The 144,179-nt window shown below is 43.0% G+C and overlaps 1 protein-coding gene and 1 non-coding gene across 2 annotated transcripts; one reads left to right on the top strand and one right to left on the bottom strand.

Annotated features, from left to right (window-relative positions):
* The first annotated feature begins 23,907 nt into the window (after nt 1–23,907).
* CLIC4 (chloride intracellular channel 4) lies at nt 23,908–125,293 on the top strand. Its single transcript, XM_033227770.1, has 6 exons — nt 23,908–24,265; nt 81,678–81,787; nt 95,300–95,425; nt 110,564–110,670; nt 120,847–121,028; nt 121,709–125,293. Exons 1-6 carry the CDS (start codon nt 24,194–24,196, stop codon nt 121,871–121,873), a joined length of 762 nt encoding a protein of 253 aa, XP_033083661.1. The 5' UTR covers nt 23,908–24,193; the 3' UTR covers nt 121,874–125,293.
* On the bottom strand, nt 60,847–60,949 carry LOC117093999. Its single transcript, XR_004441340.1, has one exon. It is a non-coding gene; the product is annotated as a U6 spliceosomal RNA (small nuclear RNA).
* Nucleotides 125,294–144,179: the final 18,886 nt, after the last annotated feature.

The raw sequence follows: 144,179 nt of genomic DNA, 5'->3' as shown, positions 1-144,179 counted from the left end.
CTGGTGGATCTTGGCTCACTGCAACCTCCACCTTCCGGGTTCAAGCGATTTTCATGTCTCAGTCTCCCAAATAGTTGGGACTACAGACGTGTGCCACCACACCCAGCTAATTTTTGTATTTTTAGTAGAGACGGGGTTTTGCCAGGTTGGCCAGGCTGATCTCCAACTCCTGACCTCAAATGATCCGCCCGCCTCGGTCTCTGAAAATGCTGGGATTACAGGCATGAGCCACTGTGCCCAGCGGAAAGAAATGTATTATTTTACCAACAGAAAGTCCCAGAGGATTCTTGGCCTAGGAACGGATTGATTCGGTGGTTCAGTGATGGCATACGGACCCAGGGACTTTCTGTCTCCACTGCTGCCTCCCTTTAGGTTGGCTTCAGCTCAAGGGTAACTACCCTCTTGGTAACAACGTGGTTGCCAGCAACACCTAACGCACTAGGTGTCCTGGTCTTCGCCAGCAAGTAGAAGGCCGGCTTCGTAAGCCAGACATTTAAGTCCTTCCCTTCAGTCTGATTGGGTGAGCTGGGTCATGTGGTCACCTCTATACCAACCACAGCACCAAGACAATGCAAGGAGCTGATTGGCTTAGATGCCTCTGGATTCACCCCGGAGCTGAGAGCGGGGTGGCCATTGGGGGCTGGGGGGAAAGGCAGAGGAGGGTTCTGTTGGGACGGTGTAGGTGGGGGCTATGGGAGCAACTTTAAAGAACTGGTGACCCCTGTTGGCTGGGGACCCAGAGGGAACCCCTGGGTTACACAAATAATTTCAATACAATGTGGCATCCAATGTCCAGCAGTGCAGGATTCAGAAGAGGAAGTGGTTTATTTGGGCTGAGGGTGGAGGTGTGTTTGTGGGAGATCCCTGGAGCCTTCGCCTCTGAATCCTGAAATATGAGAAGTATTTCTCCAGCCGGAAAAGCCTGAGAAGAGGGTCAGAGGTCCCAGCACAAGCAAAGATCTGTGGGCTTCATGGGGCAGAGTAGCTGGGAGTGGAGGAGTGTGGAGACGGCCCCTTTGGAAGCAGAACTCGCTCTTCCCACCTCCACCTCTGGGCTGACAGCATGATCACAATAGCGAACATTACTGAGTGCACACTTCCCCAGGGTTTAATCCTCAGGACAGATCTATCAACGGAGGCGGGGTATTGCTATTCCCCATTTTACAGTTGGGTAAAGTGAGATATAGAGAGGTTAAATAATTTGCCCACGGTCACACAGCTGAAAGGACAGAGCTGGGCTATGAATCCAGGCAGTCTGACCCCAAAGCCAATGCTTTCAACATGCCTCTACCGCCCTCCCCAAGCCCTATCCCTGCAGGAGGAGGGCAGCCGGGAGGAGAGAGAGAAGTCCTATTAGTCCGATGCCATGAATCACAGCAGCTGGTGGTGGCCTCAGCAGGGGGACCCGCATCCGGCAGACAAAAGCGGGAAGCTGGGTTTTGTCTCCTGCAGGCAGGGCGGGGAGATGGCCATTGTAAAAGCCTGACCCCCTCCTTAGGCCAGAAAGACAGGGAAACTGATACGTAAAAGATCAAGATCCAGATCTTCCTTCACAGGACTTGAATTGAATCTTGAAAAGGTGAGAAAAAGAAAAATAGGCTGGGGCAAGGTGCCTCACACACTTGTAACTCCAGCACTTTGGGAGGCCGAGGTGGATGGATCACTCTAGCTCAGAAGTTCAAGACCAGCCTGGGCAACATGGCGAAACCTTGTCTTTACAAAGAATACAGAAATTAGCCAGGCATGGTGGCACACGCCTGTAGTCCCAGCTACTTGGGAGGCTAAGGCACGAGAATCTCTTGAGCCTGGGAGGCGGAGGTTACAGTGAGCCGAGATGGCGCCATTGCACTCCAGCCTGGGTGACAGAGCGAGACTGTCTCAAACAACGACAACAACAACAGACTCCAGCACTATGGGAGGCTGAGGTGAGTGGATTGCCTGAGGTTAGGAGTTCAAGACTAGCCTGGCCAACATAGTGAAACCTAGTCTCTACTAAAAATACAAAAAATTGGCTGGGTGCAGTCGCTCACGCCTGTAATCCCAGCACTTTGGGAGGCCGAGACTGGCAATCAAGAGATTGAGACCATCCTGGTCAACATGGTGAAACCCCGTCTCTACTAAAAATAACAAAAATTAGCTGGGCGTGGTGGTGCATGCCTGTAGTCCCAGCTACTAGGGAGGCTGAGGCAGGAGAATCACTTGAACCCGGGAGGCGGAGGTTGCAGTGAGCCGAGATCGTGCCATTGCACTCCAGCCTAGGCAACAAGAGTGAAACTCTGTCTCAAAAAAAACAAAAATCAAAAAGGAAAACAGTCTGTCTCCTGAAATCCTGAGTCCCCTCTTGCTATCCTTGGAATCCATCTGTGGCTCCCACCCCTTCCATTCACTGTTCTGGTTCTTTAAGAGATACCCCTTTTGGAGAGACTTTGGCTCCACCTGGAAGGAGCCAAGGCCGACTTGCCCCAGTATGCTGCCAGCCAAGTGGCTGTTTCCACAGAAATGAGCACCTCCAGGCTCAGGGAACAAAACTTCAAAGATGACCCTGCCTGTCCTGATTTGCACTCCCTCCTGCCAAAGTGTCCACATGAATAAGCTCTCCTCTCCCATTCAACTTGCAGGACCCCAGGCCAGGTGGGGCAGGCAGCTGCTCCTCACTAGTTCCTCCCTGCACTTCTGCACCAAGAAGAGAGGCCACACTTTTTTTTTTTTTTTGAAACAGGTGTGTGTGCCACCAAGTCCAAGTAATTAAAAAACTTTCTATTTATTTATTTGAAGAGACAGGGTCTGACCATGTTGCCCAAGCTGGTCTTGAACCCCTTGACTCAAGTAATCCTCCCACTTCAGCCTCCCAAAGTGCTGGAATTATAGGAGTGAGCCAATGCACTCAGTGAGGCCACATTACTTTCTTTTCTTTTCTTCTTTCTTTCTTTCTTTCTTTCTTTTTCTTTCTTTCTTTCTTTCTTTCTCTTTCTTTCTTTCTCCTTCCTTCCTTCCTTCCTTTCTTCCTTTCTTTCTCTCTCTCTCTCTTTCCCTCCCTCCCTCCCTCTCTCTTTCCCTCCCTCCCTCTCTCTCTGTTTCTTTCCCTCCCTCCCTCCCTCCCTCTCTCTCTTTCTCTCTTTCTTTTTTTTTTTTTTTTTTTTGAGACGGAGTCTCGCTCTCGCCTGGGCTGGAGTGCAGTGGCCGGATCTCAGCTCACTGCAAGCTCTGCCTCCCGGGTTTACGCCATTCTCCTGCCTCAGCCTCCGGAGTAGCTGGGACTACAGGCGCCCGCCACCTCGCCCGGCTAGTTTTTGTATTTTTTAGTAGAGACGGGGTTTCACCATGTTAGCCAGGATGGTCTCGATCTCCTGACCTCGTGATCCGCCCGTCTCGGCCTCCCAAAGTGCTGGGATTACAGGCTTTAGCCACCGTGCCCGGCCTCTCTCTTTCTGATATGGAGTTTTGCTCTTGTCGCCCAGGATGGAGTACAGTGGCGCAATCTCAGCCCACTGTAACCTCTGTCACCCCAGATTCAAGTGATTCTCCTGCCTCAGCCTCCCGAGTAGCTGGGATTATAAGGCACGAACCATCATGCCCAGCTAATTTTTATATTTTTAGTAGAGATGGGGGTTTCGCCATGTTGGCCAGGGTGGTCTTGAACTCCTGACCTCAGGTGATCTGCCTGTGTTAGCCCCCGAAAGTGCTGGGAATACAAGTGTGAGCCACCACACTCGGCCTATACACGTAGCTTTTTAGAAAAAGCATTAACAGCACTTTCTCCTCCACTTTCCAACGTGGGCCCCAGCAGCTCAGACTCCCTTGCCAGTTTCACTTTGGAAAGATGCCGTGTGTGAGTAGTGCTGTCTTGTTTCCCAGCTGGCCGGCCCAGGAGGCCCAGCCCCAAGGACCAGACACTGTGGGTTGGCCTCTGGGACAATGATTAAGAGAGCTGGAGTGTCTTCCTGGCTGTTAGCAAAAGAGAAACCAACTAATTCACCACAAAGTCCTTAAAAAGAAAAGTAATAGGATGAGTTCTGCCACCTCATTTAACTCCAACAGAAGTGGGGAAATTCCCCTAAATATCACTTGGGGATCCAGCTTTTCCCTCTCTCTGAACCTCTTTGATGTTTATTTAATTTAATTAATTAATTTATATTTTTGAGACAAGGTCTAACTCCGTTGCCCAGACTGGGATGCAGTGGCACAATCACAGTTCTCTGCAGCCTCAACCTCCTGGACTATAGCAATCCTCCCTCCTCAGCCTCCTGAGTAGCTGACACTACAGGTATGAGCCACCATGCCCAGCTAATTTTTCGTACTTTTAGTAGAGCCAGAGTTTCACCATGTTGCCAGGCTGGTCTCCAACTCATGGGCTCAGGTGATCCTCTTGCCTGGCCTCTGTTTATTTTAATTCGAAGTAATTTCAAACTAACAGGAAACTTGCAAAAATAATGTAAAGAACTCTTAAATATGCTTTACCCAGATTCATCAATTGTTTTGCATTTTGCCACATTTATTCTGTCTTTCTACAGAGTAGATATGAATCCTATCTCCATCTACATAGAGAGAAAATAAATGTGGATACATATCTATATTTATATATGGAGATAAATTATAGATATAGATGTGGATATACACACATGTATAATTTTTTTTTTTTAAGAGACGGAGTCTCGCTGTGTCGCCCAGGCCGGAGTGCGGAGTGTAGTGGCCCGATCTCGGCTCACCGCAACCTCTGCCTCCTAGGTTCAAGCAATTCTCCTGCCTCAGCCTCCCGAGTAGCTGGGAATACAGGTGCGGGCTGCCACTAATGCTAGCCCGGCTAATTTTTTTGTGTTTTAGTAGAGACAGGGTTTCACTGTGTTGCCAAGGCTGGTCTTGAACTCCTGAGCTCAGGTAATCCGCCCGCCTCAGCCTCCTAACGTGCTAGGATTATAGGCACGAGCCACTGCACCCAACCCTTTTTATTTTTATTTATTTATTTTGTTTTTTGAGATGGAGTTTCACTCTTGTTGCCCAGGCTGGAGTGCAATGGCGCGATCTCGGCTTACCGCAATCTCTGCCTCCAGGGTTCAAGCGATTCTCCTGCCTCAGCCTCCCGAGTAGCTGGGAATACAGGTGCGGGCTGCCACTAATGCTAGCCCGGCTAATTTTTTTGTGTTTTAGTAGAGACAGGGTTTCACTGTGTTGCCAAGGCTGGTCTTGAACTCCTGAGCTCAGGTAATCCGCCCGCCTCAGCCTCCTAACATGCTAGGATTATAGGCACGAGCCACTGCACCCAACCCTTTTTATTTTTATTTATTTATTTTGTTTTTTGAGATGGAGTTTCACTCTTGTTGCCCAGGCTGGAGTGCAATGGCGCGATCTCGGCTTACCGCAATCTCTGCCTCCAGGGTTCAAGCGATTCTCCTGCCTCAACCTCCCGAGTAGCTGGGATTGCAGGCATGCGCCACCACGCCTGGCTAATTTTGTATTTTTAGTAGAGGCGGGGTTTCTCCATATTGGTCAGGTTGGTCTCAAACTCCTGATGTCAGGTGATCTGCCTGCCTCAGCCTCCCAAAGTGTTGGGATTACAGGCGTGAGCCACCATGCCTGGCAAGTTATCGTTCTTACAGAATGTTCTTCAACTCAGGTGAATCTGATGTCTCCTCATGAACACATTCAACTAAGCATTCTCAGCTGGAATATTGCAAAAGCGATATAGTGTGCTTCGTAGGGCATGACTTTGTGAAGCACCTGATGTCTGTCTGCCTGGGGAGGGTGATGTTAATTTTGATCACCTGGCTAAGGGGTGGTCTCGTTCTTTCACTGCATACGTTACAATTTTCCTTCATGCAAGCAATGAGCAACCTGTGTGGACACTTTTAGGTCGTGTAAATGTACTGTTCCTGCTGATTCTTGTAGTGCTTATTTCTTATCAACAGGAATTGGTGCTTCGGTCCCCCCCTTACATTCTTCGTCCTTGCCATCCTCATGCTATGGGGACTGGGATGGAGCCTACCTTAGCCTCATCTATCAGCACTGTGCTATGAGAGGCCACTGATGCTAACAAGAGATGGGTTTGTACGGCTTGGACATACTCAGCTCTCTCAGGAGCCTTACTGAGTGAATCCAGGGACACTGGTACCTATACTGTGGGGTGGATCCACCAGTTAAGGCAGGCTCAGGGGAAGAAAAGACTCCTTCCCTTGGCCAGGCGCAATGGCTCATGCCTGTAATCCCAGCACTTTGGGAGGCTGAGGAAGCTGAGGTGGGTGGATTACCTGAAGTCAGGAGTTCAAGACCAGCCTGGCCAACATGGTAAAACCCTGTCTCTACTAAAAAAAAAACACAAAAAAAATTAGCCAGGCGTGGTGGCACATGCCTGTAATCCCAGTTACTCAGGAGGCTGAGGCAGGAGAATCACTTGAACCCAGGAGGCAGAGGTTGCAGCAAGCCAAGATCGCACCACTGTACTCCAGCCTGGCAACAGAACAAGACTCCATATCAAACAAACAAAAGACTCTTTCCTTTGGCCGGGCATGGTGGCTCACACCTGTAATCCCAGCACTTTGGGAGGCCGAAGTGGGCGGATCACCTGAAGTCAGGAGTTTGAGGTCAGCCTAGCCAACATGATGAAACCCTGTCTCTAATAAAAATACAAAAATTAGCCGGGCGTGGTGGTGGGCACCTGTAATCCCAGTTACTTGGGCGGCTAAGGCAGGAGAGTCACTTGAACTCAGGAGGCTGAAGCAGGAGATTTGCTTGAACCCAGGGGACGGAGGTTGCAGTGAGCTGAGATAGCGCCACTGCACTCCAGCCTGTGTGACAAGAGCGAAACTTCATCTCAAAAAAAGAAAAAAGAAAAGAAAAGACTCCTTCTCAAGCCTCACCTAAAAATTAAGAGGTAAATGAGGTGGGAAAAAAATAAGTGTCGAGCTCAACCCTCAGGACCCTGGCCCTGTCTGCAGTCAGCTCAAGCAAGGCTGTTGTCTTCTGTAATGGACTGTCCCTGGTGCGCTCTCAGACGCAGCAGGGCACAGTGAGACAGGACCCAGTGTTCCACACAAGGACCTGCAGTCCTGGTTCAAATCCAGACACTGCCATAGGAAGCATAGCTCTACGCCAGGAGATTAGCGACTGTTCCATGTGGGAAACAAACCAACCAAGCCAAAGCCTGCAAGTCTCTCCCAAGCTGCCAGCAAGTGAGCCAGGTGGACCTCCAGGGTGTAGGATGCAGCTGGGAAAACATCCGACTCGCTGCTTTTCCGGGTCCCTGCGCTTGCTGCGTCTCCTCTGGCTGCAGAGACTCAGCCCGGCTCAGAGCTGGGGAACTCGATTATTCTTTTGAAGCGAGAAGGGTATTTGTCGGTTTTGAAATTAATACATTTGCTGGCTTGAATTTCAAATAGCTTAACGCCCCCTCTGCTACCTAGCTGTGATCTAAAGGACTGACTGTTCAGGCCTCCAAGTACCAAATAAATGAACCATGAGCATCCAGCAATGGAGAAGAAATGTCCTTATTCAAACCAAACTTTGCAAATGGAAAGAACTGTTAAGTTTTGCTCTGTTGTGGCAGGGAAGCAGCTGGGAAGTAGACCACCCCTTGCCTGCTCTGGGGGCCACAGCTGGCTGTACCTGCACCTTTCGGCAATAGGAACTGCGCCGCAGCTCAGTGGTGTGAGCCACTTCTCTGTGATGAAGGTCATCTTCATATTCTGAGGTCAAAGGGCAAATGGCAGAGTGGGCATCAGCAGGGAGACTGCTGGACACAGGGCACTGCCCACAGAGAGGTGATGGGTGATAGGAGGGGGGCAGGCAGCATAACAAGGTGCAGCATCTGGAGTCAGAACAGATGGGTTCAAATTGCAGCTCTGCTGCTTACCTACTAAGCTGTTTGATTTGGGCAAGTGATTTAATCCTGCTAAGCCTCAATTTTCTTCTCTGCAAAATGGGAGTAATACTCAACCCAGGTTATAGGTATTAAGTGAGACTGTATATGAAGTACACTCAGGCGCATATTAAGTGCTCGTTTAGTAATAGTGTAGGTTAGGTCAGGTGCAGTGGTTTAAGCCTGTAATCCCAGCACTTTGGAAGGCTGACGCTGGCAGATCATCTGAGGTCAGGAGTTCAGGGTCAGCCTGGCCAACATGGTGAAACCCAGTCTCTACTAAAAATACGAAAATTAGGCTGGGTGTGGTGGCTCACACCTGTAATCCCAGCATTCTGGGAGGCCGAGGCGAGTGGATCACCTGAGGTCAGGAGTTCAAGACCAGCCTGACCAATATGGTGAAACCCCGTCTCTACTAAAATTACAAAAATTAGCTGGGTGTGGCGGTATGTGCCTGTAGTCCCAGCTACTTGGGAGGCTGAGGAAGGAGAATCACTTGAACCCAGGAAAAGGTGGAGGTTGCAGTGAAGTGAGATTGTGCCACTGCACTCCAACCTGGGTGACAGAGCGAGACTCCGTCTTAAAAAAAACCAAAAAACAAAAAAACAAAAATACAAAAATTATCTGGGCATGCTGGTGGGTGCCTGTATTCCCAGCTACTCTGGAGGCTGAGGCAGGAGAATTACTTGAACCCAGGAGGTGAAGGTTGCAGTGAGCCAAGATCGCGCCACTGCACTCTAGCCTGGGCAACAGAGTGAGACTCTGTCTGAAAATAAATAAATACACAAAATAAATAAATAAATGAATAAATAAGGTAACAGTGTAGGCTATACTGGTAATAATGAGTAATACTCAATAGGCTACACTTAGTGTAGAATAATAATGTAATAATGGTGGTGGTGATAATGATGATGATTTCTGACCCTCTAGGCTGCAGTGAACTGAGGCCACCAGGCACAGAATGTCATCATCCTGGTGGCAAACTCCATCAGTGCTTATTCTGTCAGCAGCTCCATTCCAGCAACCTTCAATGTAATTGTGTGTGTGTGTGTGTGTGTGTGTGTGTGTGTCTTGGTAGGTGCAAACATAATTTCTGATGACTGCGTATCATCCTATTATATAGATGAACTGTGTTTTACCTTTAAGCAAACTGTAATTTTTAACAGCTGCAGAATATTTTAATGACTGGATGGACCTTTTTTTTTTTTGGTGGGGGGGACAGGGTCACTCACTGTGTTGCCCAGTCTGGCATGCAGTGGCATGATCACAGCGCACTGCAGCCTCAACCTCCCATGCTCAAGCGATCCTCCCATCTCAGTTTCCCAAGGAGCTGGGACTACAAGTGCACACCACCACATCTAGCTGATTTTTGTATTTTTCGTAAAGGAAGGGTTTCACCATGTCGCCCAGGCTGGCATATTTTGACAGGAAAGCAAAGTGTTGTATTAGATTTGGAACAGGCTGTGAAGCTAGAGATCTTTAATTATTTAGTCAACATTTTTGACCACCAACTTTAAGCTGGGCTGTATGTTATATGCTGGCCATACAAAGGTGAATATAGAGATGAGTCTGCCCTCACAGAGCTTATGGTCTAGATGGAGGGATAGGTATATAACTAGACCTGAGTTTAACCCACGCTATGTGATCTTAAACAAGTCATTTATCGACCAGGCGTGGTGGCTCACACCTGTAATCCCAGCACTTTGGGAGGCTGGGCAGGCGGATCACTTGAGGTCAGAAGTTCAAGACTAGCCTGGCCAACATAGTGAAACCCTGTCTCTACTAAAAATACAAAAAAAATTATCTGGGCATGGTGGCAGATAATTACAGATTACACCTGTAATCTCAGCTACTCAGGAGGCTGAGGCAGGAGACTCACTTCAACCCAGGAGGCAGAGGTTACAGTGAGCCGAGATGGTGCCACTGCACTCCAGCCTGGGTGACAAGAGCAAGACTCTGTCTCAAAAAAAAGAAAAAAAAAAGTCACTTATCTTCCCCAAGCCATAGTTTCTTCATGTATAGAAGCTCAGCATAGAGTGTTACAAGCACAGTATAATACAAACCCAGCGAACATTATTCTCTTTTTTTTTTTTTCTTGAGATGGAGTTTCACTCTTATTGGCAAGGCTGGAGTGCAATGGTGTGATCTTGGCTCACCGCAAGGTCCGCCTCTCGGGTTCAAGCGATTCTCTTGCCTCAGCCTCCTAAGTAATTGGGATTACAGGTATGTGCCACAACGCCTAGCTAATTTTGTATTTTTAGTAGAGATGGGTTTCACCATGTTGGCCAGGCTGGTCTCAAACACCTGACCTCAGGTGATCTGCTGACCTCGGCCTCCCAAGGTGCTGGGATTACAGGCGTGAGCCACTGTGCCCAGCCTTCTTCTTTTTTAAAAAATTTTTTTGAGACAGAGTCTTGCTATGTTGTCTAGGCTGGTCTTGAACTCCTAGACTCAAGTGATCCTCCCACTTTGGCCTCCTCTGTAGCTGGGACTACAGGTGTGAGCCATCACACCCAGCCTAGTTCTACCTTCTGATGATTGGTAGTTTTAAATATTGCTTTTCTTTCTTTTCTTTTCTTTCTTTTTTTTTTTTTTTGAGACAGAGTCTCACTCTGTCACCTAGGCTGGAGTGCGGTGGCGCGATCTCAGCTCACTGCAACCTCCGCCTCCCGGGTTCAAGCGATTGTCCTGCTTCAGCCTCCCAAGTAGCTGGGACTACAGGTGCGTGCCACCACGCTTGGCTAATTTTTGCATTTTTAATAGAGACGGGGTTTCACCATGTTGGCCAGGCTGGTCTTGAACTCCTGACCTCAGGTGATCCATCCACCTTGGCCTCCCAAAGTACTGGGATTACAGGCATGAGCCACCGTGTCTGGCCTGCTTTTCTTATTCTTTTGCTTTTATAGATAATATAGCCATGGATAGCCTCCTAAATGCCATCTTTTTCTTTGGGGGATTGAGTTATTTATTCATCACGGGGTGATATGTGTTATCCAGTTAAATAAGTTTTTTGTTTGGTTGTTTTATTTTGTTTGTTGGTTTTTTGAGACAGAGTCTCGCTCTGTTGCCCAGGATGGAGCGCAGTGGCGTGATCTCGCCTCACTGCAACCTCCACCTCCCGGGTTCAAGTGATTCTCCTGCCTCAGCCTCCCAAGTTGCTGGGATTATAGGCGCACACCACCACACCTGGCTAATTTTTGTATTTTTAGTAGAGATGGGGTTTCACCATGCTGGCCTGGCTGGTCTTGAAATCCTGGCCTCAAGTGATCCACCTGCCTTGGCCTCCCAAAGTGCTGGGATTCCAGGTATGAGCCACTGCGCCAGCCTGTTTTTTGAGAGAGGGTCTCTGTCACTCAGGCTGGAGTGCAGTGGCACAACCACGGCTCACGGCAGTCTTGGCTTTCTAGGCTCAAGTGATCCTCTCACCACAGCCTCCCAATTATCTGGGACTACAGGTGTGCACCACCACACCCAGCTAATTTTTATTTTATTTTGTTTTTTTTGAGGGAGGGTCTCACTCTGTCACCAGGCTGGAGTGTGGTGGCATGATCACAGCTCACAGCAGCCTCAACCTCCTGAACTCAAGTGATTCTCCTTCCTCAGCCTCCCGAGTAACTAGGACTACAGGCATGCACCACCACACCTAATTGTTGTATATTTTGTAGAGATGGGGTTTCACCATGTTATTCAGGCTGATCTCAAACTCCTGGGCTCAAGTGATCCACCTGCCTTGGCCTCCCAAAGTGTTGGGATTGCAGGCATGAGCCACTACATCCAGCCCTAATATTTTATTATTATTTGTAGAGACGGAGTCTCATTATGTTGCCAGGACTGGTCTTGATGTCCTGGGCTCAAGCAATCCTCCTGCCTCAAACCCCCTAAAGGCTGGGATTACAGACTTGAGCCAACACATCTGGCCTCCAGCTGCATAGGTTTTTTTTTAACCCTCTGCTAGTCTTCAGGGTTCACTAGGCAGAGTGGTGGGCAAAAGCCACTGTATTGGTGGCAGGAGGTCTGAGCAAACAAGTCACCCAAACTCTCTGGACCTTGATCTCTCATCTGCATCTTTACTGTTCCCCTAACATACCAAGGAAATTCCTGCCTCAATGCCTTTGACCTTGTTGTTCCCTTTGCCAGCAAAGGGAACGGTGTGTCCAGATATTATCCTCACGTCCTTCTGGTCTTTACTCAAATGTCATCTTATCAGAGAGACTGTTCCTCCTCCCTGTCCCCGTGTCCTTCCCCAGACCCTCACTCTGCTTTACTCCTCTTTATAGCTCTTAAAATCTCCTGATTAGACATACTTGCCTGGGTATTTGTTTATTTTCTGCCTTCCCAAATAGAATGTAATCTTCACGAGAGCCAAGATGCTGTCTGTCCTGGACCTGGAAGTGTGCCCAGCACACACAGTAGGCTCTCACTGAAAATAGTGCAGCCTGAGTGGACAAAGAGATTAAATGAGACTGCTCACAATACTTAGCATATTTGTTAGTGTCTGCAAACAGCACAAAGCTGTCCTAATGAGAGGGAGAGTAATAGTAATTGGAAACTCTAGACGGTATCTTATGTGGGTGGTAGAGCTCTGGAAGATCTTGGCCAGGGTGGACGTGGGTGGGGGTTGGGGTGGAGGAGGAAGTATTTTCTCTCTGCCAAGCTGCAGCGAGAGGCTAATGGCCTCCACAGGGATCCAATCCAATTAAGGGCCTGGCTTCAAGTCAACTCGGGTTCCCTTCCTGGCTGGAACAGCTTCCAAGTGACAAAACGAAACCTGTAATGTCCCCAGGATGAGACAGTCTCAAGGCGAGCCGGGCAGAAGGGACTGATGGTCGGATTTCTGCTCCCAGGGGAACAGATCTGCATCGAGCCCGAATGGTTTTAATACAGAGAGAGAGAGAGAGAGAAAGTGTGTGTGTGGGTGTGGTGTGTGGGTGTGGGTGTGCGCGTGCACATGTGGTGAGAAAAGCCAGGAACAGCAGCTGGATTCAGTCCCTCGTGGGGAAGCAACGGAAAGGGGTCAAATGCCAAATGAGGAGTCCTGGGTTCTAGTCTTAGTTGTTTCCACCCAACTACGGGACAGGGAAGAAAACCAGGTGGGCCAGGGAACACAAGCCCTGCCTGAGGTTCCAGTTCCCTACAACAGAACTGGAAAGGCAACTATCCATGCATTCAGGCTTAATTGCACTCAGAAGTCTATTTCAACTGTATTTATTTATTATTTATTTATTTGAAGGAGTCAGTCTCACTCACTGCTGGAGTGCAGTAGTGTAATCTTGGCTCACTGCAACCTCTGCCTCCCTGGTTCAAGCGATTCTCCTGCCTCAGCCTCCCGAGTAGCTGGGATTACATGTGCCCACAACCACACCCACCTAATTTTTGTATTTTTAGTAGAGATGGGGTTTCACCATATTGGCCAGGTTGGTCTCAAACCCTTGACCTCAAGTGATCCACCTGCCTCGGCCTCCCAAAGTGCTGGGATTACAGGCGTCAGCCACCACGCCTGGTTTTCCTTTTTCTTTTTTTTTTGGACAGAGTTTTGCTCTTGTTGCCCAGGCCAGAGTACAATGGCGTGATCTCAGCTTACTGCAACCTCTGCCTCCTGGGTTCAAGTGACCTTCCTGCTTCAGCCTCCCTGGTAGCTGGGATTACAGGTGCCCACCACCACACCTAGCTAATTTTTTGTATTTTTAGTAGAGACGGGGTTTCACTGTATTGGTCAGGCTGGTATTGAACTCCTGACCTCAGGGGATCCACCCACCTCAGCCTCCCAAAGTGCTAGAACTTCAGGCATGAGCCACCAGGCCCGGCTCCTGTTTTCCCTTGTTTAAACCAATTTGTTGATAGATAACACATACCCCCCCAGGACAAAAGTTACAAAATGGAAACCAAAACAGTATATAAGTCAGCAGTGGCTCACCTCCTCAGTTCTCCTCCCTAGAAGAAAACACTTAAAAATTTGTTGTGGGCCGGGCGCGGTGGCTCAAGCCTGTAATCCCAGCACTTTGGGAGGCCGAGATGGGCGGATCATGAGGTCAGGAGATCGAGACCATCCTGCCTAATACGGTGAAACCCCGTCTCTACCAAAAAATATAAAAAACTAGCCAGGCGAGGTGGCGGGCGCCTGTAGTCCCAGCTACTCGGGAGGCTGAGGCAGGAGAATGGCGTAAACCCAGGAGGCGGAGCTTGCGGTGAGCTGAGATCTGGCCACTGCACTCCAGCCCGGGCGACAGAGCAAGACTCCGTCTCAAAAAAAAAAAAAAAAAAAAAAAATTTGTTGTGTATTCTTTCAGAGAGAAATGCATATAATAGTAAAATAATAACATTTATTGAACACTTACTCTATGCCAAGCACTGTTATGTGCTTTACATTTATTAACTCATTTACTCTCCATAACAACACCATGAAGTATAATTAGCATCACTTTATATGTGGAAATGAAATGTAAACAGCATAACTTGCTCAAAAATCACACAGATAGGAAGTGAAATATTTTATTCAAGTAAATATGTATATGGCAAGGTTCCTTGCCTCTAAGAATTTCACAGTATACCAAGGAAGAGGACACTGATATGACTCTTAATACAGGTTGAATATCCCTTACACATTTTTTTTTCGGAACGAAGTTTCGCTCTTGTTGCCCAGGCTGAAGTGCAACAGTGCGATCTCGGCTCACTGCAACCTCTGCCTCCCAGGTTCAAGTGATTCTCTTGCCTCAGCCTCCTGAGTAGCTGGGATTACAGGCACCTGCCACCACACCCAGCTAATTTTTTTGTATTTAGTACAGACAGGGTTTCACCATGTTGACCAGGCCAGTCTTGAACTTCTGACCTCAGGTGATCCACCCGCCTTGGTCTCCCAAAGTGCTGGGATTACGGGCATGAGCTACCATGCCTGGCAATTTTCTTTTTTCTTTTCTTTTTTTTTTTTTTTGAGACGGAGTCTGGCTCTGTCTCCCAGGCTGGAGTACAGTGGCCGGATCTCAGCTCACTGCAAGCTCCGCCTCCCGGGTTTACACCATTCTCCTGCCTCAGCCTCCGGAGTAGCTGGGACTACAGGCGTCCGCCACCTCGCCCGGCTAGTTTTTTGTATTTTTAGCAGAGACGGGGTTTCACCGTGTTAACCAGGATGGTCTCGAACTCCTGACCTCGTGATCCGCCCGTCTCGGCCTCCCAAAGTGCTGGGATTACAGGCTTGAGCCACCGCGCCCGGCCTTTCTTTTTCCTTAAAAAATTTTTTTTTTTAATTTAATAGATACTGAGGTCTTGCTGTGTTCCCCAGGCTGGTCTCAAACTCCTGGGCTCGAGCAATCATCCTGCCTTGGCCTCCCAAAGTGCTGGGATTATAAGGGCTAGCCACCCTGCCTGGCCCTATTTTTATTTATTTGTTTGTTTTAAGACAGGATCTCACACAATCACCCAGGCTGGAATGCAGTGGTGTGATCATGGCTCACTGCAGCCTTGACTCAAGTGGGCTCAAGTGATCCTCCTGCCTCAGTCTCCTGAATAGCTGGAACCACAGGTGTGCACCACCATGCCTGGCTAATTTTCAGGTTTTTTTTTTTTTATAGAGATAAGGTCCCACTATGTTGCCCAGGCTGTTCTCAAACTCAAGACCAAGCCTAGGCAAGATAGTGGGACCTCATCTCTACAAACAAAGGTTCAAATGATCCTCCTGCCACAGCCTTCCAAAGTGCTGGGATCATAGGTGTGAGTCACCATAACCAGGCAAGTATCCTTTATTTAAATGCTTGGGACCTCCCTAAATACATATACCCACTGTGTCCCCACAAAAATTAAAAAAATAAATGCTTGGGACCGAAAGTGTTTCAGATTTTGAATTTTGGATTACTTTGTATTTTGGAATATTTGAGTATACATAATGAGATATCTTGGGGATGGAACCCAAGTCTAAAGCTGAAATTTATTAATGTTTCTTTTTTTTTTTTTTGAGACGGAGTCTTGCTCTGTCACCCAGGCTGGAGTGCAGTGGCCAGATCTCAGCTCACTGCAAGCTCCGCCTCCCGGGTTTACGCCATTCTCCTGCCTCAGCCTCCCCAGTAGCTGGGACTACAGGCACCCGCCACCTCACCCGGCTAGTTTTTTTGTATTTTTTTAGTAGAGACGGGGTTTCACCGTGTTAGCCAGGATGGTCTCGATCTCCTGACCTCGTGATCCGCCCGTCTCGGCCTCCCAAAGTGCTGGGATTACAGGCTTGAGCCACCGCGCCCGGCCTTAATGTTTCATATATACCTTATTCACATAGCCTGAATGTAATTTTATATATTTCTTTTTTTTTCTTTTTTCTTTTTCTTTCTTTCTTTTTTTTCCCTTTTGAACGGAGTTTTGCTCGTTTCCCAGGCTGGAGTACAATGGCACGATCTCGGCTCACCGCAACCTCTGCCTCCTGGGTTCAAGCAATTCTCCTGCCTCAGCCTCCCGAGTAGCTGGATTACAGGCATGTGCCACCACGCCTGGCTAATTTTCTATTTTTAGTAGAGACGGGGTTTCTCCATGTTGATCAGGCTGGTCTCAAACTCCTGACCTCAGGTGATCTGCCCACCTCGGCCTCCCAAAGTGCTGGGATTACAGGCTTGAGACACCGCGCCCAGCTAATTTTATATATTTCAAATAATTTCGTACATGAAACAAAGTTTGTATTCAGTACTTTTTTTTTTTTTTTTTGAGATGGAGTCTCGCTCTGTTGCCCAGGCTGGAGTGCAGTGGCGCGATCTTGGCTCACTGAAAGCTCCGCCTCCCACGTTCACATCATTCTCCTACCTCAGCCTCCCGAGTAGCTGGGACTACAGGTCCACGCCACCACGCCCGGCTAATTCTTTGTATTTTTAGTAGAGATGGGGTTTCACTGTGTTAGCTAGGATGGTCTCAATCTCATGACCTCGTGATCCACCCACCTCGGCCTCCCTAAGTGCTTGTATTCAGTACTTTCTTGTGGAATTTTCCACTTGTAGTGTCATGTTGGCACTCAAAAAGTTTCAGATTGTGAAGTATTTTGGATTTGGGGTTTTTGGAGTAGGGATACTCAGCCTGTAATAGCTAACACTTATTAAATGCTGATTATTAAATGTTTTAAATGGATTATCTCATATAATCCTCACAATGAGTTTCTGAATTAGGTTCTGTTATATAGTAGTATCCTTTATATCCACAGTTTCAATTTCTGCAGTTTCAGTTACCTACAATTCAAATATATTAAATGGAAAATTCTAGAAATAAACCATTTATTAGCTGGGTAGCTGGGATTATAGGTGTGCTTCACCACATCTGACTAATTATTGTATTTTTTTTTTTTTTTTTTTTTTTTTTTTTAGTAATGATGGGGTTTCACCCTGTTGGCCAGGCTGGTCTTGAATTCCTGACCTCAAGTAATTCACCCATCTTGGCCTCCCAAAGTTCTGGGATTATAGATGTGAGCCACCGTGCCCAGTCCCATTTATTAGATTTAAGTTGCATGTCAGAGTCTTCATTCTGAAGGCTTCTGTGTATATATATTAAATAAATTTGTATGCCTTTTCTCCTATTAACCAATCTGCCTCCTGTCAGTAATTTTTCAGTGAACTTTTAGGATACCATGAGCCTATGGCCTCCACAGTATGGTGCAGTGATCAGGGTGATCAAAGCTACTGTTCTGTTCTGGAAGCCACAGTGAAGAGAACCCAGGAAACTCACCTGCCTGCAAAGGGGACACAATTGGAAACACTGGTTATTTTATCAAGGTTTTTGACCAGTATGGGATATTTTACAATATGAGCAAACTGCTTTGAGGAATTGAAATAGACTTTATAGAACTGATAAATGCCCCTTAAAAAGACTGGCCTTGTGCCTTGTTTATGCAGTTCCTTTAGAGGGTTCCTGAACTGTTGCCCTGAAAGCTAAACTTATATCTTGTGATATAGAAAAGAAGACTAAGATGTGACCACACTTGAACAGGTCTTTTTATGAGGATAATGACTGTCTCCAAGGATCATTTAAATTCCAAAGAAAACTACTTACAAGTTAATCCCTGTTCCCCCATCAAATCATTCTTTGCCCCTCAACAGAATTCTTCTTCCCCTTCCCATAGCCTGTTTTACCAGGATGCAAGCTCCCATTCTTTCTATGACCTCAAGATGATACATAAGTTTCTATAATTCATGGGGAAGTTGGGTCTTCATTCTGAAGGCTCCTGTGTATGCATGTTAAGTAAATTTGTATGCCTTTTCTCCTATTAAAAAAATAAAAAATAAGTTGCATGCCATTCTGGGGAGCATGATGAAATCTTTTTTTTCTTTTTTTTGAGACAGAGTTTCGCTGTTGTTGCCCAGGCTGGAGTACAATGGCACAATCTCGGCTCACTGCAACTTCTGCCTCCTGGGTTCAAGCGATTCTTCTGTCTTGGCCTCCCGAGTAGCTGGGATTACAGGTGCCTGCCACCACGCCCAGCTACTTTTTGTACTTTTAGTAGAAACGGGGTTTCACCACGTTGGCCAGGCTGGTCTCAAACTCCTGACCTCAAGTGATCCACCTGCCTCGGCCTTCCAGAGTGCTGGGATTACAGGTGTGAGCCACCGTGCCCTGCAGAGCATGATGAAATCTTATGCCATCTTACTCCATCCCACCCTGGACATGGAATCTTCCCTCTTTGTTCAGCATCCCTACACTGTCTACACTTTGGGCTCATTAGTCACTTCGTAGCTCTCTCGGTTATCAGATCAGCTATGGAAGTATCTCAGTGCTTGTGTTTAAGTAATCCTTATTTTACTCAGTTGCTCTATTTTATTAGTAGTATTGTCATTCCTCTCTTGCTGTGCCTAATTTATAAGTTAAACTTTCTCATAGGTATGCACATATAAAAAAACACAGTACCATATATATAGGGTTATTACTATCCATGGTTTCAGGCATCCACTGGGGGGTCTTAAAACATAGTCCCCTGCAGATAAGAGCAGACTACTGCATTTCCTGCGGAAGCAATGAGGAAACCTACTTGGAAGGCAGCTATGCTCACCACCATATCACCAATGCCAGTGCTTCAGAGGAAACTTATTTGGGTTAGGTATCATAACTTGCCCAATCTGGGAGTCTGGCAGTTTGCTAGGGGAAGCCCATATTGAGAACTGCAACACCACCCTTACTTCCCTGATAGGTGATGTAGAATCCAGACCAATGCTGCAGATTGGTGAGAGGAAGGAAGGCTAACTCCCTCTGCATGGTGCAAGGAAGCTTCTTAAGGCAGATGGATATTTGAGTTGAGCCTTGAAGAATGGGTAGGAGCCTACCTTTTCCCATGCTCACTTAGTATACAGTGTAGTGAAGAGGAACATAGGCTCTTGGAGAGCTGTGGTTTGAATCCCAGCTCCACCATCTTCCCAGTTGAATGACTCGTGGTTAGTTGTCCTGTGATCCTCGGTTTCCTGGTGGTTTTCATTGTTGTTGTTGTTGTTGTTGAGACAGTCTTGCTCTGTCACCCAGGCTGGAGTGCAGTGGTGTGATCTCGGCTCATAGCAGCCTCCACCTCCCAGGTTCAAGTGATTCTCGTGTCTCTGCCTCTGGAGTAGCTGGGATTACATGTGTGTGCCACCATGTCCAGCTAAGTTTTGTATTTTTAGTAGAGATGGGGTTTCACCATGTTGGCCAGGTTGGTCTCGAGCTCCTGGCCTCAAGTGATCCACCTGCTTCAGCCTCCCTAAGTGCTGAGATTGCAGGCATGAGCCACCGTGCCTGGCCCTCAGTTTCCTTATTTGTAAAATGAGGACAATGAAAATTATGCCTTGCAATGTTGGGCATAGTGGCTCATGCCTGTAATCCCAGCACTTTTGGAGGCCGAGGTAGGTGGATCACTTAAGGTCAGGAATTTGAGACTACTCTGGCCAACATGGCAAAACCCCATCTCTACTAAAAATACAGAAATTAGCTGGGCATGATGGCATATGCCTGTAATCCCAGCTACTTGGGAGACTGAGACATGAGAATCTCTTGAACCTGGGAGGTGGAGGTTGCAGTGAGACAAGATTGTGCCACTGCACTCCAACCTGGGTGACAGAGTGAGGCTCCGTCTCAAAAAAAAAAAAAAAAATTAAGCCTTGCAAGATCATGATGAATAAATATGATTGGATATGAAAGCGCCCAGCTAGGTGTCTGGCATGCAGTGTGGGAGCTCAGTGACTGGTCAAGAATATGGACAGATGGGAATAATACCAACAGCTAGTGTCTACAGAGCACTTACCATCCAAGCTCTTAACATAGACTAATTTATCAATGATCCTATTAAATATTAATAGGTACTAATTTTAGATCCATGTTTGCAGATGAGAAAATGATACTAATTTAGATCCATTTTTACTGATGACAAAATGAAGCATAGAGAGGTTAAGTAAGTATCCTGAGTTGGTAAATAACAGAGGCAGGATTGGAACCCCAGGCAGTGTGGCCCCAGAGTCCATGTGCCTAGCAGCTCGTTCTCCTGCTGAAATTGCAGAACACTGGGCTGAGACAGTTAGTGAGCAGCACCACAGAGTTAGAAGTGGGAGAAGGAAAGTGTGTCATTGGAGGAGGCTTACTGACCCCCTGTGAAGTGGCAGTCATAAACACAAACCACCTAGCTTCCCAGACTGGAAGAGCATGACAATCCAAATGGTATGTCAGGGGTACATGAAACCATAGGATAAACATCGTGCAGTCACTCACTCCATAAGTTTTTTTTTGTTTTTGTTTTTGAGACAGAGTTTCGCTCTTATTGCCCAGGCTGGAGCGCAATAGCGCGATGTCGGCTTACTGCAACCTCCGCCTCCCAGGTTCAAGAGATTCTCCTGTCTCAGCCTCCCAAGTAGCTAGGATTATAGGCATGCACCACCACGCCTGGCTAATTTTGTATTTTTAGTGGAGATGGGGTTTCTCCATGTTGGTCAGGCTGGTCTCAAACTCCTGACCTCAGGTGATCCACCCACCTTGGCCTCCCAAAGTGCTGGGATTATAGGCGTGAGTCACCACACCCAGCCCACTCCATAAGTTTTTATTGTGTACCATGATCTATCCTCTGAGCCAGGAATATAGCCATAAACAAAACCAAAAATCCCTGCCCTTATGGCATTTATGTTCTAGCGGGGAAAGAGAGACAATAAGCAGATAAATAGGTAGATATATATCAGAGGGTTATAAGTGTTATGAAGAGAGATAAAGTGGAGGGTGGAGTGAAAGATAGCAACTTGCAACGTTGCATAGAATAGTATTTGGGGAGAGCTCTCTGAGACAATGACATAGATGACATTTGAGCAGAGAGCCAAAGGAAGTAAGGGAGTGGAAGTTGTAGAAATTCTGGGCGAAGACTACTCCAGAGAAGGGGAAGAGCAAGTGCAAAGGCCCTGAGGCCACAGTGTGCTTGGCATATTCAAGGACTAGAAAGGAGGCCAGTGCAGCTGGGGTGGAGAGCAAAGGGGAGAATGGTAGGAGATGAGGTCAGAGGGGTGTGTGGGAGGAGACAACATGTCTCCACCCATCTTCAAGATTTCTGTGTGCCATAAAAACAAGCCTGAGTAAAGAATGTAAAACAGGCATGCATTTCAAAATTGGAAGAGGAGACTTGACTGCAATGTGCTTAGGGTGCCTCCCCTGCATAAACATCCTTTTTCCCTTTCACCCACTCCCAGGACTGACTCTGCCCATCCATGGGAGCCACATGAGGGCGGAACTTGGGAAACTGTAGGTGTGACTGTGACTAGGTTTCTAAGCACAGACTCTGGGTCTGAGCCTCTTCCTTGGGGGCTTTCTGTTGGGTAGGAGGAGCCCAGGAGATCATCACCACTTCAGGGCTCTGTGGAGGAGAATGTCACTGGCTTCCTCCCAGCTAAGATCTGTGTTTAGTCAATGAAGCCTAAAGGACCCTGGTCTGCTCCTTCCATACCCTGGTGCTGTGAGGCCATTTGGAGCCTGTGACAGGCAACTCACCACCGGGAATATTTGCTGCCTCAACTCAATTTTTTATTTTATTTTATTTTATTTTTTTGAGATGGATCTCACTCTGTCGCCCAGGCTGGAGTACAGTGGCATGGTCTCAGCTCACAGCAACCTTCGCCTCCCCAGTTCAAGCGATTCTCCTGCCTCAGCCTCCCGAGTAGCTAGGATTACTGGCACGTGCCAGCACATCCGGCTAATTTTTGTATTTTTAGTAAAGATGGGGTTTCGCCATGCTGGCCAGGCTGGTCTCGAACTCCTGACCTCAAGTGATCCACTCGCCTCGGTCTCCCAAAGCATTGGGATTACAGGCATGAGCCACTGTGCCCGGCCTCAATTTGATCAATTCTCAGGCACATTGAGTTTCTGCTGAATTGTTTTTTGGCTTAGATCTGCTTTGAGCTGATTCACCATTTGGTTACTTTTTGGTAGGGCAGAGAGGGTGGATTCTGGATGGAAACTTTGCTTCAGTTCATGATTCTATGAAAAATTAACACTGGGTTCAGTCCAGAGTCCAGTCACTTCAGGATTTTCATGGTTCAAGTCCCCATTTAAGGGGAGCCTCTGGAATTTATTTTTTATGTATTTTCAATGAACTAGCCGGGCATAGAGAGAGTAGAATATGATGCCACATTCTAGCCTGCAGGGGTGGTAGGGACAGAATAAGTCTCAATGCAGGTAACAGCCATACTGACCGAGCAGAGCATACGGTAAGGCAAGAATCAGTAATTAGCCCTGCCCACTTCTAGATAATGAAACTGAGGCTTAGGGTTTTAAGGACATTGCCTTGTCGGATTTGAACTTAAATAGTCAGACTCCAGAGCATATGTTCCTGACCACTGGGATACACTGGTTCTTTCACGGAGCCTCTATGAGAAAATCTGAACAACTTGCTTTGGGGTGGCAGAAGAAGTTGCAAGTTTCACTGTGTTTTCATGCCTACATACAATTTGTTCAAACATTCTGATATGTGCTAGGCACCGAGGATGTGGAAACAAACCTCCCATGTCTGGGCCTCCTGGAACTCACTATTTAGCCCAACCTGGGAAGCTGGGAGGAGTAGCTATGAGTCAAGTATTATGGAAAATCAGAAAAGGGCACAAGTAATTGCTTCCAGAGGAGGTGAAACTTGCCCCAGGCACTCAACCGCAGCAAACCGGGACCAGGTGCCTACAATCTCTAGGTAAGCACAGCTCTTGCCCTCGGGGGCCTAAATCCCAGCGCAGTTTAACTGGTTTGTGGACCACCTACTTCAGAATTGTCCTGGTGCTTGCTAAGATGTGGAGTTCTCTTTTTCCCCAGAGGATCTGGGAAACACATAAAGCGGGGGCTGCGTGTAGCACCCAGGTGATTCTGATGCACACTCAAATTTGCCAGGTGAGCGGGGAGAAGAAATGGGTGTGGGCAGTGGGGAACAAGATGGACAACGACTTGGGAGTCCTTAGTGGCCTGCAGGCACCGAAATTGCAGTTCAAGATCGTGAGCTCTGGGAATTGTTCCTCTCCAAGGGGTAGCTCAGAGCCAGAAACACAGTAAGGTTTCATAAATATTTGCGAATATGCCGGCTGCCAAGATCGAAACGATCAGGAGCGTCAAAGGGAAAAACGAAGTCAGAGGCAGAAGAAAAAGGTGTTCCCCAGGCGATGAAAACTTTCCGGTAAGTTGTCTTGGAAAAGGCAACTCGGCGTAATAGAGGGAGTTGGGGAGGTGGCCGCTGCGGGAAAGGGCGATGAGTCCTGGGGTGCTGCAGCGGGGGAGTGGGTGGGAGGCGCCTCCTCGCTTCCCCAGGCCGGCCGAGGGATGAGGTCACCTGGCACAGCACCAGTAGCAGCTGCGGAGGACGCGCAGGCGCTGCGGCGGGAGGCAGTGTCAGGCTCGGGCCCCTGGGGAATTCCTCCCCGCCGCGCCCCCCCCGCGCCCTCCCGCCCGCCGGCCCCCTCGAGAGGCGTACCCGGGTCCCCCCCGCCCGAGCCTGCGCTTTGTACCGCCCACCAAAGCCCCGCCCTCCGCACAGGCCACGCCTCCTACCAGCTTCGAGGCGTCGCAGTGGTCCTTTCGTGGGCTCCGGAGCTGTCCCACCGCCTTCCCCGTCCGAGGCCACGCCCCCGTGCTCCTGCCGCCTTATTTTCCCCTGAGAGTCCCGAGGCGCCGCGCCTTGGCCCCGCCTACAGCCCGAGGCCCCGCCCCCGGCGCCCCGCCCCGCCGTTTGAAGCAGCTCGGGCTGCGGCTGCCTCAGAGTCGCGCGCGGGGCGTGGGGCGGTGCTGAGGAGCTGAAACTGTGGCCAGCTCGACGCCGGACAGTCCAGCGAGCAGCGCGGCGGGAACCGGCAGCCGGAGCAGTCCCGGAGCAGAAGCAGCAGCAGCAGCCGTCGCTGTTGGCGGAGCGCAGCCGAGCCGGCCATGGCGTTGTCGATGCCGCTGAATGGGCTGAAGGAGGAGGACAAAGAGCCCCTCATCGAGCTCTTCGTCAAGGTGAGCGCTCGCCTCGCTGTCCCGCCCGGCCGAGACCCCGCCGCCCTCCCGGCTGCGGGGAGAGGCGTCCCGAGGCGCCCCCGCTCGGCGCCAGCACCCGTCCCTCTGCAGGCTCCCGCGTCCCCGGCCCATTGTCTGGGGGCCGCCGGCGCCTTCCCGCCTCCGAGGGCCCGTGGAGGGGTCCAGGGTGGGGACCCGGGCAGCGGCCACCGTCTCCAACCGCGCGGGCTCTGGCGGACGCCGGACCAGCGTCCCGCGCCCGGGTGGGTCGGGAAGAGCCCGCAGGCGGGACTTGCCTGCTCCGGGGCCCCAGCGCCGGGCGCGCGCGGGTCCTGTCACCACCCCCGCCCGGGCGCGGGGGCCCGGCCCCACCCGCTCCCCAGCGCTCCGCTCCGCCGCCGCCCGGAGCCCGACCTGCGGTCCGCCGCCCGATGAGCTTTCAGACGAACTTCTTTGAACGCTTTTTTGAAAAAACATTTGCTCCCCACTGATCTGAAACGGAAACTTTAATTTTCGATGCAATCTTAAACAAATTTACTAACGAGCAGGTGCTCTTGGACCTTCGGAAAAGACCGAGATTCCCAACTTGTGGTTTTCTGTCTTGGGCATTTATTGGCTTTCTCGTTTCTCAAGCGCGGAGTGTTCTGTATGATGCAACAATTTTGGCTTCTCCCCCCGGCGTTGCTGCTTCGGGAAGGATTGTGTGTGCCCTTTTGTTTTGAAAGAAATTGAGGGAGAGAATTCTTAACTTGCTTGGGCTTTAAAGGGTTGGTTTTCCCTTCTTGTGTCTTCAGCTTTCATGTCCTGGAACTTATTTGCTTACACATACTATCCCTCTTCCTTTCCTTTTCTCTTTAATACTTTTCATTTTAGCCAAAGAGAGTCGAAGATACAAACATCTGGATCCAGCTCCTTCCTTCAAAACTTAAAAAAACACTTTGAGATTCTTCCAGCGACTTAAAAAGCCAGGCTCATTCAGAGCTAGGCAACATACTGGAAAGTAAATGGTCATCTAGAACTATTGGGTTCTTTTTTCCCCCCGAGTTCGAGTTTTTACTTTAAAGAAAGGACATTTCAGGGTGTGTTTAAGAGATGGAGAAGGGCAGGGCGCGGTGGCTCACGCCTGTAATTGCAGCACTTTCGGAGGCCGAGGTGGGAGGATTACTTGAGTTCAAAAGTTCGAGTCCAGCCTGAACAAGATGGCGAAACCCCGTCTCTACAAAAAAATGCAAAAATTAGCTGGGAGCGATGTTGCTCGCCTGTACTGCTCTGGAGGCTGCGGTGGGAGAATCGCTCGAGCCTGGGAGGTCGAGGCTGCAGTGAGCCCATGTCGCACCACTGCACTCCAGCCTTGGAGACAGAACAAGACCTTGTCTCAAACAAAAGAGATGGAGAGAAGAAATAATCTGCAGTTACTTCTGCAGTCTTCAGTAGTGATTGAAACAATGTTTGCCTCAGGATTTTCTTTCAATTGTCAATTTTCGATTTTTTTTTTGGTCCAGGTAACTGAAACAGCAGACAGGTATAGAACCCCCAAAATATCAAAGAGTTTCAGTTACTTTGAGTGGCAGATACAGTACTTAGGAAGGAACCTGAAATATAAGAAAGGAAGGAGGCCAGGCGCTGTGGTCACGCCTGTAATCCCAGCACTTTGGGAGGCTGAGGCGGGCAGATCACGAGGTCAGGAGATCGAGACCATCCTGGCCAACATGGTGAAACCCCATCTCTACTAAAAATACAGAAATTAGCTGGGCGTGGTGGCGGGCGCCTGTATTCCCAGCTACTCGGGAGGCTGAGGCAGGAGAATTGCTTGAACCCGGGAGGCAGAGGTTGTGGTGAGCCGAGATTGTGCCACTGCACTCCAGCCTGGGCAACAGAGCAATACTCCCTCTCAAAAAAAAAAAAAAAAAAAAAAGAAAGGAAGGGTGGTGGGTGGAAAGCAGCATTGAGAAGGGAAACGAGTGGACCAGAGATGAGTTTAAAAAATTTTACTGAGGAATAAGAAGGAATTTCCATAAACTAAAAAAAAGTGCATCATGAATAATCTGTACAACATGATACTCAATGGTGAAACTTTAGAACAGTGTTAGAATAAGATAAAGCTACTATCGGGCTGGGCGAGGTGGCTCACACCTGTAGCATTTTGGGAGGCTGAGATGGGGAGATCACTTGAGGCCAGGAGTTTGAGACCAGCCTGACCAACAGGGTGAAACCCTATCTCTACTAAAAATGAAAAAATTAGGTGGGCATGGTGGTGGGCCCAGCTACTCGGGAGGCTGAGGCATGAGAATCGCTGGAACCCGGGAGGCGAAGGTTGGAGTGAGCCGAGATCAAGCCACTGCACTCCAGTCTGGGCGACAGAGACTCAGTCTCAAAAAAAAAAAAGATAAAGCTATTATCAGTTACGGCTCTATTTAGCATTCTATTGGAGGAGCTAATCAAAGAAGACAAGAAAAAAGAAGTATCTGAATTAGGAAGATCAGTGCTTAATGCCCTGCTTACTATTAATTTCATCTTTCAGTTAGAATAGAGGGGTGTGGTGCAGTTTTCCAAACTTGAGTCACTTGCATACCCTTTCTGTTTTTCACCACTAGTTGTAAGCCTTTCTCATTGGGCTTGCTGGCAGAGAATCAGGGTTCAAGTCATAGTTCTTTACTCCTTGGTTGGGTTACCCTAGGTAGTTTTCACTCTTTAAGCCTTATTTATCTCATTTGTGAAATGTTTTCTGCTACCCAGTGATTCAACATAGCAAAACTTTGCACTGATATAGATCAGTTTGTTTGTTTTTGAGATGGTGTCTCACTCTGTCTCCCTGGCTGGGTGCAGTGGCGCGATCTCGGCTCACTGCATGCACCCTCTGCCTCTCGGGTCCAAGTGATTCTTCTGCCTTAGCCTCCTGAGGAGCTGGGATTACAGGCATGCACCACCACGCCTGGCTGATTTTTGTATTTTTAGTAGAGACCGGGTTTCACCATGTTGGCCAGGCTGGTCTCAAACTCCTGACCTTCAGTGATATGCCCGCCTTGGCCTCCCAAAGTGCTGGGATTACAGGCTTCAGCCTCTGTGCTTGGCCCCTAGACCAGTTTGTTCGAAAGGGAAAAAAAGGACAGGTAAAATGTGGTAAAGGGCATTCTTGTTCTCTTCTCAAAACCTATGTGTGGGAAATGCAAATGGGGGAAATACCCTCGTAAATATAGTTATTTTGAAAGCAGTGGGCCCGGTGTGGTGGCTCACTCCTGTAATCCCAGCCATTTAGGAGGTGGAGGGGGGTAGATCACTTGAGGTTGAAACCAGCCTGGCCAACATGGCGAAACCCCATTTCTACTAAAAATACAAAAATTAGCCACACACAGTGGCGCATGGCTGTAATCCCAGCTATTTGAGAGACTTGAGGCAGGAGAACTGCTTGAACCCTGGAGGCGGTGCAGTGAGCCGAGATGGTGCCACTGCACTCCAGCCTGGGTGACAGAGTGAGACTCCATCTCAAAAAATAAAAATTAAAAAAAAAGCAAAAGAAGTAGTGAGTGTGCAGAGGCTGTGGTTGTCCAGTGTGGTATGCTGAACAGTGTTAACCTGCCAAAAGGTATCTGAGTTTGTAGAAGAAAACTATTTACAGTTGAAGCACATAGCATGTATAGAAATTAGAAATTTGGTGGTGGTGCTGGGGGAAGGCCAAGGGATGTAATGGGGCTTTGAGCCTACCTGTCTAGCACTGAGCTTTACATTTAAGAGTGCGAGATGAACACCTTCTCAAATAGTGTGACTGAACTCACAGCTACATTTTCTTCCCTGTGAGTAGTTTTTGGAGTTGTCCGCCCATGAGCCCATTAACTGCCATCTATATAACAGCAGGATGGTTTTTTTGTTTTGTTTTTGTTTTGTTTTAATCTCAACATCTAGAGGATAGATAGGATGCCCTCCCAAAAGTAAAAAAGGCACTTGGGCTGTGATGGCTCACTCCTGTAATCCTAGCACTTTAGGAGGCCAAGGAGGATGAATCTCTTGAGTGCAGGAGTTCTAGATCAGCCTGGGCAACATGGTGAAACCCTGTCTCTACAAAAACTATTTAAAAGATCGTCAGGCACAGTGGCTCATGCCTGTAACCCCAGTACTTTGGGAGGCTGAAGCAGGCAGATCTCTTGAGCTCAGGAGTTTGAGACCAGCCTGGGCAACCTGGGCACCCTGTCTCTACAAAAAATACAAAAAATTGGCTGGGTGTGGTGATACATGCCTGTGGTCCTAGCTGAGGTGGGAGGATTCCTTTAGCCTGGGAAGCAGAGGTTGCTGTGAGCCGTGATCATGCCACTGCACTCCAGCTTGGGTGAGACCCTGTCTCTAAACAAATAAGTAAGTAACTAAGCTGGGCCTGGTGGCCCATGCCCATAGCCCTAGCCCTAGAGGCTGAGGGTGGGAGGATTGCTTGAGCCCAGGAATTTGAAGCTGCAGTGAGCTTATGATCATGCGCCTGCACTCCAATCTGGGTGACAGAGCAAGACCCTATCTCAAGGAGAAAAAAAAAAAAAAAAAGGCTTGCAGTGGCAGTCATCCTCAACAGTGGAGTTGCTCTCTGCTCCACCCAGAGGAGCCTGTAGGTGTATATATTTCCAGCTGGGAACCACCAACAGATACGGTATATTTCTTTTTTCTTTTTTTTTGAGACAGAGTCTCGCTCTGTCGCCCAGGCTGGAGTGCAGGGGCGCGATCTCACCTCATTGCAAACTCCGCTCCCTGAGTCCACACCATTCTCCTGCCTCAGCCTCCCGAGTAGCTGGAACTACAGGCGCCTGCCACCACACCTGGCTAATTATTTTGTATTTTTTTAGTAGAGACGGGGTTTCACCATGTTAGCCAGGATGTTCTCGTTCTCCTGAACTCGTGATCCGCCTGCCTCAGCCTCCCAAAGTGCTGGGATTACAGGCGTGAGCCACTGCATCTGGCCCAGATACGGTATATTTCAGACCTTTTAGCAAGGGCATAAGGTCCCTTATAATCTGACTACTGCCTGGGTTTGTTTCTCTCTCTCTCTCTCTCTCTCTCCTCTCTCTCTCTCTCTCTCTCTCCCCCCCCCCCCCCTCTCTCTCCCCTTCTCCCTCTCTCCCTCCCTCCTCTCTCTCCCTCCCTCCCCTCCCTCTCCCTCCCTCTCCCTCCCTCTCCCTCCCTCTCCCTCCCTCTCCCTCCTTCTCTCCCCTACTCTCTCCCCCCTCCCCCTTTCTCTCTCTCTCTCCCTCCCTCCCTCCTCTCTCTCTCTCCCTCCTCTCTCTCTCCCTCCCTCCCTCCTCTCTCTCCCTCCCTTCTCTCTCTCTCTCCTCTCTCTCTCCTTCCTTCCTTCCTTCCTTCCTTCCTTTCTTTCTTGTTTCACTCTTGTTGCCCCTCACCCTCCTGAGTGGGACTACAGGCGTGCGCCACCATGCCTGGCTAATTTTGTATTTTTAGTAGAGACGGGGTTTCTCCATGTTGGTCAGGCTTGTCTCGAACTCCTGACCTCAGGTGATCTGCCTGTCTCGGCCTCCCAAAGTGCTAGGATTGCAGGCATGAGCCACCGCATCTGGCCTACTGCCTGGGTTTCTAATCCAATATGTCCAGTTACTAATTGTGTATCCCAGGATACATTACTTAAACCTCTCTATGCCACATCTGCACAGTTGGGATATTAGTAGAACAGTCCTATGGGATAAATTAATATATGTAGTATGCAACAATCTTAGAACAATGTCTAGTACATAGTAGGCAAATAAATGCTAGTTGTGTTTAATTTTTATATGAATATATATTTATATGCAGATCTCCCCTACTAGATAGACAGTAAATTTCTTTTTTTTTTTTTTTTTTTTTTTTTTTTTTTTTTTTTTGAGACGGAGTCTTGCTCTGCCGCCCAGGCTGGAGTGCAGTGGCCGGCTCTCAGCTCACTGCAAGCTCCGCCTCCCGGTTCACGCCATTCTCCTGTCTCAGCCTCCCGAGTAGCTGGGACTACAGGCGCCCGCCTCGTCGCCCGCTAGTTTTTTGTATTTTTTAGTAGAGACGGGTTTCGCCGTATTAGCCAGGATGGTCTCGATCTCCTGACCTCGTGATCCGCCCGTCTCGGCCTCCCAAAGTGCTGGGATTACAGGCTTGAGCCACCGCGCCCGGCCGACAGTAAATTTCTTGGGGATGGGGTGTGCATATGATTCAGAGTGCCTGCAACTTAAGAGGATGCCAAATGTTTGAAATGAGATTGCTCCCTTCTTTCAGAGAAATCTGTTTTCGAGCATTTTGTTGTCAATGTATGTCTCTACCATGCTTTGGAATTAGAAACCACTTACTGAGATCCCGATGGTTGCAGTGTTAGAACATGGTTCTTCATCCTGTTTTCTCTAGCCTCCAGTCTCCAAACCCAATGTAATTTTATCTACTCACATCTTTTTTTTCCCATTATTTAATACTTCCAGTGTTTTTTTTTTTGAGATGGAGTCTCACACTGTTACCTGGGCTGGAGTGCAGTGGCACAATCTTGGCTCACTGCAACCTCTGCCTCCTGAGTTCAAGCGATTCTCCTGCTGCAGACTCCCGAGTAGCTGGGATTGCAGGCACCTGCCACCATGGCCAGCTAATTTTTTGTATTTTTGGTAGAGATGGGGAGCTAATTTGTACTTCTAGTAGAGGTGGGGTTTCACTGTGTTGGCCAGGCTGGTCTTGAACTCCTGACCTAGTGATCCGCCTGCTTTGGCCTCCCAAAGTGCTGGGATTACAGGCGTGAGCCACCGCACCAGTCTTTTATATATTTACTAGTGTTTCTTGTTGGCTATGTCCAGAATTTGGGGAACCAGGATTTTTGTTTGGGTAAAACTAAATATCAACTTTTGAACCACAAATGAGAGTAGTAGAGACGGGGTTTCTCCATCCAGCCTGGCCAACATGGTGAAACCCCATCTCTACTAAAAATACAAAAATTAGCCAGGCGCGGTGGCGGCTGCCTATAATCCCAGCTACTCGGGAGGCTGAGGCAGGAGAATCGCTTGAACCCGGGAGGCAGAAGTTGCAGTGAGCCGTGATTGTGCCATTGAACTCCAGCCTGAGGGACAAGAGCAAGACTCTGTCTCAAAAACAAGCAAACCAGAAAACAGAAATTAATCCCTTTGCAGAGTTCAGTTTTATGGGCTGAAATTTTATGGGCTGGAATAAACTTGTTGCCATGCCACTGTGAATTGGGACAGCAAGTAGTCACCAAGCTGCTGGGATTGGGGTGGTGGTTGTAAAAAGTTAATCTGGTGCAGGGTGGCATAACACATAAGAGTCTGTTTCTTTTGAGATATTTGGCAGAGGTTCCTAATGTGCATGGACTCTGGAGCCAGACTGCTTGACTTGAATCTGGCTTCTAGTGTGTCAGGCAAGTTTTTAAGCTCTCAGTGCTTCAGTTTCCTAACTTCTAATATCAGGATAATAATAATAATAATAATAATAATAGTTTTATATGGTTACTGAGGGGATTAAAACTGTTAATCTATGCATATTAGTTAGGGTAGTTTAAGTTGCTGTAATAAGTTATCTCCCCACCAACAATGGTTCAAATAAGATGGAAATTTATTTCTTACCCTTCAGTCCAGGAGAATGTCTTCGATGTTAGAGTGGCTTTCCTCCTCACAGTCATTAAGGGACCTGGGCTCTTTCTAGCTTATTTGTCCACTAACGCCCAGAGCATTGTCCTCTTCTGAGGTGTCAAAGTTGGTGGCTGACAAGTACTGTCTGCTGCCAGTGGGGGGTGGAAAATATGGAGGAAGCGCATCTTGAGGGCTGCAGCTCAGAAGTTCTACCTGTTACTTCTGGTCACATTCTACTGGAGAGAACTTAATCACATAGCTTCATCTGTAAGAGAGGCTGGCAAGCGTGGTCTAACCGTATACCATCCTATGTAAAGCTTTAGGAAGAGTGCTTGACACCGAGTAAGCACCTTTTGTCATCGATAATAGTATATTATTTTTAAATGTAGGCTCTGTTAGTAGGATCAGGGGGTTCTGTAAATCCTTGAAATTACAGTAAAAATTATAATGTGAGGCTTTTTTTTCTGGAAATTCCTAAACCAAGGCTAAGAATCACTGTTTTAAAAGAAGTAAATAGTGGAATCCTTAGTGTCAAGAATACTTTGTATAAGCAAGGTATGAAAGAAGGGCTTGGGCTAGATCACTAAGGTCTCTTCTAGTTATTATTAGCTATGACTTAAAGAATGTACCGGCATGAACTAAGTGCTAATACTGAGTTAAGTACTATGGAAGATGTAAGAAATTATTAAACAGTGAATTTCTTACTGTTTACAAATTTTATTGGAAAGAAAACACAAGATGGTCCATGCTTAAAGAGTCAAGTGTGGCTCACATTAAGTTGGGCTAGGAGATATGGGGAAAGATGGAAGGAGGCTTAAACTTGACCTTGAAAAAAGGAGGTGAATAGGTGGATTTGGAATAGCCAAGAATGGGAATGTGAGTTTTGACATCATTTGGAAACTATGCAGGAAACAATTGGTAGATTGATACCTAAGAAGGAACCAGGAGTGATTCAGATCTGTAGTGCCAGGGAGACAGGTTATTTAAAAGTTGAAGAGGCCAGGCGCGGTGGCTCAAGCCTGTAATCCCAGCACTTTGGGAGGCTGAGACGGGCGGATCACGAGGTCAGGAGATCGAGACCATCCTGGCTAACACGGTGAAACTCCGTCTCTACTAAAAATACAAAAACTAGCCGGGTGAGGTGGCGGGCGCCTGTAGTCCCAGCTACTCGGGAGGCTGAGGCAGGAGAATGGCGTAAACCCGGGAGGCGGAGCTTGCAGTGAGCTGAGATCCGGCCACTGCACTCCAGTCCGGGCGACAGAGCGAGACTCCGCCTCAAAAAAAAAAAAAAAAAAAAAGTTGAAGAAGAGACTTTTAAAACCTAACGGGTTTTTGTTAATGTATACATTTTCCTAGCCTTTTTCATTCTCCCCATACTTTCCTATTTTTTTGGATTGCTCTCTATTCAATAACTTTTCAGTGGCACTTGGAAAGGTGCAAATGGATTGTACAGACGGACTGTTTGACAGTTTAAAGTGGGAATTCTTTATATTTTTCAAGGGTAGGCTTCAAACCTCCCCCCATCTTTGTTTTTTCAAACAGAAAAAATGAAGTAAATTTTCTATAGGAAACGATGCTGAAAACTTTGTTCTAGTAATTAACAAAAACTAACTCAATATTCAGACAATATTACCTTGAATCTAAATTTGCCATTCATTTGAGGTTTCTGGGGGCGGGGGGTGAATTCAGGAGACAGAAATGAATGTAAAGTATGAAGTTAATGAAAACCTATTATTGTAACTTTTTTTCCTGAGCTGTTCCTGAAGACCTAACAATGCTGCTTTTGGCAAAGGCCAAAGTTGATGATTTTGGTTTAATGTAAAAACCTGTGAGAAAGGAGCCTAGAATGGGGAAGATGCAGGAGGCTTTGAGCCTAGGAGACTGAGCACATGAAAAGCTTAACACAGTATGAATAATGATAGGAAAGAGGCAATTGGGAGAAGAACCTGGCTGTCACGAAAAGTCACAGTTGGTTGGGAAGATGCCTGCAGAGGTGCCTAGAAGCCAGTAAGTAAGGATGGTGAGCCATCCTTTCCTGCTTCCTGTTTCATTAGAGCTGTGGAGCCTCAGTGTTCTGATGTCTCCTGAATAGGGAATTGTGAGTCCATAAAAGGAAAATGTGTTAGGCAGGATGGGAAGTGTGATTAAGGCATGAGTTAAGATTTTGGTCAAGTAGAGGAGTAAGCTAGGATGGGTTTGCCCATTTTAGATGCTTGTTTAGAGAATGGAAAGGGACTTTCTGAAGGAAAGTAACATTAGGTCATGGTTACCTATTGTCCAAGGATGATTTAAGACATGTAAATGTAATTTAGGGCATCGGCTGGTGAATTTTCTTGTGGCTTTTAATTATATTGTTTATTTCAAGACTTGCCTCTTATCTCTCAGTGGTCAGTTCCAGATATTGGTATAAGATATAAGAAATAACAATCATAGGCCTGCTGCAGTGACTCACACCTGTAATCCCAGCACTTTGGGAGACCGAGGTGGGCGGATCACCCGAGGTTAGGAGTTTGAGGCCAGCCTGGCCAACATGGTGAATCCCTGTCTCTACTAAAAATACAAAAATTAGCTGGGTGTGGTTGTGGGAACCCGTAATCCCAGCTACTCGGGAGGCTGAGGCAGGAGAATTGCTTGAATCCAGGAGGCGAAGGTTGCAGTGAGTTGAGATTGTGCCACTGCACTCCAGCCTGGGCAACGGAGAAATATTCCGTCTCAAAAAATAAAATAAAATTATAGCCTGGGCAAAATGGTGAGACCTCATCTCTATAAAAACTAAATTTTTGTATTTTTAGTAGAGATAGGGTTTCACCATGTTGGTCAGGCTTGTCTTGAACTCCTGACCTCATGATCTGCCCGCCTCGGCCTCCCAAAGTGCTGGGATTACAGGTGTGAGTCACCACTCCCGGCCCCGTGTCTACTAAAAACACAAAAATTAGCTGGGCATGGTGGTACACGCCTGTAATCCTACCTACTCAGGAGGCTGAGGCAGGAGAATCTCTTGAACCTGGGAGACGGAGGTTGCAGTGAGCCGAGATCACACCACGGCACTCCAGCCTGGGCGACAGAGTGTCTCAAAAAAAAAAAAAAATTAAAAATTAAAAAAAAAAAAATTAGTCTGGTGTGGTGGTGGTTGTGAGTACCTCTAGACCTAGCTTTGGCAGGCTGAGGCCGGAGGATCACTTGAGTCTAGAAGTTCGAGGCTACAGTGACCTATGATTGTGCCACTGCACTCTGACCTGGGTGACAGATGGAGATCCTGTCTCTTTAAAAAAAAAAAAAAAAGAACTATCCGTATAATTAGCCATATATGGTTTCTTTTATTTCCTTTATTTAAAATAAAACCACAAAAACAAAATTAAAGAAAAAAAGCCAGGATAATGTATGAGTCTAATTTATGAAAGTGACAACTTAATGCAGATAAATAATACTGTATTTGGAAATTGTATCAAATGTAGACTAAGAGTATCTTAAATTTTAACATTATTATTATTATTATTATTTTTGAGACAGAGTTTTGCTCTTGTTGCCTGGACTGGAGTGCAGTGGCGTGATCTTGGCTCACCGCAACCTCTGCCTCCAGGTTTCAAGCGATTCTCCTGCCTCAGTCTCCTGAGTAGATGGGACTATAGGCACGTGCCACCACACCCAGCTAATTTTTCGTATTTTTTAGTAGAGACGGGATTTCACCATGTTGGCCAGGATGGTCTCGATCTCTTGACCTCGGGATCCGCCTGCCTTAGCCTCCTAAAGTGCTGGGATTATAGGTGTGAGCCACCGCACTCAGCTAACATTAATGTTTTGAACAAGTAACTATTAGAACCAGGGCCAGGAATGGACCTGAGTGCAACATGCATATATTTGGTACCTTTAAGCATCCTTTTGTAGGTGTCTTTGCTTTTCTTGAAGTTGAAATACAAGCTGTTTCTTGGAGCTGAAATAAGCTAGGAATATGACAGGTTTTCTTTTTCTTTTTTTGTAACAAAATTATTACTTCCAACTTACATGTGAATAACTCATTCTTATGAAAAGATTTCATTCTTATTATAATAGAGTTGTAAAAATGTCAGTCACATGTAATAACTTAAGTATTGAATTTTACCACTGTGCAGCATAGCTATTTATTTGTGTATGTGGGAGAAGAAAATAGAGAATCTGAAGAAATTTGGCGAATACAAAACCAAATAATCAGATGAAAGCTGAGGTAATTAAGAACTTTTTTTTTTTTTGAAATGGACTCTGTCACCCAGACTGGAGTGCAGTGGCGTGATCTTGGCTCACTGCAACCTCTGCCTCCAGGGTTCAAGTGATTCTCCTGCCTCAGCCTCCTGGGTAGCTGGGATTATAGACACCCACCACCATGTCTGGCTGGTTTTTTTTTTTTTTTTTTTGAGATGGAGTTTCACTCTGGTTTCCCAGGCTGGAGTGCAATGGCATGATCTCTGCTCACCGCAACCTCCGCCTCCCAGGTTTAAGCGATTCTCGTGCCTCAGCCTCCCAAGTAGCTGAGATGACAGACATGCACCACCACACCTGGCTAATTTTGTATTTTTAGTAGAGACGGGGGTTTTTCCGTTTTGGTCAGGCAGGTCTTGAACTCCCGACCTCAGGTGATCTGCCCACTTCAGTCTCCCAAAGTGCTGGGATTACAGGCGTGAGCCACCGTGCCTGGCCTAGTTTTTGTATTTTTAGTAGAGATGGGGTTTCACCATGTTGGGCAGGCTGGTCTTGAACTCTTGACCTCAGGTGATCTGCCTGCCTTGGTCTCCCAAAGTGCTGGGATTACAGGCATGAGCCACTGCACTTGGCCTTAAGAACTTTTAAGGATTTGTAAATTCTCTGCATGTTTTCTTCTGCTAACAACCAGTTACTTTATTTTGGAAGTGGAGAACAGGTGGTGGATTACAAGACTGAATATTCATTAAAAACTAAAGGTGGGCCGGGTGTGGTGGCACACGCCTGTAACCCCAGCTCTTTGAGAGCCTGGGGCAGGACGATCATTTGAGCCCAGTAGTTCGAGACCAGCCTGAGCAACACAGTGAGACCCTGTCTCTATAAAAAAACTAAAGGTGAACCAAACTAGATTATTGTGCTACCTAGGAAAATGGAAAAAGTGGTAGCTGTGAAAACAGACTAATCAGGAAAAAAAGAAGGTGATTAGACTTAAGAAATTAAATTTAAGCCTTGACCTTATATAACAGCACCCAAGACTGAAATGAAATTTTTTCTTTTTCTTTCCTTCTTTTATCTTTTCTCTTTCTTTCTTTCTTTCTTTTTTTTTTTTTTGAGGCACAGTCTTGCTCTAGGGGCCCAGGCTGGTACAGTCACAGCTCACTGCAACCCCAATCTCCTGGGCTCAAGTGATCCTCTTGCCTCAGCCTTCCAAGTAGCTGGGACCACAGGCACGCGCCACTATGCCTGGCTGCTTTTTGTAGAAATGGGGTTTCTCAGTGTTGCCCAGGCGGGTCTCAAACTCCAGGACTCAAGCAATTCTCCCGCCTCAGCCTCTCAAAGTGCTGGGATTATAGGCATGAGCCACTGTGCCCAGCCCTATTTAGCCTTTCTCTGTTTTAGTTTAAATATTGGTCCTAAGTTTGAAAAGGTAATGTCATTTCCTTTCTGCTTTCTAGTATATTCATTGTGTAAATTATGCTCTTTTTAAAAAAGCGTCTTTTTTCCAGTTATAAAAGCTATATGTATTTACTCTAGACAACTTAGAAAACAGTAGAAAAGCATAAATAAAGTAAAAATTACTTATAACCCCTTGACTAGAAATAGTTGCTATTGTATCTCCTAGTCTTTTTTCTCCTCCTCCTCCTCCTCCTCCTCCTCCTCCTTCTTCTTCCTCTTCCTCTTCTTCCTCTTCCTCTTCCTCTTCCTCTTCCTCTCCAGCTGGAGTGCAGTGGTGCAATCTCAGCTCACTGCAACCTCTGCCTCACGGGTTCGAGCGATTCTCCTGCCTCAGCCTCCCAAGTAGCTGGAATTACAGGCGCCTGCCACCACACCCGGATAATTTTTTTTTTTGAGGCAGAGTCTCACTCTGTCGCCCAGGCTGGAGTGCAGTGGTGCAATCTTGGCTCACTGCAACCTCCACCTCCTGCTTCAAGCGATTCTCTTGCCTCAGCCTCCCGAGTAGCTGGGATTAGAGACATGCACCACCATACCTGGCTTATTTTTGTATTTTTAGTAGAGACAGGGTTTTGCCATTGTTCGCCAGGCTGATCTCGAACTCCTGACCTCTGATGATCTGCCCACCTTGGTCTCCCAAAGTGCTGGGATTACAGACGTGAGCCACTGTGCCCGGCCCTTAGTCTTTTTTTATAATCTTGTATGAATTATTTATTTATTTTTATTTTTGCTTGCATGAATTATTAATGAGAATTTATATATAATATTTTAATGCTGTTCATGACAGAATACTTGAATGAGTGAAGAATGAGGGCTGATCTGATATGTAATGTGTGTTGAATTAAGTAAGTTGGTTTAAAGAAAATTTATTTAGGTTTTACAAAAGAAACTCAGATTTTGCCTATATCTTCCTTAGAACATTTGATCTTTGGTGGAAGAAAGCATGTCATGAAAGTATGACATGAAATGTGCCATCACCTAGAATGGATGTTGATTAAATGGTTTGAAGGTAGATCCTCCTCTTGTGCTCTTTAGGAGAAATCTATTCTAAAAATGAAAGTTATTTTTCAGTATTAATTTCTTCCTTCAATATCTATGTAATAGGTAAGATATGTCCATTTTATAGTTGAAGTATAATAAGAAACCAGTCTTTGCCTAGGAACAGTTGAGCACAGTATAGGGAATCATAATAGAAGCAAACATCAATTGAACACTTTCCTTGCAGTAAGTGCTGGAGAGGTAAAGGAGTAAGAATTGAGCCCCTTGTCTGGCCGGGCGCGGTGGCTCAAGCCTGTAATCCCAGCACTTTGGGAGGCCGAGATGGGCGGATCATGAGGTCAGGAGATCGAGACCATCCTGGCTAACACCGTGAAACCCCGTCTCTACTAAAAAATACAAAAAACTAGCCGGGCGATTTGGCGGGCGCCTGTAGTCCCAGCTACTCGGGAGGCTGAGGCAGGAGAATGGCGTGAACCCAAGAGGCAGAGCTTGCAGTGAGCTGAGATCCGGCCACTGCACTCCAGCCTGGGCACGAGACTCCGTCTCAAAAAAAAAAAAAAAAAGAATGAGCCCCTTGTCTTCAAGGAGCTCTCAATATAACCAAGTAGACAGTCAGATGGTGAGTAAATGAGCCATGGCCGATGGTGGAAGGTTCTTTGCACCTTTTTTTTCCTATACAATACAGTGACTTTTTTTTTTATCTCGTGTACTTTTTTATTCTAGCTGAATTAAAAGCTTAAGAAATGATTTAAGTGGGAAATTAAATGAGATAATTGATTTAGAGATGAGTTAAATGTTTGTGTTGTATTCTAACAGTTTAAGGGCTGTTAGTATTACTGAATCTATTACACTGCTTATTATCAGTTGTTTAAAGAAACTTTTGATCAGGCATGGTGACGCAAAAACACAAAAATTAGCCGGGTGTGATGGCGCGTGCTTGTATTCCCAGCTGCTTGGGGGCTGAGGCAGGAGGATCACCTGAACCTTGGGAGGTCGAGGCCACAGTGAGTAGTAATCCATAATCATGTCATTGCACTCCAACCTGGGCCACAGAGTGAGACGGTGTCTCAAAAAAAAACCAAATCAAAACAGACTTTTACCTTTTCCCTCAATAAGTAGTTGCATGTTTTATCTGCTAATTTTGATCTATCTAAAATAAAACTGGATACTTCTTGCCTCAAATTTTAAGTAGGGGCCAGGTGCGGTGGCTCATGCCTGTAATCCCAGCACTTTGGAAGGCTGAGACTGGTGGATCACCTGAGGTCAGGAGTTTGAGACCAGCCTGGCCAACATGGGAAAACCCTGTCTCTACTAAGACTACAAAAAATAAGCTGGGTGTGGTGGCGGGTGCCTGTAATCTTAGCTACTTAGGAGGCTGAGGCAGGAGAATCGCTTGAACCTGGGAGGCGGAGGTTGCAGTGAGTCGAGATTGCACCACTGCACTTCAGTGACAGAGCCAGACTCCATCTAAAAAAAAGAAAATCTTAGATTCTACTTTTCCTAGTTGTTTATTGAATTAGATACAAATTCTTTGATCTGGCATTGATCCAACTTGTATTGCCACTCTTAACCCCCACCGCAGCTGCAGATATGCCTCATATTCTATCTCGATTGGTCTTGAACATGCCCTGCACTTCTCTGCTTTCATGGAAGACTTTTGCTGATATTTCCTTCACTTGATACACTTTTGGCTTCTCTACCCTCTCCCTGACCCCAATTTCTGCTTGCCAGAATAATATCTGTTCTTCTTTCATTCATTTATTTAACAACTATTGTGACACTGTTCTAGGTGCTTGGATACATCTAGTGAACAAAGTCCCCATCATTATGGCAGTCATATTCAGTTGAGGGAGGTAAACAATAAATGCTGGCGATTAAATGCTGTAAAGAAAATGAAGTGGGTTAAGGAAATTTTTTGAAGTAGGTTAAGGAGTATTGACAATGATGGGGGTGCTATTTTCAGTTTTACGGAGCATTCTGTTATCCCTGTGGAGAATGACAATTAGGAAGGCAAGGTCAGAAGCAGGGAGACTAATTAGAGGTGACTTTTCGTAATCCAGGCACGAGATGATGGTGGCTTGGAATAAGGTGGGAAGTTACTGGATTCTGGATATATTTCTAAGATGGAGATACAGAATTTCCTGATGGACTGGATGTGGCATGTGAGAGAAAGAAGAGTTAAATATGATTCTGAGATTTTTGTTCTGAACAACCAGAATGATGGAGTTATCATTAACTGAGGTGGAAAAGGCCGTGGGAAGGGCTAGTTCTAATGGGGAGGAGATCAGGAGTTTAGTTTTTTGACATGTTAAATTCAAATTTGTTAATATCTCATAGGATCTATTGTGTACTTGGAGCGGCATATGTTAAAGAAACACACAGGCCGGGTGCGGTGGCCCACGCCTGTAATCCCATCACTTTGGGAGGCTGAGGCGGGCGATCACGAGGTCAGGAGATCGAGACCATCCTGGCTAACACGGTGAAACCCTGTCTCTACTAAAAAAAAATACAAAAAAATTAGCCAGGCGTGGTGGCGGGCACCTGTAGTCCTAGCTACTCGGGAGGCTGAGGCAGGAGAATGGCGTGAACCTGGGAGGCGGAGCTTGCAGTGAGCCGAGATTGTGCCACTGCACTCCAGTCAGGGCGACAGAGCAAGACTCTGTCTCAAAAAAAAAAAAAAAAAAGAAAAAGAAAAAGAAACACATAAATAAGGACAGTAGGTAATTACATCAAAGAAAAGAACAGGGCGACTTGAGAAACAATGACAGAAAACCCAGTTCAGCTGGAGGCTCAGTGAGAGCCTTTCTGAGAAAATGACATGTAGGATGAGTAGTAATTAGAATGAGGGGAAAAGCATTCTGAGTTGAAGGAATCAGCATGTATAAAGGCAGGAAATAATCAGTTAAGGGTGTGACTGGAAAATAAAGAACAAAAGTGAGGAGTAGAGTGAGGAATTGACAGGGGCCACATCATGGAGGGCCTTGTATGTAATGTGAGTTTTGTCCTTAGTGGAAATGGCAGTTCTCAGGTGGGTTTTAAGTGAGGGAGCTTTGGGATTAGAGTTGCATCTTAAGATGAGTAGCCTGACTCTGTGGCAAATGAATTGAAGGGAGGCAAGAGTGGCAATAAAGACAACTATTTGGAGGCCGTTGCAATCAAGAAAGGTGATGGTGGCTTGGATTAGGGAGGTGATGGAGAGAAGAGAATGGATTTGAGGTAGATTTTGGAAGTGGTGTCAATAAGAAGATGTTTAAGAAGGAGATATGTGAGAGAGAAAAGTGTGAGAAATGACTTGGGTTTCTAATTAGAGTCATTGGTCAAGAGTTGCCATTCATGGAGAGGGAGGAGGAGCAGACAGAGTTCAAGTTTTGACTTGTTGAGTATAAGATGGCTGAGATGTCAAGTGGAGATGTTGGTAGAAAGTTGGATATACAGATCTATTCAGAAAGAAGCTAGGCAGGATGGAGACATATGGGACTTTATGACATATATATATGCCATAGTTGATGACATACATATATGTATATATGACATATACACACACATATAATATTTGGTATTTAAAGTGTATGAGGCTGGATGTGGTAGCTCACACCTATAATCCCAGCACCATGGAAGGCTGAGGTGGAAGAATTGCTTGAGGCCAGGAGTTTTTGACCAGTCTGGGCAACATAGCAAGACCCCATCCCTGCAAAAATAAGAATAAAATATTAGTTGGGCATGATGTCACATGCCTATAGTCCTAGTTACTTCAGGAGGCTGAGGCAGGAAGGATCACTTGAACCCAGGAGTTAGAGGCTACAGTGAGATATGATCGTGCCACTGCACTGCCGGATGACGGAGTGAGACTCTGTCTCTAAAGAAAAAAACAAGTGTATGAGATCATTCTGTGGATGAGTAAAGAGTAAGGAAAATGCCTAGAAGCAAGTTCTGAGGAACTCTCAACACTTAGGGGTTGGGTAATGGAGGAGAAGCTAGACAAGGAGAACAAAGAGGAACTGTGGGAGAACAGTAGTGAGTGGTGAGAGGAAAACTACTCGAGTGAGGTAGGAGGAAGCTAGGAGAGGTTTGTAAGGAGGGAGTGACCAGTTGTGTCAAGCTGAGTGTTTGTTGGATTTAACACCCTGGAAGTTACCGGCATCCTTAGTAGTAACAGCTTTGGTGGAGTAGTGGTGGTGGGGAAGTCAAAATACAGTGGGTAGAAGAATGAAATAGGAAGCAAGAAACTGGAGTCCGTATGTAAAGTCAACTCTAACAAGAAACTTGGCTATGTAGAAGAGAGGCTGATAGCTGTAAAGGGGGATATATATGAAGGGAAAGCTTTAAAAAGTGTAATCTGTAAGAGCTGGGTTGAATGCTGATCTATTAGAGGAAGAGGTGGAAAATTAAACAGAGACATGGTTTAATGGATGTCCTTCAAGGAATCTCCCAAATGGCCACCTATTCCACTAGGTCCCCCTCAGCGGTATGTATTGCTTCTTTGTATGAATTTTCATACAACCTTCCCCCCTACTTCTTTACTTGAGGCCAAGTAAACTCTGTGAGGAAGAGATTTTGTTCTTCATCTTTGTATAGGCCAGACTGTCCAACAGTATGTTTTTTGAAGAACCAGCTAAGACGGTTCCTCCATTTCCTTACTGCCACACTCTGCAAGTGCAAAAACCATTTTGTTGCTCTCTACTAAAGAAAGAATTGGCCGGGCATGCTGGCTCACTCCTGTAATCCCAGCACTTTGGGGGAGGCTGTGGCGGGCAGATCACCTGAAGTCGGGAGTTCGAGACCAGCCTGACTAATATGGAGAAACCCCGTCTCTACTAAAAATACAAAAATTAGCCGGGCGTTGTGGCGCATGCTTGTAGTCCCAGCTATTTGGGAGGCTGAGGCAGGAGAATTGCCTGAACCTGGGAGTTGGAGGTTGTAGTGAATTGAAATCGTGCCGCTGCACTCCAACCTGGGCAACAGAGCAAAACTCCGTCTCAAAAAAAAAAAGAATTAAGTTCAAATCTATAGTCTGGCATTCAAGTCTATGGCTTTCATAGTCTAGCTCCAACTAAATTGAACAAATTTATCTCCTACTTCTTCCGGGTCTTACAGTCCAGCTAAATTGAACTCTTCTTTGTTTCCGTGTGAGCTATCTTGTTTCCCTGAAGCAACCTTTCCCATCTCTTCCATTCCCCATTGTTTAAACTCTCCATAATCCTGTAAATCTCCATTTAAATGTGTCTCCCTTTGTTAATCCTTCAAGATTCATATTTCATGCCTCTTATGTGACTCTTCTGTTACCTCTTTTGTTGATAGTTTTGCATGTATCTCATCTTTGCTATAATAAACTAAGCTCCAGGAGGGTAGATTCCTTGTCTTATTCATCTTTGCATCCACCACAATATTTAGTAGATTGTCTGCCTCATAATAGGCATTCAGTAAATCTTATTGAATGAGTAAATACCTTAAGTATAGTTGATAGACCTTAACCTACTGCTAGTAAATTATAGTTGGCTAAAAATATTATTTATAAGTGCTGTGCTTTGGAAAAAGATCATCTGCTTAGCAGCACTATTTGGTGGGTAGTTGGTGGAAAGCAAAGCATGGACTGGTTGAAATTGCTGGCTATAGCATTCCACCAAATTTGGTTATGTCACTAAACACGGATGATTTGGTGTAGATTTGGAGGGGAAAGCGTTACCTTATTAGTTGTTAAGTCAGTATTTGTCAGAAGCCTTCCACTCACTTTTTCTGGTGTGACGGTACTTCGTTTGAAAAGATTCCAGTTCATAGTGGTAGAACCTTTTACTCTAGACTTTTAAGTATGGGGCAGTATGCCTTACAATTATGTAAGCTTTTTAGTTACAATGGCTTTTTTTTTTTTTCTTTTCTCCCCCTGGAGACGGAGTCTTGCTTTGTTGCCCAGGCTGGAGTGCAGTGGCACCTTCTTGGCTCACTGCATCTCCTCCTCCCAGGTTCAAGCAGTTCTCCTGTCTCAGCCTCCCAAGTAGGTGGAATTGTAATTCCAGCATGTGACATGACTCCTGCCTAGTTTTTGTCTTTTTCTTTTTTCTTTTTTTAACTAGAAATGGGGTTTCACCATGTTGGCCAGGCTGGTCCTGAACTCCTGACCTCAGGTGATCCGCCCACCTCAGTCTCCCAAAGTGCTGGGATTGCAGGTGTGAGCCATAGCGCCCAGCTGTTAGAATATCTTCTAAGTCAAAAGCTGTGTATTAAGAATTTACTCCTGAAGCATGTGCACAGTTAGGCTTTGCAAGAGAAACTCTCCACAAGATAAACATATTGTGTATTTTTTCTCTAAAGCTGGAACTAAGAGCGATCTTCCTCATAAATAAAATGAAGTTCAAGCCTCAATAACATCTGCCCTTAAACGTTTAATTTGATGTATTAAAAATTTTTTCAGCCAGGTGTAGTGGCTAACACTTGTAATCCTAGTACTTTGGGAGGTGAGGCAGGTGGATTGCTTGAGCCCAGGAGTTCGAGACCAGCCTGGACAACATGGCGAAACCCTGTCTCCATAAAAAATGCAAAAATTAGCTGTGTATTGAGGCACACACCTATGGTCCCAACTACTTGGGAGGCTGAGGTGGGAGGATTGCTTGAGCCTGGGAGGCGAAGGTTGCAGTGAGCCAAGATGGCGCTACTGTTCTCCACCCTGGGCAACAGAGCAAGACCCTATCTCAAGGAAAAAAAAAAAAATTCATACTCTGGTATCTTCTGGCATTTCACAGATTTTGTATTGTTGCTTTCTTCCTTTATTACTGGCAGATATCCCTTTAAATGTGGTGGTAAGAAGGCTCTCATTCTAGGACATCTGGATTTCTGCCAAAATTGATTTTTTAATCTTTTATTAAAAATAATCCCAGCACTTTGGGAGGCCGAGACGGGCGGATCACAAGGTCAGGAGATCGAGACCATCCTGGCTAACATGGTGAAACCCCGTCTCTGCTTAAAAAAAAAAAAAAAAAAAAAAAAAAAAAAAAAAACTAGCCAGGCGAGGTGGCGGGCGCCTGTAGTCCGGCTACTCGGGAGGCTGAGGCAGGAGAATGGTGGGAATCCGGGAGGCGGAGCTTGCAGTGAGCTGAGATCCGGCCACTGCACTCCAGCCCGGCGACAGAGCGAGACTCCGTCTCAAAAAAAAAAAAAAAAAAAAAAAAAAAAATCTCTCAAGCAAATTTGAGACTCACCACCAAAACCTTAAATTCCTTTTTATTTACTTTGTGTTTTAACTGTCTCTCACTACTGCAGGTTTTTGTTGTTGTTGTTTGTTTTTTGGTAAATAGAGAGACTACAAATTTAAAAAATCTTTCATTAAACATGTCTTTACTAAGTGCCTATTAGGAACTGCTCTAAGCTCTGAGCAGGAAAACGTACCCTCAGGTGCCAGTAATGAATGAGCTATAAGGAAGGCGCACTATACACCATTATCTTAGATGGGATAATATTTTCTGCTGGAGTTATTGTAACTCACTGGGAGGCCTTTTCACTTCTAGGAAGACCTGGTTTTCCTATATTTAGAATAGATACTGTTCCCATTGACTTTGTTTTCTGTTGGATTTCTTAAATGCGTGGAAAAGTATTTCATATTTAATTGAACTAATATATACACTTATGGAGTGCTTTCTATGTGCCAGGCACTATGTTAACTACATTACATCTATTAAATATTAACTCATTTGATTGTTACTCAATAAAATGTTTGCTGAAGGAATATATAGAAGCTTTTATTTTTTCCATGCACAGGCTTGATTTCAGAGGAGTTTGGGAGGAAAAGAAGAAATAAAAGATCACATAATTGGGAAAAAGCAAATGCCTAACAAGAAGCCAGAGAAATAGGCCGAGAGGGTGATGCAAATGACTGGGCTCAGTTCATATTTTAGATTGAAATAAACAGATTTACTTGTTTTTCCTTGCAAAATAAAAAAGATTTAAGGGAGAGTCTGCAACTCTGTTTTGACCCTGAGAATGTGGCTTGATAGCCGTTATGATTAAGAGTGTTGGGAGCAGCTGTTGTCCTGATGACTCAGCAGGAACCCCTGTGTTAGATTATACGGTTGCCTCAGTATTGCATGTAACAAGTTCTTAATATATTTTGAAATATTTGAGATCATAGATCCCAAAATCAGAGCCAGGGATGGTTGTTGACTTGAAGTGTCATTTGTATTTTTCTTTCCTTCTTTTTCTTTTTTCTTTCTTTTTTTTTTTGAGATGGAATCTCGCTCTGTCACCTAGACTGGAGTGCAGTGACGCCCTCTCGGCTCACTGCAGCCTCCACCTTCTGGGTTCAAGCAGTTCTCCTGCCTCAGCCTCCCAAGTAGCTGGGATTACCGGCGCCCACCATCACGCCCAGCTAATTTATATATATATATATATATATATATATATATTTTTTTTTTTTTAACTGAGTTAACCATGTAATGTCAACAAACTCCAGACCCTGTAGCAGCTTAGAGTAGCTTGTCAGTCCCAGCCCCATCCCTGTGTTCCTCACCTGCCCTTTCGCCCTGGCATGGGCACAGGTTTTCCTGCAGTTCTCATCAGGAGGGGAGGGCAGGGGAGCAGGTGGGCAGGGTCAAGAGAAGCAACCCAAGGTGGATGAGAATTTGCTTCACTGCCAGAAGTTTGCAGTCATTTCTGTTTTGCTGCATTTTGTTAGCACTGTTCTTACTTCCTTTACTAACATACTCTTTTTCAAACCTTCCATTTCAGTTTTCCCTCCTTCTTGCTCTCAGTAGTACGAGACAGTGGGCAGAAGTGACCTTATCAGTCTGTGTCCTTTGGGTGTAGTCTTTCATCCACAAAAAAGATTTAGGGACTCCAAGGACAGAGATCCCAAGTCGCAGGAGGGGGGTAAAAAAGAGGTGGAGAGGAAGGAAGGAGAGGAGGCAAAAAAGTACCAGAGTCAGGAAGGATGTTTTAAGCTAGTATTGGGTAAAATGAAAGGCAAGGAGTCAGACACAGACACCATGGCCTGGAAAAGCTGTCATTCTCTAATGAAAAAGCTGTATCAAAACCGTTTTCATGTGTAAAGGCAGGGAAAATCTGAAGATATATTCCAAGTCAGCTCATAAAATGACACAATAGAAGTAAACTGTGTAGTAGGCCATGGACAGGATGCTAAAAAGACTTCACAGATGTTTCAGGTGTTGATCTTCTATCAAAGGGTCAGTAAATATTCCAATGCAAGCTGGAATCTGGACTATATGGTATCTAAGCAAGCAGTTGCCTCTGTCACATCAGGATTCACAATGAAATTAGGCAGAGTCAAAGGAAACAGGCCACGACCTCCCCGCCAGGGAGATCTGCAGCTCCACTCTCCCCGCCTGCCCACTTCTCTGTCCCCATTTCCTCTGACAGTAGCTCGCCGAAAGCGTTCCCAGGCTGGTGGTTTCTTCCTTCCAGCACGACGCGGGCTTTTGACTCAATTCAGCCCTCCGGCCAGAGGCAGGTGGCCACAAGCCTGGGGCCCCCGGCCGGCAACCGAATTTTTGGGCGCAGCATTGGCCCCGGCCGGTCCCGCCACTGAGGAGCCGGAGCTCCTCAGGGAGGGGGACCCCGCCGGCCCCGGGAAGCCGCCCCAAACGGAGCTGCCTGGCCACCGAGCCTACCTGCCATACCTGGGCAGCGGCCGGGCCTGGGTCCCAGCCGCTGGCCACCCGCCCGGGCAGGCCGGAAGGAACAAAGGCGCTCCTAATATTTGTTTTTAATTTAAAACAATTTTTTTTTCTTTTGAGATGGAGTCTTGCTGTGTTGCCAGGATGGAGTGCAGGGGTGCGATCTTGGCTCGCTGAAGCCTCCACCTCCCGGGTTCAAGCTGTTCTCCTGCCTCAGCTTCCCGAGTAGTTGGGACTATAGACGCGCCACCATGCCCAGCTAATTTTTGTATATTTAGTGGACACAGGGTTACACCATGTTGGCCAGGATGGTCTTAATCTCTTGACCTTCTGTTCCACCCGCGTTGGCCTCCCAAAGTGCTGGGATTACAGGTGTGACCCACCACGCCCAGCCTATATTTTTAATAGAGACAGGGTTTCACCATGTTGGCCAGGCTGGTTTTGAAATCCTGACTTCAAATGATCTGCCTGTCTCGGCCTCCCAGAGTGCCAGGATTATAGGCATGAGCCATTGCGCCATTTTTTCTTTTTTTTAGAGATCAGGTCTTGCTATGTTGCGCAGACTGGTTTTTTTCTTTTTCTTTCTTTATTTTTTGAGACGGAGTCTCACTCTGTCACCCAGGCTGGAGTGCAGTGGCACAATCTCAGCTCACGGCAACCTCTGTCTCTGGGTTCAAGTGATTCTTGTGCCTCAGCTTCCCTAGTAGCTGGGACTACAGACATGGGTCACTGCAATTGGCTAATGTTTTTGTATTTTCAGTAGAGACAGTTTCGCTGTGTTGGCCAGGCTGGTCCAGAACTCCTGGTGTCAAGTGATCCGCCCACCTTGCCCTCCCCAAGTGCTCGATTATAGGTGTGAGCCACCACGCCCAGCCAGTATTTCTATCTAGGTGCTGAAGTAGTTTCTTTTGGAGTTGAAGATCATTAGAATTAATACTTCAAGTAGGCAATTGAGTCATCATAATGGAAGACTGGATCTTTAGTGTTATGCTGTTATAGTATGCAATGTCCAATCTTTTGGCTTCCCTGGGCCACATTGGAAGAAGAATTGTCTTGGGCCACACAAAAAAATACACTAACAATAGCTGATGAGCCAAAAAAAAAAAAAAAAAAAAAAAAGCAAAAAGACCTTATAATGTTTTAAGAAAGTTTATGAATTTGTGTTGGGCTTCATTCAAAGTGGTCCTGGGCCACATGTGGCCCACGGACCTCAGGTTGGACAAGCTTGATGTAGTGGCTAAGAGTGTGGACTCCCAAGCCATGTGGCCTGTGTTTGAATCCTAGTTCTGCCCTTTGCTAGTTGCTAGGTGTCCCCACTGGGATAATCTTCTTGGGCTTTGTAAAGATTATAAGAGTTAATATAAGAAAAGCCCTTAGAGTCTGACTCATAGTAAGCCTTGTTTGCTTACTATTTTGCCTTTAGGAATGCAGAATTAAGACCATGTTGGCTTGGCCTATGGTTAGTTTATATATTCCAATATACCATATGTGGTTTCAACCTCCAGGATTAGAAGCATCTGCCAGACTGCCACTACAACCAGGTGGGAACTTTTCATTCTTTATCAAAAGAGCAGGGTTAGTACAAAAAAAGTTCAAGGTTAAGCTTGAATTGGCTCCTGAATTAACTTTAGTGAACCCTGATCCTGTTGACACTTACTAGGTAACTAAAGGACAGTCAGATTGGACTCTGCCATCTTAGTCCATTGGCCTCAGCAGTTCTTTCTGGACTTGTAGCTAAAGCTGAGAGTCTATTGCTGGTGAGAATGTTTCTCTTTTCTCTCTCTCTCTTTTTTTTAATGTGAAAGCATAAAAGAAGAGGAATAATTTATGACGTAGGATCTTATTGGTTCTGTAGAAGTACTCTTAATTAAAATGTTTTAATTAAAATAATATGTATAATTTAAATAAAATAATATATTATTTTAATTTAAAAAACTTTATATATAGTTTTTTTGTGGCATGGAGTTGCACTCTGTCGTCCCGGCTGGAGTACAGTGGCATGATCTTGGCTAACTGCAACCTCTGCCTCCTGGGTTCAAGCAATTCTCCTGCCTCAGCCTCCCGAGTAGCTGGGATTACAGGCATGCGCCACCATGCTCGGCTAATTTTTGTATTTTTAGTAGAGATGGGGTTTCTCCATGTTGGTCAGCCTGGTCTCGAACTCCCGACATGAGGTGATCCGCCCTCCTTGGCCTCCCAAAGTGTTGGGATTACAGGCATGAGCCACTGCGCCCAGCCAAAATTTTTATTTTTTTAAGATATGGGGATCTTGCCATGTTGCCCAGGCTGGTCCCAAAGTCCTGAGCTCAAGTAGTCCCCTTGTGGTGGCCTCCCAAAGTAAAAGTATTTTTCAATTATGGATTTTGGCTTCCTGTTCTACCACATTTCACTATTTCTTGATTGTTGTGGTATTTATCTTTACAATTGAACAGATCATATATTAACTAGCCTTTAATGCTTTCTTTAAAGGAAATGTAGATGTGCTTATATTTTTAACACATCTAGAGAGGAAGAGATTAAGCTCTTTTTATTTAATTTGGAAGAAGTTGAGATAGTGTAGATCTACAGGTTTTATATTTAGTAATTTTTAAGGAGTAAAAATGAAGTCTTCTAATTTTTCTAGACTCTAAGATTGTTGTTGTTTTTAGAATTTTTCACCTTATACCACAATGGGATAATAAAGCTTAAAACATTAGCATGTCAGCTGGGCGCGGTGGCTCACGCCTGTAATCCCAGCACTTTGGGAGACTGAGGCAGGTGGTCAGGAGTTTGAGACCAGCCTGGCTAAGATGGTGAAACCCCGTCTCTACTGATAATACAAAAATTAGCAGGCATGGTGGCATGTGCCTGTAGTCCCAGCTACTCGGGAGGCTAAGGCAGAAGAATCACTTGAACCAGTGAGGCAGAGGTTTCAGTGAGCCGAGATCGTGCCACTGCACTCCAGCTTGGGCGACAGAGTGAGACTCCATCTCAAAAAAAAAAAAAAAACCAAAAAAAACTTTAGCATGTCTGTAATTTGTAGATATAATCTCTATAAATGATAAAGCAAAAATAGCTGGGCATGGTGGCACATGCCTGTGGTCTCAGCTACTGGGAGGCTGAAGCAGGAGGATTGCCTGAGCCTGGGAGATTGAGGCTGTAGTGGGCCACTGTGATTGCACCACTCCACTCCAGCCTGGGTGGCAGAGTGAGACCCTGTGTCAAAACAAAAGAAAACAAACAAAAAAATATAATGTAAGAATCATGAAGTGACTTTAAAATCTTCATTTTATAATAATGTTATAACTTTTCTGAAGCTACTTAATTTATCACTATACAGAATAAACAGATACATAATAAATGATCAGTAAGTTTTTATTTCCTTATTAAAGCCAGAATAATGGTCATGAGATAATAGATAGCATTGGGTGCTTACTATGGGGCCAGGCGCAGTGTGCCAGCCTTTTATGTGTGTTAGCTAATTTAATCCTCATATAAACTTTGAAATAGGTGCTATCAGTACTGTTTAACACATGAGAATTAGAGAGATCATTGTTTGGGTATGGTTGCAGGGCCAGTAAGTGGCAGTACTGGGATTTGTACTAATGTCTTTGGGATTTCAGAACTTGAATCAAGAACTTTATGTTCTTTTTCTCTATTTATTTGAAACTTGAATGTTTTCCTAACAGAGTTTCTTATGTTCTGTTTTCAGTCACCCTGAAAAAAAATTCAGAGTGTATTTTAGGATATTTCTAAAACATACTAACAACTAGTGAGCCTAGATGGTTCATTAGATGAGTTTGGTTGCTTTCAGTTCTCTTGGTAAAATTTGAAAGGAAACTAAAATTTCCATTACCTCACCTCTTTGCATTTTGGGGGCCTGGTTAATTAGTATTTTATAAAGTACTTTAGAGGGTTTATTTATAAACTCATTAAGGAACCTGACTTGAATGTCATTTAAAAAAATTTTTTATTATTATTATTTTTTTGAGACAGGGTTTCACCGTTGCCCAGGATGGAGTACAGTGGTGCCATCACAGGTCACTGCCACCTTGACCTCCTGGACTCAAGTGATCCTCCTCCTTTAGGCCCCTGAGTAGTAGCAAGGACTTTCAGTGCCACCATGCCCAGCTAATTTTTTTAAAATTAATTTTTTGTGGAGATGAGGTCTCACTGTGTCACCTAAGATGGTCTTGAACTCCTGGGCTCAAGTTATCCTCCCACTTTGGCCTCCCATTACAGGCATGAGCCACTGTGCTTGGCCTCACATATTTTGATTTTAGGATTGTTTTCCAATTGAGAAATGTCTAAATGATTCAAGTTTAATAAAAATCATATACTAATTTGTTGATTATTTTTCTGAGTTCTTTTCTTTCTGCCCCCTCCCTTTCTCCCTTCCTCCCTCTTCAGAGGAGTCTATACTTTGCATTGTTGATAGAAAAAAAAAAAAAAAGGCAAGGAAGTTTCTTTTTGTGGAGAGAGGAAATGGCTGTTGGTTCAAGACTTTATCCATATTAGGTATAAACTAAATATAGACATGTAATCCAGGAGTGAAGTCACATCTATAAAGTTTCTTAAGCAAAGCTAATGAGATCAGCCAGTGCTTTCGGATCTGTTTTTTCCCTCCTTACTTTTGGCTCACTTACCAAACTGATTCGTCCTATAGTCTGCCTGCCTTTGCCTCTTTAAAAAAAGAATAAAAAAATTATAAGGAATCTTTCTGTAAAACAAGCACACAAATTTTTAAAAAGTGGCTTTGTATGTGAAGCATAGCTACTTATGCCTCCCTTTGAGAGGAGGTTATAAATAAATTAGCTTCTTTAATTTCTTGACCTTGTCATTTTCCTCACACCAATTCTTCTTTTTTTGTTTTTTGAGTTGGTTTTATCCTTGAGACTTTGTCACATATTTTTACTGTGAGGCTGGACTCATCTTTGTAAATTGTAAGAAACATCTGTTTTACTTAGTATTTTCTTGCTTTATTCCATTTTTAACCATTAAAGCAGATCTCAATGTGGCTAAATGGTAATAGGATTTCTTCTGATTGGCTGGTTAGAGAGATTGTAGTAGAACGGAATGATGGAGTAAATTTGTTTCTGGTCACAGCACATGTCCTTCTCAAATAAGGACTTTGAAAAGTCCCTTAAAGCATTCTTACAATAATTGTTTCCAACTCCTGTGCTCCTTCTTAGAGCCCTTTGCAAGCATGCCTAAACACTCAAGCCCTTACGAACTGCTATGCTTCTGAAGAGAAGAACTGTATACACACATCTATGGCGTATCTTACTATAAATACTTTGGAATACAACTAATTCTGTAAAAAGTTTAGCTTAACATATTTCGGGGTTTTAGGGGTCAGTTCATAAAACTAAATGTTCTCCAAGCCTAAGTTGAAATCTGTTCTGAATCCTTCTCTGACCTTGTCGTTCCGTTAGCAGAGCTACTCTTGCCTACTGTTTGGGGTAGTTAGTGCGTTTTCATATTCTGCCACTCATCTGAATCACCTTTGATTACATTTTTGTTCCAGGTTAGAATGTAAATTCCCAGAGATCAAAGATAAGAGGTTATTTTCTTTTTTCTTCTTTTTATATTTTAAATTAAAAAATTATGTTCTTCCAAAGACAAAGGGACTTTTTTCTTCGTCTTTTGTATCTACCCCCTACCACAAACCATTATATATAGGAGATAATTCATTAATTCAGTAAGCATTTATTAGTGTTTTTGGGCAGATTGGTATGCATAGTATGGGAATATAAGCATGTAAGAGAGAATATATTAAGTATTTTCTGTTATTGTGTTCTGTATTACCTCATAGTAAAATACCAGAGATAAAAATAGTATTCAGTTATTGAACTTGAGACATGTAATTTGGGTTTTGTAACTAGCTTCACTATATAGCTATTGGTCTAAACTTAACAGATTGGTTTAGAGAACTAGAATATTAAAATTATGTAACTGGAAGGCCAGGATCAAGTCCTATGTGTATCCTAATTGATCTGCTATCTCATCTGTAAAGTGGGTGTGTTTCTTGGAGGTGACGTTCAGTCTAGTTTGTATTATTTTATATGCCAAGGTAGCCTTAGGCTTGGCTTAAGCTTAGGCCTACGCAGAAAGTTGAGACCTGAGATTCCAACATCAGATCCAGAGAATTAAATTCTCATAATTAGAAAAAATATATTAGATAACAAATAAAAATAGAGCCAATACAAATTCTTCATGATAATGGAGGCAGTTTGCCAAATAAAGAAAACATATTTCAGGAGTGAATTCTTTGACCAGAAAGAATATGTGTTATTTCCCAAATTAACTCCTGAAAGAAAGTTTAAGGAAAGATTTTGTTTGTTTTGTCTAAAATAAAGCAGACACAGAACCTTTCTTCTTCTTGTTTTTTTTTTTAAAGCCAAATTTATAGAATTTTCCTTCTTCATATTTGAGGAACCTGTGCATTGAAATCGGAAGTAAAATATTTGAGTAAGAAACATCCTGCTCTGTTATACTGTTCAGATACTTGAAGTTTTAGGCCAGCCAAGAAGATAGACAAGAATTCTGAATGTTAACTTTCACAGCTGAAATACAGTGTTGAATATATAATTTTTACAGAAACTGATTTTGTAATACATATATATAGAGAGACGGAGTCTTGCTCTTTCGCCCAGGCTAGAGTGCAGTGGCACAGTCTCGGTTCACTGTAGCCTCTGCCTGCTGGATTCAAGCGATTCTCCTGCTTCAGCCTCCCGAGTAGCTGGGATTACAGGCCCACGCCACCGCATCTGGCTAATTTTTGTATTATTAGTAGAGACAGGATTTCACCATTTTAGCCAGGCTGGTTGCGAACCCCTGACCTCGTGATCCACCTGACCTTGGCCTCCCAAAGTGCTGGGATTACAGGTGTGAGCCACGGTGTCTGGCCGATTTTGTAATATATTTTAATGAACATTTAAAAATACGTAATCCAAAATTAAAACATCTGAGGAAGATTCATTAATTTACTCATGTTTATTGAGAGCTAATTTATAGTGTTAATGAAATATTCTATAGCATTTTCATGATTGCAGTTTTTCATTGTTTATTGTCATCTTCATCAATCCATTGTTCTTAGTCATTTAGAGGTCTGAAATTTGGCTATTAAGCAATATTGTGATATATATCCTTACAGTCGATTTTCTGTGCATGTCAAGTAATTCTGTTTTAAAAGTCCCCCACATATCTCATTTACTCTCTGAATTCTTTCTTTCTTTTCCTTTTGTTTACTTAATCTGTCTTTTTTTTTTTTTTCACACTTCACCTGGAATGTAATCTCTTAAAAAAGAAAAACTTTCTGCAGAACTTAGGTTTTTTACAAAGGGAAAAATTGGGTTTTTGACTCTACTACTGAACTCTTGGTGGAATGTGTAGTTAAAATTGGTCTGAGAACTTGATGAACAGAAATAGCTCTCACCCACTAAATTTAGGTAGCTGCCTTAAGCACAGATGGGGAAGCAGAGTATTAATTTCTTGAACATTTCATTGTTTTCTTGTACTGTTGGGATTCTTTCTGAATCTAGTCTATACTACAGTATAATGTGTATTTTAAAACTGCCCTTAAGGAAAGTGGGTTGCTGCATTTTGACTTGCAGAAGAATTTCACCCATTCCCCAACACACTTGTCTTTAGTTGATAAACAAAGGAAGACCCTGGCAGTTAGTGAATTTATCTTCAGTTAGCAGATATTTTTTTAAAATGAGGGCTAGACAACGAAAAAGTTTGAGATGCATTTTTTTTTTTTTTTTTTTTTGACCGGGCCTCACTTTGTCATCCAGGCTAGAGTGCAGTGGTGAGATCATAGCTTACTACATCCTTGACCTCCTGGGTTCAAGGGATCCTCCAGCCTAAGCCTTCTGAGTAGCTAGGACTGAAGGTGTATATTACCACATCTGGCTAATTTTTTTGTTTTTTCGTAGAGATGGGGTCTCACTATGTTGTCTAGGCTGGTCTCAAAACCCCCAGCTTCAAGTGATCCTCCCACCTTGGCTTCCCAAAGTGTTGGGATTACAGGTGTGAGCCATTGCACCCAGCCAGAGATGGACTTTTTTTGATGTAACCAAAGTGAGAATAACTAATTATAAAGGAGCATGTTTCTTTTTTATTTTTATTTTTTAATTTTAATTTTAATTTTTTTTGTGGAAATGGAGTCTCGCTCTGTGGCCCAGGCTGGAGTGCAGTGGTGTGATCTCGGCTTACTGCAACCTCTGCCTCTCGGGTTCAAGCAATTCTCCTGCCTCAGCCTCCCAAGTAGCTGGCTCTACAGGTGCACACTGCCATGCCTGGCTAATTTCTTTTGTATTTTTAGTAGAGATGGGATTTCACTGTGTTGCCTAGGCTGGTCTCAAACTCCTGAGCTCAGGCAGTCCACCTGCCTCGGCCTCCCAAAGTGCTGGGATTACAGGCGTGAGCCACTGCACCTAGCTAAGTAACTCCTTTTTTAAATAAAGTAATCATGGCTTAATATAATAAACACAAATTAGTGTTCCGTGTTTCTGAAATTAAGTCATTTAATGCCAAACTTTCACATTCTAAATAGTTTTATCTGAAAATGCCTTTACTTCTCTTCCATTCTTTAAAGATAGTTTTGCTGGAAATAGAATTTTGAGTTGATTTTTATTGTTGTTATTCTTTCAGCAATTTTTTTTTTTTTTTTTGAGACAGAGTCTTGCTCTGTTGCCCAGTCTGGAGTGCAATGGCGTGATCTTGGCTCACTGCAACCTCCGCCTCCTGGGTTCAAGCGATTCTCCTGCCTCAGCCTCCTGAGTAGCTGGGACTACAGGTGCACACCACTACGCCCGGCTAATTTTTTGTATTTTAGTAGAGACGGTTTCACCGTTGTTGCCCAGGCTAGTCTTGAACTCCTGAGCTCAGGCAGTCCGCCCGCCTTGGCCTCCCAAAGTGCTAGGATTACTGGCATGAGCTACCTTGCCTGGCCATTCTTTCAGCGTTTAAAAAAATGTTACTGACTGGGCATGGTGGTTTATGCCTGTAATTTCAGCACTTTGGGAGCCTGAAGTGGGAGATCACTTGAGCCCAGGAGTTGGAGACCCTCTTGGGCAACCTAGTGAGACCTGTCTCTACAAAAAATAGAAAAAATAGCTGGACATAGTGGCAAGTGCCTGTCGTCCCAACTACGTGGGAGGCTGAGGTGGGAGGATGGATTGATCCTGGAGATCGAGGCTGCAGTGAGAGCTGCGCTCCAGCTTGGGCGACAGGAGACCCTGTCAAAAAAAAAAAAAAAAGGCCCGAGGGCGGTAGCTGATGCCTATAATCACAGCACTTTGAGAGGCCAGGGTGAGTGGATCACCTGAGGTCAGGAAATGAAGACCAGCCTGGCCAACATAGTGAAACCCTGACTCTATTCAAAATAGAAAAATTAGCTGGGCATGGTGGCGCATGCCTGTAACCCCAGCTACTGGGGCGGCTGAGGCGGAAGAATCTCTTGAACCCAGGAGGCAGAGGTTGCAGTGAGCCGAGGTCATGCCACTGTACTCTAGCCTGGGTGGAGCAGGACTCCATCTCAAAAAAAAAAAAAAAAAGCGTTCCATGTTTTCTGGCCTCCATTACTCCAAATGAGGATTCAACAGTCATTCAAATTATTATTCCTTTGTATGCCGTGTGTTGGTTTTTTTCTAGCTAGTGTGAAGATTTTCTTTCTTTTTTTTTTTGCTTTTCGTTATTTCAGTTATGATATACTTAGTTGTGGCGTTGTTTATATTGAATCTCCTTGATGTTCGTGAAACTTGAATCTGTAAATTCGTCTTTATTTGGGAAAATTTTGGCCATTATTTCTTGAAATATTTGTTTTCTTCATTATCTCCTTCTGGAACTCTAAAATATGAACGTTTTAATATTTTCCCGTAGGTCTTTGAGGCTTTTTTTTCTGTTGTTCAAATTGAACAATTTCTTGGTTCTGTCTTCATGTTCACAGACCCTTTTCTTTCCCCTCCCTCCGAGCTGCCTGCATCCCTCCCTCCCTCTCTCTTTCTTTGTTTCTTTCTTTTCTTTACTGTTAAGCCAATCTAGTAATTTGAAAAAATAATTCAGATATTGTAGTTTTTAGTTCTAGAATTTACGTTTTTGTGTGTGATTTCTTTCCCTACTGAGATTTCCTATCGTCCTTTATTATGAGCATATTTTTCTTTTGGTATTTGAACATAGTTACCATAACTGCTTTAAAATCCTTGACTGCAAACTGTAGAATCTGGGTCATCTTAGGGTAGTCTTCTTGATTACCTTTTTTTTTTTCCTTGAGAATGGGTCAGGCCTTTCCGTTTCTTCTTATGGGGAATAATTTTGGATTGTATTTTGAATATTACAAATGATAAATGATAATTTATATATATAAATTTTGTTATGCCACTCTTTTTTTTTTTTTTTTTGAGACGGAGTCTCGCTCTGTCGCCCAGGCTGGATGGAGTGCAGTGGCCGGATCTCAGCTCACTGCAAGCTCCGCCTCCCGGGTTCCCGCCATTCTCCTGCCTCAGCCTCCCGAGTAGCTGGGACTACAGGCGCCCGCCACCTCGCCCGGCTAGCTTTTTGTATTTTTTAGTAGAGATGGGGTTTCACCGTGTTAGCCAGGATGGTCTCGATCTCCTGACCTCGTGATCCACCCGTCTCGGCCTCCCAAAGTGCTGGGATTACAGGCTTGAGCCACCGCGCCCGGCCTATGCCACTCTTAAGAGCATTGATTTTCTTTTCTAAAGCAAGCGATTGATTAACTTAGCTGAATTCAAGCTGCACAACTGTCCCCCCGTAGTAGGTAGCAGTTTATATTTCAGTTCAGTTCTCTTAGCTGGCCTACGTGGACCCTGCTCTGTGCATGTGTGTTTCATGGATCAGCTAGAGATTTAGACAGATTTATGCAGATTTTAGGGCCCCCCCTTGCTGGTTCTCCATCTCTCTCTCTCTCTTTTTATTTTCTTTCCAATGGTAATGGTTGCTCTAGACTGTTTTTTGGTTTTTAAAGTCAGCAGGAGTGTGAATTTTCCATTGGGGTTTTAGTTGCCCTGCATGGTGCAAGGCTAAAAGATACAAACTGGGGAAACTTGTCCAGTGCAGTCCCCTTCCTCCAATTGCCAACTCCCTTCCAATATTTGCCTGCTTCCGTCACTGTCCAGTGCCTTCAGGTGGTTGTTTTTGTCTGGAAGTTATAGCTGCTATGACAGGCAGAGTTGATTCTATAGGACGAACTGCCTGGTCTTACTAGAGGCCTCAAATTAATTTTTTTAAAAACAGAAACCAATAGAATAGTTTTAGATTTATAGAAAAATTGCAAAAATAATACAGAGTTCTGAAATTTATTTTAAATGAAAATATTTCTAAAATATATTAATGCTTCCTTCACTTTTGAAAATGCTGGCTTTGGCCAGACGAGGTGGCTCACGCCTGTAATCCCAGCACTTTGGGAGGCCGAGGCAGGCGGATCACGAGGTCAGGAGATCGAGACCATCCTGACTAACACGGTGAAACCTTGTCCCTACTGAAAATACAAAAAAATTAGCCAGGCGTGGTGGTGGGCACCTGTAGTCCCAGCTCCTCAGGAGGCTGAGGCAGGAGAATCGCTTGAACCCGGGAGGCGGAGGTTGCAGTGAGCCAAGATCACGCCATTGCACTCCAGCCTGACGGACAAGAGCAAAACTCCATATCAAAAAAACCTGAAAATGCTGGGTTTAACTGCCAATTAATGTCAACATTCTGAATATAAATTCAGTAATGCTGCAATGGCCTCGGGAGCCATTGAGGCATGTAAGACTATTTTTGCCTTTCTGCTAAATGGCCTCAGCTATTGTGCTTTTTGAACCTAAATCTCCTTTGTGTATGTGCATGTGTGGATTGGTGCGTACGTGCACGTGTGTGTGTATTTTGTATTTCTTCCTTTGCCAACTTAGCTCTGTTGATACAGCCCATTTCCTTTCATTTTCTTTTTCTTTTCTTTTTTTTTTTGAGACAGAGTCTCGCTGTGTTGCCCAGGCTGGAGTGTGGTGGCGCTATCTCTGCTCACTGCAAGCTCCGTCCCCTGGGTTCATGCCATTCTCCTGCCTCAGCCTCCTGAGTAGCTGAGGCCTGGCCCATTAATTTTTTATTGTAATTTGTTGTGGCTCAGTACACCAGATAAACTGTTAAAATTTGTTTGAAATAAGAATAAATAGTTTCAGGCCAGGCACGGTGGCTCACGCCTGTAATCCTAGCACTTTGGGAGGCCAAGGTGGGCGGATCACGAGGTCAGCAGTTCAAGACCAGCCTGACCAACATGGTGAAACCCCGTTTCTACTAAAAATACAGAAATTAGTCGGGCATGGTGGCATGTGCCTGTAATCCCAGCTATTCAGGAGGCTGAGGCAGGAGAATCACTTGAACCTGGGAGGCAGATGTTGCAGTGAGGTGAGATCACGCCACTGCACTCCAGGCTGGGTGACAGATTGAAAAAAGAAAAAAAAAAATAAATAGTTTCTGAGAGCTTGAATGTTGAGTTAATGAGTCAGGTACATCATCCTTAGTACCTGGTCTTGATGACATTGGTGCCCACAGAGGCCTTTTCTTTAGACGGGTGCTGTCAATACAATAGTCATTACCTATTGAGTGTTTGAAGTATGTCTAGTTTGAGTTGAGATGTACTATAATTATGAAATATACACTAGATTTTAAAGATGTAGTACAAAGAAAATGTAATAACTTTTTATATTGATTATGTGTTGAAATGAATTTAGATATATTGGGTTAAATAAAAATATTTAATCACACTTGTTTCTTTTACTTTAAAAAAAATGTGGAATGCTTCACAAATTTGTGCATCATTCTTGTACAGGGGCCATGCTAATCTATTTTGAATTGACCCAGTTTTAGTATTTATGCTGTCAAAGCAAGTACTCTTTTTACGTCTTTAATATGGCTGCTAGAAAATTTAAAACATTTGTGGCCTACATTCTATGGGTCGTAGCTCAGGTCATTTATCTTACTTGATAGTAATGTCTATGAGTGAGATGGTGGTTGTTCTGTAAGAATCTTGAGATCAAACAGGTGAGATTCTAGCATCTCCTTCTTTGCTTTGGTGCAAGAAACTATCATAGTGGTTGGTAGATAGTATGGACCTTGGAGTTTAAACCTCAGTTTTGACACTCCTCAGTTGTATGACCTATGACAAATTACTAAGCTTCTCTGAACCTCAGTTTCCTCATCTGAAACTCATATGAAACATGAGGAAAACAACCCTTAATTTCATATGGTTATTGTGAAATACGTAAAACTAGTTTTATATAGTGCATGTCAGCTGCAAAATACACTACTCAATAAATAGTAGCTTTTAACTTGTTTCCAGACCGTTTTGGTGACATTTTGATTTATTGTTGTTGATACTTATAGGGAATACAATCAAGGTAGATCCAGACTAGGATAAAAGGACTGTAGCTTTGGTCATTTTTCTTTCTTTCTTTCTTTCATTTGTTGTCATTCAGGTTTTTTCCCCCACTAAAGAATATGTCTTTGATGAAGAATTTGTAAGAAAAAGGATGACCCCTCTGTAAAAAGAAGAGATGTTGCCTCCAGACAGTCAGTATTTTAAATTACATGGTTTATTAGTTATTCTGAAGAGATAATAGACTTTGTTCCTCCTTTTAGGCTTCTGATGAGTGAATGTGAACAAGCAGAACTCGTTTTCATCATGGGTCTGTTGTGCCTAGATGGAAAGTCTGGTCATTGTACATTTGATGGTTTGTTTTAAAAAGTGGTTCTGGCTGAGATATTTCAGATTTGATTTTCCTACAGATTAAAGCCTTTGTTTCCATCTTCAGCATATACTTCAAGCAAGTAACAAAAGTACTCAAAAGGAACTCAAGTGACGTTAATTCCCTTTGTTATTTCATCTAGTAGTTTTTGAATGACTACTTTGCATTTAGCATTTATTCAAAAGAAGTTCTATTACATTTAAGCAGTTTAACATTTTGGCACTGATTAGAGACAGTAATGAGATTATCATGTAAAAACATTAAAAAATAATTTTCTTAAATCTACAAAGAATAGAAAAGAAAAACATGCTTGTTATAAAAAGACAAATAGGACACAAGTATATAAAATTAATACCCCAGGCTGGGCATGGTGGCTCATGCCTGTACTCCCAGCACTTTGGGAGGGCAGAGTGGGCAGATCGCTTGAGCCCAGGGGTTCGAGACCAGCCTGGGCAACAAAATACAAAAATTAGCCAGGCATGGTGGTACGTGCCTGTAGTCCCAGGTACTTGGGAGGCTGAGGTGGGAGAATCACTTGAACCCAGGGAGGTCAAGGCTGCAGTGAGCTGTGATTGCGCCACTGTACTCCAGCCTGGGCGGCTGAGCGAGAGTTTGTCTCAAAAAATAAAAATAATCTTCTGTCCCTGCCTCTCCCCAGATGTGTCCCGAGGTAAACAATGTTAATTTTGGTTTATAGCCCTCCATACCCGAGAATTATTTTCAAGATGTAAATGCCAGGGTTATAGATCTGTGGTATCTCTTAAAGGGATTTATTTCCCTTTCCATCCTCCAGCAAAGTATAGGCCTACCCTTACTCCCATCTTGAGGTTTCCTTGACCCAGTTGCTCAAAGCAGATAGGTAGGAGTTACTTGATTTCTTTCTTTCTCCCGCTTTCCACATCCAAACCATCCACGTGGCTTTAGGATTATGCTATCCCAATTTAATTTAATCCACACTTTTCATGTCCATTGCTTTTACCTAATCCAGAGCACATTTCACCACAACTACCACAAGAGGCCACCCAGCTTCAATTCTTTATCAGTTTGATGCCTCTGACCTGTTTTCCATATGGCAGAGTGTTATTTATTATCTTAAATGGAAATCAGATTTTGCCCTTATATACCCTCACCCATCAAAACCCTTCAGTGGTATCCTGTTACCCTGTTCTGGCATTCCTTAACCCCTTTCCCTCCCACCAGTGGAAGCTCCATGAAGTCAGGAATATGTTCTTTGGCACATACTGTTTTACTGAGCACTTAACTGCATGCTGGGCAATATTTTAAGAGCTTTTCATCTATTAATTCATTTATATTCATGATAACTCTGTGAAGTAGGTGTTCTTCCAACCATTATACGTATAAAGCAACTGAGGCCCAGAGAGGTTTAAGTAACTTACCCAATATCACACTCAAGCAGAAGAATCAATATATCAAACCAGGCACTCTGCCTTCAGTCCTTGCTGTTAAACGTTGTATTAAATGCTTTTTTTCTACATAGTAGGTACTTGGTAAACATTTGTTAAGTTTATGAATAAATTGTTCCCTCTTTGCATAAAATTCAAGCACTTTAATTTGGTTTAGAAAATCTTTCATGATCTGGCCCCTGCCAACACCACTTTCTTGTGTACTCATGGCAGTCTTGTTACACTGGCTCTTTGCATGGCTGTTTCCTTCTCATTCTTTATGTCTAAGAGGTCTTCCATGGTCATCTTATCTAAAGTAGGTGCTTCTTGTCCTCTCTCTGAGTACTTTGTTTCCCGTTAGGCAAATCATGATTAATTGTTAAATACATGGTATAGGCTTGCTATTCCCTGGGAATTTGTAAGAGATGCAGAATCTTGGTTGTCACCCCAGATTTACTGAATCAGAATCTGCATTTTTACAAGATCTCCTAATAAGTTGTGTTGACATCAGAGTTTGAGAAGCTGGGATAGAAATTGAAAGGGCAGCTGGGTGCAGTGGCTCATGGCTATAATCCCAGCGCTTTGGGAGGCAGAGGCGGGTGGATCACCCGAGGTCAAGAGTTTGAGAACAACCTGACCAACATGGAGAAGCCCCGTCTCTACTAAAAATACAAAATTAGCTGGGCATGGTGGTGCATGCCTGTAATCCCAGCTACTCGGGAGGCTAAGGCAGGAGAATCACTTGAACCTGGGAGGTGGAGGTTGTGGTGAGCTGAGATCCCACCATTGCACTCCAGCCTGGGCAACAAGAGTGAAACTCCATCTCAAAAAAAAAAAGAAATTGAAAGGACAAGTAACTGAACTCTTCTTCTTTTTTTTTTTTTTTGAGACAGAGTCTCACTGTGTCACCCAGGCTGGAGTGCAGTGGCACAGTCTCGGCTCACTGCAACTGCTGTCTCCCCGGTTCAAGCGATTATCCTGCCTCAGCCTCCCGAGTAGCTGGGACTACAGGCCCATGCCACCATGCCGGGCAAATTTTTGTATTTTTTTTTTAGTAGAGACTGGGTTTCACCATATTGGCCGGGCTGATTTTGAACTCTTGACCTCGTGATCAGCCTTCCTTGGCCTCCCACAATGCTGGGATTACAGGCGTGAGCCACCGCGCCCAGCAAGGTAACTGAATTCTTGTAGTGAGACTTGAGCTTGACCTGAAGCACGATGTGGCAGTGAACATTTCAGTAGAGGTTAATGTGATTGTAGTCACATATACGGGTCCAGATTTATGTGGCCTTATTGTACAGGACGAACGGGACTGGGGGTGGAGCGGTGCTGTGGGTCCTCAAGGACATCAGTGGGGAAGTCATTCTAGGAAAGGAGGATGGAGAACTTTGTAAGACCTATTTTTTTTTTTTTTTTTTTAAAGACGGAGTCTCATACTGTCGCACAGGCTGAAGTGCAGTGGCGCGATCTCAGCTCCCTGCAACCTCTGCCTCCCCACTTCAAGGGATTCTCCTGCCTCAGCCTCCCAAGTAGCTGGGATTACAGGCATCTGCCACCATGCCCAGCTAATTTTTTGTATTTTTAGTAGAGATGGGGTTTTACTATGTTGACCGGGCTGGTCCCAAACTCCTGATCTCATGTTCCGCCCGCCTCTCCCTCCCAAAGTGCTGGGATTACAGGCATGAGCCACTGTGCCGGGACTTGTAAGACCTAGTTTTTAAAGACTATTGTACACTTTATGGTTTTTATTTTTAATGAAAGTATTATATTAGGTAATTTATCATAATTTGGTCATTTACCAAAAGAAACAGCAACAGATAACCTTTGAAAACTACTGGAAGGTGAAGCATCTCTCCCATTCAACATTTGAATGACTTCAATTCACAGTGACTTAGGCTGAAGCAAGAGAACATCAAATGTACTGTTATAAGCTGAACTACTAACTCAGAGGAGGAGCCACTGGCAAGCCCATAAAACTGAAACTCACAAAACCACAATTTATCGGGAGAAGTTTATGTCACTTTTGAGAAAATGTTAAACTGGTGCTTTTTAAATTGTAGTAAGGTTGTGGGGTATATTTTGAGTTTCATTGTATTCTAAATTGAAATTTTGTACTTTTACGGTATTCCGAAATTCTTAAATGATTCAGATTAGACTTGGAACACTATCGGTAATGCAAAGGCAGAAACCATTTCTTCTCTTATTCATCACCAGATAGATCTCTGGCGTTTAGTGTAGGTCCTCACACGGCTGGTGAATGAATTTTAAAAAAGCTTTTAATTTTAAAAGATTGATATCTATCTGCCCTTGAAGATAATATATAAATGACACACAATAAAATGAGCTATAATATAGTTAGAAACTATTAGGACTGAAGTGGAAACTAGAGTAATAATTTAAAAAACACTTTATTTGGAAATAATTTCATACTTACAAGTTACAAGCATAAGAGGCCGGATACAGTAGCTCTTTAATCTCACCGCTTTCGGAGGCTGAGGCAGGAGGATTGCTTGAGGCTAGGAGTTCAAGACTAACCTGGACAACAGAGCAAAACTCTGTCTCTACAAAAAATTAAAAAATTACCCAGGCATAGTAGTGTTTTTCTGTACTCCTAGCTACTGCGGAGGCTGTGGTGGGAGGATCACTACAGCCTGGAGAGTTCAAGGCTGCAGTGAGCTATGATGGCACCACTACATTCCAGTCTGGGCAGCAGAGCAAGACCCTGTCTCAAAAAAAAACCCAACAAAACAAAAACAAAAACAAAACAGTTGAAAGGATTCTCTTTACCCAGGTTTACCTATTGTTAACATTTTACTCTATTTGCTTTATTATTTGCTCTTTCTCTCATAAGTTGCATACATTGTGGCATTTTATCCCCAAATACTTCAGTGTGGATTCCCTAAGAGTAGGGATGTATCTTGTGTATGTAATGTTGTTACATTACAGTTAAAACTTCAATAAATTAATATCTCTCCCCACCTGCCTTTTCCAGAAAACTAAGAGCCAAAGAGGTTAAGTGACTTGCCCTATGGTTAGATAGGTTCTAAATGGAAAATCCAGCCTACTCTGCTAGTCGAGTATTAGCCCTGGTCCCTAACATCACAACAGAATCTTTTTTTTTTTTTTTTTCCCCTCTGACATGCCAAATTATTTCGTAGTATAATACAGTAATAAAAATTTGTGGCTGGTCACGGTGGCTCACGCCTGTAATCCTACAGGCGGATCGCCTGAGGTCAGGAGTTCGAGACCAGCCTGGGCAACATAGGAAAACCTCGTCTTTACTAAAAATAAAAAAGATTAGCCTGGTGTGGTGGCGCCTGCCTGTAGTCCCAGTTACTCGGGAGGCTGAGGCAGGAGAATCACTTGAACCCAGTGGGCGGAGGTTGCAGTGAGCCGAGATTGCACCACTGCACTCTAACCTGGGTGACAGTGCAAGACTCTGTTTCAAAAAAAAAAAAAAAAAAAAACATTTGTAATTATCTTCTGAGCCATATATAACCATCCAATAGCACTTCATCTATAAAGGACTTTGGATCACCAGAATTGTCCTTGACATTATATTTGGCTTAGTTTGAGTTTGTCAAAGTTTAAGATATGATAGTGTGGAGGAAATAGACTGTTATTTACCAAATTTGACTCTGTCAAACAGTGACCAGTTACTGGCCTACAGAGAGCTGAGTCCAAAAGGCATCATGAGGAATTCAAAGTTTAAGTTTAACCATGGGGCAAACTTCTTCATTCCAGTTTTGATTTTTTTTTTTTTTTTTTTTTTTTTGAGATGGAGTCTTGCTCTGTCGCCCAGGCTGGAATACAGCAGTATGATCTTGGCTCACTGTAGCCTCTTCCTCCCAGGTTAAAGCAGTTATCTTGCCTCAGCCTCCTGAGTAGCTGGGACTACAGGCACCCACCACCACGCCTGGCTAATTTTTGTATTTTTAGTAGAGACAGGGTTTCACCCTATTGGCCAGGCTGGTCTCGAACTCCTGACCTTGTGATCCACTCACCTCGGCCTCCCTAGGTGCTTGGATTACAGGCATGAGCCACTGTGCCCGCCCTTTTTTTTTTTTAAACGTGTTTTTCTTCTGTCAATATGTGAATGTTTATGAAAATATGGTCTATGCACCAAATACATCCAAATTAGAATTACTTGAAGTACTTATTAAAAATTATAGATTCCTGGGCCCCACCACAGACATACAGAATCAGAGTATCTGGAAGTGGGACCTGGTAACCTACATTTTAAACTTTTTCCTCTCTCTCTCTCATGTAGACTGGAGTGCAGTGGCATGAGTGGCTCACTGCAGCCTTGATCTCCTGGGCTCAAGTGATTCTCCTACCTCAGCCTCCCGAGTAGCTGGGATCACGGGCATGTGCCACCATGCTCATCTAACTTTTGTATTTTTTGTAGGGATAGTGTTTCACCATGTTGCCCAGGCTGGTGTTGAACTTCTGGGCTCAAGCGATCTGCCTGCCTCGGTCTCCCTAAGTGCTGGGATGACAGATGTGAGCCACCTTGCCCAGTCTTTAAACCCACTTTGAGAGTTTTTGTGTATCCTACTTTTACATACTTCTGTTACATAGATTTTATCTTTTATTTAATTTTATTTTTTGTTATGATACAGGCAATGAGTAAGATTTTATCTTCAGAGTTTTTCCACATTCATTCTTTAACTTGTGTTTTACTCTATTTTCATGTTTTTGATGGGAGGGTTTTTGTTTGCTTGCTTTTTTAAAATGAAAGATTCATGTCCGTATTACAAATACCAAAAAGTATGAAAAGGTATATAACAAACAACTCTCCCAACCCTGTTCCTTGAGTGTTATGCTAATCTAAGCCCTTTATATGTATGAACTCATTCCGTTCTCCCAACTGTCCAGTGAGGTTATTATTCCCATTTTATAGAGAAGGAAAACAGGCCCAGTTGTTCAGTCACTTAGGTAGGCAGTAGTGGAGTTGTCTGAGAGTCTGGCTCTAAATTAGTGATCTTAGCCACCGTTCTCTGCTGAGCAAGAGGATATCAGGATTAACTAGATTAATACATGCGAAGAGCTTGTTTTGGATGAGCAGAGAGATTTGTCTTCAATAAGGTAAATGTTCCATGTGAATGAACTCTTAATAGTCTGTCCTAGAGTTTCATCTAGCCCTGGTAATTGGGCATCCTGATGTAATTTCAAGCTAATCATTTCCTCTCTAAATTGTACAAGCTTTTATCTGAAGAGCAGATTTCATGAATTGGTGATTCTGAGTAAGGAAATGGTAGAAATGGTAGCAACCAAAGTCTTTGCAGTATCTTCTGCTTAACTGTTTTATTTACATAGAAAGAGCTTGGACACATAGTAATTCTTCCATTACATATCATTTGACTTTATTTATTGAGTTTGTTCTGTGACATGGTTATGGCCAGGAAACAATAATATAATCTTTGCATGGCCAGAGATTTTTGATATGTTAAAGAATATCTTGACCGGGCGCTGTGGCTCACACCTGTAATTCCAGCACTTTGGGAGGCCAAGACGGGCGGATCACGAGGTCAGGAGATCAAGACCATCCTGGCTAACACGGTGAAACCCCATCTCTACTAAAAATACAAAAAATTACCCAGGCATTGGTGGCGGGCGTCTGTAGTCCCAGGTACTCGGGAGGCTGAGGCTGGAGAATGGCATGAACCCGGGAGGTGGGAGCTTGCAGTGAGCCAAGATCGTGCCACTGCACTCCAGCGACAGAGTGAGACTCTGTCTAAAAAAAAAAAAAAAAAGAATATATTTGCTTTTTTCTATTTAGTGAACTGTTTAAACTTTATGTAGACTTATTATTTTTTTTAAAGCATCGGACCATAATCTATGTCAGTTGGAATAATTTAATGTAGAAGATATTTAGATTTTTTCCCCCTTCTCTCCTTGTTTTCTGAAAGAAGAAAGCAATCTAGGGATTCTAACCACTAAGTGCTTGAACTGAAGAATCTGTTGTTAGGCCTTGAGTTCTTTGCATGGAGTATCTTTAGGTCAAGTAACATTTTAAAAACTCTTACCATGTGCCAGGAACTGTGTGTATCCTAACTTACTTGATCCCCACAATAACATGGTATATAGTAAGTCAGGTTTCACAGATGTTAAGTCACTTACTGAAGATTACACAGCTAACGAAGTAGGGAAGTCAGGATTCAAACCTAGGTATGTATGATTCTAAACTGTGGTTTCCCACATGCTCTGCAGCCCCTGTAGAAGAACAGCTTATAAAACCTCTAGACTCCAAACTTGGTTCTAGCATGTGTTTAGCAAAAATTCTGAAGAAATAGACCGGGCGCGGTGGCTCACACCTGTAATCCCAGCACTTTGGGAGGCTGAGGTAGGCGGATCATGAGTTCAGGAGTTTGAGACCAGCCTGGCCAAGATGGTGAAACACCCGTCTCTACTGAAGATACAAAAATTAGCTGGACCTGGTGGCAGGTGCCTATAATCCCAGCTACTCAGGAGGCTGAGGCAGGAGAATTGCTTGAACCCGGAAGTCAGAGGTTGCAGTGAGCTGAGATCGCGCCATTTCACTCCAGCCTGTGTGACAGAGAGAGACTACAACTCAAAAAAAAAAAAAAACGGAAGAAATAGGTAATAGAAGCCAGGTGACTTTGCTCATTTATCACATTGTTTTGTGACTTTTAAGTTAGTCTAAATCAAAGCAACCATTTTGTGTATTCAGACAGCTAATTTAGATAGAATTCATACTAAAGGTAAACGGGGTATTAAAGTTTTAAAGTTCATTCTTTAATAACACATTGCTCTATACACTCCCCAGAAAATATGTTGAGGAAAATAATTTAATAAAAGTTGCTTTCAGGTCCTTACTTCTCTCTCTCTTCCTCCAGTCATCACCACTGCTTACTCTCAGTTCCATAAACAAAAATAAAGAGAAGAATGAAGTTAAAGCTTTTCTTCTTAGGTGTTTAAAAATCTGACTATTCTAAAGACTGATTAAACTGGGTTTTCTAAGTGAGCAGTTCCTTAATGTTGACTTAGTAAAACATTAAAATATTTGGCATCTGCCATTGACCCCTATTCTGCAATATAGGAGTTAATCCAGCAGTTTCTGATTAAATACCAGTATTATGCAATTCAAGAATTACCACAGAGGTGTGAAGGGAAGAGGGTGAGGCTAGTGAGGAATACCCAGACAGCAAGGTAAAGAAAATACTCCTTTTATAAGAATAAAACCCAAATGAATACTAAGACTCTATCTAGAGATTCATGGTTATTTCTGTCAGTGGGATTAAGTTTTCTCTTTAATTATTCGAGTTTAAAAAATTATTTTTATTTTTATTTCTATTTTTATATTTATTTATTTATTTATTTTGAGATGGAGTCTTGCTCTGTCGCCCAGGCTGGAGTGCAGTGGCGCTATCTTGACTCACTGCAAGCTCCGCCTCCCAGGTTCACGCCATTCTCCTGCCTCAGCCTCCTGAGTAGCTGGGACTACAGGCGCCCACCACCAGGCCCAGCTAGTTTTTTGTATTTTTAGTAGAGACAGTGTTTCACCGTGTTAGCTAGGATGGTCTCGATCTCCTGACCTCATGATCCGCCCGCCTCAAGCCTCCCAAAGTGCTGGGATTACAGGCGTGAGCCACGGCGCCCAGCCAATTATTTTTATTTTTATTTTCTGGAGACGGGGGTCTCACTCTGTCACCCAGGCTAGAGTGCAGTGGTGTGATCATGGTTCACTGCAGCCTCGACCTCCCAGGCTCAAGTGATCCTCCTGCCTCAGCATCCTGAGTAGCCTAGGACCACAGGCATGAGCCACCACACCTGGCTAATTTTTAAAAATGTTTTGTGGTGATCAGATCTCACTATGTGTTTCTCAGACTGGTTTTCTAATTTTTAAGAAAACATAATAGACATATATGTTTTTGTAACATGAAATCATAACTTTATGTAATCCAAGCCGGGTGCAGTGGCTCACGCCTGTAATTCCAGCACTTTGGGAGGCTGAGGTGGGCGGATCACAAGGTCAAGAGTTTGAGACCAGCCTGGCCAACATGGTGAAACCCCGTCTCTACTAAGAGACCAAAACAAAACAAACCTGTGTAATCCAAATTAAAATCTTCTTTAGTATGTATATATTTATATTTATGATCTGTATGCATATATTTAAAAAACAACTTATTGGATATAATTCATATACAATATAATTCACCCTTTTAAAATATACAATTCAGTGGTTTTTAGTATATTCACAGAGTTGTGCAACCATTACCAGTGTCTAATTTTTTTTTTTTTTGAGATAGAGTCTCACTTTGTCACCTAGGCTGGAGTGCAGTGGCACAATCTCTGCTCAGTGCAAGCTCCGCCTCCTGTGTTCACACCATTCTCCTGCCTCAGCCTCACGAGTAGCTGGGACTACAGGCACCTGCCACCACGCCGGGCTTATTTTTGTTTTTTGTATATTTAGTAGAGACGGGGTTTCACTGTGCTAGCCAGGATGGTCTCGATCTCCTGACCTCGTGATCCACCTGCTTCGGCCTCCCAAAGTGCTGGGATTATAGGTGTGAGTCGCCGCGCCCAGCCCATTTTTTTTTGGGGGGGGCAGAGACGGAGGCTTGCTCTGTTGCCTGGGCTGGAGTGCAGTGGCATGATCTCGGCTCACTGTAACCTCCGTCTCCTGAGTTCAAGTGATTCTCCTCCCTCAGCTTCCCAAGTAGCTGGGACTACAGGCATGCACCACCACGCTCAGCTAATTTTTGTATTTTTAGTAGAGATGGGATTTCACCATGTTGGTCAGGCTGGTCTCGAACTCCTGACCTCATGATCCACCTGCCTGGGCCTCCCAAAGTACTGGAATTACAGGCATGAGCCACTGTGCCTGGCCAATTTTTGTATTTTTTAGTAGAAATGGGGTTTCACTATATATTGGCCAGGCTGATCTTGAACTCCTGACCTCAAGTGATCCACCTGCCTTGGCCTCCCAAAGTGCTGGGATTACAGATGTTAGCCACCATGCCCGGCCACCAGGGTCCAATTTTAAAACATTTTCATCACCTCAAAAAGAAACCATGTACCCATTAGCAGTCACTCCTCTTCTCCATCCTCAGTTCTCGGCAGCAAATAGTCTACTGTCTGTATGAATTTGCCTATTTGGATATTTCATATAAATGGAATCATATACATTTATTCTATATATAAATCATATACATTCCCCCTGGAATCCACGGGGGATTGGTTCCAGGACTCCTCTGTGGATGCAGAAGTCCGTTATAGTTGTCCCTGTATCTGCAGGTTCTGCATCTATGGATACGATATGTGGTCTTTTGTTCCTTTCACTTAGTTTATTCAAGTTATAGCATGTGTCCACACTTCATTGCTTTTAATTATGAAATAATGTTCCACTGTATGGATATGTCACATGTTATGCATTTTTAATTTTGCTTTTAAATCTAATACTTCTGAGAGACTTCTCAGAAGTACTCTGGGAATATAGAATTTTCTGCTTTTTTGCCTCCTATATTCCTGACTTGGAGCTAAAGAAGCCAGCAACCTGGACTGAGAAAAAAAATTCCAACAAAATCCTGCTGCCTCTTGCCTAAGAACCAGGGAAGGGGCAGCCTAAACAAGACCACAGACTTAGATAATTACTGCTCTACTGTAAACACTGCAGAAAAAGCTGTGGCTCCATCTTCACGCATGCCAGCAAAGGCTGAATGGGTGGCCTAGACTTCCATCCTCTGTTGGTGGTCTATAAATTTAACAAATCTTTTACTGATGGGCTTGGGTGGTCTCTAGTGTTTTGCTATTACAAACAATAAGGCCTCAGTATTCCTCTGTTATATCTTTGGACATCTGTATGACTGTTTCTATAGAATAAATTTCTAGATGTAAAATTATTGGGACAGTAGCATCCAGTGAGGCCTTCAGGAATGGCAGTTAGATGGATGATCTCAAAACGTGGAAATAGGCTGGGCGTGGAGGCTCACGCCTGTAATCTCAGCGCTTTGGGAGACCGAGGTGGGCGGATCACCTGAGGTCAGGAGTTCAAGGCCAGCCTGGCCAACACGGTAAAACCCTGTCTCTACTAAAAATAGATACTAGTGTATCCCTCCACTAGTGAATGGGAGCTGCAACTCCCATTCCCCCACCCCAGCAGTAATAAGGAGCCTCCTCACTGTGGTTGCTGGCTTTTTTGGTTCCAAGGCTGAGATGTATAAGGCAAAAAACTAAGAAGCTCACTACCATCTAAAATTCTGTCTTTCTGGAAGCAGAAGTCTCTCAGAAGTATTAAATTTATTTATTTATTTTTCTTTTCCTTTAAATCACATTCTGAAAGCAAGAAGTATTAAATCTAAAAAATGGGGCTGGGCACGGTGGCTCACACCTGTAATCCCAGCACTTTGGGAGGCCAAGGCAGGCGGATTACCTGAGGTCAGGCATTTGAGACCAGCCTGGCCAACATGGTGAAACCCCGTCTCTACTAAAAATACAAAAATTAGCCAAGTGTGCTGGTGCACGCCTGTAATTGCAGCCACTCAGGAGACTGGGGCAGGAGAATCACTTGAACCTGGGAGGCAGAGGTTGTAGTGAGCCAAGATCGCGCCACTGCACTCCAGCCTGGGTGACAGAGCGAGACTCTGTCTCAAAAGAAATAATAATAAAAAAATAAAAATGAGATAACCCAGTGGAGCACTTGGACTTCTGTCTCCACCTGGTTATAACAAAGCAGTACCATTTCCCTTCTCCTTTTCCCTCCACGGAAATGTCTGGCCAACATGGTGAAATGAGTATATCTCCCTGATACACTAGTGGAGGTGGCCTCATTACCACTGGTTGATGTTCAAAGTCCTGACTCTGTTAGACAACCTCTGATCCCACCCCAGGGGCAGGGGCCTGGCAGGGTTTGAAGGCCCTAGTTTCCTCCCTGGCCATCTCTGACAGTATTCTGGCAGAGACATTACAGCCTCCAGAGGATTGGTTACATTAAGTTGGAATAAAATATATAAACTATAAAAACAAGTTACATATAGTGTGATCACATTTTTCAAGGAATAAAGTAGTATGGGCCGGGCATGGTGGCTCACACCTGTAATCCCAGCACTTTGGGAGGACAAGATGGGAGGATAACTTGAGGCCAGGAGTTTGAGACCAGCCTGGGCAACATAGTTAGACCCTGTCTCTATTAAAAGAAAAATAGTAGTATGTACATAGAAAATAAAAATGTAGAAGAATAAGTAGCAAATTAGTGGTTCAAGGGTAAGAGAACTCTGACTTTCTCTAGTGCTTCAGTTTTTATTTATTTTTAAAACAATGAATATAACTGTTAGAAGCAGTGAAAAGTATTTTTTAAAGGCATACTTTTCTCAGATGCTATCGTTAGATACCTATATGTTAATTTCTATGGTTACTAATAAAAAACTGGGTGTAGAATAAACATATCCTGGCTCCCAGTGTAGGATGCTTTCCATTGTATCACAATGCCCTCAGTCAGCTGTAGCAATGGGCTGTATTCAGTGTAGTTCAAACTAAACAGGGTAATTTTGATTCTATAACTTTGTTGAAATTGAATTTTATATTTAACTTGGATTAAAGGAGAAAGTTTTTGACTTGTAGAATTCTAGAAATTTGAATTTTTCGCCAGGCCCAGTGGCTCACACCTGTAATCCCAGGACTTTGGAAGGCTGAGGTGGGTGGATCACTTAAGGTCAGGAGTTCAAGACCAGCCTGGCAACATGGTGAAACCCCGTCTCTAATAAAAATACAAAAAATTAGGCCAGGCGGCATGGCTCATGCTTGTATTCCTAGCACTTTGGGAGGCCGAGGCGGGCGGATCACCTGAGGTCAGGAGTTTGAGACCAGCCTGGCCGACATGGTGAAACACTGTCTCTAATAAAAATACAAAGATCAGCCAGATGTGGTTGTGGGTGCCTGTAATCCGAGTTACTCAGGAGGTTGAGGCAGGAGAATCACTTCAACCTGGGAGGCAGAGGTTGCAGTGACCGAGATCATACCATTGCACTCCACCCTGGGTGACAAGACTGAAACTCCATCTCAAAAAATGAATAAATAAGCCAGGCATGGTGGTGGCTTATTTATTATTTATTATTACTCCCAGCTGCTCAGGAGGCTGAGGCAGGAGAATCGCCTGGGAGGCGAGGTTGCAGTGAGCTGAGATCACACCACTGTACTCCAGCCTGGGCAACAGAGCGAGACTCCATCTAATTAAAAAAAAAAAATTGAATTTTTCCACAGTTTTACTATATATATATAAATTATACATATATATATATATGGATGTATGTGTGTGTATATGTGTGTGTGTGTGTGTGTGTGTGTGTATATATTTGAATAGTGACAGGGTCTTGCTCTGTTACCCAAGCTAGAATGCAGTGCTATAATCATGGCTCAATGCAGTCTTGAACTCCTGGGCTCCAGTGATCCTCCCACCTCAGCCGTCTGAATAACTGGGACTACAGGAGAGTGCCACCACGGTGGCTAATTTTCTAATTTTTTTGGTGACGATGGGGTTTTGCTTGGTTGCCCAGGCTGATCTCCAACTCCTGGCATCAAGTGATCCTCCTGCTTTGCTTTGGACTTCCAAAGTGTTGGGATTATGGGCGGGAACCATTGTGCGTGGCCTTTTGTATACTTTTAAAAATTTCAAAAATAAAATAAAAATAAATATTTCATCTGACTAGTAGCTCCCAATTTTCTGATGCTATTAAAACTTTGGAAAAAGTTGTTCATAGTCATAATGACGTTTCTTATTTGACTTGTCATTAGTGGTTAGTAAAGAAGGTACTTTGTTTTAAAGAATACACATTTATTTATGTGTGCATGAAGGAAAGTGCTTATTAGGAGTATGAGATGTGTAACAAGCTTCTGATATACCAGAAACAAAAGTAAATTGGGAAAATTTGCTAGAAAATTATAGAGAAAGGAGACAGTCATCTGTGAAAGGAAAGGGGCATTTGTGTCCTGACCAGGTCTTCATGAACTGTTGTGTATTCTGAGATTCTTTTGCCCATGCTCAAGGACTGGCTCTGCAGACCACTGTAGGAGATTATGTATGGTGACTGCTCTGTAGCCAGTCCCCATTCATCTTTAGCCTGCTTTTAGTTTAACATGTTTCTAAGTTCCTACATGTAATATCTTTATTATGTCTCCTTTACCAACTTAATGATTTTAACACTGCTTTGACAGGCAGCTTGGGAAATTTTAGTGAATTTTATAGATTAAGTGGAGGAGGATAAAGACCTTGAGTCAGACTAGTTCTTTGTCTACCAAACTACGGTTTTTTTTTTTTTTTCCCCCAGTAAATCTCAAATTTGGATTATCAAGCTAATTGGAAAGGTAATGTATTAACATTTTCTTGTCTGTAGTAAATTTGCTTCTGTGTTATCAGTTTTCCATGCTATTAATGGTCAGTATCATCAGAAAGGCAACTTCGGACACCACTTTGTTATATAGTACGATGATTTAGTGCTGTAAATTGACTTGGGTTCTGAGAACCAAATATCATCCTAACCTTCCCACACCAGTGTTTCTTAATGTATCCAGCAGGCAGGTGCCTTACTTTGAAATCTCCTTGAGTGCCTATAACAAAATAAGGCTTCCTGGGCCCCAACCCAGGAGTTCTGCTGAATCAGAATCTCTAGATATGAGGCCCTGGGGTCTTCATTTTAAATGTTTTCCTTAGGTTATTTGTAATCACAATAAAATTTAAGAACTAGGCCTTTTTTAGGAAGTACATTTTTGTACAAAGTTTATGTAGTATTAGGAATTAATATGATTCATTCTGCCCTCAAATTCTGTGTATATTTTGTTACTGATAAAGAATAATCGGAATTTTTTTTTTTTTTAACCAAGTTCTGTTGTTAACTGTCCCATGCTATCTGATTAGGTTTCTAGAATCCTCACTATAAGCCCATGTTTTTTTGTTTTTGTTTTTGTTTTTTAAAGTCCCTTTACCTCTCCATTAGTTTAGGAATTAATGACTTTTTACTGATATAGCATTTTACTGAAATGCTTCTGAATTTTTTGAGAGTTACTTTAGGGTAATAAACAGTACTTTCACCAGCATCTTTGAATGACTTATTGGAGAGTTATTTCTGGCACTCTCCATAGACGTCATAGTCAACAGGCTGTGTTGATCTCTAGCAATGTCAGAACGTTCTCTTCCAGCATTCCAGCTCTCTGTCCTTCCCATCTCTCCTTTTCCTTCAGCCCATCTTTCCTTTTTAAACTTGGGGCTGATTCCATGTCTTGCTATCATGAATAGTGCTGCAGTGAACAGACGTATGCATGTGTCTTTATGGTAGAATGATTTATATTCCTCAGGGTATATACCCAGTAATGGGATTGCTGAGTCGAATGATAGTTCTGTTTTTAGCTCTTTGAGGAATTATCACACTGTTTTCCACAATAGTTTAACTAATTTACACTCCCACCAGCAGTGTATAGTGTTCCCTTTTCTCTACAACCTTGCCAGCATCTGTTATTTTTTGACTTTTTAAAAATAGCCATTCTGGTGTGAGATGGGACCTCATTGTGGTTTTGATTTGTTTTTCTCTAATGATCAATGGTATTGAGCTTTTTTTCATATGCTTGTTGGCTGCATGTATGTCTTCTTTTGAAAAGTGTCTGTTCATGTCCATTGCCCACTTTTTAATAGGGTTGTTTGTTTTTTACTTGTAATTTTGCTTAAGTTCCTTATGGATGCTGGATATTAGACCTTTGTCAGATGCATATTTTGCAAATATTTTCTTCCATTCTGTAGGCTGTCTGTTTACTCCGTTGATAGTTTCTTCTGCTATGCGGAAACTCTTTATTAGATCCTGTTTGTCAACTTTCATTGCAATTGTTTTTGGCATCTTCGTCATGAAATCTTTGCCAGTTCCTATGTCCAGAATGGCACTGACTAGGTTGTCTTCCAGGGTTTTTATAGTTTTGGATTTTACATTTAAGTCTTTAATCCATCTTGAGTTGATTTTTGTGTATGGTGTAAGGAAGGGTTCCAGTTTTAATCTTCTGCCTATGGTTAGCCAGTTATCCCAGCACTATTTATTGAATATGGAGTCTTTGACGTCACTTGTTTTTGTCAGCTTTGTCAAAGATCAGATGGTTGTAGGTGTGTGGCCTTATTTCTGGGCTCTACTTGAGGGTGGAGGATGAGAGGAGGGAGAGGATCGGAAAAAATAACTATTTGGCGCTAGGCTTTATACCTGGGTGATGAAATAATCCGTACAACAAACCCCGTGACATGAGTTCACCTATGTAACAAACCTGCACATAACATCCCTGAACCTAAAATAAAAGTTTAAAAAAAAAAAAAAAAAAAAAACACCTTGGGGCACACATGATGGGACTAAAAAAGATTTGTACCATTCTGATTTTTAGGAAAATCTACCTCGTCATTGCCATTCATTAAGTAGGATTAGAAATAGATTATTATAAATATATCTTTTGTTATTTTCTTGCTCCCTGTAGGAATGTGTGCAACAGGATATGGGCCGGGTGTGGTGGTGCATGCCTGTAGCCTCAGCTACTGGGGAGGCTGAGGCAGGAGGATTTCTTAAGTCCACTAATTTGAAACTGCAGTTTGCTGTGATTGTGCCTGTGAGTAACCACTGCACACCAGCCTGGGCAACATAGTAAGATCCTATCTCTAATTGAAAAACAAAACAGGCCGGGTGCGGTGGCTCAAGCCTGTAATCCCAGCACTTTGGGAGGCCGAGACGGGCGGATCACGAGGTCAGGAGATCGAGACTATCCTGGCTAACATGGTGAAACCCCGTCTCTACTAAAAAATACAAAAAACTAGCCGGGCGAGGTGGCAGGCGCCTGTAGTCCCAGCTTACTCGGGAGGCTGAGGCAGGAGAATGGCGTAAACCCGGGAGGCAGAGCTTGCAGTGAGCTGAGATCCGGCCACTACACTCCAGCCTGGGCGACAGAGCGAGACTCCGTCTCAAAAAAAAAAAAAAAAAAAAAAAAAAAAAGAAAAGAAAAACAAAACAAGGTATAGGATATTTATTTTTATCTTTGAAATGGAGTCTCACTTTGTCACCCAGGCTGGAGTGCAGTGGCACGATCTCGGCTCACCGAAACCTCCACCTCCCAGGTTTAGGCGATTCTCCTATCTCAGCCCCCTGGAGTAGCTGGGATTATAGGCGTGTGCCACCACGCCCGGCTAATTTTTGTCCTTTTTGTAGAGATGGAGTTTCACCATGTTGGTCAGGCTGGTCTCAAACTCCTGACCTTGTGATCTGCCCACCTCAGCCTCCCAAAGTGCTGGGATTGCAGGAGTGAGCCACTGCGCTCAGCCAGGATATGGGATATTTATAATGAATTTTTTTGGAGGCAGGCACACCTACAAGTTTCCCTTTTTACTTTGCCTTATTAAGAATACTGTCTGATATAATGAAAAATGATTTTTACATTTCATAAAACCCATAACAGACTTTGCCTTTGCCCGGAGGCAAGGATTTATGTACCCACTAGGAATTACTGTTCTGTCCAACATAGTTGCCATTAGTCATTCGTGGCTATTTGAATTATGAAAACGTATTATGTTTGGCTGGGCACGGTGGCTCACACCTATAATCCCAACACTTTGGGAGGCCAAGGTAGGCGGATCACGAGGTCAGGAGTTTGAGACCAGCCTGACCAACATGGTGAAACCCTGTCTCTACTAAAAATACAAAAATTAGTTGGACGTGGTGGCGCACTCCTGTAATCCCAGCTATTCAGGAGGCTGAGGTAGAAGAATCACTTGAGCCTGGGAGGCAGAGGCTGCAGTGAGCCGAGATCGTGCCACTGCACTCCAGCCTGGGTACAGAGCGAGATTCCGTCTCAAAAAAAAAAAAAGTTTATGTTTTAAATTATAAATTATAGTCAGGTGCTGCATATGCCAGTGTCTCAAAAGATTGTAATTTGCTTTTATTTTTTATTTTTGAGACGGGGTCTTGCTCTTTTGCCAGGCTGGAGTGCCGTGGCATGATGTCGGCTCACTATAACTTCTACCTCCCAGGTTCAAGCGATTCTCCTACCTCAGCCTCCCAAGTAGCTGGGACTACAGGCGCACACCACCACATCTGGCTAATTTTTTGTATTTTGGTAGAGATGGGGTTTCACTATGTTAGCCAGGCTGGTCTTGAACTCCTGACCTCAGGCGATCTGCCCGCCTTGGCCTCCAAAAGTGCTGGGATTACAAGCATGAGCCACTGTGCCCAGCTTATAATTCATATTTTTATTATACCTTTTCTATGTTTAGATGTGTCTAGATGTACAGATACTTACCATTATATTCCATTTGCCTACAGTATTCAGTACAGTAACGTCCTGTACACGTTTGTAGCCTAGGAGCACTAGGCTATACCATGTAGACAAGATGTGTAGTAGGCTATATCATCTAGGTTTGTGTAAGCATACCTTGTGATGCTTGTAAAATGCCAAAATCGCCTAACAGCACATTTCTCAGAATGTGTCCCTATCAGTAAGTGATGCATGACTATAATTTAAAATAAATGAAACAAAAAAATTCAGTTCACTTGAACTAGCCCCATTTTAAGTACTCCCTAGCCACATGTTGCTAATGGCTACCATATTGGACATTGGCAATATGGATCATCTCCATCATGCATTAAGTTCTCTTGGGCAGTAGTATACTAGACTGGTCATTTTTATTATTTATTTATTTGTTTATTTATTTTTGAGACAGAGTATCTCTCTGTCACCCAGGCTGGAGTACAGTGGTGTGATCTCAGTTCACTGCAACCTCCGTGTCCCGGGTTCAAGTGATTCTCCTGCCTCAGCCTCCCAAGTAGCTGGGACTACAGGCACCCGCTACCACACCCAGCTAATTTTTGTATTTTTAGTAGAGACGGGTTTCACCATACTGGCCAGGCTGGACTCAAACTCCTGACCTTGTGATCCTCCTGCCTTGGCCTCCCAAAGTGCTGGAATTACAGGCCTGTGCCACCACGCCTGGCCCTAGACTGATCATTTTTAAGAAAAGAAAGAGGCTAGTGCTAGCTGGGTGCAGTGGCTTATGCCTGTAATCCCAGCACTTTGGGAGGCTGAGGCAGGTAGTTCACTTGAGTCCAGGCGTTCAAGACCAACCTGGATAACGTGGTGAAACCCTATCTCTACTAAAAATATTAAAAATTAGCCAGGATGGTGGTACGTGCCTGTAGCCCCCAGCTACTTGAGAGGCTAAGATGGGAGGATTGCTTGAGCCTGGGAGGTTAAGGTTGCAGTGAGCTGAGATCGCACCACTGCACTCCAGCCTGGGTGACAGAAGGAGACCCTGTCTCAAAAAAAGAAAAAAAAATGGCTAATGAAAAGACAAAATAATAAAGACCCAAATTTCTACTCTTCCTTCCACAATGTAACTTTTCCTGGCTTCTTGTACTCTTGATTAAAATTCAGAAAAAGTCATGTCATGTTGAGTATCATCACTTTGACCTTGTTTTTTAATGTTTAATTCTGTTTTCCAGGCTGGCAGTGATGGTGAAAGCATAGGGAACTGCCCCTTTTCCCAGAGGCTCTTCATGATTCTTTGGCTCAAAGGAGTTGTATTTAGTGTGACGACTGTTGACCTGAAAAGGTAAGACATGGTCGCAGTTTGCAGTCAACTTAAGCTGAACTTTCTTTTCGGTTTGATCCTATTTTCACCTTGATGGCATGTATTCTCTAAAGGAAATATATTGTATTAAAGTTCTGCTGGTTTTGGGACAAACTTAACTTGTATATAACTATTTTGGACAAGTCACTCTGTCAGTATACTGCATGTGGTACTCAATCTTTTTTAGGAACTTTTGTATGTTTACCTTAAATTTCATGAGCAGCACCAGGAGCCAAGTGTTAGTGTGGATCCAGTGAAATCCTTGACTTCTTTTTTCCAGTGTAAACATGGAGTCATGAAGAACTTTCTAAGCAGACATCATCTTGGCCCCAAATGTGTTAAACATGTGACCTATATAATCTGGATCTTTAAAGACAAGGATTTTTAGGAGGTTGAATACCATTGTTGTCAATTTCATTTAATTTACTTTTCAGGGAATAGCAATAATTTTCTATAGCATGATTTTAATCATATTTGTTTAAATGTATTGTAAAATAAGAGCAATTATCTGTGGCCCCATGTCTGTTCTTGCTAAGTGAAGAGTTGTTTGCAGCTTTCTCTCCTGGATGACTTTATGGCTTATTTTCCATAGTGGAGAGGGCTGAGAAGAGCCATGATGAATAGAAAGCTCTGTTTTATTCAGGAATGTGTATTCTAACCTTTAGCAAACAGGTCTGAGGTGAAGAACATTGATACATCCCCTTCCCCAAAAGATTTAAATCAAGAGTTAAGAATAGTTATATTAATGGAAAAATCTAGGATTTGGCAGTGGATTCCTCTAGATGCAAGTGTCACAACATGATTTGCTATTATACTTGTTTTTAAAACTATTAGTCTGTTCTCACATTGCTATAAAGAACTACCCGAGACTGGGTAAATCATAAAGAAAAGAGGTTTAATTGACTTACAGTTCTGCAGGTTGTACAGGAAACATGACTGGGGAGGCCTCAGGAGACTTACAATTATGACAGAAGGCAAAGGGGAAGCAGACACGTCTTTCATGGCCAGAGAAGGAAGAAGAGAGAAGGGGGAGGAGTTACACATTTTTAAACAAACAGATCTTATGAGAACTCACTCACTGTCACAGGAACAGCAAGGGAAGTCTGCCCTTGTGATCCAGTCACCTCCCAGAAGGCCCCTCTTCCAACATTGAAGATTACAATTTGATACGAGATTTGGGCAAGGACACAAATTTAAACTGTATTATATATCAAGTCATGAACAGTGTCCAGAAAAAAATATTGACAGCTTATCACTTGATAAAGTGGAAGAATTCATGTATGTCACCCTTCTGAGCGTCATATGGTGATAGTTACCCGATAGCTATAATTCCATTCCCAGTTCTAGGTTAGTGTACTCAGATTCCTATCATTCCCTTAAAATATATTTTTACTTACTGCTGGTGCATATATTTGAAATTTTACAGACTTTAAAATTTATTGAAAATAAACCATACGGCCGGGCGCGGTGGCTCAAGCCTGTAATCCCAGCACTTTGGGAGGCCGAGACGGGCGGATCACGAGGTCAGGAGTTCGAGACCATCCTGGCTAACACGGTGAAACCCCGTCTCTACTAAAAAATACAAAAAGCTAGCCGGGCGAGGTGGCTGGCGCCTGTAGTCCCAGCTACTCGGGAGGCTGAGGCAGGAGAATGGCGTGAACCCAGGAGGCGGAGCTTGCAGTGAGCTGAGATCCGGCCACTGCACTCCAGTCCCGGTGACAGAGCGAGACTCCGTCTCAAAAAAAAAAAAAAAAAAAAAAAAGAAAATAAACCATAAAGTCATCTAGGAACCCCTTTAGTTATGTATATAAATGTAGAAATAAGACTTTGGGAATAGTGAGTTAAAACTACAAGCTCTTGGGAAGACATTACCTTATTCATGTTGGACAGAGATGTTGTAAGAATGAAATAAATCATGTAGTTACCCTTCTATTACTGTTTTTTTATACATGTATACACAAAGGAAGTTTCCCAATATAACTCCTAAAAACAGACTGGGCCACGAGGCACACACCCTTACTGTGTCCTAAAATACATGAATTTCGCCTATTCCATTTTTGGCTTGGAGCCAGTGAGTTGACTGCCATGCTTTGAAAAAGCCCTCATTGAATAGTTTAATACAGTGCTTTAATTGTGATACATATCAGTAATAGCGCCATAAATGATGGGAATCTGGGTCAGAAAAGGAAGTAAACCCATTATAGCTATTTCAGAGTTGTCTGTTACTTTTCATTTGCAGACTTTTTAAAGGCATTATTCCTATAGGTTGATTGATATTTGCAGATTTGTATATATATGTTTATGTGTATATGTGGAAATATGTGTAAGTGTATATGTTTAAGTGTATATGTTAAGTGTTTATATATAAAAAGTGGTGCATGGGAGGTAGGCATTCAGGGCCTTATAATTAGAAAATATCAAAGAAGATATATGTTTATTACCTAGAACTTTATGTAAAATCAACAGTAGAGAGCACTTGAAATTGAAGCATATATTTTTTGGTCTTCTTTAGCAATCATAGGTCTCCAGTAAATCTAAAAAATGCCTCTTAGGGCAACTAAAACTATACAAGTAGTACATGATAATGAGTCTTTACCATCCCTACCCCCTAGTCATCAACTTCCCCTTCAGAGAGATAATTTATTTTAGGTTTAGTCTTTATTCTCTCAAATCTTTTCCTTTTTTCTTTTTCTTTCTTTCTTTTTTTTTTTTGAGACAGAGTCTGCCTCTGTCACCGAGGCTGGAGTGCAATGGCATGATCACGGCTTACTTTGTAGCCTTGAGCTCCTGGGCTCGAGTAATCCTCCAGCCTCAGCCTCCCAAGTAGCTAGGACTACAGGCATTTACTACCACAGCTGGCTAATTTTTTATTCTTAAGAGACAGAGTCGGCCTGGCGTGGTGGCTCAAGCCTGTAATCCCAGCACTTTGGGAGGCCGAGATGGGCGGATCACGAGGTCAGGAGATCGAGACCATCCTGGCTAACACGGTGAAACCCCATCTCTACTAAAAAAAAAAAACTAGCCGGGCGAGGTGGCGGGCGCCTGTAGTCCCAGCTACTTGGGAGGCTGAGACAGGAGAATGGCGTAAACCCGGGAGGCGGAGCTTGCAGTGAGCTGAGATCTGGCCACTGCACTCCAGCCTGGGCGACAGAGCGAGACTCCGTCTCAACAACAACAACAACAAAAAAAAAAAAAAAAAAAAAAAAAGAGAGTCACCCTGTGTTACCCAGGCTGGTCTTGAACTCCTGGGCTCAAGCAGTTCTCTGACCTTGGCCTCCCAAAGTGCTGGGATTACAGATTTTAGCCATTGTGCCTGGCCTCGTCCAGATCTTTTCTATGGGTTTACACACTTATAGTCGTAAACAAAAGTTTAAAGAGAAGGTACCTCAAGAAAGTGAACATTGGTTCAAAAAAAAAAAAAAACCCACCAGTATATATGAAAGCTATCATAGAGGAATAAAACATCCCTGTAGTACTTTTCATAATATATTCTTTATCTTAAAACATTAAATGTGACTCTTTTTAGAAATTTGTGGGGGAGAAAGTGCCTATAGTGCTTATTTTCCTGCTTTTCCTGGTAATTGCCTAATATCTTGGTGAGAAGTACTGACTCCAGAATAAACCAGTGGAGAACAATAGAACTCCTCTGAGAGTTACTAAGCAGCTTACTCTATGATTTGAAAAAAATGATTGTTACGTGACATTTCATCCATAAGAACAAGCCCGTTTCTAGTTCTGGCACTGTATGACATGTTCTCTTTGAATCTCAGTTGGCATTAATGGCTATGCTGGTAGTATTCATGTGTCCCTTGTGAGGCTTTGAACAATCTCCCATTACTTGCCTGTCAGAGCAGCCTTAGTGCTTTGGTGGGAGTCATTTCCAAACCTAATTTTCTGTTCATATTGCAATTTAAAGAACGTTTAGATAAGAAAAGTGCCCAGGCTTCACAAAGAATTTCGATTTACATAAACGATTTGAACAAAAGCTTCAGATAATATAAGTGAAAATATTAAAATTGAGGGTAGAGTTAAGGATGTTCTGGCATGTCATCAGTTGGGAAACAACCATGGCATAGTATAGAAAATTTCAGGAGTGAGACCTGGCTGCGTATGAGAGAGCTTTATCACTGATTTCACTGGGACCTTGGGCAAGCTGCCTCGTCTTCTTTGGAGTCGGTCACCTTATGTTTAAATTCAGGAAAAAAGAAGGGAAAAAAACTTCACTTTTGTAATAGTTTAAAATGTTACAATGGAATTATTAAACTGATAGTTCTGCATATCTTAAAAGGCAGTTAAAAACTCAGAAGAAAATCTGATTCCCAAATAGACTCTTCAGGTAGTTTTATTTTCATGATCATGTCTCTGTGGTTCCACCTTTCTGAAAACAGTCTTCAGTAACTTGAGAAATCAGTTCAGTTTCCATGATCTTCAGTAGCAGCAGCATGAATGACACATGCCAAGAGACTAAATGGAATGAAACAGGCCTGTCTTTCAGAGAGATCATCTATTTCCTGCTGCTGGCCAGACAGGAAAGTCAGACTCCATTTTTCCCCTTTGTAAAGTTGACTTGAGCTGTGTGAAGCACTTGTTAGAACAGTCCAATTCAAGATAATTGTGCTTTATGACTACATTCACAATCACATGTGTACCCAGTGTGTGTGTGTGTGTGAATGTGTGTGGGTTGAGGGGGTGTGTGTGGGTGGGTGGGTGGGGATATGTGTGTGTGTGTGATTGAGAGACGAGGGAGACATAGACACACAGAGAGGGAGTACTTTGTTGCTATGTCTTTATGTTCTTTTTCAAGACGATTTCAAAGAAGATACATCCTGTTGAGGCTGCTAAGAGCTGAATTAATAGAGTTATTAGTGAATTTTTTTTAAACCTGTTATCAGTATACACTTTACTTCTAAACTGTTATTAAGATGTTAAAAATTATAGAATCTATATTTGGGCTGGGCAAAGTGGCTCCCTCTTGTAATCCCAGCACTTTGAGAGGCCAGGGCAGGCGATCACTTGAGGTCAGGAGTTCAAAACCAGCATGGCCAATGTGGTGAAATCTTGTCTCTACTAAAAATACGAAAATCAGCTGGGCATGGTGGTGAGTGCCTGTAGTCCCAGCTACTCGGGAGGCTGACGCAGGAGAATCGCTTGAATCCGGAAGGCAGAGGCTGCAGTGAACTGAAAACACGTCACTGCACTCTAGCCTGGGCAACAGAGTGAGACTCCATCTCAAAAACAAAAACAAAGGAATTATGGAATCTATATTTGAAATCTTTTCATGGGTGCTATTTTTTTTTGAAGTATTCCTCCACATATTGACATTAAAAGTAGACAAATTAACAATAATCCAAATCAGTAAAATTCTTTAACTGGTTGAACTGGGACAAAGACAAATTCTTAGTGACAAAGAGTCTTGGTGTGTTTGTTTTGTTGAGTCCATGATTAATTCATTCAATTAGTGACTTGACTCTCAGTCAAACCAGAATATAGCAAATGTAGTATAAAGAATAATTAATAGTAGTAAAGCGTTCTGAAACAAATAATTCTGATTCGATGGTGTTAACTTTTGTGAGGTTTTTTGTTGTTGTTGTATGTTTATATAGTGTCCAGTAGTCTCTTTGGTATGTGTGAATTAATTTTATGCCTTGAAAATCTGCACCTTCAAAGGAACTCAATTTTTTTTTATTATTCTCTTTCTGGAGAAAAAAGGAGCTCAATTTAAAAGATAAGGCCTACATACCTAGTACTTTTTTCTTCATTGGGCAAGTCGACTTGTTACAGATAGGTCATCTTCAAGAGCCAGCTCTAGTGTCCTATAGCTATGCTGCACTCGTTTCATACCGAGCAGCTGGAACTAAGTCACCAGCCCAGCTTCCTCCAGCTGTTGCAAGTGTACTGAATTATATTTTAATAGAAATTAAGCCACTCAAGTCTCTGAAAACATTAGCTCCTATAGGATTCCTCCTTTTCATTCCTTTCTTTTCCTTTCGGTTTTGTTTTTATTTCCTTTTCTTCATCTAGAAAGAAAATGGGAAACAACAGAATAATTTATTTCATCTGAAAGACTACCATGACAAGTGCGGGTAAAAATAATAAACCCCAAAACACGAGAATATTTGCACCCTGTTGCAAGGCATGAGTTCTGTGCACTTTGCTCTTGATGTCACGAAAGGGAAATATTTGAATGAGTTTTAATCAAGTGTTGAAGATTTACTGAAGGCCTTTTTGGAAGTAAATCAAAGATGTCTTGAAATTTTTAGCCATTACCTATCGGCTCAGTTTCATTTATCTCAAACTGCAATTCTTACAGTGTTACGTTTCTGTGAAACATCTGTAAAATGAGCCTTTGTGGGTCAAACAGAACACCCGAGGCCTGAGAGTGCCAGGTGAGAACTGCAGGTTGAAGAATTTTAGATTCTGTTTGGTTGATATATAGCTTGTGAGTGAATCAGATTACTATTTAGAACTTGTCCATTTATTTGAAGTCTACTAACACGTTTGGAGGCACTAAAGTTTCTTCTCAAATTCTTCCCTTGCAATCAAGACCTGCCATGGTTGTCTGCCACCTCAACAGTGAATCCTAGAAAATAGTTTTATCGCTTTATTTATTTAAAAAAAAAAATACACGTGTATATATATGTATATATAGCCTTTCAACTGAAACAAGATAGACTATTCACTAATCACAAATATGAATGGAAAATTGGTAATCATATGCCCTTTTAAACTTTCCTTGGTTGCATATACAACTCTAAATTAATCAGACTTTGTTTATTACCAATCAATAATGCTAGGTAACCATTTATGAACCATCAGCTCTATTAAAATGAAAACTGCCAATCTTATTTCCTGCATAATGCTTTGTTAATGTGATACTAAAAGTGGTAATGACTTTCATTTGCATACTTTTAGTTCACTTTCACGGGCCTTATTTGATTTAATCTTTATAGACAAAGCAGATCTTATAAAAGAGGAAATCTACACCCAAAGAGGTTGTAATTTACTTAGTCATGAAGCTGGTAAGTGGCAGAGCTTTTCTATTTGGGACTTCAAGCCAGTCCTTTTTATTCAGCCTTGGTTCTTCTTTCTCTGATATGCTAACCTTCTCCCTCTCCCAATAAATATTTTTATTTGGGAGCTGGGTACAGTGGCACGCTCCTTAGTCCCAGCTACTCGCAGCTGAGGATCACTTGAGCCCAGGAGTTTGAGGACAGCCTGGGCAACATAGCAAGAGAGGGAGACCCCTATCTCTGAAAAAAGTTGAATAAAAATTTTAAAAAATTAAGAATCTTTTTGTTTAGAGAGCTTAAAAACTTTCATAATTAATTATAGAAGTAATAGGTGTTATTTATTTTATCCCACATACCCTACCCGACCTCTACCCTCTTTGGGTTTTTGTTTTTTTTTTTAAAGCATTGAGTCAGTGCTGCAAAAGAAATAGCACTCGAATATAAAATTTTCTTTTTAATTCTTAGCAAGGCAGGTTACTTATATGGAAGGGTGCACTCTTACAGATGGAGCAATGGTGAGCGCACACTTGGACGAGGGAGGGGAAGGGGTTCTTATCCCTGATGCACGTGGCCCCTGCTGCTGTGTCCTTCCCCTACTGGCTAGGGTTAGACCGCACAGGCTAAACTAATTCTGATTGGCTAATTTAAAGAGAGTGACCGGGTGAGTGGTTTGGCCGGAAACGTGGTTGTGACGGAGCAGGTAATCGGAATGAGTCAGGGTGGAGCAGGTAATCGAAAATGGTTGCTTTACTAGGAAGTTAAGTTTGAAAGTAGAAGGGGAAGCATTGAACATACTGACATATTGATTCTTTGAAAAGAAATTTAGAACTCATATCTAACAAGACCTTTTCCCCCTTTATCTAATCTACCCTGTTCTTAAAAAAACTACTTGTGAAAAACAGACTTATATTATTAACTTACACTTAGGCATTGAATTGACTGTTCATTGGATATGTTTTATGACTTTGGAGTGAGAAAATCGTTTTCCAGGTAATCACAATTTATATACGACCAGATTAAAAAACAAGTCTTTTTTTTTTTTTTTTTTGAGACGGAGTTTCGCTCTTTTTTATTGCCCAGGCTGGAATGCAATGGCGGGATCTCAGCTCACTGCAACCTCTGCTTCTCGGGTTTAAGCGATTCTCCTGCCTCAGCCTCCCAAGTAGCTGGGATTACAGGCATGCGCCACCATGCCCGGCTAATTTTGTATTTTTAGTAGAGATGGGGTTTCACCATGTTGGTGAGGCTGGTCTTGAACTCCTGACCTCGGATGATCTGCCCACTTTGGCCTCCCAAAATGTTGAGATTACAGGCATGAGCCACTGTGCCTGGTCTACAGTCATCTCTTGGTATCCATGGGGGATTGGTTCAAGGACCCCTGGTGGATACTGAAATCCATAGATGCTCAAGTTTCTTATATAAAATGGAATAGTATTTGCATATTAACCTACAAAATAGCCTCCCATATACTTTAAATCATCTCTAGGTTATAATACCTAATACAGGGTAAATGCTATGTAAGTTGTCATTACACTGTGTTTAGGGAATAATGACAAGAAAAAGTCTGTACATGTTCAGTACAACTGCAACCACCGGCCTCCCCCTGCCCCTGCCCCGCCGCCCTTTTTTTTGAGACAGAGTCTCATTCTGTCACCCAGGCTGGAGTACAGTGTGTGATGATGGCTCATCTCAACCTCGATCTCCTGGGCTCAAGCGATCCTCTCACTTCAGCCTCCCAAGTAGCATGTGCCATCACGCCTGGCTAATTTTTGTATTTTTTGTAGAGACAGGAGATCTAGCTATCGATCTGTCTGCCTGCCTACCTCTCTATAAAATATTCTTTTTTTTTTTTTTTGAGATGGAGTCTCACTCTGTCACCCCAGACTGGAGTGCAGTGGCGCGATCTTGGTTCACTGCAACCTCTGCCTCCCGGGTTCAAGCGATTCTCCTGCCTTAGCCTCCCAAGTAGCTGGGACTACAGGCATGCCCCACTATGTCCAGCTAATTTTTATATTTTTAGTAGAGACGGGGTTTCATGTTGCCCAGCTTGGTCTTGAACTCTGATCTCAGGTGATCCGCCCGCCTCGACCTTGCAAAGTGCTGGGATTACAGGATGAGCCACCATGTCCAGCCAATATTCTTTATTTTATTCAGATTCTGTGCATTTATGGTCAGGAAGGAAGGAAGAAGGAAGGCAGGCAGGCTAACTTAATAACCAGATAAACAACTCTGGGCTATAATAGGAGGGAGAAACATTCTTTAAAACAATGTGCTGTTGTATTACTTTTCTTGAAGTACACATTTTTATAAGTTTGCTTTTTTAATTATGAAAGTTTTCAGACATGCATAAGAATAGAACAGACTTCTCCGTAAACCCAATTCAGTTATCAAGATCTTGCCACATTTGCTTTGTCCCTATTTTCTTATTTTCTTTGCTGAAATGTTTTAAAGTAAGTGCTAGACATCATGTCATTTCACCCCTACTTACTTCAGTGTATGTCTTCAAACAATGTGGACATTTTCTTCCCTAACCACAATGCTTTTATCTCCTGAAGTTCCTAGTATACAATTTGGGATTTCCCTGGTTATCTCTAAAACATCTTTTTATTTTTGGTTGGTTTGTTCAAGTCAATATCCAAGCAATTTCTGCTTTTTATGTTTGATTGTGATGTCTCTTAAGTTTTTCTTAATCTGTAACAGTCCCCACCTGTGTCTGGTAAAAATGCCATTCAGCTGAAAGGTAGATTGTCCCAAATCCAGAATTTAGCAATTGCTTCCTTGTGGTATCATTTAACTTTGTCCTCTCTTTCTCCCCCTCCCTGCATTTCCTGTAAATAATCTCAAGACCCCTTTGTACTCTTAAATTATTGAAGGCCTCAAACGGCTTTCAGTTATGTGGGTTATATATACTGATTTTACTATATTAGAAATTAAAGCCGAGAAATTAGCCTGGGCAATATGGTGAGATCCTTATCACTACAAAAAATTTTAAAAAATTAGCTGGGCTTGGTGGCGTGTGCCTCTGGTCCCAGCTACTTGGGAGGCTGAGGTAAGAGAATCGCTTGAGCCCAGGAAGTCAAGGCTGCAGTGAGCCATGATTGTGCCACTGCACTCCTGCTTTGGTGACTGGTCTCAAAAAAAAAAACCCTGAGAAATTTTAAAAATATTTATTTACTAATTCATTTAAATATACAACAATAATGAACCTAGTACTTATTACATTTTTAATGTAAAACAACTGTATTTCCCAAAACAAAAAATAGTGAGAAGAGTGGCATTCTTTTACATTTTTGCACATCTCGGAAGAGATTTCTTGTGTCTGCTTCTGCATTCATTACCTTGTGATATCTTATACCAAGTAGCCAAGTAAATTTGGAAAACTTTACCTATATGTGCATGAGAGGAGAATGAGAGTGAAGAAGACAAATGATGCCTTAGTGTTATAAGAAGAGTTCTGACATCATGGATCACCTGATGAAAGGATCTCCTGGCTTACAATTTCAGAAACAGCTGCCCCAGAGGCTGCTTTCTTTCGTTTGTTGTTGTTATTATTGTTATTATTGTTGTTGTTTTGAGACAGGGTCTCATTCTGTTGCCCAGACTGAAATGCAGTGATGTGATCACCATTCACTGCAGCCTCGACTGCCTGGGCTCAGCCTCAGCTACAGGCACATGCCACCACACACAGCTAATTTAAAAAAATTTTTCATAGAGATAGGGTCTCACTATGTTGTCCAGGCTGGTCTCGCTCGAACTCCTGGACTCAAGCAATCCTCCTGTCTTTGCCTCTCAAAGTGCTAAGGTTACAGGTATGAGCCACTGCTCCCAGCCTGCCCCAGAGGCTTGATTAGATTGAGTCAACTTTTTTGGTAAGAATACTTCATGATGCTATATTATATACTTCATATTTTGTCATTAGGAAACACACCATATCTGGTCATCTCATTTTTTGATCCTAAGATTCATTGGTGGGTTTGGGTGAGCCATTTTGCTTTTTTAATAAGATAGTACAAACATTTCTTGCTGTTAGTAGTTGTCAGCATAACAGTTTCACCATCTTTATCAGTGTGTTGTGGTATTTTCAATTTTTCCTAATAAACAGGAAGATATCTTATTGTTTACTTTTAAATTCCCTTTATAGTTGTGCTATTTTACATTTTTCTATGTGTTCACTTGTTTTATCTGTCTTTTATCAATTTCTTTTGACCCATACCTATTTGATGTTTTTGATGACCTTTGAAATGAATTTGGACAAAATCCTTAGGTAATGTAGATTTTAAGCTTTTCTCACTCACTATAATACTTTGTCCATTCTTTGTTGCTTTTTACCTTTCATTATGCCATCTTTTATATATTGAAGTAATTTTGATATTAGATAGTCTAATCTGGTGATCCTTTTCCTTGTTAAGCCTGGACTTCAATGAATAATGGGAAAGAAATAGCACCAGAATTTGGAATCTTATAAAGGTGAACATGACTGCAGGAATCAGCTGCTTTTCTCCTTTATTTTGCCAAAAAGAAAAAGAAAAAAGGGCTCAAGGAAGTCATGAGTTACCCATCTTTACACAGTTAGTTGGGGCCAGAGTTGAAACCAGAGACTCACTCTCCAAAATCTTTTTTTCCTCCTCATTCTTTCCCTGTCTCTAATGAGTGCCTTAGTTAATTTGGAATGAGAATGATGGATTTTGTATTTTGGTTAAAAAAATCAAAGAATTTGACATAAATTATATATTTTGTGGAGCTTTGCTTCTTATTAGAATACTATTACAGCTATTATACCTAGTGGAAAAGTACTTTCCCTTCCCCTTTCCTTTTCTTTCTTTCGAGACAGAGTCTTGCTCTGTCACCAGGCTGGAGTGCAGTGGCGCGATCTTGGCTCATTGCAATCTCCGCCTCCCAGGTTCAAGTGATTCTCCTGCCTCAGCCTCCCAAGTAGCTGGAACTACAGGCACACGGCACCGTACCCAGCTAATTTTTATATTTTTAGCAGAGACGGAGTTTCACCTTGTTGGCCATGATAGTCTCGATTTCTTGACCTCGTGATATGCCTCCCTCGGCCTCCCAAAGTGCTGGGATTACAGGTGTGAGCCACCGCACCCGGTCGAAAAATATCATTTCTTTTTTTTTTTAGATGGAGTCTCGCTCTGTCACCCAGGCTGGAGTGCTGTGGCAAGATTTCTGCTCACTGCAACCTCTGCCTCCGGGGTTCAAGTGATTCTCCTGCCTCAGCCTCCTGAGTAACTGGGATTACAGGTGCATGCCACCACACCCGGTTAATTTTTGTATTTTTAGTAGAGACGGGGTTTCACCATATTGGTCAGACTGGTCTCAAACTTCTGACATCGTGATCCTCCTGCCTTGGCCTCCCAAAGTGCTGGGATTACAGGCATGAGCCACCATGCCTGGGTGAAAAATACCATTTCTTATTCAGTTTTATATACTTTAAAATTTAGAACCACTTTGATCTCTTTTCCTCTCCTCCTCTCCCCTCCTCTTTTCAGACAGGGTTTCGCTTTGTCACCTAGGCTGGAGTGCAGTGGCACATTCTCAGCTCACTGCAATCTCCGCCTCCTGAGTTCAAGTTCTTCTTCTGTCTCAGCCTCCCAAGTAGCTGGGACTACAGGCACACGCCACCATGCCTGGCTAATTTTTTGTATTTGTAGTAGATATGAGGGTTTCACCATGCTGGCCAGGCTGGTCTCAAACTTCGGACCTCAGGTGTTCCACCTGCCTCTACCTCCCAAAGGGCTGGGATTACAGACATGAGCCACCACGCCTGGACAATTCATTTATTTTCTTTTTTCTTTTCTTTTCTTTTTTTTTTTTTGAGACGGAGTCTCGCTCTGTCGCCCAGGCTGGAGTGCAGTGGCCGGATCTCAGCTCACTGCAAGCTCCGCCTCCCAGGTTCCCGCCATTCTCCTGCCTCAGCCTCCCGAGTAGCTGGGACTACAGGCGCCCGCTACCTCGCCCGGCTAGATTTTTGTATTTTTTGGTAGAGATGGGGTTTCACCATGTTAGCCAGGATGGTCTCGATCTCCTGACCTCATGATCCACCCGTCTCGGCCTCCCAAAGTGCTGGGATTACAGGCTTGAGCCACTGCGCCCGGCCAATTTATTTATTTTCTTTTTGAGATAGGGTCTCTCTGTCACCCAGGCTGTAGTGCAGTGGTGCAATCATGGCTCACTCCAGCTTCAACTTCCCAGGCTCAAGTGATCCTCCACCTCAGCCTCCCTGGTAGCTGGGACTGTAGGCATGCACTACCATGCCTGGCTAATTTTTTATATTTTGTAGAGACAGGATCTCACCGTGTTGCCCAGGCTGGGTCTCAAACTCCTGGGCTCAAGCAATCTCACACCTCAGCCTCCCGTAGTGCTATGATTACAGATGCAAGCCACCATGCCTGGCCAACTTTGAGAATTTAAAGTATTATTGGTGTTTTAGAGTAAAAAATGATCTGATTTTGACCAATATTTTGCCCAACAGGAAGCCTGCAGACCTGCAGAACTTGGCTCCCGGGACCCACCCACCATTTATAACTTTCAACAGTGAAGTCAAAACGGATGTAAATAAGATTGAGGAATTTCTTGAAGAAGTCTTATGCCCTCCCAAGTGAGTATCAAAGAAAATATGTATGAAAATATTGTCACTTCTTTGAAGCTTGTGTTATTTGTCTGTAGAGGTCTTTCTCACAGCATTAATTTGGAATGACTAGGACTCTCTTCTATGTTTCTTATAATTAATGTTACACAGATATAAGAATTGGCTTCCAGCTAGGCCAATAAGCCATACTAAGAAAGGTGGTGATTTGTCTAAGCTGTAGAGTACATGGTCAAAACAGATTTGGGATGTGTGTGATAGGTCAGGAAAGACTGGTTATTTTTGGGCAATAGGTCTCAAACTGAGAGAGAAGTTTAAAGAGGAGAAGGAGTGGGGAAAGACACATTTCAACTGAACCTAGTAAGAATCATCTTAGCAGGAGTGTGGCACAGACTGCTATGAGATTTGATTTCAGTTCATTTTAAAATTAACTTTCTAAAGCTATAATCCAAGGAAATTTTCGGCTTTTCAGACCGTGTCCCTAGGATTCAGAGTTTTTATTTACTTATTTTTTTGAGGTGTTCCAGATCTCTAGGTCCCGGATGTACTGTAATGATAGTTACCTAAATTGCAAATACGCAGCTTTGCATCATACTATAATCTTGGCATAGATTCAAAGCATTATTTGTTTCTTTTAGGCGTTTCCAGTTTCATTATCCTGAAAATTGACATGTTTTGTTTCTACTGACCCAAACCTTTCTTACTGGTTAACTTGACTCTTGCCCTCCATGTCCAGATATATTTTCCAGGAATGGGATTATTGAGACAGAGGGTTCTAAAATAATTATAGGCATACCCTGAAGGGTATGGTTCCAGACCATTGCGGGTTAGGTTCCAGACCACTGTGATAAAATGAATATTGAAATAAAATGAGTCACATGAAATTTTTGGTTTCCCAGTGCATGTAAAAGTTATATTTATAGTAGTATACTGTAGTGTTTTAAGTGTGCAATAATAGCATTATGTCTGAAAATATTGCATATACCTTAATTTAAAAATACTTCTTTGCTAGGCTGGGTGCGGTGGCTCATGCGTGTAATCTCAGCACTTTGGGAGGCCGAGGCAGGTGAATCACGTGATGTTGGGGGTTCGAGACCAGCCTGACCAACATGGAGAAACCCCATCTCTACTAAAAATACAAAATTAGCCGGGCATGGTGGCGCATGCCTATAATCCCAGCTACTCGGGAGGCTGAGGCAGGAGAATCGCTTGAACCCACGAGGTGGAGGTTGTAGTGAGCCGAGATTGTGCCACTGCATTCCAGCCTGGGTGACAAAAGCAAAAAAAAAAAAATCATTGTTGACAAATGCTAATGGTTATCTGAGCCTTCAGCAAGTCACTCTTTTTGCCAATGAGGGTCTTGCCTTGATGTTGCTGGCGACTGATCAGAATGGTGGTTGCTGGTTGGGGTGGCTGTGGCAATTTCTTAAAGTAGACAACAATGAATTTTTCCACGTTGATGGACTCTTCCTTTCATGAAAGATTTCTGTATAGTATGCAATACTGTTTGATAGCATTTAAAAATTTTTAAATAAATATTCTTTGCCTGAGGCTAATCTCAAGAGGTCCTGAGAACATGCGCCCCTGTTTGATAGTGTTTTACCCACAGTAGAACCTTTTTCAAAATTAGAATCCATCTTCTGAAACCCTCCTGCTGTTTGAACAACTAAGTTGATGTAATATTCTAAATTCCTTGTTGTCATTTCATCAATGTTCTTAGCATCTTCACTAGGCATAGATTCTATCTCAAGAGACCATTTTCTTTGCTCATTCATAAGAAGCAACTCCTCATCCTTTCAAATTTTATTATGAAGGTAGAACAATTCGATTACATTTTCAGCCTCCACTTCTAATTCTAGTTCTCTTGCTATTTTCAACACATATGTAGTTCCTCCCTCCACTGACATCTTGAACCTGTGAATGTCATCCATGAGGGTTAGAATCCACTTCCTCCAAACTCCTGTTAATGTTGCTATTTTGACCTCCTCCCATGAATCATGACTATTCGTATTTTTTTTTTGGACGGAGTTTTTGTTCTTATCGCCCAGGCTGGAGTGCAGTGGTGCGATCTTGGCTCACCGCACCCTCCGCCTCCCAGGTTCAAGCGATTCTTCTGCCTCAGCCTCCCGAGTAGCTGGGATTACAGGTGCCTGCCGCCACACCCAGCTAATTTCTTTGTAATTTTTAGTAGAGATGGGGTTTTGCCATTTTGGCCAGGCTGGTCTTGAACTCCTGGCCTCAGGTGATCCGCCTATCTTGGCCTCCCAAAGTGCTGGGATTACAGGTGTGAGTCACCAGGCTGGGCCGAATGTTCTTAATTGCATCTAGAATGGTAAATCCTTTCCAGTCAGTTTGCTTTGCTCAGATCCATCAGAGGAATCACTTTCTATGGCCTTTTGAAATGTGTTTATTAAATAATAAGACTTGAAAGTCAAAATTACTCCTTAATTTATGGACTGCAGAATGGATGCTGTGTTAGCAGGCATGAAAACAACTATGATCTCCTTGTATATCACTATCAGAGTTCTGGGGTGACTAGTGCATTGTCAGTGAGTGGTAATATTTAGAAAGGAATCTTTTTTTCCTGGGCAGTGGCTCTCAACAGTGGGCTTAAAATATTTAGTAAACCACACTGTGAACAGAGGGATGCACCATTATCCAGGTTTTTTTTTTTTTTTTTTTTTTTCCATTTATACAGCATGTGCAGAGTAGCTTCAGTATAATTCTTAAGGGTTCTGCAGATTTTGGAATGGAAGATGAGCATGGGTTTCAACCTAATGTCAGCAGCTGCATTAGACTCTAACAGAGTCAGCCTGTCCTTTGAAGATTTGAAACTAGACATTGAGTTTTCCTCTGTAGCTATGAAAATCATAGATGACATCTTCTTTCAATAGAAGGTTTTGTCTGCATTAAAAATCTGTTGGCCGGCGCGGTGGCTCAAGCCTGTAATCCCAGCACTTTGGGAGGCCGAGACGGGCGGATCACGAGGTCAGGAGATCGAGACCATCCTGGCTAATACGGTGAAACCCCATCTCTACTTAAAAATACAAAAAACTAGCCGGGCGAGGAGCGGGCGCCTGTAGTCCCAGCTACTCGGGAGGCTGAGGCAGGAGAATGGCGTAAACCGGGAGGCGGAGCTTGTAGTGAGCTGAGATCCGGCCACTGCACTCCAGCCTGGGTGGCAGAGCAAGACTCTGTCTCAAAAAAAAAAAAAAAAAAATCTGTTTAGTGTAGCCACCTTCATCAATGATCTACCTAGAAGATCAATTCTAGGTAGATCATTGATCATTTATTTCTACTTTCCCAGAAGTCCTAACCTTCCTTTCATCCCTAGCAAGGTATCTCCAGACCAACATTAAGAAAACCATATCTTGATTTTTTCCTCCAGTCCATGCATATAATTAGAATGCCAATAAATCAAAGCTAGGATATTTGTGAATATAAATTGAAGCTTTATATCTCTTAATAGAGTACTATTATGAACATGCATTCAACTTAGTGGAAATAACTTTTTTTTTGAGACAGGGTTTCACTCTTGTTGCTCAGGCTTTAGTGCAATGGTGCAATCTTGGCTCACTGCAACCTCTGTCTCTCAGGTTCAAGAGATTCTCCTGCCTCAGCCTCCTAAGTAGCTGGAATTACAGGCATCCACCACCACGCCCAGCTGAGTTTTTGTAATTTTAGTAAAGACGGGATTTCACCATTTGGCCAGGCTGGTCTTGAACTCCTGACCTCAGGTAATTCACCAGCCTCGGCCTCCCAGAGTGCTGGGATTGCAGGCATGAGCCACCGTGCCTGGCCATACTTTTTTTTTTTTGAGACGGAGTCTCACTCTGTCGCCCAGGCTGGAGTATAGTGGCACAATCTCGGCTCACTGCAACCTCCGCCTCCTGGGTTCAGGCGATTCTCCTGCCTCAGTCTCTCGAGTAGCTGGGATTACAGGCACCTGCCACCACGCCCGGCTAATTTTTTTTTGTAGTTTTAGTAGAGACAGGGTTTCACCATATTGGCCAAGCTGCTTTTAAACTCCTTACCTTGTGACCTGCCCACCTCGGCCTCCCAGAGTGCTGGGATTACAGGCATGAGCCACTGCGCCCAGCCATACTTTTTTTTTTTTTTAAAGGAAAAAAAAGACAATGTGTTGTACTGTCACTCAGGGGCTGGAGTGCAGTAGTGCTGTCTTGGCTCACTGCAGCCTTGAACTCCTAGACTCCTGTGTAGGATGATCCTCCTGCCTCAGCCTTCCAAATAGGTGGAATCACAGGCATGCACCACTATGACCCACTTCTAGATCCCTTTTTGGTCTGTTTTTTTTTTTTTTTTTTTTTTTTTTTTTTTTTTGAGACATGGTCTTGCTCTGTTGCCCAGACTGGAGTGCAGTGGTACGATTATGGCTCACTGCCCCCCGCCTTGACCTCCTAGGCTCGAGCAATTCCCCTGAGGAGCTGGGAGTACAGGTGTGTGCCACCATGCCCAGCTAAGTTTTTAAAAATTTTTGTAGAGATGGGGTCTTGCTGTGTTACCCAGGTTGGTGTCAAACTCATGGGCTCAATCAATCCTCCTGCCTCAGTCTCCCAAATTGCTGGGATTACAGATGTAAGCTGTCATGCCTGGCTCCTTTTTAGTCTTAAAAGTGTCAGCTCTGAGATAAATTCCATATTTGCCAACTTGCTCTCAGACACTAATTGAAAATGATCTTCTATCTAGAAGATCAATTCTAGATAGATCATTGATGAAGGTAGATCTGATTTTCTAGATAGATCATCTGATGAAGGTGATGAAGGAAGATCTAGATAGATCAGCTAGATCTTCTAGATAACTGGCTGCATGCAGCTTCTGCATAAGCATTTGCTGCTTCATGTTTTACTTTTATGTTATGAAGATGGCCTCTTTACTTAAACCTCATGAACCCACCTCTGCTACCTTCAAACTTTGCTTCTGTAGCTTTGTCACCTCTCTCTGCCTTGATAGAACTGAAGCAACTTAGGGCCTTGCTGTGGATTAGGCTTTGGCTCAAGGGAATGCTGTGGCTGGTTTGATTATCTGGACCACTCAAACTTTGTCCCTATATCGTCTCCACTAAATGATGGGGTTCTACCACGTTGGCCAGGCTGGTCTCGAAATCCTGACCTCAAGGTATCCGCCCACCTCAGACTCTCAAAGTGCTGGGATTACAGGTGTGAGCCACTGCGCCTGGCTCAGTTACTCAGTATTGATCCATTCATTTATTTATTGATTTATTCATTCTGCAAAGGGTTAATGGACTACAAAGCACTGTGAATATATTAGTAAATAAAACACAGTTCTTGCCCTCAAGTACAGTCAAATATGGGTGGAGAGGTGGTTATGGTGGTGGGACTGGAAAGTGAATGGAATCAGGAAAGGCTTTAGAGAAGAAACAGCACTTGAACTGTCTTAATTTAAAAAAATAAAAAGATGTTCAGCAGTTGAACAAAGGAGTGACAGGTGTTCCACAGCAGAAGAGTCATTTTAAATACGTAGTATAAACATATATATTATACACATACTACACATAAATAGTATGTAATGTATATTGCAATTAATAATGTTATACGTGTATTTGGGAGAGTGGCTGAACTGTGATGTGCATGGTTGGGATGGTAGGCAGAAAGGCTGATGAACAACAATGCCTCTGTCTATAAGTAGCTTCTCATGGCCGGGCGCGGTGGCTCAAGCCTGTAATCCCAGCACTTTGGGAGGCCGAGATGGGCGGATCACGAGGTCAGGAGATCGAGACCATCCTGGCTAATACGGTGAAACCCCGTCTCTACTAAAAAATACAAAAAAAAAAAACTAGCCAGGCGACGAGGCAGGCGCCTGTAGTCCCAGCTACTCGGGAGGCTGAGACAGGAGAATGGCGTGAACCCGTGAGGCGGAGCTTGCAGTGAGCTGAGAGCCGGCCACTGCACTCCAGCCTGGGTGGCAGAGCAAGACTCTGTCTCAAAAAAAAAAAAAAAAAAAAAAAGTAGCTTCTCATCTGTTGTGAGCAGAATTGCTCTCTGGTTAACAATCTTGTGCTAAGCCTAAGATTTTATTTTCTTAATTCTTTTTTCTACTAAAATTCTAAAAGCCTATCCTCTACTATCCTTCCTGCCCTTCTAAGAGCCTGGAGCTTCTTTTTATCTCTACCTTCCCAGGAGTCCTAACCTTCCTTTCATCCCTAGTAAAGTATCTCCAGACCAACATTAAGAAAACTATATCTAGGCCGGGCACGGTGGCTCAAGCCTGTAATCCCAGCACTTTGGGAGGCCGAGGCGGGCGGATCACGAGGTCAGGAGATCAAGATCATCCTGGCTAACACCGTGAAACCCCGTCTCTTGTTTATTGCGGCACTATTCACAATAGCAAAGACTTGGAATCAACCCAAATGTCCATCTGTGACAGACTGGATTAAGAAAATGTGGCACATATACACCATGGAATACTATGCAGCCATAAAAAAGGATGAGTTTGCGTCCTTTGTAGGGACATGGATGCAGCTGGAAACCATCATTCTTAGCAAACTATCACAAGAAGAGAAAACCAAACACCGCATGTTCTCACTCATAGGTGGGAACTGAACAATGAGATCACTTGGACTCGGGAAGGGGAACATCACACACTGGGGCCTATCATGGGGAGGGGGGAGGAGGGAGGGATTGCATTGGGGAGTTATACATGATATAAACGTCATGCACATGTACCCTAGAACTTAAAGTATAATTAAAAAAAAAAAAAAAAAAAAAAAAGAAACCCCGTCTCTACTAAAAAATACAAAAAATTAGCCGGGTGTGGTGGCGGGCGCCTGTAGTCCCAGCTACTCAGGAGGCTGAGGCAGGAGAATGGCGTGAACCTGGGAGGTGGAGCTTGCAGTGAGCCGAGATCCGGCCACTGCACTCCAGCCTGGGCGACAGAGCGAGACTCCGTCTCAAAAAAAAAAAAAAAAAGACTATATCTTCATTTTTCCTCCAGGCCATGCATATAATTAGAATGCCAATAAATCAAAGCTAGGATATTTGTGAATATAAATGAAAGCTTTATATATCTTAATAGGGTACTATTATGAACATGCATTCAACTTAGTGGAAATAACTTTTTTTTCTTTTTTTTTGAGATGGAGTTTCACTCTTGTTGCCCAGGCTGGAGTGCAATGGCACAATCTTGGCTCACTGCAACCTCTGCCTCTCAGGTTCAAGAGATTCTCCTGCCTCAGCCTCCCAAGTAGCTGGAATTGCAAGTGTCCACCACCACACCTAGCTGAGTTTTTGTAATTTTAGTAAAGATGGGATTTCACCATGTGGCCAGGCTGGTCTCGAACTCCTGACCTCAGGTAGTTCACCAGCCTCGGCCTCCCAGAGTGCTGGAATTGTAGACATGAGCCACCACGCCTGGCCTAACTTTTTTTTTTGAGATGGAGTCTCACTCTGTCGCCCAGGCTGGAGTATAGTGGCACAATCTCGGCTCACTGCAACCTCCGCCTCCTGGGTTCAGGCGATTCTCCTGCTTCAGTCTCTCGAGTAGCTGGGATTACAGGCACCTGCCACCACGCCCGGCTAATTTTTTTTTGTAGTTTTAGCAGAGACAGGGTTTCACCATACCTGTACACACCTGTACTGCCAGCTCCTCAGGGGAATTGCTCGAGCCTAGGAGGTCAAGGCGGGGAGCAGTGAGCCATAATCGTACCACTGCACTCCAGCCTGGGCAACAGAGCAAGACCATGTCTCAAAAAAAAGCAGACCAAAAAGGGATCTAGAAGTGGGTCATAGTGGTGCATGCCTGTGGTCCCACCTATTTGGAAGGCTGAGGCAGGAGGATCAAGAGTTCACTTGAACTCTTGCAGTTCAAGAGTCAAGCTGCTCTTGAACTCCTGACTTTGTGACCTGCCCGCCTCGGCCTCCCAAAGTGCTGGGATTACAGGCATGAGCCACCGCGCCCAACCATACTTTAAAACAAAAACAAAAACAAAAAAACATCAGACAATGTCTTGTGCTGTCGCCCAGGGTGGAGTGCAGTAGTGCTGTCTTGGCTCACTGCAGCCTCAAACTCCTAGGCTCCTGTGTAGGATGATCCTCCTGCCTCAGCCTTCCAAATAAGTGGGACCACAGGCAGGCACCACTATGTCCCACTTCTAGACCCCTTTTTGATCTGTTTTTTTTTTTTTTGACATGGTCTTGCTCTGTTGCCCAGGCTGGAGTGCAGTGGTGTCATTATGGCTCACCGCAGCCTCGACCTCCTAGACTCGAGCAGTTCCCCTGAGGAGCTGGGAGTACAGATGTGTGCCACCATGCCCAGCTAAGTTTTAAAAATTTTTGTAGAGATGGGGTCTTGCTGTGTTACCCAAGTTGGTCTCAAACTCATGGGCTCAATCAGTCCTCCTGCCTCAGTCTCCCAGATTGCTGGGATTACAGATGTAAGCTGTCATGCCTGTCCCCTTTTTAATCTTAAAAGTGTCAGCTCTGAGATAAGTTCCATATTTGCCAACTTGCTCTCAGACACTAATTGAAAATGATCTTCCTCTTGTGTCACTGTAGATCATTGTATCAACATTAAATTATAAATGGAGAAGCAAGCAGTTTGAATTATTATTCATTCTCTATGAAGGGAACTTTTGTTTTAAAGCATTGTCTGAAGTGCTTATTATATGAATTCTTCCAAGTATTTTTAAGTTTTTAAAATTAGTGTGCTGATAACATATGTATGACTTTAGTTAAATGGACATCTCCTCATATTCTCTTATATCCTTCAACAACAACAACAATGAAGACTTTTTGGCTGGGCGTGGTGGCTCATGCCTGTAATCCCAGCACTTTGGGAGACCACAGCGGGTGGATGGCTTGAGCTCAGGAGTTCAAGACCAGCCTGGGCAACATGATGAAACCCAGTCTCTACAAAAAATACAAAAATTAGCTGGGTGTGGTGGCACATACCTGTAGTCCCAGGTACTGGGGAGCCTGAGGTGGGAGGATTGCTTGGGCCTGGGAGGCAGAGGTTGCAGTGAGCTGAGATCATGCCACTGCATTCCAGCCTGTGCGATACAGCAAGACCCTGTCTTAAAAAAAAAAAAAAAAGAATTTTCATTATTCCTTCTCATTTCCCTCTGAGGGAAAGTGACATTAAGAGAAATAGTAGAGTTAATATGGAATATTCTGGATTCTTAGCATTTAATGCCCTGTAAGACATCATAGCTTTAAATTGGACCTTGAAAATAAACATTTTCATGTTGCTTTTTTATATAAAAATTCCAGCCTCATTATATTTGAGCATATTCATAGAAACACTGTAACCAGAGATGGTCTTTTTCATTCAGTTTAAATACATGGGAATCTTTGTGTTATAAATGTTCACAATGTGCCAAATCCCCTGTAGGGGTAAACATTTTTACTACTTCTTTGTTTTTTTTTGTTTTGTTTTGTTTTTGTTTAGAGACAGGGTCTCGCTCCTTGCCCTGTCAACCCAGACTGGAATGCAGTGGTGTAATCTTACCTCACGGTAGCCTCCACCTCCCAGGCTCATAATCTTCCTCCCTCAGCCTCTTGAGTAGCTGGGACTACAGGTGCACATCATCAAGCCCAGCTAATGTTTGTATTTTTTTGTAGAGAGTCAGATCACTTTTAATTGGTGTCTGAGAACAGGGTCTAGCCATGTTACCCAAGCTGTGGCCTTGAACTCCTGGGCTCAAGCCATCTGCCTGCCTCAGCCTCCCAAAGTGCTGGGATTATGGGCGTGAGCCACCGTGCCTGACCAAGGATTGTTTTTGATGCTGCTTATCCCTCTGCTGTTATTAATAACACTCAAGTGCTAATTATGCATCATGCATTGTGCTTTGTGGGTTATTTTGTGGATTATCTCTGTTAATCCTCACAAAGACTTTGTGAAGAACCTGAAGATGTAATCCAAATAATTTGTCCAAGGTTTCACAGTTAATGGTAGCAGAGCAGGGATACTTTTGAAGCCACATCGATATAACTTCAGAAATCTGTGTTTCATCTGTTCTCTGCTTTCTGCTTCTCATTTTATTGGGTTTGGCTTTTGTGAAAGAGGGAAAATGTTAAGTCTTTAATTGGGATTGTGCTTTAATGAGTACAAAATTGAAAGCTAGCTCAAGTTTAGAGGAAAGGTAGGAGAGAAATCAAAGATAGTTTACTTGACTGTGAGCAAGTGGGACCAAAGGTGGTTATTAAACTTAATTCAATGAATTCTTTTTTTGTTGTTGTTTTTTTTGTTTTTTTGGAGACAGAACCTTGCTGTGTTGCCCAGGCTGGAGTGCAGTGGTGCCTTCTTGGCTCACTGCAACCTCTGCCTCCCAGGTTGAAGCGATTCTCATGCCTCATCCTTCCGAGTAGCTGGGATTACAGGTGTGCACCACCATGCCCGGCTAATTTTTGTATTTTTAGTAGAGACGGAGTTTCACAGTGTTGGCCAGGCTGGTTTGAAACTCCTGACTTCAAGTGATCCGACCACCTTGGCCTCCCGAAGTGCTGGGATTACAGGTGAGCCACAGTGCCCACCCTTACTTAATTCAGTAAATTCTTTGAAAAAGGAGGTGAATCTTAATTCTTCTGATGAATTTTTATTTATTTGTATGCATTGAAACAGCATGTTTGAAGTAGGAATGCCTTCTTTTTAGTGGGCTCTATGGACCCAGAATGTGAAATGCTAATTAATTAGCATACTTTTCATCATGCAGAGAGTTGTTTCTAGGGGATGAGTGGGAGGAGGAAGGGTTTCTGGGATCACAAGCTGCATTTATTTTCCTTTCCTCTGTTGTGCTATATTGTTCTAGGGTGCACCCAGGGACCATTCTGTCTCACTGCCTTTTCCTTTCAGAACAAGGAGGTCGCAGGTCTTTATTGCTAGTCTTCTTCAGGCTCTGCTTATAAGACTTTGTTTCTAAATAGGATGAGGAGAAAAGGGAGAAGAATTGTGCAAGCTGGTAGACTGGAATCTAGCATTTCTAATTACATGTTTTTGGCATGTGATGTACTGAGAACTGAGTGGTTTTTTGTGAACACTTCCTGATTTAATCATGACAAATATAAATACAGGCAATTGTCTACTCTAGAGTTGCTTAACATTGAGAGGCTAATGAAAAGCTCAAATTAAGTAACTTTTACTGGTGTATGTAACTATAGGTTTTAAAGTGAACTTTCTCTTCTTGTCCCGGGGAAAGTATTTTTGTGTATATTTTTTAGTTCTTGCTTGAATGAATAAACCACTTTGCTAAAAAACTTTGAAACTTGGATTTTTAACTGAAACAGCCTACTTAGCTAACTTACTGATAAAAGGACAAAATAGGAGGAAGATAGATAAATTTGGAGGGGCATGCTATAAAATGTTATTAAGCCTTTTTAAAAAATGAGACATACAGGCTGGGCACGGTGGATCATGAGGTCAGCAGTTTGAGACCAGCCTGACCAACATGGTGAAACCCTGTCTCTACTAAAAATACAAAAAATATTAGCTGGACGTGGTGGCGGGTACCTGTAATCCCAGCGACTTGGGAAGCTTAGGAGAATCGCTTGAAACTGGAAGGAGGAGGTTGCAGTGAGCTGAGATTGCACCACTGTACTCTAGCCTGGGCAATATGAGCAAAACTCTGTCTCAAAAAAAAAAAAAAAAAAAAAAAGAGAGAGACGTACAAAAAAGGAATTTACAAGGTTAGTCAGCCTTCATTTTTACATTTATACCAGAAAGGAGAAAATGCCTGAGATCTTTCCTAAAAGCATAGAAACATTCTTAGCTAGTCTACCTTTTTTTTCTTTTTTTTTCTGAGACAAAGTCTCACATTGTCACCCGGGCAGGTATGCAATGGGGCAATCTTGGCTCACTGCAGCCTCTACCTCCCGAGTTCAAGCAATTCTTCTGCCTCAGCCTCCCGAGTGACTGACTACAGGTATATGCCACCACGCCCGGCTAATTTTTGTACTTTTAGTAGAGACAGGGTTTCACTCTGTTGGCCAGGCTGGTCTCAAACTCCTGACCTTGTGATCCGCCCACCTCGGCCTCCCAAAGTGGTGGGATTACAGGCGTGAGCCACTGCGCCCAGCCAGCTAGTCTACTATTGAAAGTCTGTGATGTAAGCAGAATTAAGGACTAATCTGAAAGTCTAAATACCCTGGGTGCTCATGTCTATTCTGTCATTGACACTTAGTCTTTTATTACTTGCCTTTTTCCAGATGTTAAAATGAGTTCTCACAATAATGGAAAACCATTGCTTGATCAAGCTATTTGCTAAAGCTAATAATAATGCATAAATTACAATGTAAAGTTTGGGGAAGATGGAAAAAAGTTGATTTTGAACCTACTGGTTTAGAATTTGATTTATCTTTTAGAGAAAATCATATCTGTAATAGAAACAAACAAACAAACAAAAACACTAGACCTGGGGACAGGAGATTTCAGTTTTGGTTTGTCAATACTTTTTTTTTGAGACGGAGTCTCGCTTTGTCGCCCGGGCTGAGTGCAGTGGCGCGATCTCTGCTCACTGCAACCTCTGCTTCCTGGTCTCAGGCAATTCTTCTGCCTCAGACTCCCAAGAAGCTGGGATTACAGGTGCCCGCCACCATGCCTGGCTAATTTTTGTATTTTTAGTAGAGACAGGGTTTCGCCATGTTGGCCAGGCTGGTCTTGAGCTCCTGACTTCAATTGATCCACCCGCCTTGGCCTCCCAAAGTGCTGGGATTACCGGCGTGAGTCACCGTGCCTGGCCTAGTTTGTCAATACTTTTAATTAGCTGAGTGATTTGGGGGCCAAGTGTGTAAACTTTCTGGAACATAATTTCCTTTTAGGTTAAATGAGAGATCTGAGGTGAACATTCTCTTATAGCTATACTATTCTGTGCATTAAATTAATAGTACAGGCTGGGTGCAGTGACTCAGGCCTATAATCCCAGCACTTTGGGGGGCTGAGGCAGGAGGATCACTTGAGCCCAGGAGTTCAACACTAGCCTGGGCAACGTGGTGAAACTGCATCTCTACAAAAAATAAAAAAAGCTAGCCAAGTGTGGTGGCACATGCCTGTAGTCCCAGCTACTCAGGAGGCCAAGGTGGGAGGATTGCTTGAGTCCAGGAGGTTGAGGCTGCTCCTGCCACTGCACTCCACCCTGGGTGACAGAGGGAGACCCTATCTCTCTCTCTCTCTCTCTCTCTCTCACACACACACACACACACACACACACACACACACGTACAAAATTAGTAATTCATCTCAGAGGGACAACAAGGCATGTTGTAAGAATTACACTGTATATATGAATGATGAATATATAAATGACCTGTAATTCAAGCCTGCCTTTTCCTGCAAATTATTTTGAGAACTGTGAGGCTTACTTCATTCGTGCAAATAGGTACAGCTAAATAGTGGTTGGGGAAAAGGAGAATTTGGGCAACTTGGCTACAGGAAGATATAGATGTATTGAAAAGGCACTATGTTCACTGCACTGTTTTTTGTTTGAAATGAGTCAGTGATGGTCCTGTATTACAAGCAGTACAAACATTTAAACTGGAGGCTTGTTTTTATAGTCAGAGGAAATCCAGGGATGGTTGGTCTGTGATTAACTGTTTCTGCTCAGGCAGAAACAAAGAAAATGGAGAGGGTAAAGGGTTCTGTAGTTGGGGATGTGCGGTTAATGTATGTCTAGATAGATATAGATATCTAAATTCAGGTGAAACTCACTGTAATTTTTTATAGAAAAACTTTATGTAAATAATTGTGTTTATAAGATAAATCTTTAAGCTTAAAAAATGAGAGCTATCTAGAGACTAGGTAGACCTATTAAAAAGAAAGATATCTTGAGCATATAGGTGTTCATAGATATTTTACATCTTCCTTGCCAATATAGTACTCTGCCCAATGCTTAGAAGATACATCTCTTCCTGGATCCAAAATAGTAAACGGAAGATACATGAATGTAAGAGCTGAAACACAACTTGCAACTGAACTAAATTTTGAAAACTATATCCCCTTCGTATTTAAAGAAAGCTAGCAAGACAATCTGTCCAAATAAATGAATTGAAATAATTAGTACACGGTAAGGTTTTTTCTAAAGTCTTATTGCTCCCAAGTCCATTTTCTAGTGACGTTTTGCAGGACCTTCAAGCTGATTAATCTTCCCTAATATGGGGCTAAGAATCTGAATTCTTCTAGTCCTGACTCCTGGGGCTGACATGAGTCCTGCTAAGGGGAAGATGAATAATTGAGCTTTTTCATATATTTTCCAGTTTGAAGAAGAAATATACACAGAGTATGTGTGTTTTGAATCTAAACATGTGAAAAATGTATTTGTGTGTGTGTTTTAGAAAGCTGGTGTATTATGTCTGTTCTAAAAGTAGAAAAATGTGACAACACAGTAGAACACTTGTCAGCGTGCTTTCTGACATCTTAGTTTTTTGTTGTTCAGTGCTACCCTCATAAGTATTCTAGGGAATGTGTAATATAAGGGAGGTTTTGGGAAATCCCAGGTGTAGGTTTTAAGCGGTTGAGCCGCCTCCTACTGTTTTTGTGCTTAACCTGCTATGGATGATCATGATGCTTGACCAGCCTAGGTGCTTTTCCTGCCTTTGGGGTTCTCTGGCTGGTTTAGTGCAGGGCATACTAAGGATCTGGTTGGCACTGCTGTTTGAGAAGGCGCATGAGCTGTGCCATCTGGTGACTACTGAGCACTTGAAATGTGACTAGTGCAACTGAGGAAGTGAAGTTTTAATTTTATTTGTGATTAATGAAATTCATATTCAAATAGGTACATGACACTAGTGGCTACTGTATTGGACAATGAAGATAGAGAACATTTCCATCATCACAGAAAGTTCTCTTGGACAGCACTGCTCTAGCAATCTCATTCCAAGACTCCCGTTGGCCTGGCACAAATCTCTGAACAAGTCAACTGTTTCCCCAGCATTCTAATTTATCAGATGGAGGTGGAGTGCACATGCCCTGTGGTTGCCAAGAATATTAATATGTGAACAAAAACATCAGAGCTTTGTCTCCTAAGGAAAAAACACTTTTTAAAAATACCATAGAAAACAAATGATGGTATTTCTTATAGTGATAACTATTAAAAGACGTCTAGTAACTGCTAGCACGGTGGTTTGAGAGAACTTATGCTAATTCATATTTGAAGGCTCTATAATCCGTATCACTTTTTCTGTTTAGGTACTTAAAGCTTTCACCAAAACACCCAGAATCAAATACTGCTGGAATGGACATCTTTGCCAAATTCTCTGCATTTATCAAGAATTCAAGGCCAGAGGCTAATGAAGGTAAAAAACAAAAAATTAAATTAACACTGCAAAAAAAACCCCAAACAACAACAAGCTGTTATTATGACAGTGATTATAAATGAATACTTTAGAGTCCAGCCATTCCCGTAAGTAATAAAAACTGTATTTCAGGGTTGGTCAGAAATTGGATGATAAACTGGAATAAGTCCCTATGTTGCAGTTTTTCCATGTTTCTAGCTAGTAGCACAGTATATAGTTAAGTGTGTGATAAAATGCTTCTTGAATGAAGTTGATCTCGTATTATTTTGAGAAGTTACTGTGAGGGGAGCTAGGCAAAGAATTAATGGTGCATCAGAAACAGTGGATTGTGTGGTTGTGGTGGTTTAGCATAGATTGGTCGAGCTTAATTTAAATTAAAACTAAATGTTTATTGTTGAGTGCCTGCAGCCTAATGTCAGTCTGAGGATTTTGTTGTTGTTGTTTTTGCTAATTACCCTTAAAGAGCAATTTTTGGAGTTGCTCTAAGAGGGTAATTAGACATACTATCCTTCCAAATTTATCCGCATCTTCAAGCTGGAATTTCATTTTCAAGTCATGTTTTCGTGGTGAGAATTGTTTAGGTAGTACAGATACAATTTTCTTTTATTTATTAAAGGACACTATTTTTATTATCTTATTTACCAAATGGATATATAATGTAGGGAGGTCTCTTTGCAAGAGGTTCCATTCAATGAACCTTGTCTTAACTACAGCATTCAGTAATTTCATTTTCTCTTCTCTTCGGGTTGTTAAGCATAGTTCTTCTCTTCTGGGGAAAACTGTGTAGCACACATTAGTGTTTATTTGAAAGTAACCCAATAACCAAAAATGCTAGCTCCTAAAAATATTTACCATAGTTTCAGATAGTTTCCTAGCTTGAGTGGGGTTCTTTTGAGAAGTTTATGTCAGCAAAGGAACAAGAATACCAAAGGGGAAAATATCAGTGCTAGTTAAACAAGAATAAATATCTTATAAAAAAGTGAAATACTTCCTAATTTCCTTATGTTATTTCAGCAGGCAAATTCCCAAGCTATTCAGGCTATTTTTTTATTACTAAATTTTAAAATTGCAGCACTTTATAATAATAGTATTGAATTCCAATGTTTTTTGCTCTTGGTTTTTGGAATAATACTGCCTGAAATGTTTTTCTACAGTGAAGGGAAAAATGTTAGTGCTCAGGTCTGGCTTGTATCTGTTAATAATGTATTGCAGTAGCTGCCATGGTTTGGAAGCAATTTTCTTTAGTAATTGGCTTTTTTTCCCCCCTTACTAATGTTTCTGTCTAAGCAATTTATACATTAAGTAAGTGGTTACGTTGGAGCCCCTCCTTTCCACAGACAGTGTCTTTTCTGTTCTGCCCTTCCTTCATGCAAGCTAACTGTTCTTTTCATAAAATTACCCTTTTATACCCAGATGTTCCTGCTGCATACTTCTTGGAACAATCTTAGTTATGTTTGTATTTTTCCATGTGGTTTTTTGGGAGTTGGAGTTTGGTTAAATTTCTTCTGACACTTGGTGGGGAGGAGAAAGGAATAAAATGTGTTTGCTTCTGCTTTGAGGGATGAGGATGGGGTGGGGTGGGGGGGAATAAAAAGGTTAGAAAGTGACTCATTTAAGTATAACTTTGTATTCTATTTTTTCCCTATCAATTTGTTACTATCTTAAGTAGCCACCTACTCTTCCTGTCCTCAGAATGCTGTAACCAATAAGAACAAACAACATAATATAATACATGGTACATAATCTAGAAGGCTTTATATTGAATTACCTACTGGAAAATAAAAGTTCCAGTTGCCAAGCAACTTCTCTCCACAGGGACCTGTTGAGGCCATGATACTTTAGAAAACAATATTTCAGATCACTTTGGATCTTAATGGGCCCTCCTTATGTATGTTTGCTGCATGCAGGTCCCACATCTGTTTAGTGCAATCAGAAGGCTTTAGTAATCCTAGGAAATTAGTGATTCACCTTTTTATTTCTCCCAACCCCCACCAAAATGCTGACAATTCACACAGAGATGGATTTGTCATTTTACATGGTGTAAATCAGAGTAGACAAGTCTGATTAGTTTTACCACCTATTAAATATTTTCAAAATCCAATATGTTTAGACAATTTTAAACCTTTTAGGATTTAATTCTAAGTCAGGGATTTGATGCCTGAATGCTACAGTTTTGGGCTAGTGAAACTGAAACAGAAGGACCAGTGGTTAGGTCGGAGTACAAAGGAAACAAGTAAAATGTAAAGAATAAAGGGAGACACTGATGATAGATAACACATATATAATTGTTTTGGTAAGATGTTCAAGTCGATTGGGAGTAAAAGTTTATGTAACCATTTAGGCATTCAAAGAGAAGTTCATGGGTAATTTCTTTTGTGGGATGTATTAAGTATGACCTGTCCCCAGATCTCCTACATTTTTTAAAGTTCTGTGATGGTATTAATTTATGTAATTGGCCAAGGTCCCAACTGTAAGTAGTCATTGGTATTTATAATACTCATAAGAGAGTAGTGAACTTAGTGTTGTTGAATGTACTCTGAGGCGTATTTCATGATGTCCAAATTCCTATTTTTAGATGGAGGCAAGGAATCTAGAGGTCCTGATTAGTTCCTTTTTATTCAGGATCCTTCTCCTCCCTTCTCCTCTCCCCACAACTCCTGCCTTTCTCTCTGGAAAAGTGTTGTAAGTCAGAGGATGGTTGTGCATTATTGTAGCAGTAAGCCTGCACTGTATATTAAATTATCTTTAAATACCCATTACCTCTTTCTGTTTTCCATTGATGTGTAACTTAGGCTTAAAACTTGTCTGTATAAGGTTACCCTTTATTAAGACTGTGGTAGGTAGCTTGAAAATATAGTTTTATCCATGTCGGTGCTTATAATTTTTAGTCTTTGTTGTAGTCATTGTATATTATCTTGTTTTTCAATAACAGAAATGCTCTTATTACATTTAATGTTTTCTGCCTTGAATTTTGCTCATGCAAATCATGTAACACAGAGAATACATACTTGCTGAAAAAGTTAAAATGGTATAGAAATAAATTTAATAAAACTTAATTGCCCCTCTTTAATCGTATTACATGACCTCTTCAACAATTTAGTGTCCTTTTTTTCTATGTAATTTTGCAAACATTTCTGTAAATATGTATTATGTACATACATTATGCGGTTACTATATCAAAATATAGATCTACCTCTATTTTTAGAAATTCTGCTTTGTATTTTATAATATGGATTTTCATTTAGCCATTTCCATGTTGATAGACATCTAGATTGTCTCAAGTTTTTTTTTTTTTTCTTCACTATAATAAACAGTACTGCTGGTTAATGTCCTTGAGCTAGATTCCAAATAGTTCAAGAAGTTTGTGCATTTTAAATTTTGCTCTATTTTGCCAAATTGTTCTCCAAAAGTCTATACCAGTTTATATTCCCACAAACATGAAAGTATTCATTTCCCTACACTTTGGACCCTGGTGTGTGTTAATCTTTCTAATTTTACTGTGTTCTCTTAGACAAAAAAGGGTGTTTTGACTTTCATAATTAATTTTAAACTGATTGTGTTGCTCTGTTGCACTTAATAATGTTTTGAGAGCTTTTGAAATAGCTTCTTAGAGATACCAGCATTACTACATCAGGGGTATTGGAGAATAATAGTGCTACTTACTATCTACCGACAGGGAGCTACTTTGTGATGGCTTGCTACTGCTTTCTAGTGGTTAATTTTGGTATTTTCTTTATCTTTACATACTCCTTTGTGATTAGTCTTGAAAACTGTATTGTGTTTATTGAATGGTGCTATTTAGTACTTTTTTGATAGCTCTGTTTGTATTTGTTTTATTGGTCATACCTTATGTTGATAAATATAATTGTATCAAAGTAATTCATCATTCTTTGTTTTCATTAATAAACCTTTGTTATGACATTCTTAACTATGAAAAATTACTAACACTCTAATCAGGTATAGCAATTCGACTTCATCAAAAGTGCTTTGCTAAGTCCAGAATTATAGAAAAAACAGTCATTGTAATGTTATGCTAGACTTTTTAAAATGTATTTAAATGAGACAAGGTTTCGTCACATTTCCCAGGCTGGTCTTGACCCCCTCGACTCAAGCAGTCCACCCAGCTTGGCCTCCCAAAGTGCTGAGATGACAGGCATGAACAACTGTGCCTTGCACTGAGGAATACTATGTGTTATAAACCTTGTAAATTTAGGATATTTTATTTATATATATATAATTCAGGAAAAACATTAATTTAGGGCAGGTCCAAGGTTAAACATTTGCTCAAAAACTTGTCAAAACACTCAAATAGCATTTGAGACAATAATTCAACGTTTGAATTCAGGCAACATTATCTTCCCCACGGACTGATTCTATTCATTGTAATCTGGTCAAAGAACTAGTCCTTGTACTCTAATATGTTCTTGTTCTGCATTCACTGCTTTTTTGTTGTGGTTTTTTGTTTATTTTGTTTAAGAGAGAGTCTTGCTCTGTCGCCCAGGCTGGAGTGCACTGGCATCTCGGCTCACTGCAACCTCCACTTCCCGGGTTCAGGTGATTCTCCTGCCTCAGCCTTCTGAGTAGCGGGGACTATAAGTGTACACCACCATGCCTGGCTAAGTTTTGTATTTTTAGTAGATACGAGGTCTCATCATGTTGGCCAGGCAGGTCTTGAACTGCTGACCTCAGATGATCTACCTGCCTTGGCTTCCCAAAGTACTGAGATTACAGGTGTGAACCACCGTGCCCGGCCATGCATTCACTGCCTTTAATAAAAAGCATATTAAATCTTGTTTTACAACCTTGAGATTCTGCTCTCTCCTTTTTCTCTTTTCCTTTTAAATATAACCATAAAAAGTGTTTCATCATTTCCTGGAATTCTTACTGACCTAGCTGTTTCTCACATTGTATTCTCTTGTTAATTTATAAACTACATTTCAGCTAACTATATGCATTATGCTGGCCTGAATGTAATTGATAAAAGTTTATGTTTATTGTTTTGTGTTTTTGATCTTTTAAGTGGCTTGTCACTTCTGTAGTTTCAGCTGAGCTCTGCTGATGTCTCAACTTCATTTTACTGGGTTCCAGTGCCCTCTGCTGGTTATGTTTCCTCTAAGAAATAAGCTAACTTGATCATGACTATGGCTAGCATTATCGTTTAATAATAAAGTGGGTAGATCTTTGACCTTGTCACTTATCACTTAGGTAACACATCCTAATTTGTTTGATATTTACCTAAGTGAAAAATATTGCCGGGTCAGGCATGGTGGCTCACGCCTGTAATCCCAGCACTTGGGGAGGCCAAGGCAGGTGAATCGCTTGAAGCCAGGAGTTCAAGACCAGCCTAACCAACATGGCATAACTCCATCTCTACTAAAAATACAAAAATCAGCCAGGCGTGGTGGCGCACACCTGTAATCCCAGCTACTCAGGAGGCTGAGGTGGGAGATTCACTTGAAACCAGGAGGCGGAGGTTGCAATGAGCTGAGATTGCACCACTGTACTCCAGCCTGGGCAACAGAGTGTGAGACTCTGTCTATAAATAAATAAATAAACTAATTAATTTTTAAAAAGTATAATTAAATACATAACAATAGTAGCATATAGGACAGAAAGGAGGTTAATGGAGTTCTAAGGTCTTTGCATTATCCTGGAAGTGGCAACAGTTATAATTAAACTTTAATGAGTCAAGGAAACAAAAACTAGAAAAGGATGTATATTAAGCTAATAGAGGTAGAAATAGAGGGATACTTTTTAAAAATGTAATCCATAGGAAGGTAGGAGAGAAGAAAAGAACACAGAACAGGTGGACAAGTAAGAAGTATATGGCAGATTTAAACCAGAGTTTTTAGTAATGACATTGAATATACATTATTTAAATATTCCAAAGAAAAAACAAAGTTTACCAACTGGATAAAAAACAATGTTGCTTATGTGCAAGGCTCTATCTATCTATCTGTCTCTCTATCTATCTGAAACACATACATAAATGAAATGTGGATCCAGGAAAGCTAAAAATGCAATAGTGTGAATACTAACCTAAAGAAAGCCGACAAAGCCACACTGACATTGGATGAAGTAGACTTTAAGGAAAGATGCGTTATGAGATAATGAAACGTGTTCCAGACTGATTTAAAAAGGTTAATCTACCAGGAAGATAAAATAATTCTAAACTTGTGTTACCAAATAACTGGCCTGAAAATAAAAGCCAAACTGACAGAACTAAGAGAGAGAGACTAATCCGCAGTCACAGTGGGGATCTTAACTTACCTTCTTAGTAACTGTTAGAACCAATCGCAAAAGGAAAACAATGAGAAGACAAAATTGAACAATATAGTGAACAAATTTAATCTCATATATGTATATACATATCTCACTGTACTTCAGAATATACTTTTGTTTTTCAAATGCACATGGAACAAAATTGATGGCAAAGCTGGGCCATAAAACAAAGCTAAAAATTGTTCCAAAAAATTGAAAACATGTGGAATGTTTCTCAATCAAAGAAAATATGATAGCTATCAATAACAAAAGTACAGCTAGAACCGGGCACAGTGGCTCATGGCTGTAATCCCAGCACTTTGGCAGGCTGAGGTGGGCAAATCACTTGAGCTCAGGAGTTCAAGACTAACTTCGGCAACATAGCTAAACCCTCTGTCTACAAAAAATACAAAAAGTTGACAGGTGCAGTGGCATGTGCCTATAGTCCCAGCTACTCAGGAGGCTGAGGTGGGAGGATCACTTGAGCCCAGGAGACGGAGGTCGCAGTGAGCCGAGAGTGTGCCATTGCACCCCAGACTGGGTGACAGGAGTGAAACCTTGTCTCAAAAATGAAAAAACAAAAGCTACAGCTAGAAAGTTTCTACATGTTTGAAAATTAACTAGTATATTTCTGAATAATCCACAGATTGAAAAAGAATAAAGGGATGAAAATACAGAATGTCTACATTTGTGAGATATGGCTCAAACCATGCTTAGAGGGAATTGTATAGTTTCAAAAGCCTATATTAGAAAAGAAGAGAGCTCAATATTGGTGAAGTAAAAATCAGAAATACTAAAGAACAGAATATAAGGAAGTAGAAAACAAACATGACATTGAACAAGGAAGCTAAAAGCTAGTTCTTTGAAAAGTCTAACAAAAAATGGATAAGTCCTTGACAAGGAAAATCAAGAAAAATGAGAGAAGACAGCAAAAACCAATATTAGGAATGAAAAGGAGGATTGCTACAGATGTTCCATTAAAGTGATTTTTGGAGGATATTATGAAAAAATTTATGCTTATAATTTTGAAAACACTGGAGAAATTTACAGAAAGTACAGTGTAACAAAACTGACACAAGGAGGAATTAAGTATGTGAATATTCTTATATCATTTAAATTTCTTATAATTAAAAAGAAAACTCCAGATCCAGATGGCTTCACTGTTGAACTCTTCCAAGCATTGGAGGAAGGAAGGTCATACTTGCATATACCTTTCCAGGGAACAAAAAGGGAATACTTTCTAACTTGCTTTTTGAGGGCAGGGAGCCTTGATACCAAAATCATATAAGAACATCAAAAGAAAGGACAATTTCAAGCCAATCTTTCTCAAATATAGATACAAAAGTCTGAAACAAACTATGCCAAATCCAGCAACATAACAAAAGGCAATACAACCACGTTGGGTTTCTCCGGAATGGAAGATTGTTTAAAAATTCAAAAATCTGACTGGTTGCAGTGACTCACGCCTGTAATCCCAGCACTTTGGGAGGACGAGGGCAGGCGGATCACTTCAGGTCAGGAGTTCGAGATTAGCCTGGCTAACATGGTGAAACTCCGTCTTCTCCACAGGCTCTTCCTCCTACCTATCCTTTAAATGATGTTCCTTAGGGCTTTCTCTAGGCCTTCTACTTCTCCTTTACTCCATGGTTTCAGTGTTCATTTATGTTCTCATAACTTCTAAACACATTACTCCAGCTTAGTTTGTGACACTTGAAAGCGTATTTGTCTGTCTGTTGGACATCTCTATTTACATGTCTTACAGGCACCTCAAACTCAGCATGTTAACTGAACTCATCTCCATAGCCCCTAAATCTGCTTCTCCTTGGGAAGGTAAATGGTTCAGTAATGACACCAGCATTCACCCTGGGAGTCTTTACTTTCTTGACCAGCATCTCTATACTACCCTCTGTCCCCAAGATCTAAACTCTCTGAGGATAGGAAACTATTATGCTTTATTCAACAGTGAATTTAACAATCCTTAGAATAAGACTTGGCATGTAGTAGGGGCTCAATTATATTTTGTCGAATGCATCTTTCCCCCTTTCTCCATATTCACTTTGGTTTCTGAACTCTGTTAGTTTTTATCTCCTAAAATCTATTCATTCCTTTTTATGCCTGTAACCCCTTACCTAACTAAGACTACCATGTGTTACCTGGACTACCATGAAGGGACCAAAGGCTGAGTGGGTGGCTGCAATTTGGAAGAAGAGGTTCGGGGTTAGGACATATGTACATTGCTGGTAAAATATCTTAAGACGCAGCATGTAAGCCTTTACCTTTTTCCTTAAAGGACACAACTGAATTCAGACTTAAAACTACAAAACTACATGGTTTGCCGCCTCATGATATTTAACTTTCTTTTGTGACCAGTTACCACAGTCATCTGTGTAAGTTCATCTATTCTGAGAGTGAGGGGGAAGGTGGATTGGAAGTAAAGGATAAGAAAGGATAATAGAAGGTCTGTCTGTTGTTACTCCATATTTTTAATGACATTCCCACCCCCTTTCTGCTGAAGGCCACTAACCTTGACTTTCCAGATATACAATGGTGCTCTGTCCCATGTTAGTGAATGCCATCAAAAATACGGAATAACAACAGACAGATCTTCTATTATCCTTTCTTCTGAATCTTGACAATCAGAATCATGACAATCTGAATCATGACAATCAGAGCATCTTAATCCATTTGGTTAAAGAGGCTCCCAGTTCAGTATTGAAAATTTGAACTCTTTGACCTTTGTGTTTTTTGTGTAAGATAGTGCTATTCTTGGCTTCCTGTGAATTATAAGACAGTTTTGAAAATCCCAGGTTTTCTGTTTGGATTGTTTGAATTGGTATTTATTTATTTATTTATTTTTTTTTAGACGGAGTCTCGCTCTGTCGCCCAGGCTGGAGTGCAGTGGCCGGATCTCAGCTCACTGCAAGCTCCGCCTCCCGGGTTTACGCCATTCTCCTGCCTCAGCCTGCCGAGTAGCTGGGACTACAGGCGCCCGCCACCTCGCCCGGCTAGTTTTTTGTATTTTTAGTAGAGACGGGGTTTCACCGTGTTAGCCAGGATGGTCTCGATCTCCTGACCTCGTGATCCGCCCATCTCGGCCTCCCAAAGTGCTGGGATTACAGGCTTGAGCCACCGCGCCCGGCCTTAATTGGTATTTCTTAACACATTTCTTGCTGATAAACCAAAATATTCCTGGGGGAGCAGGAATTAAAAATGAGGGCAATAATCTGTCTCTAAGATTTTTTAATCCCTAGATTTGAATTAATGTGCTTGCCTTTTCTCATCCATTTTTCCAGTTTAAATGTCAAATATGTTGGAGCATTTGTGTTCATGTGTGGGACATGTAGTTGTTAGCAAGTTTTTTTTTTTGAGACGGATTCTCGCTCTGTCACCCAGGCTGGAGTGCAGTGGTCCTATCTTGGCTCACTGCAAGCTCTGCCTCCCGGGTTCATGCCATTCTCCTGCCTCAGTCTCCCGAGTAGCTGGGACTACAGGCACCTGCCACCACACCTGGCTAATTTTTTGTATTTTTAGTAGAGACTGGGTTTCACTATGTTAGCCAGGATGGTCTTGATCTCCTAATCTCGTGGTCCGCCTGCCTCGGCCTCCCAAAGTGCTGGGATTATAGGCGTGAGCCACTGCGCCCGGCCAGTTGTTAGCAACTTTTTACAAACACCACTGTTTGACATTATTATGCTTATTTATACTTTTACCTGAACAAACTTGTTTCATCCCCACCCTGTCACATAATTAAGCTCTAGGAGAGCAGGGGCCTTGTCTCTATTGTTCTCAGTACCTTGTGTCAGAGTAAACATTTTTAAACAGTTACTGACTCAAAGAGTCATGCTTCTACATGCGGGCTTGAGTGGTTTTCCTTCTTACAGTATTCTCACCTTTTTCCTTTTTTTTCCCCCCAAGCATTGGAGAGGGGTCTCCTGAAAACCCTGCAGAAACTAGATGAATATCTGAATTCTCCTCTCCCTGATGAAATTGATGAAAATAGTATGGAGGACATTAAGTTTTCTACACGTAAATTTCTGGATGGCAATGAAATGACATTAGCTGATTGCAACCTGCTGCCCAAACTGCATATTGTCAAGGTAGGTCTGAGGGGGTGATGTCGCATTGCCATTGCCTTGTATTGTATTTACTAACATGGCATTTCCTTTGTGCTCAAGACATTTCTGATCTTATATGACTAGTTGTTTAACTCAATGCTGTTTAGGCAATAGTTGAAACACCCTAGAGTTAGTTAAATGGAAAATTATGTCTTAAAATTGAGGAATATAAGAAAGATGAATTTTTTTTTTTCTGTGACTGCCTAAAAATTCAAAGATATCATGCATGACTTTGAATTGGAGTTTGCCACACTGACTTCTGTTGTCAAATTCTGTTCTGTGATCACACCTGGCTTTCTCTATTCAAGGCAAAAAGTACTGAGCATTTATTATATGAGACACTGGGCTGAGCACATTGTTAAATAGAATAATAATAAGCACTAGTTGTAAATAAAGACCTAAGATAACAAAAACAGATCTAAAATAGTGTATGTGTGTTGTGAAGTATTTTCCAGTGATTATACTCGGCTATCTTTCTGGGTGTCCAAGGCAGTTATTTGCAGTCAGTGTCACACTTCTAAATCCCTGGTGTAGCTTGCAGTCTTGGTCATTATTTAAAACTGGTTAGAATGATGTAATTATTTGCTCCCAAATCAGAGATGTGTCTAGCTTACAAGACATAGAAAATAAGTCTGTTGACTTTTGATCTCTTTGTATTTCAGGTGGTGGCCAAAAAATATCGCAACTTTGATATTCCAAAAGACATGACTGGCATCTGGAGATACCTAACTAATGCATACAGTAGGGATGAGTTCACCAATACCTGTCCCAGTGATAAGGAGGTTGAAATAGCATATAGTGATGTAGCCAAAAGACTCACCAAGTAAAATCGCGTTTATAAAAGTGATGTCTTCATGTCTTCCCCTAAGAATATGCTTTCCCTAACAGGCTACTCCTTCTTATAGAGCAGAAATTGTATTTTGCACGAACATGCAGTTATTAAAGATTAGGATCAAGGATAGACAAGGTATAGTAGTTATCTTAAAATATACACTCCGAAGCAGTATTATTTTAAAATCCTTTTACCCTGCCTACCTCCCCTACCCGGGTTCCCTGTCTTTAATTTGGAGACACTCCACCACACACTCTTCACTTTAGAGGTAGCTTGCCATCTCTCAGGAGCGCTCACCGCTGTGTCCATTCACTGTGTATAGATGGCAGAACTTTTGAGGTGCAATGTTTAATTGTTAAAATAGTGGCCACGACTTTATCAGGCAGCCCCAAACTGGTGCATAATGCATGGTACAAGGAATATTTATGTATTTTTTGGAATTTTGTAATATTTAGTAAAAGTATATGAAAGGATTGCTACTGTATCAGAAATACTGTTTCAATTTAGTCTATCCTGGATATGTACTAACGACTATTACCACCAGAGAAGAGAGCTTTCTACAAAAGTCACTACAGATTTTGCTATATTGCTTTGTAGATAGATTTTTACTTTTGCCTAAAAGTATTTATCCTTCATACCAATTGTAACATCTGACACCATGTAGAAGCTAAAAGTTTAGAGGGAGTGAAGGTTTTCTCAAGACCTTCCTCAAGCATTTTATCTTTATAAGAGAAATTGCTGGGCACCTGATACTCTGTCTAAATATGTTTGGTTACATGTGTTTTGCCCTGTGCCATTCATTTGGAACATTATTGCTTTCTTTATTTTAAAAAGCTTGTTTTTAGGTAATCATAGAGCTTGCTATTTGTACATCTTTTGAGCAACACTACATAAACTGATTTTTAGTTGATTTAGCTATAGCAGTACAATGATTAGTAATGTAAAAATTAACACAGAAATTAACCTAAGGAATGAAGGGCTGATTTGTCAAAATATCAAGTGAATTTTTATTTCTAAAGTACATTTAATGTAGATGACCTAAAGAATGCATTATCCATCCTATATAAAAAAAAGATAAAACACAGGTCACCAACTTTCTCAGTTCACCCCATTTACCTTGTATAGAGGATTGTTCATTCCTCTGGGACTAAGTTATAGTTACGGTGAGTGTGTCTTTACTGTAGTTTTGCCTGATCTCACTCATTGCACTTCCTGGAGTTAAATTTTCCAGTAGCCATGTTGAGGAATAGCACTCTGCATGTTTTTGTTTTGTTTTTCGGGGTTTTTTAAAATTGAAGTCCTAAACCAGGAATTATTTGTGCTCTAACAAGGGAGGATGAACTTGCCGAAAATAAAACTTTGCCATGTGTTTACTCTTTTTTAAAAGACAAAAACAAAACCAGACTTTCTAAGTACTACTCCAAAGACTGTGATTGTGACTATAATACATTTTTGGTAATTTTTTTATACCTAATTTGTATAGGAAGTGCTATTTCTCATAGGCTGTTTCTTGAAATTTTAAGTTTATTGCTTTAAAAGGGCAGTGTTTCTCCCACTTTGATATGCTAACATTTAGTAAGCACTGGCTTTATGGAAGCAGCTTTTTATAAGTGTCCTGCATTTTTTGAACCTATCATTAATTAGCTTAGTATGAAAGATAAGAAAATCTCCATGTCGTATCCATTTGGCTTAGGGAGATTCTTTACCATACCTTTCTTAAAACTCTTTATTGCTTATCAAAAGTTTGAGTACCTGCTTTGTTTTTTTTTTGTTTTTTTTTTTTGTTTTTGGTAATTAAATATTGTATGATTTATCTGGTTCAAGGAAGAAGCACTAGTCAGTTATCTATTGAGAAATTATTTTGCAGTGGTTTTAGTGGGTGAAAGTGTCCCATCTGCACCAGTACACAGGCAGGCATTATCACTCTTCACCTACTTTTTAAATAGTGGCAACTTGGCATTCATTCTGGTGATACTGAACCTTGCCTCATAGCTTAAAGTATAAAAAAGATTCAAGAGCAGTAAGGTTTGTTCTTTCCAGTGCGTGGTGGACCGAGTGGTGCAGGGTGGAGGGCTAACAGAAGAAAGAGCTCCATTCTTCAAAATACGGTGATGAAAATTCATTTTGAAACTCAAATATTTTCATTTTGGATATTCTCCTGTTTTTATTAACCCAGTGATTACACTTGGCCATCCCTCTAAATGTTGAGGAAGGCATGTCTATTGTGATTTTGATGAAGACAGAATTATTTTTCTCTGTAGAAAGACAGATACCACTTTATCAGGGAAGTTAGTCAAATGAAATGGAAATTGGTAAATGGACAAAAGCTAGCTAGTAAAAAGGACGATCCAGCAACATGCTGTAACTCCATTGTATGTTTGTGGAAAGAGCATAGTTTAAAATCTTGAGAAATTTGGCACATAAAAGTTTTCATAGTAGACAGGTCATGCAGTATATGAATTGACATAATGGGAAAATCTGATTTTTTTTACAACGAATGAATCCATTCCCCTTCATTTAAACACCTTTTGTGTTTTACTTCAGTGAGGAGATTGGAGTCTGAATGGATCTGTTTTCCAAGACATTCTGAGAAATTTTTGTATTCAACAGTTGGAAAGCTCTCTATTCTAGCTAATAAAACTTCCCTTTTTTTTTTGATGTAGATGCAGATATTCTGTACAGTTCTGTTGTCTTTTACTAGGACTGTTAACTTTTATGATATAATTCAAATAAGATTTTATTTCTTGGTAATTTTGGCTTTCACAATTTATCTTTAAATCCTTGAGCAATCTGTATACAATTAAGAGATTTCTGACATTTATTCTTACACTAAGTGAATCAACTCTAGGATTTAGGTGTGTTAACTTTACTTTTGTTGTGTTTTGAATCTCTCCAGAGTTGCATGTAGATAGCATTTATTTCTGTGTACTTAAACCCATTTAGAAAATAACTACAAAGTAAAAATGTAGAGGAAATAGAAATGTATTTTTTCATGAACATTTTGATACAAATTTCATCATTTAATGATTCACCAATTTCTTGCATTAATTTGAATTAAGCATTTAATTCAAAGAGAGGGGAGCATTCATTATTGATATATGTGGGCTTTAAAAAACTCCATCCTTTATAAATAGTCAAGGTTTGGGCCACATAAATTATATTTTTATCATGGAAAAATTTCAACTCCTCAAGCCATCATGTTGAACAGATTGGAGTATTTTCTTTAGAATTTCTTGAACAGGCAAATGAAAGCTTATTATAGGATGCATGTATTTTCTTTTCTCTTTGGAACATCAACACCAGTATATTGCTGGCAGCTATGGTATTAAAAATAAAGTATATTTTCACTATCATAAAGGATTCTTCCCCCCCCCCCCCCCCCCCCCCCCATGAAAATAAACAACTTGGGGTAAAAGTGTTTTGAGACTACTTTTTTTCTATGGGTGATTCAGCACATTTAATAGGTTAAAGGAAAAAAAAACCATAGGATCATTTCAATAGGTACAGAAAATAACTTGATTAAAATATTCATGTTACTCATTCTTAGCAAAATAGGTACCTTTTTTTTTAACCTGATAAAGACTTTTATTGAGAACCTATAGCAAATGAAATAGAAGCTAGCTCGTTAAAGTCAAGAATAAGACAAGGTTGCCCTCTATCACAGCTACTATCCAGCTACTTTCACAGCTACTTTATTTAGAGATATCCTAGCCAATGCAGTAACATCAGTGAAAGGAATAAGGAATGGAAAAGAAGCAACAAAATGACTGCCCTTGGCAGGTAATGATGATGGTGATGGTGTGTGTGTGTGTATAAAATCCAAAATAACTTACAAATACTAAAAATAATTCAGCTGGATTTCTAGTTGCAAGATTGAGGAACAAAATTTAATGTAACTACTATATACAAATGGTAACTACATTGAAAGCCAATAGAGAAATTGGTAACATTGTTTTTTTCTGGAAGAGAATTGGGTGCCTGAGGTAAATAGGTGGGAAATTATCAAGGTATACTTTTAAGTTTTTAGAAATTGGTAAATATATTACCTATTCTAATAAACAAAGTGCTTTAAAAAAAGAATAAAGATCCTAAGTGATAGAGGATCAAATCAAACTGTGCAATTCCTAGCCAAGCATGGTGGCTCATACCTGTAATCCCAGCACTTAGGGAGGCCAGGGTGGGAGGATTACATGAGGCCAGGAGTTCAAGACCAGTCTGGGCAACACAGCAAGACCTTGTCTCTACGGGGGGGGAAAAAAAAGCCAACTGTGGTAGCATGAGTGTGTAGTCCTACCTACTCGGGAGGCTAGGGAAGGAGGATCTCTTGAGCCCAGAAGTTTGAGGCTGCAGTGAACTATGATTGTGCCACTGTACTCCAGCCTGGGTAACAGCAAGACCTTGTATATCTTTTTAAGTGCAATTCTTTATGGAGAAAAGTACAAGACATTATTGAAAGGCCTAACAGAAATTTGTTCAATGGATAGGCATACCATATTCATGGATGGAGAGCTCAAAAGCATGAAAATTTAAATTCTGACTATTTATAAATATAATTTCCAACAAGATCCTAACAGGTGTTTTTGGAAACTAGATAAACTGATTCAAAAATTCATATGGAAGAGTCATGCCCCCAAATAGCCAACATATATTTGAAGATGGGGAAAGAGAACTTGTCTGACAAGATACCAAGACTTACTAAAAACTTACAGTTATTGATGGGTAGGATATAGGTCACAGCAACACAATACTACTGCTGCAACAACCATAAAAACCTATTAAAACACCAAAATAGGCCAGGTGCAGTGGCTCAAATCCCAGCACTTTGGGAGGCCAAGGCAGGCAGAATCACCTGAGGTCAGGAGTTTGAGAGCAGCCTGGCCAACATGATGAAACTGACTCTACTAAAATTACAAAAAATAAATAACAATAGTGATGGAAGGAAGGTAAGTGGAGTTAAGTACTTGTAAGATTCTTACATTATTTGGGAAGTGGTAAAAGTACCAATTTAAGAAAATGATAATCACGGATAAATATCAGAATTTCTAGGGTAACTTACTAAAAGAACTACAAGAATAAGTAAAAATCCAAGACTCAAGGAGAAAATGGCAGTTTTAAAAAAGAAAGGACAAGAGGACCAGATGCACAAAAGACAGGACAGATAGGACAAATAGCAGAAGGCTAACTGTGAATCCAACAGTGTTGGTAAATGTATGAAATGTGAATGGGTTGAACAATGGTAAGTGTCAAACTGGATAAAAAAATCAAAACCCAATATATGCTATTTGCAGGAGACAAATATATGGGCTCAGAAGGGTGAAATTAAAGAATGGAATCGTTAATTCATTGACACAGTAAATGAAAAGATGTGACTATCATACAAAGTAGGTTTTGAGGCAAGAAGTGTTACTGGAAATGAAGAAGGATGTTTTACAATAGAGGATATTGATAATCATGAACAATTTATTCACTATGAAAATGTAACAGTCCTAAATTTCTGTGTATCTAATAACACCTTTAAATAAAATAAAAATTGACTAAGCTCAAAGAGAAATAGTCTCCAATTATGAGGACAAATTCCCCCTCATAATTGGGGATTCTTAACATAATTCTCAGTAACTGATAGAACAAGGAGGAAAACACGTGCGTGTGCACATACACATGTACACACATAGGAATAGCAGAAGAGAGAATAACACAACCACTTGACCTAATGGATGCATACGGAACCCTATATCCAACAACTGCGGAATGTACATTCTTTTCAAGTGTATGTGGAACTTTTAGTGAAATAGACCATATGCCGACCCATAAAACAAGCCTCAACAAATTTCAAAGGAATGAAATACAAAATACGTTTTCTGACCACAGTGGAATTAAACTAGAAATCAATAGTTGAAAGATACCAAGAAAATCCCTAGAATAAGGAACTACTTACAGTAGCCTACAACCCACGCTGATTTTTTTTTTTTTTTTTGACAGCGTCTCACTCTGCTGCCCAGGCTGGAGTGCAATGGCATGATCTTGGCTCACTGCAGTCTCTGCCTCCCAGGTCCAAGTGATTTTCCTGCCTCAGCCTCGCTACTAGCTGGGATTACAGGCGCCCGCCACCATGCCCGTCTAATTTTTGTATTTTTACAAATACAAAAACTGTAACCTATTGGCCAGGTTGGTCTCTAACTCCTGACCTCAAGTGATCCACCTGCCTTGGCCTCCCACAGTGCTGGGATTACAGGTGTGAGCCACCACATCCTGCGTGAAAATCTAAATTTTTAAATTGAACACACGTACTTATTATATACCAGGAACTATTCTAAACACCTTACATGTTAGTCTCTTTAACAATCCTATGAGATAGAGACTATTCCCATTTTATGGATGAGCTGAGGTATGTGGAGATTAAGAAACTTGCTCAAGAGCCTGGGAAACAGCAGGACCTTGTGTCTACAAAAAAAAAAAAAAAAAAAAAAAAAAAAACGGAGTATGGTGGTGAGAGCCTCTAGTCCTAGCTACATGGGAGGCTGGGGCAGGAGGATCACTTGAGCCCAGGAGTTCGAGGTTGCAGTGGACTATGATGGTGCCATTGCACTCCAGCCTGGGCAACAAAGCAAGATCCTGTCTCTAAATAAGAAACTTGTTCAAAATCCCACAGCTAGTAAACGACAAAGTTAGGCAATATAACAATACGCAGATAGCGCTCAGCAGTCTTTAAAAGTGTGTCTGCTTTCCTCCTTGAAAGAGTGGACTTGGCTCCCTGGCCCCTGACAACTAAGGTAATTGGTTGCCAGGTAAGCAGAGGTCCAGCTGGAATGTTTTAAAAAGAAAAAAACAGTAGAGACGGGATTCTGTCTGTGTTGCCCAGGCTGGTGTCAAGCCCCTGGCCTCAAGCAATCCTCCTGTCTCAGCCTCCGAAAGTGTTGGGATTGCAGTCGTGAGCTACCGCGCCCGGCCAAGAGCGCATTTGGTTTGTCCTGTGGGGCAGGTCTCTCGCACCAAGCAGGAGGTAGAGGTCCCTGGCCCAGAGGAGTCCTGCATCCCCCACCTCCTGCTGCAAGAGGCACCAGCTGGCCTTGTCCCTAAAGCCCCTGCTCGCCTTCCTGCCGAAGTGGCCAGCAGGGGCCGCGGTTCCCCTCCTTTCGGCGCCACTTCTGCAAGCAGGGCTGGGACAGCTGCAGGACCTCGTTAGTTTGGGGAGCTGCCAGACCCGATCTGCAGCGTTGTCGGCTTCCTTCCTCTTTATCAGATCTGTCAGGGCTGCTGCGCGCTGCGAAGGCGCCTCCGGCCTCCTTCCCTCCTTCCGGTGTCGAACGGACGCTCCCCGGCGCCGCTGCGCCCCGACACCTCCGCGCCCCGACACCTCCGCGCCTCCCCCGGCGGGGCGGGGCAGGGCAGGGACCCGCTCGCACCCGGGGTGGGGTGGGAGGTGCCAGCGGTATGGGTGTGACGGAGCCAGCCAAAGTCCACGCGAGGTCAGGTCGTGCGTGGGCCTCGGCGCTGGCACTTCTGCACGCCCCTGGTTCTCGGCCCGCCACCGGCAGCTAGAGGAAGCGCTTCGCCCGCGGAACCACAGGGCTGGGCGGCGGTTGGGTAGCGGCAGGGCGAGGGCTCAGCTGCGGTTGGCCCCGAGCCGCGTCCTTCTCCCGGGGGGCCCGATCACTGCCTGGGGACTCGAGAGCGCCCCCGCCGCCGCGCCCGGCGCCGGTTCCCCGCTTCTGAGAGCGCGCGCGGGAGCCCGGGCGAGCCCTCCTGGACACCCGGCACAGGTCGGAGCGCCGACTGCGGGAGGGGCCGCCTGGACCCTAGGAAAAAGGGCCACGGTTCCAGGTGGGGCGGTCCCCGCTCTGCTGACTCCGAAGGGCCTCACTTCTCTGCCAGAAGAAGCGGCACCCATCCATGGGGAGGGACGGCCTCGGGACATCCTTTGGGGAAGCCAGTGACACATTTCTGATCCAATTTCTTATAAAATAAGAAATAGGTAAACCTCAGTTTCTTTCTGTGCTTCCTTTGTCTAATTTCCTCAGTCAGATAAAAATTCTCATTAAACTCGATGTACCAGTTATTGTGCTAAAGTTTTTTAAATGTTTCAAGTCTTTTCATATTCTCAACAGTCTATTAGAGGAGGGACCCTTCTTGTCCCTATTGTTTTATATAAAGAAACTTAAGTCTAGAGAGGTTAAATAATTTGCTCAAGGTCACACCGGGAACCGATAGAGGTCATCTGGCTCCAGAGCTTAACGTCGCACTGGGTTGGTTGCTGTCACCTGCCCTGTGCAGGGTTTAGTGGAGACTCGGGGAGGCTGATTTCCTTTTCTCTTCTCTTCTCTCTTCTCTTCTCTTCTCTTCTCTTCTCTTCTCTTCTCTTCTCTTCTCTTCTCTTCTCTTCTCTTCCTCTTCTCCTCTCCTCTCCTCCCATTCCCCCCTCCCCTCCCCTCCCCTCCCCTCCCCTCCCCTCCCTCCTCTTTCTCTCTTTCTTTTCTCTTTTATTTTTTATTTTCTTTTCACAGACTTTCACTCCCGTTGCCCAGACTGGACTGCAGTGGTGCAATCTCGGCTCACTGTGACCTTCAGGGAAGCTGATTTCTTAGCCCAGGTGTGGAACTGCCCAGATCTCCTCAGCTCCCCAAGTGTACTCTTCCTCCTCCTCCTCCTCCTCCTCTTCTCTGCCTTCTCCTCCTCTCCGCCTCCTCCTCCTCCTCCTTCTCTCTCTCTCTTTAATTTTTTTAGAAACAGTGTCAAACAATCCTCCTGCCTCAGCCTCCTGAGTAGGTGGCACTACAGGCACGTGCCACTCCAAGTGGCCTTTCCCAGCAGGAAGTTTAGGAGCCTAATGAGGGCAATGCAAGCAGAAACAAATGGTTCCAATACCGTGCACCAAGTGCATTGGCACCACATTTCTGGGTAAAAGGGTCCTGCTTGGCAGGGGGGACTTTGAGGGGTCAGGGAGGGCAAAAGGGACCTCCCCCCCTCCTTGTCTCAGAGATGTTCAGGCAACTCCCTGCAGTCTGCAGAGGTCACTGTAAGCCAGCAGGACTCGTTCTCATGTGGCTGAATGGAGGTTTCCCAATCAAGGAAGGGACAAGAGGAGAAAAGCCCTGGGCCCTCTCCATTCCCTTCCTTCATAGACATGCTTTTAAAAAATGATTTAAAGCCCGGGCGTGGAGGCTCACGCCTGTAGTCTCAGCTGCTTGGGAGGCTAAAGTGGGAGGATCGCTTGAGCTCAAGAGGTCAAGGCTAGAGTGAGCTAGGTTCACTGTGCTGCAGCCTGGACCACAGAGTGAGACTCTGTCTCCAAAAAAAAAAAAGAAAAAAGATTTAATCTCATCTCTTAAATAATTTACTGCGGTCTTGCTGCCAATCTTTACCGATCCTCCAAGAATTCTATGGTTTATGCCAGCGTCATGAGTTTGCCTCTTACTATTTGTTTATTTTTGGTCAGAAAAATGTAAATAAATGTAAAAAATGTACATAAAGTGAAGCCCAAATCACTGGTGCACAGTATTGATTTGATTATCAATAGAGATTTGTTGTTTGTTCAATCTGCAGTGTTCTAAAGTTAACTTTCAACTTGAAATTCTAAGCCAGCTTGCATTATCAGATGTTTTTTAGAAACCATGATGGCATCAAGCTGGAAATATTCCAGGACTCTCATCTCATTGAAGAAAGAGCTAAGGATGAGTGACTCACTCAAGGCTCTGTTGGTTGCAGAATGGGGACTCCTTGGATCAGACTGTGTGTTTAGCATAAACATATGATGGCAACTAGGCTGGGACAGAGTTGCTACTAGAATGACATCTTTATCCCCTCTTGTCGGCTTTCAGGGAGTTCCCTTACTTCCTAAGGAATGGGCTTAAATAATCCTTGGCGACCAGAATCTTGATCTCATGTTTACAAATATATTTATCTAATGTTAAAACACACGCACTTAACTATATGGCATGCTCTATTCATTAAAAAATAATACTGTTGAATGCCTCCCGGGTGCAAGGCCCTGGCTGGATGTGAATTAATGAAGACACGTGATTTCTGCCTTTAAGAGGCTTCCAGGATCACAAGGGAGAAAAGACATGAGCACAAATAACTGGGCCATAAAAGCACAAGGTGAGAAACGATTCTCAGGAGACTAAAAGTGCTATTTATTCGTCCATTCACAAAAATTTATTGAACCTACTTTATGGAGATTCATAAAGGGAACTTTTCAGTAGGAAAACCAAAAGGGTATCAGGGAGGATTTTTTTTTTTTGTACAGGTTTTGAGTTTTTTAAGTGATTATCAAAGCAATTCTGCTCCTTGTACAAGTTTTGGAAAGTACAGAAAAGAGTAAAGAAACACATAAACAAATTTCCCCCAAATTTACCACCCAGAAACAACTATTTATAGTGTATTTTCCAGCCCATTTGGTGAGGATTTTTTTGTGCCTTTAAGGATTTTAGAGCTTAATGTCTATTACAAATCTGTTGTACCAGAAGCATTTTCCCACATCATCTGGAACTCTTGATTTTTTTTTTTTTTTTTTTTTTTTGAGACAGGGTCTTGCTCTATTGCCCAGGCTGGAGTGCAGTAGTGAAATCTTGGCTCACTGCAGCCTCAACCTCCTGGGCTCCATCAATCCTTCCCCTTCACCCTCCCAAGTAGGTGGGACTACAAGCATACACCACCACACCCAGATAATTTTTGTATTTTTTTGCAGAAACAAGGTTTCTCTATGTTGCCCAGGCTGGCCTCAAACCCCTGAGCTCAAACGATCTGCCCACCTTGGCCTCCAAAATGCTGGGATTACAGGTGTAAGCCACCACACCCAGTCTCTCTTGATTATTTTAAGGCTGTTTGCCTGATATTTTCAATCACAAGGAACCATCGTAATCATCTCACTCATTCCTGACTGTAGGACGTCGAGGTTGTTTCCGGCTTTTAATCACCACACATTTATGTTGCAGTGGACATCTCTGTACATACCGCTTTGACTGTACTTCAACTTCTAAGTTTCAGAGGAAATAATTGGAAATATGAACCAAAAGAAATATGAACATTTTTAAGAAGAATGATAAATATCACCAAAGTATTTGCCAGAGTTTCTAAGGAAATGTTAAAAAAAAAAAAAAGTGGTTGAAAGGTAGGAACATGTTCAGGCTTTTGATGAATCTCATCAAGTGGCTTGCAGAAATTCTTCATTAGTTTACACACCCCCAGTGCCTGTGCAAATGCCATCTCCTTATACTTCAGCTAACAGAGAGCAGTATCTTTGCTGACTTAATGTTATTTCATTGCTATTTTGCATTTTTTTTGGTCCCTAGAGAGATTAAACATTCTCCCCGACACCGCCCCCTGCTAACCTTTATTGGCCATTTGTATTTGTATTTTATTGTTTATGGCCTTTACCCTTTTATTCATGGACATTTTTATCTTTTTAAATCCATTTATGTAAGCTCTTTATAAATTAAGGATTCTAACCATCTGTTTGTGGCATTTCTGCAAGCTTTTTCCCGATTGTTTGTGTTTTAATTTTGCTTGTATTTTTTCATCATACTGGAATTTTTTATTTTTATGTGACACAGATCTGTCAAACATTTCCCTTGTGGTTTCTTCCATGGCTTTGAAGCTTAGAAAGCCCTTCACCCTAAAGACCAGTTGGTGAAGGGAGTTCCCAGGTGAAGGGTACAATGGGGGCTTGGCCTGGAAGCTGAAGGAGACACTGTCTCGGGTGCATGGTGAGTTGAATCTATGCTTTCGGGCCCAGTCAGAGACACCTTTTAAGACTGTGCTGGCTGGGCGCAGTGGCTCACACCTGTAATCTCAGCACTGTGGGAGGCCAAGGCAGGCAGATCATGAGGTCAGGAGTTCCAGACCATCCTAGCCAAAACTCTGAAACCTCATCTCTATTAAGTATGCAAAAATTAGCCAAGCATGGTGGCGCACTCCTGTAGTCCCAGCTACTCGGGAGGCTGAGGCAGGAGAATTGCTTGAAAGCAGGAGGCAGAGGTTTCAGTGAGCCAAGATCGCACCACTGCACTCCAGCCGGGCAACAGAGCGAGACTCCGTCTCAAAACAAACAAACAAACAAAAAACAAGGCTGTGCTGTGCGGTCACAAGTCAGGGGAGCCACTGAAGATTTTCCAGCAAGATGATGACATATGGGAGGGGCTGCTAAACACAGATTCTACATCTTCACAATGATATGTGAATATTTTATTCATGTTTTATTTCTCCCGAGAACTACATGGGACTTCTTCCGGATAGCTATTATGGGAAATCCAGAGTTCACTGCTCAATGAAACTGAAGCATTCTCCCATATTTCTTGAGTCTGCAGCTGTTTGGGGATTTTTTTTGTTTTTTAATAGAGACTGGGTCTTGCTATGTTGACTAGGCTGATCTTGAACTCCTGGGCTCAAGTGATTCTCCTCCCAAAGTGCTGGCCGGGCGCGGTGGCTCAAGCCTGTAATCCCAGCACTTTGGGAGGCCGAGACGGGCAGATCACGAGGTCAGGAGTTCGAGACCATCCTGGCTAACATGGTGAAACCCCGTCTCTACTAAAAAACACAAAAAGCTAGCCGGGCGAGGTGGCTGGCGCCTGTAGTCCCAGCTACTCGGGAGACTGAGGCAGGAGAATGGCGTAAACCCGGGAGGCGGAGCTTGCAGTGAGCTGAGATCTGGCCACTGCACTCCAGCCCGGGCGACAGAGCGAGACTCCGTCTCAAAAAAAAAAAAAAAAAAAAAAAGTGCTGGAATTACAGGGAGGAGCCACCACGCCTGGCCTGTTTGGGGATTAGAGCGTGGTGTTTCTGCTTTGATTCTATTCTATCAGCGCCAGGAAGGATCCTCCAGGCCCGCACATTTCCTTCTTACTTTGCAGCAAATTGATACTTGCTGCTTGTTTGCCCGGCATGTCGCCGACACCTTCTCCCCCGCTTGGCATAGCTTCCCTGCAAGCCTGGCTGAACCGCTAGCACAGCGAATAGACCTCCACTTTTCTGCCTTAAGGAAAACGGTAATTTCAATAACTGATTCTGCTAGAGAAACCACACTTGAACAATTTCTAAAATCTCTGGGAAGGAGTTATTCTGGGTGGCCAATTTTTTGGTGAATAAAAAGCTTTTTCCTTCGAGGACTGTATTTTACTTTTCGGTTAGACACTATGTGGAAATGTAGGATACCTCTAGGCCCTTTTTTCATTCTCTTTGACAAGATTACATTCTTCAATGAAATACTTAAATATTTAAAAGCTACCCAGAATCCTTGCCTCCCAACACAAACATTCCATTTGTTTCTGACCTGCCTTCCGTGTGCGTGTGCATTTCACGGGGCCACAGATCATTTACGGACTCTCCTGTGGTTCTGTGGGTTTCACTGACCAAGGCCTGATCGTGTGTGTCTAGATTTTATACAGTGAGCGTAAAATGATAATTTGAGAACATTTTTATTGATATACACAATATTTAAATATTTAAGACTTTTTTTGGGATACACAATAGTCTGTACACAGCACACACAGACTAGTGCACAAATCCTAAATGTACAGCTCTGTTAGAATTTTTTTTTTTTTTTTTGAGACAGAGTCACACTCTGTCACCTAGGCTGAAGTGCAATGGCACAATCTCAGCTCACCTCAACCTCTGCCTCCCGGGTCAAGCAGTTCTGCCTCAGCCCCCAAGTAGCTGGGATTATAGGTGCCCGCCACCACGTCTGGCTAATTTTTGTATTTTTAGTAGAGATGGGGTTTCACCATGTTGGCCAGGCTGGTCTCAAACTCCTGGCTTCAGGTGATCCTCCCACCTCGGCCGTCCAAATCCTGGGATTACAGCCATGAGCCTCTGCGCCCAGCCTTAGTTTGAATTTTTGAAAACTAAGCGCACACATGTAACCAGTCCCCAGATCAAGAAAGAGGACTTCACTGGCACCTGGAGGTCCTCTCCTTACCTGTCCTAGTCGCCAACCTCCCCCTTGCAAAGGTAACAACTACCCTGATTTCTAACAGCATAGATTAATTTGGACTGTTTTTGACCTTCGATTAATAAAATCATAAAGTATGTTGCTGTGGTTTGAATTTCCCGCATTGGAAACAATCCCCAAATTCATATGTTGATGGCATTTGAAGGGGAGGAAGGGGCTTTGGGAGGTAATTAGGATTAGATAAGGTCATCAGGGTGGGCCCCCTATGGTTGGGACTGGTGGCCTGTAAGAAGTGGAAGAGAGACCTGAACTGCCATGCTCTTGCCCTCTCTCCATGTGATGCCCTCTGCCATGTTATAACGTAGCAAGAAGGTCTTCACCAGATGCAACTCCTCAGCCTTGGACTTTCCTAACTGTAATATATACATTTTTTTTTTCTTTTTCTTTCTTTCCTTTTTTTTTTTTTCCCTTTGAGACAGAGTCTGGTTCTGTCACCCAGGCTGGAGTGTGTGCAGTGGTGCAGTCTCAGCTCACTGCAACCTCTGCCTCCTGGGCTCAAACCATTCTCCCAACTCAGCCTTCCAAGTAGCTGGAGCTGTAGGCATGCACCATCACACCTGGCTAATTTTTAAATTTTTGGTAGAGATGGGGTTTCACCACGTTGCCCAGGCTGATCTCAAACTCCTGAACTCAGGCAATCCACCCATCTTGGCCTCCCAAAGTTCTGGGATTACAGGTGTGAGCCACCATGCCCAGCACATTTCTTTTCATAATTACCCAATCTGTGGTATTCTGTTACAGCAACAGAAAATGAACCAAGACATATGTTCTCTTTAGTATCTGCTGCTTTTATTCAACATTAGGTTTATAAAATTCATCAACATTGATGTGCATAGCAATAGTTCATTCACTCTCTTTGCCTTATGGGACCCCATTGTATGACCCATCTGCCTATTGTATCTATGGCTGTGGAACAAACTACCCCAAAACCTAGTGACTTAAAATAATATTTATCTTGCATAGTTTCTATGCATTAGGAATTTCAACAGAAGCCTAGCTGGGCAGTTCTGGCTCAGGGCCTCTCATGTGGTTGCAGCTAAGATGTCCTTCAGGGCTGCAGACATCTGACTGGGGCTTGACTGTTGCTCGAGGGTCTCCGTTTCCAACCTCATCATTCACAAGGCGGTTGGCAGGAGGCCTTCCTTCCTCTCTGCAGGGGACTCTCCACAGTGTGGCTTGAGGTTCTTTATGATTTGACATGACTCTGGCTTTCCCCAGAGTGAATGATCAAGAGACCAAGGCAGAAGAAGCTGCAACATCTTTCATGAACTGTCGTTGGAAGTCACTCATGGTCGCTTCCATCACATCCTGTTTGTCGCCATGACAGCCCTATTCAGTGTGAGAGGGGACTTCACAAGGATGTGATTACCAGGAGGCAAGGATTTTGGGGGGCCTTTAGAGGCTGGTGACCACTATCTATTGTAAAAGATCATGTTTTTTTTTTTTTTTTTTTTGAGACGGAGTCTCGCTCTGTCGCCCAGGCTGGAGTACAGTGGCCGGATCTCAGCTCACTGCAAGCTCCGCCTACCGGGTTCACGCCATTCTCCTGCCTCAGCCTCCCGAGTGGCTGGGACTACAGGCGCCCGCCACCACGCCCGGCTAGTTTTTTGTATTTTTTAGTAGAGACGGGGTTTCACCGTGTTAGCCAGGATGGTCTCGATCTCCTGACCTCGTGATCTCCCTGTCTCGGCCTCCCAAAGTGCTGGGATTACAGGCGTGAGCCACCGCGCCCGGCAAAAGATCATGTTTTATAGCATCTCCCCTCACAGTGTTGTATTATAAATTTTTTGCAAATTTAATGAGTTGATTTTGTAGTAAATGAGTAAATTCTGTAGTTAATAATGATATGAACATCCTTGTGTGCACAGCTTCTTATTTCTGATGTAGTTCTTAGAAATCTGTCCCTGGGAATGGAACTCCTGAGTCAAAAGATGTCAATCCGTTTGTGGCTATTTCTTTGGATTGTACCAATTTTCAATGCTACTAGCAAGCCGACCATAGACCGAGTCCACTTCAGCTCCATCTACATTAGAGCTTCATGCCGCCAGACAGAGCAGGGTGCCAGAACATGAAAATGACCCTCTGTAATCAAGATAATGGCAAATAATAAGCAGCAGGCACTGTTCTGGGCTTCAATACCGTGCTGCCTGGAGGAGACCTTCCACAGTGAAGACTGGAGACTCTTTGCTGGGAGGCCCTGGATAACAGGTCCTCTGCTGGATGGTTTTAACCCAAACTGTTTTTCATTTGTTTGTTTGTTTTCTGAGACAGAGTCTTGCTCTGTTGCCCAGGCTGGAGTGCAGTGGTGCGATCTCAGCTCACTGCAACCTCTGCCTCCCATGTTCAAGCAATTCTCCTGCCTCAGCCTCCCGAGTAGCTGGGATTACAGGCACCTGCCACCATACCAGGCTAATTTTTGTATTTTCAGTAGAGATGGGGTTTCACCATGTTGGCCAGGCTGGTCTCGAACTCCTGACCTCAAGTGATCCTCCCACCTCGGCCTCCCAGAGTGCTGGGATTATAGGTGTGAGCCACCGCACCCGGCCCAAACTGGTTTTGAAATTCCATTTTCTACCACCTCTCAGAAAGGCAGCATGGGGAGGTGGAAAGGACAGGGGCCTTGTAGGAAGACAGTCTGGTTCAAATTTTAGCTCTACCACGTGCTGGCTGGGTGAACTTGGGCAAGCTGCTTTCTTCTTGTGCCTCAGTATCCCCATTGGTAAACAGAGATCACAGCCCCAACCTCCCAGGGTAGCTGGGAGGATCGAAGAGGCCACGATGCAGCCTTCCCAGCACTGCACTTCCCACAGTGCAGGCACCCAGCAAATGCTGGTTTTCCACCTCTCTGCCTCTCCCATTTCCCCTTCTTGGTTCACACATTTGACACTTACTGGCTGAAATACTTCCTGTGATATGTCCTTGGTTTCTTCTGAAGAAAAAAGAAGTCCAGTCTGTTTTTTTTTTTTTTCTAATTATAATAGCGATGCATGTTCACCACTGAAAAATTTGGAAAGTACAAAGAAGGAAATAAAAATCACCCACAATTTCACACCCCAGATCTGTCACTGTGAACATTTGGGTGTGTCTCCTCCTGGGTGCTGGACCACTTCTTATTCTCAGAATTCTACAGCGTGGCTCCGGGGCAGTGCGACACCTCTGTCCAGGCCCCAGCGAGGGGTGGAGTGAGTGCTGGACAGGGGCCCCCAAACGGGCCACTTTTGCTGCATGTGTGGGGACAGATAGAACTTCAAGACTCAGCCCTCACCACCTGCAGAAGGTAAGACCAGGAGCCTTGAGGGGGACAGTTCTGCCCTGCATTTACCCCCTTTCCCTGGCAAGGCCCTGGCCTTAGGTAGGGAGTGGCCATCCCATACTCATCCGGACTTTGGTCATTTCTTGTTTCTGGCCTTCAGTTTCCTCATATGTTAAGTGAGCAGCTGGGCCCCTTGACTTCCAGGTCTAACACTGTGTGTCATGAGAGGCGTCCGTGAAAGAGAAAGTGCTTTGATGCTGGCAGGACCTCATGTGTAGATGTTTATTTCTCTGGGGTCCTCTCCTTCCCCTAAAAAGAGACGAGGACAAACCTTACGCCAGCCTTCAACTGCCTTCGCACCTGAACTGTGTCTTGTCAGCCTCCTCAGCTGCTCTTTGAGTACTTCAGTGAGGCAAGGACCCCTGGGAGAGCTATTGTGAGGATTCAATGAAATCCTTTGAGGTGACAGAATAGAGTTGTAATGGCACTATCAGTAGAGAGCGACTGTCCAGGTTTAAATCCCTGGCTGTGTGACCTTGAGCAAGTTACTCAACTACTCTGTGCCTCAGTTTTCTTTTTTTTTCCTTTCCTTTTCTTTCTTTCTTTTCTTTCTTTTTTTTTTTTTTTGAGACAAGGTCTTGCTCTGTTGCCCAGGCTGGAGGGCAGTGGCCCCATCATGGCTCACAGCAGCCTTGGCCTCCTGGGCTCAAGTGATCCTCCCACCTCAGTCTCCCAAGTAGCTGGGACTACAGGTGAGTGCTACCACACCTGGCTAATTTTTAAATATTTTATAGATACGGAATCTCAGTATGTTGCCCAGGGTGCCCTCCAACTCCTGGTCTCAAATGATCCTCCCAAAGGATCCTCCCACTCCTGCACTGGGATTACAGGAGTGAGCCAGCATGCCCAGCCATCACTTATCTTTAACCTGGGAAAGATGATCATAACATGGATTAAATGGTGTGTGCAGATTCAATGAGTTAATATGTGTGAAGCCCTTACAACAGTGCTTGGCAAATAGTAGGTGCTATATGAGTACTAGATATCATTACAGTGCCTGAAATGTAACAAAAGCTCTGAGATGTGTGCTATTAGAATTGTAAACAGATTCCAAAAGTGTAGTCATGTTTGACATGAAAAGTGAAAGTTTCTCCACCTAATCTCACTCTTCGGAAGAAAGCACTGTGAACAGTTCCTTCCCTAGGCCACCTTCCATATCGTTCTTTAGAAATACAGCATGATTTATAATCCTTTGGGTATATACCCTGTAATGGGATGGCTGGGTCAAATGGTATTTCTAGTTCTAGATCCTTGAAGAATCGCCACACTGTTTTCCACAATGGTTGAACTAGTTTACAGTCCCACCAACAGTGTAAAAGTGTTCCTATTTCTCCACATCCTCTCCAGCACCTGTTGTTTCCTGACTTTTTAATGATTGCCATTCTAACTGGTGTGAGATGGTATCTCACTGTGGTTTTGATTTGCATTTCTCTGATGGCGAGTGATGGTGAATGTTTTTTCATGCTGCTATAAAGACACATGCACACGTATGTTTATTGCAGCACTATTCACAATAGCAAAGACTTGGAAACTTGGAATCAACCCAGATGTCCCTCAGTGACAGACTGGATTAAGAAAATGTGGCACATATACACCATGAAATACTATGCAGCCATAAAAAAGGATGAGTTCGTGTCCTTTGTAGGGACATGGATGCAGTTGGAAACCATCATTCTCAGCAAACTATCGCAAGAACAGAAAACCAAACACCACATGTTCTCACTCATAGGTGGGAATTGAAGAATGAGAACACTTGGACACAGGAAGGGGAACTTCACACACTGGGTCCTATTGTGGGGAGGGGGGAGGGGGGAGGGATAGCATTAGGAGCTATACCTAATGTAAATGACGAGTTAATGGGTGCAGCACACCAACATGGCACATGTATGCATATGTAACAAACCTGCACATTGTGCACATGTACCCTAGAACTCAAGTATAATAAAATAAAAAATAAAAAAAGAAACAATTCAAGAAAAATAAATAAATAAATAAAAGAAATACACCATGATTATACATATAGTGTTTTCTCTTTTCTTTTCTTTTTTTTTTTTGGCAGGATCTTGCTCTGTCGCCCAGGTTGGAGCACAGTGGCGCGATCATGGCTCACTGCAACCTCCACCTCCTAGGCTCAGGCGATCCTCCCACCTTGGCCTTCCAAAGTGCTGGGATTACAGGCACGAGCCACCACACCTGGCTTATGTTTTCTTTTTAAAGCATCGTATCATACACAGTGTTTGCAAGTTGCTATTTTCTTCACAATAGTATGAACATACTTGCATGTTGGCATGTACTAAGACATAGCTGTTAAATTTTGCTGCCAATTTCCCATTGATGCATGGTTGGACTAGTCTACTTTTTCTCTCTTTTTTTAATTATACAAAATAAGCAAGGAACATCTTTCTATAGAGCTTCTCACTCCAAAAGGAGTATCCCTGAGGTTGAGGAGATGAGGGGGACACAAGCAGGGCATCGTCAGCTGCTCCAGGAGGCACAGTCAGAGACAGTGAATGGCCTGCCCTTCTGAGTGGCTCTAATGTGTCACCCTGCGAGGACCCCTGCTCCCATATCCAAAGGAGGCAGGGGTCTGCCCAGGGGCATTCCTCTCAGAGGTAAAGACAGAAGTGCAGGTTGGGGAGGGAACAGGAGAACTGAGGTGACCCTGGAGGCCATTTCTCATCTGAAATTATGTAGACATTTTCGTTGTGAAAATTTTCAAACATACAGAAAAGGTGCAAGAGTAATCTAACAAATCTCCATACAAATATCCACGCAGCCACCGACCAGATGTGATAGCTGTTGATACTTGCTGTATTTGCTTTACCTGTCTATTCAGAAACATTTCAAAGTAAGCTGTAAACATTATGACATTTCACTCCTAATTCAACATTCTGTCACCCAAGCTGGGGTGAAGTGGCGCCATCTTGGCTCACTGCAGCCTTGACTTCCTGGGATTAGGTGATTCTCCCACCTCAGCCTCCCAACTTGCTGGGACCTCAGACACATGCCACAATGCCGGCTGCCCAGCTAATTATATGTATATATACACATATACACACACACACACACATATATATACACACATACACACACGTATTTATTTATGTATTTATTTATAGAGATGAGGTTTCACCATGTTGCCCAGGCTAGTCTTGAACTCCTGGGCTCAAGCAATCCTCCTGCCTCGGCCTCCCAAAGTGCTGAGATTACAGAAGTGAATCAATGTGCCTGGCCCATAATATTTTTTTAGTTTCACTCTGACACCCAGGCTGGAGTGCAGTGGCATGATCTTGGCTTACTGCAACCTCTGCCTTCCGGGTTCAAGTGATTTTTGAGCCTCAGCCTCCCTAGATGGGACCAAAGATGCACGCCACCACACCCGGCTAATTTTTTGTATTTTTAGTAGAGAAGGGGTTTTGTCATGTTGACCAGGCTGGTCTCAAACTCCTGGCCTCAAGCAATCCTCCTGCCTCGGCCTCCCAAAGTGCTGGGATTACAGGCATGAGCCACTGCGCCCGGCCCTATGATCTAATATCTAAAAAAACCACCAATCATTTCCTAATGTCATATAATAATAAATGGATTTTCAAGCTTCTCAAGTTGTCCTCTTTCTCTCACACACACTCTCTCTCTCTATATAATTATATTGTAAAAATAAAAAACATATTTATATATATGCATTTCCTTTTTTTTTTAAGAGAGAGATTCATTCTTGTCACCCAGGCTGGAGTGCGGTGGCGCAATCTTGGTTTACTGCAACCTCTGCCTCTTGGGTTCAAGCGATTCTCCTGCCTCAGCCTCCCAAGTAGCTGGAATTACAGGCGCCCACCACCACGCCCAGCAAATTTTTGTATTTTTAGTAGATACAGGGTTTCGCCATGTTGGCCAGGCTGGTCATGAACTCCTGATCTCAAGTAATCCACCCGCCTCGGCCTCCCAAAGTGCTGGGATTACAGGCGTAAGAGACTGCACCTGGCCTATATATGCATTTCTACATATGCAAATTGAAAACCAGCTTCTAGTAGAATGCCATTCTTTTCTCTTCCACCCACATGAAACTTCTTCCTCTCCCACCTGGGCCTGGACCTGTAAACTCCATCAGGGACAGTGGCGACGTCGGGCAGAGACACAAAGAATCTGCAGCTTGCGCGGACCAGGTGGAGGCATGGGGCGGGGTTGGGACAGTTTCCTGTCGGGGAGGTACTGGGAGCCAGATGCTGGCCACCAACTTCTCAGGGTGACTGAGTTGGGGCTGGAGATAGAACTTGGCAAACACTGGGCCTGGTTCTGGGACTGGCGGAGGCTGGGGCGAGCCCAGCCGGGGCTCCACAGCAGCCGTCACTGCCTGCGAAGTGCTCCTGGGCAGACGACACAACGTGCTCCTTGCAGAGCTCCTCTTATGCCAACGTATGTGGCTCAGCAGTGGAGTCACGTTGGATTTGGGCCCCAATTCCGGCGCTAGCACTTTGTGTAGTGCACAAGTTATACACCCGTATATGGCAACTCTGACCGGCAGGGGTGACTTGCCCAACAAGGTGGAGCAGACAGACTCCAGCCTGAAATCAGGCAAGGTGGAGGTTCACAGTGGACTCTCTCTGTCCACACAGCAACAGCACTATAAGAGCTGCCATTTATTAGGCATTTAGTCTGTGGGAAGCCCCGGCCTGAGTTAGCCGGTGTTTTCTTTGTGACCGTATGGACTAGGTGCCAGTGTTATCTTTACTTTAGGGACGAGCACACAGGCTCTGAGAGGTTCAGTCATTTGCTCAAGGCTGTACACATCATAAGGCTTCATCCTGGATCTATTCGCTCTTGGGGCTGTGTTGGAAGAAGGGTGTCTCACATGGCTGTTGTTAGCGGGGGTCCCGGAGTCCTTTTCGGGCCCAGGGCATTGAGGATTCTGTTTGTTAGGTCTGTGGTGGGATCTCAGCAGCCAGATATGCCTCATACCCCGTTCAGAACCACTGGGCGGCCAGCGCCCGTGGAAATTCAGGCACATGGAAACCCAGCCCTCTCTGGGACACTGTAGGTGACAGTGCTGACCTT

Source organism: Trachypithecus francoisi, unplaced genomic scaffold (genome assembly GCF_009764315.1).
Source record: "Trachypithecus francoisi isolate TF-2019V2 unplaced genomic scaffold, Tfra_2.0 Lachesis_group12, whole genome shotgun sequence".
Lineage (NCBI taxonomy): Eukaryota > Metazoa > Chordata > Mammalia > Primates > Cercopithecidae > Trachypithecus > Trachypithecus francoisi.
This window is presented reverse-complemented; position numbering and strand designations above follow the sequence as displayed.

Bases quoted from the DNA above. Each gene is read 5' to 3' on its own strand.
- CLIC4 (XM_033227770.1), top strand. From the start codon at position 24,194: ATGGCGTTGTCGATGCCGCTGAATGGGCTGAAGGAGGAGGACAAAGAG. The intron at 81,788-95,299 runs GTAAGACATGGT...TTTGCCCAACAG, and splicing joins ACGACTGTTGACCTGAAAAG to GAAGCCTGCAGACCTGCAGA. The intron at 95,426-110,563 runs GTGAGTATCAAA...TTTTCTGTTTAG, and splicing joins GAAGTCTTATGCCCTCCCAA to GTACTTAAAGCTTTCACCAA.